General features: G+C 43.1%; 3 protein-coding genes across 7 annotated transcripts; 2 read left to right on the forward strand and 1 right to left on the reverse strand.

Annotated features, from left to right (window-relative positions):
- Positions 1-4926: 4926 nt before the first annotated feature.
- Positions 4927-27342, forward strand: CHIC1 (cysteine rich hydrophobic domain 1; the record flags this gene model as incomplete). 2 transcript variants are annotated; one of them, XM_082770614.1, is made up of 6 exons in its annotated part: positions 4927-5108; positions 11914-11968; positions 18747-18902; positions 22082-22138; positions 22371-22430; positions 23187-27342. In XM_082770614.1, the coding sequence occupies 6 exons, from the start codon at positions 4927-4929 to the stop codon at positions 23235-23237; spliced, it is 561 nt and encodes a 186-aa protein (XP_082626740.1). In that variant the 3' UTR covers positions 23238-27342. The 2 variants fall into 2 exon arrangements, with proteins under 2 accessions (XP_082626740.1, XP_082626741.1); XM_082770615.1 differs by lacking the exon at positions 22371-22430.
- A 2799-nt stretch (positions 27343-30141) lies between these two features.
- On the forward strand, positions 30142-56476 carry LOC309882994 (uncharacterized protein). The gene is made up of 16 exons (XM_082770613.1): positions 30142-30526; positions 30843-30882; positions 33855-33939; positions 35229-35335; positions 36656-36714; positions 37783-37893; positions 40440-40570; positions 41367-41491; positions 42467-42572; positions 43996-44194; positions 45888-45914; positions 48455-48512; positions 49158-49213; positions 50560-50758; positions 52685-52843; positions 55308-56476. The coding sequence occupies exons 1-16, from the start codon at positions 30433-30435 to the stop codon at positions 55438-55440; spliced, it is 1689 nt and encodes a 562-aa protein (XP_082626739.1). The 5' UTR covers positions 30142-30432; the 3' UTR covers positions 55441-56476.
- Positions 56477-58962: 2486 nt separating this feature from the next.
- LOC309883196 (ligand of Numb protein X 2-like) lies at positions 58963-90991 on the reverse strand. Of its 4 annotated transcripts, none has more exons than XM_082771094.1 (10): positions 90920-90985; positions 78166-78628; positions 75385-75611; positions 73786-73982; positions 72185-72553; positions 69484-69666; positions 67816-67990; positions 67443-67653; positions 62605-62763; positions 58963-61326 (listed from the first exon to the last, which is right to left on the reverse strand). In XM_082771094.1, exons 2-10 carry the CDS (start codon positions 78552-78554, stop codon positions 61191-61193), a joined length of 2046 nt encoding a protein of 681 aa, XP_082627220.1. In that variant the 5' UTR covers positions 78555-78628; positions 90920-90985; the 3' UTR covers positions 58963-61190. The 4 variants fall into 4 exon arrangements, with proteins under 4 accessions (XP_082627220.1, XP_082627222.1, XP_082627221.1 ...); XM_082771096.1 differs by lacking the exon at positions 90920-90985 and adding an exon at positions 90629-90715; XM_082771095.1 differs by lacking the exon at positions 90920-90985 and adding an exon at positions 78711-78903.
- Positions 90992-127533: the final 36542 nt, after the last annotated feature.

Below are 127533 nucleotides of genomic sequence, written 5' to 3' on the forward strand. Positions count from 1 at the left end.
CTTAAGTAAAAGGGCAGCAGAGCAAATTTGTGGTTTATAGCAAGGTTTATGCACCACGTACTGGCAGAGGAATTAGAAGTGTTTGGATATGAAAGAGGAAATGGTGTATACAAGGAAAAGCTGACACACAGAAGAAAAGTCAGAACTTGATTACAAGTACCTGAATGCAAATGATCTGGACAGAGAAACACACAACTGCCAGGGGCAGGCTTTGAGTAATGACTCTGTACTGAAGGCGCCAGCACCACAGGGCAGCTGGCAGGTTCAAGACTTGAAGGGGGCAGAAGGCTGCCTGATAAGGTGACACTCTTCCTACAGTAGTCAGTTCAGTTTTAAGGGCTCTCAGCCTCTAGCAAAAGAGAACAGACTCTCATTCTTTAGCACATAGCTGTGTATAGTCACTGACCTTTGTCCTCTTGATGTCTAGCTCATCACCCACGTCCAGCACAAGCACCCCTTGATATTCTGTCCTGTATAAAGCCTGGCCAGATAGCTGCAGCACAGATAGACTGCAGCTTTCATATTTAACATATTTGCAGATCACTTTCAGCCTTTGTCCGTGGGCAGTTCTATGTGCATTCCAATACAGATTTACTGTTTACTTCCATGGCAAATTCTTTAAATGTGATGTGAATAATGCACTCAGATGGGACCACTTACTGCATCTTCCCCTCTTGGTACAAGAGAAAGTGCAAAAATCCCTTTGGAAGGTAACAAAAATCACCAGCAGCCCAGCACATGCAGGGAAGTCAAGAAAACAGCTTAGCTGGAACAGGTTTGAAAACAGCACTGCAAGAAAGCGGTTGTTTGCCAAGCACTACAAAGCATAAACACCAATGTTCTGACATTACCACAGCTTAGCTTGCTCCTGTGTCAAGTTAATCCTGACTCCAGCCAGGGTAAATTCTCCACAGCAACTCAAGTGTCACTGAAATGGAAACCATTCTTAGGAAAACTGCTCTTTTTACATCAAACAATAAGGCTTACATTAACGGAAATAGTTTGTACTAAGAAACACCTCATTTCTAACCACCACATCCTACCAGTTGATTTCTTCTACAAGTCTATTTCAGTTTTTCCACAACTTTTCATGCTAGAAACTGAAAAAACATGCTAGGCAAGCAAAGAAATAAAATAAAGCCAACACACACAGCTTTCAAAAGCCTGTACTTTGAACTTGTTCTCCCTCTCAGAAAAAAAAGAGGAATCTAATTTCAATGTCAGATGCATTAACTGACTAGGAAATGGGGTGCCTTATGGGTGAGGTCTAATACTGTTTATTCTGTTCACTCTTTTTAAAAAGAGTATTTCTGCTGTAGCAGAACGGGGGCATTCTAAACCCCAGTCAGGTCCTCAAGTCCTAAATACATTCTCAAAATTGCAAGCGTATATTCCTATTCTCCAACAACCTCCTCCTTGGCTGAAGCACAGTCTCTGAAATGAGTGAATTATGACAGCATGAGATCATCTGTGGCATATTCTTCCTTCTGAATGATTATGATGAAGTTTTATGAAATAAACAATGAAAATATATATTGAGAGAAGACTCAGTATCTCTCAGGTCCATACTAGCATTCACTTTCCATGTCCTCTCCACAGCACTTCTATTTAATACTGTGCTTTGGTTTAACTCTTACCATTCCTGCACTCTTTTAGTGCTTCATGCCAGACCTAAGAACGCTTTTTCTTCCAAAACAGGGTAGTGATTTGGATAAACGTTGCCAGAGACAATCATCTGTCCACAAATTGAGTTTTTGCAGCAAAATTATTTCATCTAATAAATGGCTTCCAAAAAAAGTAGCGAAAGTAAAGCATCTAAATACTTCATCCTGAGAAGCCCTAATTCTTGATAAATCATACTGAAAACATTCCCTAGAGTACTTACATCTGAAGTCCAATATTAAGCATGCATCCTCTAAATACAAAGTACAGTTACAAAACACGTTTTTTTAAAGTGATCTGTTTTTACTTCAGATAGTCATTATTCCTGCCAGGAGTACCCCCACAAAAAAAAAAATCTACAGAAGCTTCAGCTGAACTTTGACATTAACCTATTAATTAAGAAGTATAAGTAGTTAAATATGAAGTTAGTATAGCAAAGTATCTTTTGCAGTTAAAGAGACTTCCTTTCTTGGTTTGCTAACACCTCAGACACTCATTATAAAGAGGTCACATAGTATTTTATGCTGAGACTCACGCCGGTAGCGCAGTGTCATGACCATGTGCAGCCCCTGCCTACAACTTTCACAGGTTGACCCTTCTACTCTCAGTTGCATCAGCAGGCTGTGCACTACTCTCAGCCACTTTGAACTGCCTGTGCTCATGGTTTACTTTTGTCCCTAACATTATTTGGTATTATACAGAGCAATGGGCATAAATTTACAAAACGAGGCTGAAATTGGTTTAACTCCCTCACCCTCCTTAGATCCACCCAGCAAGACACATCAGTGGTAAACTTTGACACCCTCCTACTCCCTTTCCTAATTATACATTGACAGCATTTGTGGTATTGGACTCCGTTACAAATCTTTCCTTGCTGTGAGGACTGTCCTTATTACTGCATTTTCTTTTCTGTTTTCTAACTGGTCATTAAGCTAGCAGACCGCCCTCGTCTCACTTTCAGCAGCAAGACTTTTTATAGAAAACTATTCTGAAATCCAAGTACCTAATATCAGTAAAATCACTGCCAGAGTTCTGCTAGTTTTTTAAAAAATACACACTCAAAAGCACACGTGATTTAGCAAGTCGGGACAGGATCTTTCAATTTATAAGGTTACCAAGAGGCTGTTCCTTGTGAAAATCAACGTATGTATTTCAAATGCAAGAAATTCTTACTGCTGATATACTCACAATTCCATTAACGGGAGCATTGCAAAGCCACAGTCCAGATGAAATAATTATATCAAGAAGTACAGCAACTATCCTTACAACCATGCCTTAATCTAATTAAGATGATGACACATGATACCCATCTGGGTAAGAGTTTGAAGCCCAATTTGTGACCTGTTGCACTCTATTCAAATTATTACTTTGAGCAGGGAAGCACCTGTAAAAACTCTTCACTTTAAACTTGTCAGTTGAAAAATATTCTAAGAAATAGGAACACTGCTGATATACAAAATCAGTGTAAATACTCATACAAACCCTTGACAAATTAAGTGTTGCATCACCGTGAAGAAAATAAAGCAACTGTTTTCCCTTTTATTTGTTTTAAAGTTCCAGTAGGTATAGTGCTGGAAAATGTTCCCGTAATAAAGACAGCATTTCTAACTGTTCCACAGATTGCTCTGAAATGCTTCCAGGACTGTCTGACTTCTGCTCAGCAACAGCATACAACCTTGAACCCAAGATCCTACATTTAGCTTGCTCTCACAGGAAATACTGGACAAAACGACAGTAGGTTACATTCCCTGCAGTTATATTTTAAACTGCATTACCTTTCTCCTGGACAGTTTGCCAAAGTTGACAAGAACAAAGATAATAGCTAAGTATGAAAAACGTGTAATACCGATGCACTGCATCAAACACATAGTTTCTTACAGTGTGCTCAGCTATGATTAAAAGTTATGTTTTTGACTTTCAGATCAGTTAAGAGTAAACATCCCAACTTTAACTGAGAATAAAATAAAAGCCCGCACATTATTATAACCCGTACAAATCTTTATTTCAGCAGTTTCAAGACTTTCGTTCCATGGATTATGAATGGTAATCTCAAGTATAGAATGGAAGCTGAGTAGAAAAAAGTTTAGATCATCAGTTCAAGTGTTATTTTCACCTTTTCAACTTGTTTCTAAATAGGACAACTTTTTATAGGACAACTTTTTAACACTTGATTAATGACAGCAAAATACCTTCTGCCCCACACTTACTTCTTCTGCAATACATCCGCAATATTAATTACTAATAAATTTACTTTAACTCATATTACTTTTTTACTCATACCATTTAATGAAATCAAAACAGAACATATAATTTCATTGAGAAAAAAAAAAAACAAAAACAAAAACAAAAACCTTCTACCTCAGTTATGTTTTTTTATTTTCCTCAAGCATCAGAATGTGATTTACCTGCAACTCCATGTAAGTTGTGCAGAATGTTGAAATAGAAGTGTACGGCACAGATAAAGCTCATACGTAGCTCATACAATTTTGATTTTGGAATCAGCAAAGAGTTTCAAAACCAAATCAGCTGCTTTTTGCTACTTTGTAGAAAGTCCTGAAAAACAGCAAAGAGAATTTATGAGGAAAATTCTTTCTCAAGAATAGCAGACAGGCGCAGAAACCCATTCTTCCCCTCAGGTAGGGGATAGGTGAGCTCCCTTCCTCAAAGACGCTCTAAAACATAAATTCAGATTTGGCCACACACTAAACTAAATACATCACTTCAGAATACCTTCACTAACACAGTAAAAGGAAAAAAAAAAAAAAGTCAGAACTTTATTTCTGATTCCTAGCTTGCCGTTCAAGACACCAATACTTCTCTTTGGCTCACTTCTGACTTACAGGAGGGGACTAATTTAAGTGCTTAAACTTTAAAATTAAACGCTTAAATTGTAGACTTCACAATAATCACCTGCATACAGGTGAGAACAGTCTGAGATGTTCTTTTACTCGCTTCTCAACAAAAATTTAAAAGAAAAAAAAGAAAAAAGAAAGAGAAAGAGAATCGTTTGAAAATAATATTTGAAAACAGTATTTTCGTCGGCAACCCGCTGAAACGCCTCCGCCGCTCTAACTCCCCCTCAGCCTCACCTCGCGCCCCACTGCGAAAAGGCGGGAAGGACGCGCGCCGCCTCACGGCCGCCACCACACCTGAGGCGCCGGGCTCGGCGCCAGTGCGCCTGCGCGCCCGCCTCTCCCCCCCCCCTCCCGCCCGGAGGAGCACTGCGCATGCGCGCGGCCGGTCCGCGCCGGGGGTGGGCTGGCGATGAGCGTGCTGCTGCCCAACATGGCGGACTTCGACACCATCTACGAGCTGGAGGAGGAGGAGGAGGAGGAAGGGGAGGAAGGGGAGGAGGAGTCCGGGCCCGTGGTGCGCAGCCAGGAGCTGCCCCGGCCCCGCGATGCGCCGGATCCCGTGGCGGTACGGGGCGCCGGGCACATCACCGTGTAAGGAGGGGGGGCGGCCTGAGGGGATGGGGGCAGCCTGAGGGGGCTGTGAGGGGACAGGGGCGGTGTGAGGGGACAGGGGGCAGCCTGAGGGGCAGGGGACTGCCTGTGGGGGCTGTGAGGGGACAGGGGCGGTGTGAGGGGACAGGGGGCTGCCTGAGGGGATAGGGGCAAGCCTGAGAAGGCAGGGGCCAGCCTGGGGGGGCAGGGGGTGAGGAGGAGCCGGGCCCCAGCCATGCACCCCCCTGACTGTGTGAGGGGGGAGCTGTGAGGGGCCGCTGCCCCCCGCCCCGCTGGGCCCAGCCGTGGTGGTCCTGGGGCTCCCTCCTCTGTTTTCTGTCAGAACCAAGGGAAACCCGCACGGTGCTGGGCCCAGCCCAAAGGTTTGGGCACTGTTGGAGGGATTGTACCGTAACCCTTTTCTGTCACAGCGGAGCCACGGAGTCCCCGTGCTGCACTGCAGAGGAGGCACGTGGCTGCGTGGTAATTTATCTCCAAAGTTAGTTGCGTGTTTTGTTGGGTTTAAGCAGTTTTTGTCATTGGGATGTAACGAGAGCTGCAGTGTGTTCTGCTCACAGAAACTGGTGGGACACAGGATGAACAAACTGACATAAAGATGCGAAGTTTGCTTAATTTTGGTTTTGTTTTTCTCGCTATTCCTACTCCAACAAGTGGAGGAATTAGTATAACAAAATACAGCCACAACAGCTCAGTGGTGGCTATGTTCCTTTACATGACAAGGAGGGAGGTACCAGAACTTGTATCGCAGACATCCATCAAGCTTGTGTTGCTTTGGGTCTGTCTTTGGACTGCATAAAAGAATGCACATTTCTCTCTGTGAATAGGTGCAGTGTGATCTAGCTTTCTGCAGCAAAGCTCTAGGTGGGGAAGGCTCTCTCATCCTAAGAGAACTAATGTTGGATTTGGTACGGTGTCTGTCATGTAAGTCTAAATCAGGTTTGCATTGAGCTAGTGCCAGTGGGTAGCTGCTGTGCTGCACCGCAGTGTGCTTGCTTGTGTTGATGGAGTTTTCATTCAGACCTGACCCCACAGAGCATGCGGCCTAACTAAAGGAGGGATGTAACAAGCAAAATGCTCAGAATAGCACCTACCCGTTTATTAGCTCTCTCTTTGAGCACTAAACAGAAAAACATTACACACCTCTTTGCTTTGTCTTCTGTGATGCTTTTTGTGTATTAGTGATGGTACTTAAAGCTCTTCTGGGGCTCCAGCATCTTTTGGGGATGGGCGGGAGCATCTCCAAGAGCTGTCAACTAATGATATCTACATCAAAAGAAAGTAATGATTTTAAGCGATGGGGGAGACATGAGCTAGAATGTATGCCCTGAATTCTCATCCACCTTACTTTCCCTTTCTTCTACTCCTCCTAGGTTTCTTGTAACAGATATACCTGCCTGCTGGTAGAAGGCAGCTTTTCTTTCATCAGTTCATGGCATCATTTAAAAAAAAAAAATCTCCTTGAACTAGTAAAAACAGTTAGTGGACATTATCAGTTAAAATGGGAAAAAAAAAAAAAAAAAAAAAAAAAAAAAAAAAAAAAAAAAAAAAACCCTGGACACTATAGTATATAATCCTAACCTCCTTAATAAGTGGGGAATATTTGGCTTCCTAAAAAGAGTTTCTGGTTATCAGTGTGTACCCGCTCTGAAATTCTGTCACTGTCCGATCACACAGATGCTGCTGCTTTTGAAATCAGTTGGCTTCAGGAGCAACCTGCTCTGCTTGCTGAAGTGAGAGACATGTCGTTCAGTAAAACTTGTGTTTGTTTTCTGAGCCTGTCTAGAATGTTGCTAATAAAAAATTCTGTCCTGACAGAAGTCAGACACTCTTTTTAAATAAAGGGGAAAAAGGGAGAAAGAAAGAAAAGCAGTTACTTAAAGAGAAGACAATACCGTTGTTTTGTTTCAGATGCCTTCTGTTCCTCATCTGACACTGGCCTGCTTGGATACCCTTGTTCTACGTAGAAGGGATGTTCTCTGATTCCAGGGGCATCTTCTGGTCCAGCTTTCCATGGGCATTCCTCTTAAATACTTCCAAAGTACTAGATTCAAATTATGTATTAGTTTGTTGCATGAGAGTTTTTATTCCTGTAGCCTTGTCAGTGAGCTTCTGACCCTAACACAGTTACACTGCAGTATCCAGCTATTTGAAATATAAATTCCAGGAATCGCTTTAGTAAGATCTTGCTTTTTCCACTGACTGTTTTGCTAACCCTTCACCTCTGTGCATGGTAAGAGTGACTGTGTAAAATGTATTTGTTTTGTTTTTCTCACAGTGTTTGTGAAAGCAGGTAGCAAAACTTATGCTCATCTTGTTCAGTGCTCTTTCACTCTGGAAGATTCTAGCTTTAAAAACAAAAAAAAAACTAGGCATCATAGTTACTGTTTTCAGCAAGCTTTTGAATTTTAGCACAGAGGAATTACTGTGACATAGTGAATGTCTTTTCTTTGCCACTGAAATTCCGTGCAAGTTTGTTGTTTCTTGCATAGCAGTGTTGCTTTGATGGCGTGTCAGAATATCTCAGCATAAACGTTTTTAGTGAAGACTGAGTCATATGCCCACCAAAGCAGCAGCAGTAACTTCCAAAAACATAGCAGTAAACAAATGCCAACTTAGTTATGAGTTTTATTTTTTCTGACATACTGTTTTTCCACATCATTAAGCATATGGGGAGGGATAGTAATGAGGTAATGAAACAGCCATTAAACATCTTTTTGCCCTTAGCATTCAGCTTGTGATTCCTGCTTAAGTCTGCAAACTTTCAATTGTTGGATACAAGTTAAGTTTTATTCTTCCATTATGTTTCCTATAGGAGTGCACCAGGGATCCACAGTCAAGGCGCTGATGAAAAGCGTGTTGTCGTGAATTAGGGAAGAGCCAGGTGCACTTAGTTGTGATAAGACATTTGGTTGTTGTCTTCTCTTACTCCCAAGCTACACACCTTCCACGTATTTTAAATACCAAATGACCTCAGCCTACCAGTAGTTACAAGTTAGTTCTCCAGAGTATCATCCCTGAGAAAAGACACCTTTTAGTTGTTGGGTTGGTGTTTTTTTTTTGGCTTCATAGGACAGGGCCGTAGACCAGAAAGAAAAATTTCAGCTGAGGGCTGTTGATGAATGTCAGCTTTACTTGTATGGAGTCGTACGTGTGATCTGAGTTCATCTGTTCAAGATAAGTTAATCTTAAACTGAATTAGGTGTGGGGAAAGGACCCATGGAGAAAGGAGACTGCAGAGCCTATCCTAGGAGAGTTGATTAAATGGGTTTAGCGTGTGTAGTCTAGTAAGACTGGTAACCATCTGTAAGTAAGGAGTGGGACAAACAAGAATGAAGGGCTATTTCTATCAAAATGACCAAAAAAAAAAAAAGTGAAACATCTGTAAGTATGTCTATTCTAAATAAAAGAAAGTGCTTTCCTGAATATTTCAGTTGCAGTTCTGGGGACTGAAGATCTCACTTCCTGATAATGCTTTGTGAGGAGCTCTAATGGGATACCTGTTGCAGCTGGGGCTTGCAAGTGATGATTCAGGGTGTTCCTTTCAGGCTTTAATTTGTGAGGGACTTAGGGCAGCTGCCTAGGAGAAGCTGTGTTCCCTCCGCTTTGCAAATGGGGAAAATGATGTGATGGGGCTTTTCTCAGGTGATACTTTTAAACAGGGAAAGAGAGAGAGCATGTGACAGCAGAAACTGATGTCATCCTGGTTCTGTTCCAGCGGTGGTGCCCGTAGGTAGCAATGCCAAACTGCAACTGAAGTATCTGGGTGACTTAGGTGAATTTCTAAACATTGGGTCTTGTGCAGCTTAAATCAAGAACTCAAGAGAGCGTACCCAGGAATAAATATGATGCCTTAAATACTTGAAAGGGCAGGCACTGCCCTTCATTTTGCATAGTAATTTGTAAACATACTGAATTTTAGAAGACATATAGGCAAAGTCCTGCTAGATCAATCTTTGCTGTGCATTAATCTGTTATAGAACGTCTATGTTATCTCTTAATCAAGACTTTGTCTTTTATTAAACATTAATGTGAAAAAAAACTTTAGTACTTTTTCATAGATGCTCACAAAGCTCTAGAACTATGTAATGTTCTGCTTTTACCATTGCTCTAAGAAAAGCTATTTTTTATTTGGCTCTTGAGTCTTTGCCCCCCGTCTAATATGAGTTTAATCCTTCTCAACTATGTGGTAAATCATCAAGACGCTTAGCTTGTAAAACCTCTGGAAATACTTCAGTAAATCTGTGTTAAAGCCGTCAGTGTTGCTGCCTAAATGTGATATAGGGTAGCATAATTCTGTCTTCAGTATGCTCCAGGCCTTTGATACTCTTCTAGCCACTTGCGGGTGTCAGTGTAAAATAGATGCATTTCTGTAACTGAGGTTTCTTGGTTGTGTTATAACTAAATGGAATATTTTGCAACTGATAAAAGGGTTGCTGTTTTTATATGGTTCAGGACATTATCAGCCTTCAAATTTAACCCAATAAAATCCTCTGTGCTATTATGTTCTTAATAGATCTAAACCAGAAAGCACTAACCTATTTTATTCTAGGGGGAAATTGGTAGTGCAGTGGCAATCTTATTGAGTGTATCTGTGACAGTGAGATGAAAGATGCTGCCTATGGCTCGGAAAGTTTTTGAACCGTTTGAAGGCCTGAAGGCTGTTCTGGGGAAATGGCATGGTGGACCTTTGGCATGATCTTGTGGAATTAGCCTGCTATGTGGGTAAATAATTCTACAGTCTTACCTGAACTTTCCAGTAGTTCATTTATTATATAGTTACTCCATTGCTAATTGCTAAAACTTCATCATTTCAGGTAGTTTCACTGCCAATAAACAGAAAAGTCAGTATTCCTCAAGAAGAAGCTCATGTATATGCTTCATATAGTTGTTAGTGTTTTCTGTATTTTTTTAAAACTGAAAAGACTTCCTTACTAGATTAACTCAGAAGATTTCATCCTAAAAAAAAAAAAGACAACAAAAAAAAAAACTACAAAATGTGGAAGCCAACCTGCAGATGATATTGACAGAAAATGGAAATGTGCTTATACTAGTAACCTTTGTGCATGCCTAAAACCTTTGTGTTTTTACTGCTTGCATTTGTAGCACTAGTTTAAAATCACAGCTTTAGCGTTCGCTTGGATGTGCTGTGCTGGTGTTCAGTTCAGGCACGTTGACTTCTAGAAAATTTGTGATGAAGACATTGAATAAAAGCAACACAAATGGATGGTGATTGGTTGTAGTGCTTAGGGCAGCTTAGGAGACAAAGGCTGATGAATGCTTTAGTGAAGGTCTCAGCTTTGTGTTTTTTTAATGTTTCCACAAATAGTGCTCCAATGTGCTGTTTTTTCCAAGTGTCAAGGCTCTAGCTTAAATTAGCCATTGAAGATCTCTGTTAGATGTCACTAGCATCATTGATGAACATTTTAGTTAGCTTTACTGGGTTTCTATAGACAGCACAACTTACCGTGCTTCTCTCTTCTTGAAGGTTTATTTTTCATGTCATTGCAAAGCAAGTTACATTGCCAGGCCTAGGTATCTGAATTATTTCTGGGTGCGCATGAGTACGTATGTATCAGGTAATGGCAGAGGACTGACGTTTGGCATCCTTACTGGTGACCAGTAAAAAGCAATTAAGGTGTCAGTTTGCCTCTAAACACTCTCCCCAGAAGGTTTGGTTCTACAGTAATTACTACAGTACCAAACATATTCATGCTTTTCTTTTTGGCTGTGATTTTTTTTTTTTTTTTTTAACAAAAATATTCAGGAAATGATTTAGCAAGGTTGACAGAACTTGGTGTACAATGTATTTAACTTTTATGGACTTGACAGTAAGCTTTGCTCAAATATAGAGATAGCTGAGAGGCTAGGTGTTGTTATTCTGTTAAACTTCTGAATTGCAAAGGTTAAAAACTTCCAAGGAGATGGAGAGAATGGGTGATTTTCGTTCCAGAGCAGCTAGCAGGTATGGCATCAGAGCTTAGTTAATTTCTTGCTTCCATGCATGCTTCAAATACAGTAAAAAAGCCAGGTCAGCCATCAGTATCCTGCTGACCTACAAAAGGAGCTTTTGGAAATTTCAGATGGTTTGGTAGGTGTGTGAAGTTCCTAAACTCTGGAAAAAAGTTCATAAATTCTGGAAAACTTTGGTCTAGCTGTCTGTCACTCGTCACCAGGAAGCCTTACCTCATGCTCAGTAACAGCGCTTCACTGGAGAAGAGCCACCATTAACAGTGTTGCCTAAGATTTAATTTTCTTGAAGTTCATAGTTGGTTTTAAACTGCTCGATGTGTAGACCCTTGCATATTTTGCATGAGAGTTTAACTCAGAGCAAACCCTTTTTTTTAATTGTACAATTGTAAACTTTCTAAGAAGGGTTCCTTTATAACTAGCTTTATCTGTTGCATGTGAATAAATTGCATGAATTAAAAAATAGCAGTAGAAGGATTATCAAACCTAGTAAAAGTGGAATTTAATAGGTGGAGGTTTTTGCTTCCTTTCTTTAAGGAAGCAAAAATGGAAACTTACTGCCATCAATTGTAAAAGAACTTTTCTGCTTTTAGTGGCTTGAAGGTTTTAAAGTAAAGCTCCGAGCTGTATTTCTTTGTCTTATGAATGATATAGAAGATCTGATATAAACATAGATTGAAAGCTCGTGAAATAAAGTAAATGTAAGGGCAAAAGAAATAGTTTTTCTTTTTAAAATGCAACATCTATTACATTTTTTATTAAGGGAACCAAAATAAGTTAGGTGGAATATATTTTGTTTGTCTCTTTTGTTTTCAAGGTTTGGCTTGAGCAACAAGTTTGATACAGAATTTCCTTCTGTTCTGACAGGGAAGGTAAGTGTGAGATTAAACTGTTCTTTTAAATGGAAAGATGCAGTGCCTCCAGTGGCTTCTGTGTTACAAATACATGCTCCTGAACCCAGACAAAACTGGTGGCAGGCCAGCACTGCGCTGAGGACTGTTAAATTTAACTTTGTCTTGTATGGAATAGCTGGTCAATGACCAGTCCCTACAGAAAAAAATAACTTGCAATGATTGTTGTCTTTATTGATGATCTAAATATGGCATCATACTGCTTTCATGCAGGCAGTCTGCATGAAAGCAAAACTCTTACCCTTGCTTTATAGGTGCCTGGAGTTTGTGCTGCTTCTGGCAAGTTAAACTAGACCTTTTTACAATGTGTCTGTCAAGCCTTGAGTTCATTTTTAGAGAGATCTCTGGAAGAGAATTTGTTTTATCTGAAGCATAAAGGAACAAAACATGATGGTGTTAAGCATTAAAGGTACAAGTTGAGTAGGTTTTTTAGGACATTTTCAAAAATACACTAATTATTTCATTCTGAAAATTGGTGGTGACAAGTCTCGATTTCTCTGCAGTTTTGTTCTGTTTCTAAATGCAAGTTTAATAGATACTCATTTGTAGCTATTAATGAAATCTTTTAACAAAATTCTCTGCTGTTTTATTTTCATAATTGTGTATTTTTGAGGCTTTTTAATTTTGGAATATTTTTCCTTTTGACTGTTTTAGTCTCTAGTGCTTTTCCTGTGCTTTGTTTTGTGGTCCCCTTGTGCATTTTTTCCAGAATTTGTGAGAAAAAGATACTCAGCTTTTACTGCTTCCTCCAATGACATACCATACAGCTGCAGCTTCACAGTCCCTGCAGCCTAACTTGCAGTAGCTGTTGAGTCACAATACGTTGAAATGCAGCCGGAGGCTGTGGCATCTTCCCTCCTTCGTTGGCATCTCCTGGTGCTGCCAAATCCATCTGGGGGTTTCCTCCCTTGTTTTCACCCCTGAGCCTAACAAGTAAAATACTCGTGTTCAGTTTGTCCAACACTTTTGACAGCAGTCCAACTGTTGTTTGAAAAGGTTGTTAAAAGACAACCTGGGAACCCTGGCCGTATTTCAGAACCTCACTGGGCTCAAAAGGATGCATATTCCTGACTTAATAGTGCCTAGTGTGAAGGCCAGTGATAACACCATCTCCGTCTCGATACTTGGCATTTCTAAGGTTTATTTTCCAGAAAGCACTTTCAGGTCACTGAAAAACCATGGAATACTCTGGAAATAAGTTTTCATGTTCTTTTAATCAAGTGGTAGTTTTCCTTAAGTAAGCACAGCAGGAAAGCAGGAAATGTCAGAATTAGATTGGATGATTATTTCATCTTTTTATTTCTGTTTCTCTCTTAAAATGTGTGTGTATTTAAAAAGAAGAAAAGGGGGGGGGGGCGGACATGACCCTCTGCTTTCTAACACAAGCGTCAATGCCTGCCACATTTTCCACTCTGTTGTCTTCCTGTTAAATAAACAGTGAACAATTGACTTTACTACAGGATCTATAACGAAAGTTTAAATTAAAGTTCAGCTGACTGCATGAACTTAATTTAGCAAAGAGAAAAGAGGATGTTCTTTTCTGGGCTTACCTGGGTTTACCCTTCTTGTTCTATAGGTCTAATCAGTGACAGCAGAAATCACATGAGCTTGGTGTATGGAGATCACTTGGTGTGTAGAGATGCTTCTTCTGTTGAGATATCCCGATACCTCTTTTTATATGTGGATTTGAGGGGCTTCTTGAGAAAGATGACTTTGAAAATAATTTGTTTCCATTTTGCAAGGGGAAAGCACCAATCAAATGAGGTAGTAAACAATTTTTTTCCTTAGGGCTTGCCACATGCTCTTGTGAAAGATAATAAAAGCCACAGCTGTGGGTTGTTTGGTTTTTAATACTTTCCTAAATTGCAAAAAAATGAATAATTGCTTCTTCCTCTGGTTATGGCAGTCAATCACCTTTACCACTACTGGAAATGAAAACTCAGATTTTTCCAGTAAGTGTTCTTCAAATACCCTGATTAATAATTCATAGTAATAAGCATTGCGGTCAACTGATGTGTCACTTTAATGTCTTTTCTTTTTCTTAAAGTACAAATGTTTACTTTTTATGAAATAACAATTTATGAATAACATAGTGGCTGTTTATATTAACAATTTTTTCATAAAATGTTTCTGGTAAGCCCACATTAGTACATAGCTAATATAAGGTTATGTCCTACTGTATTCACAATGTCCATGTAACATTCAGTTTAATGACTTTGTTGTCCACTGTGAATTGATACTAATAATATACCCCTAGCTGCTAATAACGTGTACATGGAGCCATTAGGCACAGTTGATAGACTTCCCTATGATGCTGTTTTTCTTGTAGATTTTCATCTTCTATTTAACAGATTTTTAAACAAGGGATGGAAATTTTATCCTATGCAGGTTAAAAATCCTAAATAGATAAAACTGCCTGGCTAAACTTTTTTTCCAGAAACACTGCTTAGATTTACGCCACTGTGTAGTCTTAAGAATTTACTTGTTTCATGACTCTCAGTTTGCCCTTTAATGTAATGATGATAGTAAACCTCACACTATTTTTTAAATTTATTTATTTATTTTAATATGAAATACCCCTTCTTCTTCACCCATCTTCCCTTCTTACTCCTTCTCATCTTTTGCAAATTTTGGATAGTTATAAATTAGCCTAGAACTAAGATTTATGCAAGTACATCCTGAGTGTTTGAGTAGATGTATATATTTGAGGAAAATATACCTGGAAATATACCTGGAAAGTTAAACAATAAAGAAAATACCAAGTAGGTCAAATATTGGATCTTGCTAATTCAACTTGAATGACTTGCTTCTTATCCTGTTAGGTAAATATGTATTGGTTTATAAATACAGAGCTGGGCTTTCAGAGAGTGCATTCTTTTTAACAAAATCTTGTAAGAAAAGTTCTAATTTACTCAATACAGAGGTAATATTTAACTTGTAATAATGTGGTTGGACTTTGGCCTAAATTTAAATTCTGGCTAAATTCGAATTCAGTGTGCTACGATTTTATAGAGTTGCAAATTCTTTTAAAACAGGCTTTTAAGTTATGCTTTCAGAGCAGCTTGATTAGTAGCTGTTCCAAAACGAAGCATACCTTCTAGTTCTTAAAGTTTAGATGGTTCCTTTGCTGCCAAGAATTTTAAACCTAGCTTTAAAAAATATTCTTCGTGATATATGGTGTGTTAGTGAACAATGCTCCAGGTGACAAGAAAATGATGGAGCCAGCGAACCTTAAGAAAGCAAGTGGAGCTTCCTGCCCTGATCTTAAAACAATAAGGGTCCTATACAGAGGTAACTGTGCAATGCAGGGAAATGTAAGCCATAAAATGTGCTCTTGGTATTGTGATCCCATTGCAACATGTGATTGATAGGGTTTGTGATCATGGTGATTGAAGGAGAAAGATCAGGCCTGCTGGGCTTTGCTTTCTTCCTGTGTTTGTAGATTCTCTTGCATCCTGTTGTAAAATATTATGACACCCTCTCCTTCCCTTTTATGTTTTTTTTTTTTTTCCCCTTAAAGACCTAAAAGGAGCTAATGTCTCTTTACAAGGTGTACTGCACAGCCAGGAGCTATGTACTTATCTCGTTCTTTTCAAGACTCAAACAGAAACTTTCCAAGGGACTTCCCAAAAATACTAAAAACTGGACTTTTAGTGGGCTTTCTTTGCACAAGAGGCACTGTTCATTCTGTTTGAAGTAGTTCGGTCATTTCATATTAACCTATATTTGCAAGAAAGACAAAATTTAAAATTATGTCCAAAAATCAACAAAATTCTTCTGTGACAGTTTCATCTGAAAACCATTTTCTTATTAAATTAATACAATGTTATTTTATTTACAGATATTTTACTCTTCATCACTGCATAACAATGCTTAATTGTTACTGAGCTGGAAGCCCAGAGGAACAAAACTGTTTTGCTTTTGTTTATCACAGAATGAAACTTATCATGGTCACTGCTTCCTTTAGCTTCAAATGAAGATGCATTGACAAATGGACAAATATATTTTGTGATTAAGCTTCTTAAAGGAAGTAATAAATCCTGTAGATTAGGTTAGCTGAAGCAGTCTTTATTAATTCCATCTCATGATGCAGCTAAGAGAGTAATTGGCGCATTAGCAGGTAGTAGTGGTGCTTTGATAATACTGTTTTAAGTAAGTAGCACACCGAAGTATCTGAAGTAGAAATCTGTATTTCTTGGAGGCATCTAAAATTGGTTTCTAGTTTAGCCATTTGCAGTGCTGGGTTCTACTGGAACAAGAATACATCAGGAATGTTCTTACTTAGCAGCATCAGGCTGTTACACTGATATGACCAGTGCCTTAGAAGTGGCAGAGAAGTAGAGAACCTCACTGTGGCAGTGTTTTCCTGTTAGGTTCTTAATTTTTCTGCCAGCTGTGATCTGGTTGTCTTCATTTCATGTTGGATGTTATCACTGATGATAAGGTTTCCTGCTGATAAATTGAACTCTGGATTGTGCAAATGCATTCTCTTCAGTAGGTTTGTACAGCTGTATTTGGGGGTGAAATGCGGTGTTGTCAAGGTCCAGTCAACTTTGTGACTGCAAGAAAAGGGAACATTCTCTTTTTGTAGTAGAATTCACTGCACAAGTGCTAAAGGAGTCAAGAAAAAAGTTATCTTTCAAATAAATAGATAGGATGACACGTACAAATTTCAAGATTTACTAAAGGTGTATATGTTAGGACCATACTTACATGTAAATTTCCTTAAGAATCAAGGATACCAATTTGTTCAAATGCATCATCTCAGTTTACTTGTAAACAAGTCTGACTGCAGGAGCTGTGCAATGTCACTTGTGCAGCATACAACCAACCCGATAGGACTATGCTACAAAACTTGCTCCCACCTTGAAGGTGAAATGGTCTTACTCACATGTACCCACACCCGTTGGATGTTTGTGGCATCCTGAATATAAGAGCTGCCATTGGCAGAGAGCTGCAAAACCTTTTGTTTCAGATGCTTCAAGCTACAAGCTAAGTTTCTGTATCACAATATGATTTTTTCCTGTTCATTGAAAATGTCCCAATGTATGGGATCACTGCTTGTTTCGCTGATTATTATTTTTTTAAACTAGTACTTTTGTCGCCAATGTATTTAAATATTGATGTTTCTTTTAGGCTAAAGAAAATTTTTGGACTTGCTCCGTTTGTTTGTGTAAAAAGAAATAAAATAAAATCTTTTCAATACTGAGGAAAGGAATTAAGTCTGTATAATTGCATAAGAAATAGTTGCTGCGTATTTATTCCTGCTATAAAATAATCACAATGTTAAATGATGTTTGTATGGTACTAGCTGTAGGCCTGGCTAGCGTACAAACCCAGAAGACCTCTGACTCTATACTGCATGGTGATCTGAATGGCTAGGAAACAGATGTTGTATTTACTTACTCCCTTTCCTTCAATGCTTTAATAAATTTAGCTCTTGTGAATAGGCGGAGGTAGCAGAATCAGATCCTCGCCACTTCCTGTCTGCTGGTTTTGATTCTTTAGTGAAAGGAGTCATTGTCATAACAGCTTTTTTTTTTTTTTTTTTTTTTTTTTTTTATCCTCCCTGCTCGCAGAATTAAATTGAGCGGAGTTGGGCTTGGTGGTTGGAAGGATTATGCAGAAGTTGAACAGCTTTGTATACAGGCTAATCCCAGGGAGAGGGTTCTTCAGCATGGCAAGTAGTTAGGAAAGAAGTTTTCTTTTGGAGTTGTTGTGCCTGACTGTTCAAGTTTGTTGAAGTTGGATCTGATTATTCTGCTTCGAGCAGCCGAACCCTGGATTGTGTTCTGGTTAAGAGTGTCATCTTGGAGTCAAGTTTGGTCTAATACCATGATCCACGTTTGACTTGTCAGATTGAAGTTATTTAGGTAAGGTAGAGAGATGACAGATGCGGGGCATGTGGGTAGGCGAGTGTTCTCACTTTTAAGATATGCTACCATCAGAGAAAGCTTATTTTTGATAGTTGATGCAGTTTTCCACTGTGACTCTGCAGTGGCAACATACAGAAAATACTCCTCTGAGTAGACTCGGCTGAATATTTCTTAAGTTGTTTTTTCAACAGCTAGGCTTTATTCATAATCACATACAAAATGTGCTTTTTATCCTTGAATGTAATAGGCTACGTGATGTTCTGGGCTTTCCTTCTCAGGGAGAAACCACAAGTAAAGTTGCAGGCCTGTGTCTGTGTGGACCACATCAGAAATTTGTGTTCCACCTTCACCCAGGCACAGTGTAGACTTGCATTGGTATGAAAGTATTTTGGACGATATCATCCTTTTTTCCTGTTTCAAACAACAGTGTTTTTACTACAAAGTAACTACATATTACTACTTGTTCCCTTGGAAACCAGATATCCTTCATTCATTCTTTCTTTTTTTTTTTTCTCATTTTTTTTTGTGGTCAGTGTAGCCAGTGCATATGTTGCACACTTTCTTCGGGGCCAACGTGTTATCAAGACAACTGATTTATTAATGGTACAACCAATATGGGTGAGGCTGCTCATCTAAACTATGTTGAGCTTTTTTTAATGTAAGGTTTTGCAAAGCATGCATTGTAAATGAATTGGGTTTTGGAAAGTGACTTTTCATACCCCCTGTGTGACCAGTGTTTTAGAAGATGGGGGTCATACTGCATAACGGCGTTACGTTTCATTTACATTTTAATCTGTACAGACAGTTTTTGAGAAAATACCCATGTAGTGGCTTTCCTCTGAAGTTTAGTGCTTCTGTTGCAGGTTGCTCCAGAAGAATTCAAGACCAGCATCAGTCGTGTAAACGCTTGTTTAAGAAAAAATCTCCCTGTCAATGTAAAATGGCTGCTCTGTGGCTGTCTGTGCTGCTGCTGCACACTGGGCTGTAGCCTGTGGCCTGTAGTCTGTCTTAACAAAAGAGTAAGTACATCTTTCATTTGTCCTATTCTCTTTATTTTGCAATTACTGAGAACATTAAATCATGTTTAATAGTATCATCTCTGTTCCAAACTCCTTTTATCTCACTTGCATTCAAAGCTTATTCCATTTTCCATGCCTTAGAAAATAGAAAAAATACATTTGTTAATGAAGTAAATGATACCAAATTGCTGATAGGATTAGCTACACCTTAGATTACCACATTCAAACTCACTTAAAAGAACAGTGTGTACTATATGGTAACCTAAACTTTCATGATTTTTAAAGCTCTAAAAATTGAATTGGGTGCAAAACTAGACATTGACCCTCAAAGGTTGCATGAACTGGAATGAAAACTTACTTTTCTCTTCTCTCCCCTCTTCCAGATAGTTATTTTTACAATCAAACTAACTTTTTTTATTTGTAATAAATACCATAACATTTCTGAGCTGTGGCTTATTTAACTTACTTTACTGTGCTCTTTCTGTTAAGAATAAACAGAAATTCATTTTCCATTCTGGAAGTTTAAAGAGTTCCTTTTTTTCCTTCAGCAGAACAGCTCCAAAGTAATACACCAAAGTAATGATGCTTCTTAAAAGCACTGTGTCAGTATCAAGCAAGCATGATCCTAATTGCTTCTGTGGTTTACATTTAGAATAGCTTTATCACAGCAACAAATGTTTTGGAAATACATAAATAGGTATAGTGTAATGATATTCTCTGTAGTTGTATACTTTGTAAGACTTGTAAGCCATAAAACTTTATTGTCCACAAATGTGAATTGTGATAGTATGCGGGTGCACTGTGAGGGGAAAAAAAAGCACAACTGCTCACTTTTCAATTTAAATATAGGAAAATATCTGTTAAAATAGATATTTTAACAGTTTAAATATTTTTTTAAACAGTTTCAATTTTTAACTGTTTAAATAACTGTTAAAAAATAGTACTTAATGCTTTTGATACAAATGCAAAGCAAAAACAAGGACTGGATACTGCTTTTCAGAAGTGTTCTGCCAAACTTTCCAATTTTTGATTAAGAAAATAACAGTAGCATTGACTGGCTGAGGTGAAGCATACCTGTATAAGCAAAATGTAATAAATCCTATGTAAAACATTCAGGTTAGATTTTGTCGGATCCTTATATGTCCTATAGCCCTTCTGAGTGGTGAGAACTGGTGGAGGTAACTTTTTCTTTTTAAGTGGACACCAAAATTTTACAAGGGCTTAAGAAACACTTTTTGGCATCAAAAAATGAAATCTTGTCACTGAAGGCATAATATCTTCACTTGATAAACTGCTCATTATTGAATTCTATATCACTGAAAGGTTACAGGACTTAACTTACTTAAACTGCTTTTTTCTACATTGTAGAGATGTGTGCTTGAGAAATAGAGATGGAATATTTGTAGTTTTTAAAACACATTAAATATCTCCGTGGTATTAAAAAATCTAAATAAATGCCCATGTGATATTAAAATATTATTACATATAAAACATTATAAATGTTTTACATGTATAAAACATTAAAATATTTCTCAAGAGTATAAATATGCATAAAGTATATATGATGAAATTACATCACTAAGAATCAAAAGGATAAGGTGGTTCTCAGTTTTCTTTTGTGGTGGTTGAACCAGTAACAGAGCACGCACCAGCCACTCGCTCGCTCACCCCTCCAGAATGATGGGGGACAGAATCTGAAGAGCAAAAGCATCATGGGTCAAGATAAAGACAATTTAATAAGTGAGTAGAGAAACAAAGGGAAGAAAACCCAGAAGATACCAAGGCAAATCTCTTTTCACCTTCCATTCAGTCAGTCTCTTGGCAATGATGATTCCAGTTTTATTGCTGAGTTACCTGTTACCTGGTGCGGAACAGGTCAGCTCAGGTCAGCTGTTCCAGCCTCTTGCCCACCCCTGCCCTACATGCTGGGCAGGCAGAGGGAGAAAGAGAAGTCCTCGATCTGCAAGCACTGTTCAGCAAGAGCAGAACATATACTGGTGTTATCAACATTGTTTTAGTCAGAGATCTAAAACTCAACACCATACAGGCTGCTGTGAAGAAAATTAACTCCATCGCAGCCAGTCCATGTATACCCATTCAGCAAAATGGAAAAAAAAAAAAGTGAAATTCAAAACAATTGGAACAAGACACAGCATGTACTTCTTAACTCTGAGAATAGCTTCATCACTGGAATAATTTGGGTATCTCTGTATCTCTTTTAAGGAGGTGGTGCGGTTCGCATCCATTGTTAGGTTTATCAGTGAAATCAGTGAATGGAATACTATGCAGGAACTACAGTAGGTTGTCACAGTGATCTTTCTGTGACCTTAAAAATCACTGAAACTCCCCAAACATTCCCTTCTCCCCCAGTAAGTGAAATGCCTTGTTACATCTAGAAATGGGTTGCTCTGCTTGAATGAGGTTCTTAGTGTAGATACAGACCGAGGAAGCAGATATATCTTCTATCCAGGGTTTCCCCTTCATGTGTTGATGGTTGCCATGATCTTATGGACTATTGTAAGTATTGTGGAAGCTCTGAATAGAGGTATAGAAGAAGGCTTACAGTCTTCGTAGCTATAAGCCTCACTGTAAACTGGTTTTAATATTAGAGTCAAGCCTGTAATTGGACCATAGTGTAAGAAAGTTTAAAGAGCAGAACGTGAAGGTTGTATGCACTTCGGTGTCTGGGAATTGGAAAATACAGGCTCTATTATGAGCTGGAGTTCTGTGATGCTGAAATTTTTCAGTATTCAGATAACAATTTCATTAACAAAACCTGGAAACTACGTGTCTGTAAACTGTATTGTCGGTAATTGACCTGCAGAGAGTGCGGTATTCGGCCAAGAGAAGATAGGAGATATTGTTTTGTTGGCTATGGTGGACAAAAATATTACATTCAAAAGGCTCTCTTAATAACTAAAAGTGTTTTGGCAAAGTTGTAGTGCAAAGTTAACATAAAAAAAAAATCTTTTTTTCTTTTTTCTGAAGATCATCTGATGTTCTGGAATGGGGACTTGAAGTGAAAGGGCTTCCATTTACAATTTTTCTTTTGCTTGGTTCTGCTTCTATGAAACTAACTTACTTTAAACGATTCTTAAGCCAGAAATACAATAGTAAGATTCTTCTGGATGAGGCTGGCTACTGAACCATTCATAATACAGTTCTGACTTACTTTTTAGACTAGAAGATCAATTCAGAAGTTATTAGAATGGGAAAATAACAGACTATATCATAAGGTAAGAAAAGTTAGAGTGCTTGTTTTCTTCATGTTAAAGTAGAGTATGTTTTTTTTTTGCATGATTGACATGTAGGAATTTTACCATCTTATTATAATTCCATACTTTATACCGATCTTGTCAGTGTCTGAAATGTTTCAGATCCTAGTAATTTGATATCGCTAATTTGTGTTACATTATTATGAAAATAATGCTGTGGTATATGTTAATCCTCTAATAATTATTTTCTCAGCTTGGTTTGCACTGGAAGCTGAGTAAAAGGAAATGCGAAACTAGCAATATGATGGAGTATGTAAGTATTATTTCTGTTACTGATTTGGTATTCAATGTTACTTGGATTTTATAGAGAAACTGAAGTTACTAGGCTTTCACCTGAGTGATCTCAGAAAATCTGCAGCTGTTTGACATTTGTGAAGGCCACTTTTAAAGACTAGCCATAGCATAAATGAAGATTAGAAATTGTCACTGCTAACTTTTTCTCTTGATAACAATTCTACCTGCGTGCTGCAGGTACACTTACTTAGATCTGTGGTTTGTAACAAAGGAGACCCACCGGGACTACACACATTGGTATGATTCCCACACCGTTGCATAATTCAGCACCTTTTCTATCACCATTTATGATTACTTTGATTCGGCATTTGGGTGCAGACATGCAGCATTTTTACAGTAGTGTGACTTCTGTCTGGACCGTTGTTTTCTTATTTATTTTTTTTCTGGATCTTAGTCTTATAACGGCTTAACCAAGATAGTCCATTTAAGAGAGGAGAATTTCAAATATTTAGTGATTGTTCTATTCCGTCATCTGCTTTCTTGTGTAACCACGGAGATAGCCTAGCCTAAAGAAAAGGGATGGCTGTCCCCAAAAAGTCAAGCATCTGTAAGCTCTGTATGTCAAAGTGACTGAACCTACAGCTTTGTTACGCTGAGTAATATTCTTTTACAAGTTTAGTTTTATATACTAGCTAATGTTGCATGGAAGGTTGTTCTGAAGGTCTGACCTTGTTGATTACTGTTTTGTTCTTGTCTTTTTTTCCTCCTTCAACAGGTAATATTAATAGAATTCTTACCAAAATATCCCATATTTCGACCTGACTGAAGAACGACATTTGGTCTTTCATGTTACCTGTCATTTTCTACCCTTAGTGCCTTGTAGATGGTTTTGGAAAGAAGATGGTCTACTTTGCTGTGATTTAAAAACTGTTCTTCAGTAGAGTATCTTCCTTGCTATGTTACTTTGTTTTGTTTGAGAAAAATTTGCACATTTTTTATGTTAAAAGAGGCTTCTATGTTGCACTCTGAATTTTTAACATTAACAATAACTGATATAGTTGCCACTAGGGATCTAACATCAGTGCTGCTTAAACTTGTTCTGAGCATGCTGCCTTATTAATTTCTATATTGCTGTCCTCAAAAATGCACCCTAATGCCGTGTCATACTATATTTCATTCTAAACATCACAGTCCTATAAATCCTCAGTAGAAATGTCCAGGTAAGCGTCTAGTAGTAAAGACTTTAGTATAACTTGCTTGCATAGGACTTGCAATTAACAGCACTGGTTTTGTCCTGCACTTTGCAAAATCATCATTTACATTAGGGGGTTAATTATTTCACCCACTATGGATTTGTAAATATTGACTCTTTGCATAATGTAAAGTGTGGTATGCCAAGGTTTACAGAATGTAATATAGCTCTTACTATTCTATTGCCAACTGTTTGACAGAGTTTTATTCGTTACATTTCTCATCCCTCTGATTGTACAGACCCATTTGCGTGCTGTTTTTATGGTAAAGCCATAATGAGTTTGTACATACTATCAGATGTGTAGGGCTCAGTTGCACTTTGTTTAGTAAACAGATGAAAAATGCATAGCATTTCTGTTCTGACTTTTTTTTTTGGAAAGTATTTCAGGTGTTATTTGTAGCATCTGAAATTAGAACCTTAAATACTGTTTATCTTTAAAAAAAAAAAAAAAAAAGTTGCATTTGTGAGGTAGATGGCAGCTGCTAATAGCAAAATATCCTAAAGCCTGTTCTTAAATTCAGAATACCTGGAATCCATCAATTCTCGTGAGTTTTTTTTATTTTTTTCAAAGCAGGGAAAAGAGTGTTTCATAATTGGAGATGGTCGTTACCGTGGAGAAAAAATTTGGAACAGCCAAATTGAAGATGAAGTGACAATGGTTATTTTTGTAGTGTGATAGTCCTTTCAGTGTTTTAAGGTTTAAATGATATGGCATCCTTTCTAGTGGAAATAAATTTTATCTAAATCAGAGTAGTGCTTCAAAATGTGCTGATGAGAGGAAGTGGATCAGTTGAATGGGTTCACGCATATTGCATTCAAGCACGGTCTGAAGAGCCACAAATGCCTTCACGAGGATTTTTGGACTCTTCCCTGTTTGTCTGATCTCAGGAAAGGACGTAATCATAGAAAAACTTCCTGTAATGCCTGGCCTAGGCATGACCATTTGTTAACAGCAAAGGAAAATGCAATATCACCCCTTTCCTAGATAGAAATGAGAAATAAGAGGAAAAGCAACTGTTTATCTGCAAGTTGCGACAAATACCATAAATGTCCACGCATTTCTTTGCAGCAACTTGATTCCTTGCAACATCATCCCAGGTTTCTTTTTAGTTTCAGGCTGACTTAGGATTTCCTCTGAATGTATTTGCATCTCTTCAGTATGCAATATTGTATTAAAATATAGTATTTGTAAAACCATCACATTCTAATAGCTGTAGTAGGACAGAGTCCTAGTACACAGTGTTTACAAAAGGCCAGTTTTATACGAGTTGCTACTTCAAATCAAATTTCTTGCTATTCTTACTGTACAGCCAGGGAGTATCAGACTCCAGTGCTTGCAGTAGTTTCCAGTTGCAGGCTGATGCTTCAGACTCTGTAATCTGTATACTTAGTGCAGAGGTTTCATTGGACTGGTAGATTGATGACAAACTGTTTAATTGCATTTGTAATATAATTTAATGAATAAACTACTGTGTTGTGTGAATTTAACTCAAGCTGCACCTTGCAACTCAGATTTCTATCACAAAACCATACGAAGTATTCTCTCTACTTTATTTTTTTAGGATGAGTGTTAACTGGAAGTATAGAAAATATTTAATGCCAGAAAACAGTATTGTAACACACCCGATTCTACATGCATTTCCCTTGCTAACGAGTTTTTGTTCAGTAAATGAAGGGAGCTTAGCTTGATGGAACAATGGAAGTTGCTTACTGTTATACCAGAACTTTATTAATTTCCTTTTTATGTAAGAAACTCAAGAAATCACAGCAGGTCCTTAATTTTTTCTTTTATGTGACTATATATTTCAAAATGCTCTTTTCCAACTGAGAGAAGAGGCAAGCCAAATGAGAGTTCTAGTAATTGCCAGTGGTGAATGCTGAGCAGCCTTCAGAAATCCTCTTTAGAGTCTGTGCTGACTTCATCATATTCAGTTCAAAATTTCTCAAACTGATTTGTCTCGTTTCAGTGAAATGCTGTGCCAAGTGGAGAGAATACTGTGAGTTTTCCCACTTAAGCGCGTAATACTAATTTTTTAAGTTTACATTTCAAGTACATTAATTCTGTACACGTTTCTTTGTCCTGAACTGTTAATTATATAATCTTCAAACCATGAAAGGGTCTTTTCCTTTTGTGTTTTAATAGACATTTAAATATGTGGCCATAGAGCAACTAGTAAAGGGGTGTGAGAGCCAAAACAGCAAATAACACAAGCTCCATGTTTTAATAAGATAAATTTGCATTAAAATGCAAAAACAGCACGCAGTATTATATTTGCATCTGAAAGACACAGGTTCAATAGCTCATTTAAAGATGAAGGCAGCTGTAAATACTGCTGTGAACTCTGTGCACTTCTGTTCTGCCTACAGGTTCTCTTTTTTCCTAGGCTGTCCTTTGCTTTAATATAAAAACATTCAGCAGGTAATTATATTTCATAAGACTGAAAAACTCATTTTTGACAATAAGAAGTCAGCATTTTTTGGTAGATGTATGTATGGAGGACCAATGTTAATTGGAGAAAGAACGCTTAGCAATATGAGATTGATGTTAGCAAAGTGTAATGGAAATGGTAAAGAAAGTGTCTTTACTTGTTTTTAAAAAAGGGAAAATATTGTGCAGTGAAAAAGGAGAAAGGGAACTGGTAACAGTATAGAGTGCGAGTTTGCAGCAAATTTTTAGAAGTCATTACAGAAATACTGTCTACCTAATCAGTGTTCAATTTTTCATATCAACATGTTGACACTTGCTTTTCTTTCTAGCTTGTATGTAGGAAGCACTTGGTTTTGTATCTAAGAAGTTTTTGTATGTAAGGAGTATTAAAGTATACTGATAAAGAATCAAAGTTCTTACCTATGACTCCCCACCTGCATCTGTGAAGTTGTTTTACCACAGGAAGAGGAAAGATGTGTTTTAAGACATGCACAGACGTGTCTAGGAAGCGTGGACTCAGTTGTAGATGCATAAATTTAAAACACAAAACATCTTTGCCAAAATCTTGTGTGTTCTTGATAAATTAGAAAAAAAAAAAAAAGACCCTATGCTTTTCTTGATAGGTACAAAACTCTGTATGCAAAAACATAGATATATGCATATTAGTGTCCCACTATGACAATTTACTACATTTACTTGTCAACACACTACCCTCAGAGCAATAAAAATGTTAAGCTATTCTCACTGAAAATAAGTTATCATTTTAAGTAACATTATGTGATTCCTCTGCCTTTTCTTGTTTTCTGCTCTTGCTGTTCTTACGATGTTGCAACATTACTTGTATTGCTTTAGGAAAGTGGTTTTGTTTAAGCTGTATGAAACTTTTTTAATTGTTCTTAACATTTTTATTCTGTTTACAAGTGAACAGCCACTTTTTTAATAGGACTTCACACCTTGAGACTTTCTTCTTTTCTTTTTTTTTTTTTTTTTTTTTTTAATAAAATTCTGAACTATATTTCTACATTTTACTGCATTGGCTTGTGCCATTAAAAGAAGCTGGAAGTCAGACATGCTTAATCACTTTGAAACATTTTTCTGTAATTAAATTTAAAGATGAAAACCTCTGAGTAGTGCAATGTGTTTATGGAAACAAAATCTTTCGCGTCTCTCCCTGTAGGAGTATCTGATCGGGTGTGAGCGGAATGGCAGGTGGTGGGTTTTGTTTAAATGAGGTGTTTCTGACTTGGCCAGATCGAGTGCTTACATTGGGGCTCCCGGTATGGTTTGGCTGGTTTAAATGACAAGACTCAGAAAACTTATGAAGGCTTTCCCAAAAAATAAACAGTAGAATGATCATGACATTTAGTCTTCCACGTGGTCTGTAAGCCAACTGAACAACCTCTGTTTTTGTAAAGATTTCTTGCAGGAGTCTCTTGCTGCCGCCTTCCTTTGATATCCAGAGCATCCGCGATACACCGCTGCAGTGTGGTGATGCTGAGCTCAGAGAACTGAGAAGAGCACAGGTTTTTGCTATTGCAGTAGCACTGCAAAGGGAGCCTAACCTGAGCATGGGTAGTGTGTTCAGGAAACAAATCACTGGTTTATGGAGAGGATCGTGAATGCAGGACAATGCAGCCTTTTGTGTGTGTTAACAGGCGAACTTTGTCGCTGTGAAAGCAGGACTTACAATTAAAGCCCTAGGTTCATCCCTGAGGGGAAATGTTGCATTCCCAAAATAGGCACGTGCAACACTTGATGTTGAAAATTGGTGTCCTCAGCTGTTTTGGACAAATACAGGAGCACCTGGGTTTACGTGCTGTTTAGGCATGTAACTGTTATTGAATATTATTTGAGAAATTTGGAGAACGTTCCTTTGTTGCTGTGCCAAATATAGGAACGTTTGGCTGAGCCATGGAGTTGATCCAATTAGGACTTAGGAGCTGTGCTTGCTTAGACTACTGCAAAGGTCCATCTTAAGAACATTTGGGATTTGGCTCCCACTTCTACTATTGGAAGGTAGTTTCAGTCCTTTTCAGTAATGAAGCTTATTATAATGTCCATGCCAATTCATTTAGAATGTTATGCGTCCTTCCTATCAGTATTGGTCATCACAAACTGTTGAAATGTTCCAGCTGAGTTCATTTTTCTAGTTAAGCTTTATAGAGACCCTTAAATCTTCTTAGTCCTCACTTGCTAGACAAAATGCTAATCTGCTTTCAAAAGCAAAATTCTGTTTCTGATCATCCTGCTTTCTTTCCATTTGCTTGCATTTATTCCAGTTCAAATTAATTTTCTTTCAATATGGGTGACTAAAAAGGATCTGGTGTTCCAGATAATGGCTAATGTCTATAGCATGGCTAATGGCACCAGGTATAGTAATGTAATAGTTTTCTCTTCTGTGAGAATAATGTGACTCATTAAACTTAAAGGATCACATTTGTTTCCTTAATGGCTCTATTGTATTTCTGATTTATAACCAGTCTGATAAATTTGGGAGTTTCTCTCTTCAGTCAATTCCAGTTAGGAGCTCCCAACAGACACTCTTGTCACTAGTCCCATAATTTCAGACTCATCGTGTGATATTTCTGTACTGTTGAATTTTGTGATTATGCTTGTTTTACACCAGCCCTCGCAGTCTGGTGGGAGCTTTTGTTGTGGCACTAGGATGCCCAGCGGTTGTGTTGAATGCCCAATTTGAGATGCTTTGAAGCCGTTCCACTTGCAGAATATAGGCTATTAGGACTTTCTGCAAACAATAGCCTTTTTAACATTCCTAAAGTTGAGTGCATAAAGTGGCTGAGAGAACTCAAATCACATATGGGCACGGCTCAGAGAGACTGCAGCGATGTGGGACACTTCAGCAGGGCAGCTCGTGAGCTTAATTCCATGCTGGTCTACATAGCTGAACGCTTCATCCTTTGTCAAAGACAAATTTAGCTTGACCCTAGAATGACTGCCATTGGACCGTGAAATCAGTAGCCACAGAGTGTCACTCCAAATCTTAATCTGAGCAAGTTTATGAAGTGCAAAGGTGTAAAGTGGAAACTGAGGAGTCAGCTGCTCTTTCCATCAAAGTATAAATTAGTTATTTTCAAATCGAATTTAATTTCTATTGAGTTTTATTTTTTAGCTCAAGTGCTGTTTTGGGACTGTCTGGGGGGAAAAAAATACCCTAAACTCTGTTAATAGGCAACAAGAGTTGTTGGCCACTGCACAGGCTCTTTGTGTGAGTGGCAATTTTCCGCCAGAACATTTTTCATTACCGCTGGCCGTGTATCACCAAGGGGCCTCGGGGCTGCTCTCAGGCTCCGTGTTTTCCTGTGGAACTGTTGCCTGATTTCCAGCCCCATTGCTGTGGTGAGCATACAGCAGTGTTTCTTTCTGCCCGTAGCAGAAAATGGAGCAAGGAGGAAAGAAGAGCTGGTTAGCCTCCCTCAGACCGCTAGGAGAAGAGATGCTCCTCAGGTACTTTTTTGATGTAATATTTTGTTGTTTTTCAGTGTATGGAAAAGGCAACTTTATCAGTCTTGGATTATGACGAAAGGATAAAAGCAACTTTATCACTCTTGGAATACCATTCGAGTATGGTTGTTTTTGGTAGCATCGGTTAACGCTGGAAATCTCATCGCTGTAAGTTTCTGTGTAGCTGTGGTGGAATTAAGAGCTCTGAGGGCGGCTGATGTGCAGCCTATACCTGAACTGCGTGATTCTGTCAGAAGCTACCCCAGAGCTCAGGGCTGCAGAAGAGCAATTTTGGGGAGCTGTGGCTTGAGCCCGTAACGCGCTGTCCTCAGCTGTGAGGTGCGAAGCCAAAAAACGGGGCATGTGAGCCCCCTCACCACACAGGGAGATGCTCCACAGCCTCCGGTTGGCTTCATGGACACCCCACAACCCCACCACGACCCCCCTACAGCCCCCGTGCGCTGCCCCCTCAGCGCCATCCCCGGCCCGCCCGTGCCTGAGGCGCGGCGACGGGAGGAGGGGAGGTGGGGGGGGGCGGGCTGGCGGCTGCCCGCCATCTTCTCTCAGCGCATGCGCCCCCCGCCCCGCGCATGCGTCCCCCCCCGTTCCCCTTCCCCTCAGCGCCGGACCCCGCTTTTGTGGCGGCGGGCGGGCGGCGCCAGGGCCGGGGCCCGCCGGCCTCCTCCCGCGGCAGGAGCCATGGCGGCGCCGTAGCCCCGCCGCCCGCGGCCCTCCCCGCCCCGCAGCGGGCGCAGCGGATGCGCGGCCTCGCCTCGGGCCGCGGCGGGAGCGTAGCGGGGCCCGGGGGAGGCCGCTGCTCGCCCTCCTCCTCCTCCTCGTCGTCGTCGTCGTCCCGCTCCCCTCAGCCCCCCGGCGGCCATGGCCACCGAGCTGGAGCCGCCGGCGGCCGGCGCGGTGCAGGGCGCGGCGCCGCTGGAGGCGGAGGAGGACGAGGAGCACTGGCTGTACGGGGGTAGGTACCGCCGGGCTGCGGGCGGCTTCCCCGCTTCATCCCTTTATTTCGGCCCCCCTCGGCGCCTTACAGCTCCCTAAAGACCCGCCTGAAGCTCCTCGGGCGCTGCTTCCCCGTGTTGGTGCCCGGGCCTGGGGTGCGTGCTTCACACGGGAGCCTCCAGCCGGGCTTTGTTTGCTTCTGGCTGAAATTTATCCCGGGGAGAGCCTGGGGGTTACGCCGCCCTGTCAGTCCGTGACGCGTTTCGTGCCTCAGCTCAGCCTCCTTCCCTCCGCGCCACTAACTTTGCTTCTCGTTATTGCTGTTGTTTCCACAGACGACACCACTGGCAAGCAAGAAGATGGACCAATTTCGGGGTAAGTGCAGGGGCTGTTTGCTCATCGTAGGGCTGTGTGTTACACAGAAGGTCGCCTTGTGCTCAGTGTAGCGTGATGAGCGCCTCAGAGCAGAGCCGTTGCCAGCAGCAGCATCCCTTCCCCATCCCACGGGGTCATCCCCAGCTGCCAGCCTTGGCCCAGCGCAGCATTTACACGTCTGGAAGACAATCTGGGTTAGTCCACTGACTTAAGCTAAAGCTAACTCTTTCTCCCCCTTTTTTCCCCAAAATTAGGTTTAAATCAGATCTATTTTCCAGTTTAACTCTCAGGAAAAAGAGGGTGGCTTGGGGGTGGGACTTTGTGCTGGCCTGGTGGTGTTAAAACTGTGGCATGTGCTTTAGCCTGGAAAAGCTAAAAGCTTTGAGCCTTAGGTTAAAATCTTGATGCGATCAAATCAATAAATTATTTGAGGTCTCTGAAGTACGTGGTTTGGGACCAAACCATGAAAAAAAATGAAAGCTCTGGGGATAACTGAACAATCAGCATTGCTTTCTGTGTATGGAACTACTTATTGCCTGCTTTTCTCAACCATGACTCCCCTGTAGTTGTGGCAGTGTGTTCTGCACCAGCAGAGTTTTCTCTCATCAGAGATGCTCTGTTTGCTGTTTTTAAATACAAAGTGGTTTTCAGAGGAGATGTTCACTGAGCTTCTGTGTGCTCAGTACCTTCACAAGTTCAGTGTCACGTTTACTGTCCTTTAAGGTCATTGTAAATCCCATATCTGGAATTTCTGAGATTGTTACAGGTGCTATCCCACTTCTGGAGTAAGAATCCTGTGCCTACGGAATATGACAAATTGTCCAAAAATAAATTTTAGGCAGATGCGGTAAATGTTTACCAAAAACATCAAAATAAGCTTCGTGAGAAGGAACAACCCTTAGTTTAGAAATTTGCTGCTAGCTTGCTTGAAACTATTGTTCCTTTTCCCTTTCTTCTGCATATCATTTTATCTTAAAAACAGGATTTACAATCTGTGTTTCCAGCAACCCCAAGCACTACATCTACAGTAACACCGCAAAACGTGCGAAAGCAAAGAACTGGTGGTCACACCAGCACGCTCCCCCTACCCTGTCGCACAATGTAAATCTTCCTAAACTAAGAGATGTGGGATGCTTTAAGAAAATAACAGTTTGCTGCACTGCTAGCAGCTATTGTGCACGTCTCTACCCATGAGGCAGAAATTAGTGTAGGGCAGGACCCAGTACCCATGAACAGTCCCTAGCCTAAAAGATGCTCTGAATGCCAGCAGGCTGTGCAGGATGCTGTTATGTCAGCAGTGCACGGGGTTTGTGTTGGCATCCCAAGGAAATTAAACAGCTTTGGCATTTCATGCAGCTGATGGCTGTGGCCCTGTCAGGTTGTTCATTCCTAGGGAGCAAATAGGTTAGGGAATGACTGTTACTTAGCAAATGTTTATTTGAACTCCGATTCATAAATTTTAATGCACACCCACAGATACTTCATGTGACTTGAAGCTGAAGGTAATACTTGTCACTCTTCCTTAATTCAGTCATCTTGGATTCTTAACAAAATTCTGGGGTTGAGGTCAATGTTACAAGTAGCTTGGATGTGGCAAACAAAATGCGAAAGTTTTTGGAACCCATCTGTGAAATTTCCTGCAGTGGTACATCTTCTGGTCCTTGTGCAATAGCCTGTATCTTTGAAATACTCTTAGAAGCTGATTTTTCTCTTAGACATCTTTGCTAATTTTTATAACCAAACGTGTCTTCGACTATCACCTCAGGAACATGGCAAAAATGGGACCTGTGTTTCCTTGGTCAGCTGCTGAACCTTCATCCATCGTCTTTGATCTTGGCTTGATTGTTGCAGTTCTCTGTGCATGTGGCTTTTGTGGTTTGGGAGCTTCAGTGATTGCTCACATTGTTCTTGTCTGTTGTTGTTGTCCTTTTTTATGGTCAATAACTGCTGTCTGAGTTGTGTTACTGTGATCTTTGGCTTACCTGTTTGGTGTCTCCTTTCCTGCAGCCTCTGAAATGGCTTTAATCTGATCAGTGTTTGGATTCTGTTAGGTGTGACATGTTTCTTATTGAAGATAACCTTGTGTATCTTTATTATCCAACATGGGCTTTAAAATTAATAGCAAAGTGTTTTTTTCCCCACAAAGCACTGGTGGCAGAACTGAGTTTCCTGGGCTTGGGCTATTGGAATAGGCTCATGAAAAGCCAGAACTATTTTGAAGTTCTGCTGGGTTTTACTGATGACATGAGAGAACGACCACTCTTCATATTCTGGTTTTGTAGCATTTAGCATACTCTTTTCTAGCATGTGTATGCCAGTTTGACTTTCTTGCTTGGCAAATGAGGTAAACAATGTTAGCGTCGGTACCAGCTATTTAATCGGAGGCAAATCTGAAGCTGGCTGTTGCATTAGGACAAACCTGTAAGGAATGAGGAGGTTGGGTGCAAACTTGTCCATCGTTTCTTCAGTAATGAGTGGTTACAATGCAATGCAAGCAATTTGTTGGAAGGCTAAAACCATTTTCTCTCTAATTTCTACTGGGTAAACGTCCTTATTGCTTACTAGACGCGTATAATTATTAGCAGCCTTAGGACAAGATGAGGTTTTGTTTATGCTGTGGACACTTAGTTATGGTCTCACTCCTCTCAGCTGTGATTGTGCTGAACCAAAACTGAAAGGTATTACAGCTGCCACGTGTATTAGCTGTTGAGTTGTGTTGGGTTAGGCAGGCTTGCTGCCTGTCTGGCGTTCTTTGGAAGCACTAAACTTACTCTTCCCAACAAAAGCAAAGCCAAGCAAGGATGATTATTTTTTTTGTCATGTTTTTTAGCTAACTGCCAGCAGAATAAACACACTACATGAATAAAGCCATTGTATGAAAGTCACTGGGACAAATGCATTAGAAATGTTTGTAGTTAAACCTCTAGATCAGGCTCATACACTTACTTTTCTCTATCTGTTGCATTTACTAGACACGCAGAATCTTCTCATCCTTTGCAAGATGCTCCTCAGGAGAGCCGGCCTGTCAGCAATGAAGACCGAGAGATGTCACAACATGTAAGTGTTCCACTGCAAACTGGAGACATACTTGTTCTGCTTGTAAATACTCACGGGTGAAAAACTGTGTGTGTGAAGATGCTGCTGCTGCTGCCTGACGCGTGGCAGTGGGAGTGTCCTGATAGTAGATTCTCACAGGTGACTACAGCAGCAGGCTTCTTGCATACAAGAAGCAATATTGCGCAGCAGTACTTGGCCTAAGTGTTGCTTATGCCCCCTGAAGCTGCAAAGGAAGGCTTCTGATGCTGCAGTCTGAAAGGAAAAGCAGAGCATGGTGTTGCCTCCAGCCCAATATTTAATATGACTTTGGGGTGAGTAAAATAGAGAAAACACAGGCATAGAAGGCCCGAAGTCCTGGGATTGCTGGGGTTCTAGACTTTCTTACATTCTTCCTTAGACCTCGGCTCATTGCTGAACGTGTAGGAGCAGTCTTGTTCCTCCACTCCCTTCAGTCTTTTTGGTGGGTTCATTTTCTGCCACTGTGGTGTGTCGAGAGGGCTCGTGGAGAGTTCTGACAACCCTGTGTGCCACGGAAAAGGAGGGAGTGTTGAGAACACCTTTCTCATAACCATTTTGTAGTGGTAAAGTGTTAATTCAGCTCATGAAGCTTACAAAACTGCACTGCTGGGTATCTGGAAGACTTGTGTTGCTCTTGTGCCCCAGAAGTAAGGGTGTTTTCTTGATTGCAGTGGGAGCTGCACTGGATTCAAACCAGCAACTGTGGAGATCTTGTGTAAAGTTAAGGAACTCAACGTGCTGAATAAGCCAAGCAGAGCTCTTCAGCGGCTTCCTGCTGCAAAGGTTTTAGTGAGGGAATATGTGGTCCAAGGTGCTTAGGAGAAGGCTGGTGAATATATTTTGGTGACTTTGTTTGCAATTTTATGCTTTGACCGTGGACCGGTGAAGGAGGTGTGTCAGGACACTGCTAGCTGTTCTGAAGAAAGTAGGGGAAGGGAACTGTGGGATGTGTTGCAGTTCTTTGAACTGAGGTTAAACTGGTGCCACCTTGAGAAATCTTAATTTGGTTCTCATTGAGGGTCACTTCTTCAAAGGACAGCAGTTTTTTCATGGCCACCTGTCTATTTATATTGAAGGTTGGTTACTTCCATGCTTTTTGTGTCCCTCAGCAACTTTATAAAGCCTTGGAGTGCAATAGGAAACGATGTCTTTATATCAGAATCATTCTTTATAACATCATCAGACAAGCATTGTAAGATTTGAATTAATGTCCAGGGAAGCTTCTCAGTTTCATATGTTAATAGGTTCCTGTGTGTTTTTATTATTGCAAGGCCCTTCCGAGTGGTGAAGACGATGAAGAAGACAGTGATAGCGACAGCGATGATGATGACGTGAAGGTTACTATTGGCAATATTAAAACGGGAGCACCATCGTACATGTATGTATTGCGATTATCCTGACAATTTTTGATCCAAAGTAGGTCTAGTGCATTGATTGGGATTGAAAGTAGGGATGAGAACTAACCTGTTTTATGGGAGACATGGGAATAATGGCCAGAATGCAGGACCGGGGTTAGAAGCTGACAGGCAGTTCTGTCCTGGAATTGCTTGTTGGAAAATCAGCCCATAAAATCAGAATGATAACAGCAGAGCTGGTGTTGGAAAACGAGCTAAGTAATTATTATTGCTTGATCAAGCAAAGTCCAAGTTGGAAAGTTACATTTAACTTATCATCTGTGAAAACTTCAAGAAGGAAAGTCTGTGTTGTTAAGACTTTGCAAAAGCTGTGAACTGACTGATTTCAGCTCTCTGGTTTTTCATGATTCAGAAATAGTGAGGCTGAATTTGCAAACCAGGAAATGCTGTCACTGACTTAAAATTATACCTAATTTGCACTCAATAAAAATAATAATACAGCATTTTTGCTTGCTGTTAGCAGCCTTATTCTTAAAGAAACAATTTGCACATGCTTTGCAGCACGTTCTATTTTTTTTTTATTTCATGGATAATTTCCTTCTCTTGTGGTAGAGGTGTTATGAGCCTGGTGGATTACCTGAACAGTAATGCTGCATCCATTCTGGCAGAAGTTCACTAGGTTTTTGCAGACAGCCTTTCTGAAATCTGATTCGTCTACCTTTCTTTCCTCATTCTGTGATAAAAGGTGCAGCTTCAATTTCCGTGTTGTTCTGTTCCATTTGAATAATTCTAGGCAAGTTCCTGAGCAGAAGGTTAACAACCATTCTGTGAAATACCTTTTCGTTCTTAATAAAGAAAACCTGCGTGTATTATGATGTTAGTCACTAGGCATGTTGCCTGAGTTTCAAGCGTTAGCGTTAGGGAGAACCATGGTAAATCATGGAATCATTTAGGTTGGAAAAGACCTCTAAGATCATCAGGTCCAACTATTAACCTAGCACTGCCAAGTCAACCACTAGACCGTGTCCCTAAGCACTACGTCTACAGTCTTTTGAATACCTCCAGGGGTGGTGACTCAACCGTTTCCCTGTGCAGCCTGTTCCAATGTTTCACAACCCTTTCAGTGAAGAAATGTTTCCTAATATCCAACCTAAACCTCCCCTCGTGCAACTTGGGGCCATTTCCGAAGGTGTTCCAACTTAGTATTACAAATCTCAGAGAGGCATGAATAAACCCAAGTGAACAAAGTATCTTCTGAAGGACGTCAGGACTTGAATGTATTTTCTGTGAGAACCTCTAAATAATTTGTTTGAATACCAATCTAGTGATTCTTTTCCATATAGGGGAACTCCTATGAATCTAAACTTAAAAACGGGTAGAGGCTATGGAGCATCAGCTTCAGGTATTGCTCATTTTTATCCTCCACGTTTTTTCAGTATTTCACTTCTCTGGCAGTGACAGCTGGAACAGCTGCGAATCTTGTTCTCTGTTCAGAAGGATATGAAATTAGTGAATCTGATGTAAAGTAGGAATAATAAATAGCTTTCCCTAAAGCTAAGGATTCCTGGGGCAGCCTGGGTGTCCAAGGTGCAATGGATTGATTTGATTAGCGATCGCTGAACCAGCTGACTACAATTCTGTTTAAACTGGAATAATCTACATTGATTACTACTTCTGTTGTCAAAAAACAGAATATTTCTAAGCTGTGTTGTTGCACTGAGGCCAAACGTGCTATGTTGCCTGAAGAAGAACTTTAACTTTATGGTCAACGTACCGTGCTGCCCGCAGCATAAGATATTAAAATACAAAAACAGACTCTGGCCTTGAGTGTTACCTGGAACACTCCATGAATGGAATTTTCCTTACCATTCAGTTTAATTTGTACAGTATATTGGGACCTGGATTCTGTCCTTCCTCGTGTGTAAGACTGTCCTTCTGTGGGCTTCATAAACTTCCTTCCATTAATTTCTTTGTGCAAATGACACATCTGACTGAGGAGACGAGCAAATTCCCCTTGGAGATTCTGAACCCACTGGGTTATTGCTGACTCCAGTGAATACATTGTCGTCTTAAGACTGATCCTGAAAAAGTCTTTTGTTTTAAGAAAATGTGCATGTCTTGGGAGGGAAAAATAAATATTTTGCCTGGGGAGAAGAATAAAGTTTTTTCATTCATTCAGAGTAAATAGCATGCATGCTGTAATAATTTATTCCGTTTGTCTGTTGTACCAGTCTGTGTTGAATTTGCCTCTCTGCTGTGCAACTGCAAGTGCAGTCAGTATACCCTGACCATTTATTTTTAGAGTGACTACAATATTTTTTATTAAAAACCTGATTGCAGTTACCTACGTGTTGTAAAGCCAGCACTGAATTCAGAGTAGTGCTTTTTCTTAACTGGAGTAATTTGTTCAGCAAATTAGTGGATTAAAGGCATTGCATTAAAGGTAGTAACAGTTTTTCTCTCTCCAAAGCCAAGTTGCAGCCCAAAGGTATTGATTTAGATGCCGCAGGGAATATAAATGGATTGCCTGTTATAGAAGTGGATTTAGATTCATTTGAAGACAAACCATGGAGGAAACCAGGTGGGGCCTCACAGTTCTTGTGGTAAATATTTTCCGCAGTTTTAGTTGTCTTTGTAATTGTACATGTAATTCCTGTTCATTTATTGCTGCTAAAGAAGGGGGAAGCCTGAAGAACTCACTTTGCTCAGCCTCTGATGCCTGTCTAGACAACTGGTGTAATTTCCTGATAGATCAGGCCATGCTTTTACCTACAATTGGGTTACATTTACTCTATTAATTTCCGTTCCTAAAGGGAACAATTATTTTTTTTTATTGCTCAATTTCATTAATTCACTAGTTCCAGAAAACATTGTGCTGATACCAGTGCAATAGAATTTGTTGGCCTTAAAGTGGGGTGAAGATTTGGCTGTTGGTTATATGTGGTCACGTCTTCGCATGCAGCAGCTTGCTTATTCTGTCATACCATGGCCAAGCTCACAGCCACCCCCATGCAACCTTCTCACTTGGGCCCTGGGGAAAGTACCCCAAGAAGAGGGCAGTGGTGGGAATCGCCACACAGCCACAGATAATGGGAAGCAGGCTTTTGCTATTGAATTTTCCTGCTCCAGACCGTTAACTGAAGGAGAAGAAAACACTTTCTACTCTGACAAGGCTAGGATTTTTCTTTAAGAAAAGCAGCAGTGCCTAATTCTTTACCCCCAGGTGTATGACTGTTAGCAAGCAGTCACCACTTCTCATGTCTACAGCATTATCTAGGCAGCATACAGGCCGGTCTCTCACATACACAGTCTCTTTTGTCTTCCTCATTTGTGTTAGGGAGATTTCTCCTCTTGTATGACAGCTGTAAGATACTACAAGTAATCTCTTATAGCAAATTCAGAAGAAAAAAAAATAAAGAAACTAAAGAGATCTGAATTTTTGCTATGCTAATGTAATAAAATGTTTAACAAAATGTTAGCCAAAGCATAAAATCCACTCGCCTCTTCTCAGAAATAATCCTTCTCCCCACCAGCCCCTCTACATTATTTGTCTTTCAGAAATACAACTATGGTTAGTAAGTAGTACTTTTATAAAGTTGTCTGTGGTATGTTTTTGATATTTCTGGCCGACCTGAAATGAAGGGCATCAGAGCATAGCAGTGCAATTACCTACGTTGATGTGTCACGGTATCAAACCAGCAGTAAGCGCTCTGTGATGAATAGTAGCTAGTACAGACATAATAGAAAACGTAGCCTTTCTTCTGCAGGGGATATCCCATTGATTGTGATGTGAGAAAGAGGGGGCTAGGAAGAAAAGAAGTTAGAAGGAAAACAAGGAAGTGAAGTTCAGAGATAAAGCATGGAAATGGTTGTGATCATGCTGACATCCCTGGACCAAAACGGAGCCAGCTAGCCTTAAAACAGTATTGAAGTGTGAATAGAGGGACGATGTCTGCAGAGGTGTGGCCCGTAAGTTTATTTTAGATGGCAAGTAAGTAGCTTGTTACTCAACAGCCTTTCAGGTTTATATCCTTTACACTGAATTGTTCAGCAGGTTGGGATCTGTACGTCAGGGAGAGGAAGAAACACGGCGTGGAAAAACTGATAGAGGGCTGAAATAAAGGCTGATAAAATAGATATGTAAATGTCACACTGCTGAGTCTGTGGTGGTGAAATTTGCATGTTTGGGTGGCACACCAGGAAGAGTGGCCTACTGAGAAAGATAAACTTAAACCTCACTGGATAGATCCAACCTTTGCTTGCCCAGAGTGTTTTGCTTAGCCCTCCTGGATTGGCTGCTTGTTTTAAAATCTGTCTGGCTAGGAGTTTTGCAAGGAGGATGTGTGAAGGACACTCCAACAGGGCTAGGAGGTGCTGCGTAACGCTTCCTGCTGTGAGGGCTGCCTTACAGTCGCAGCTGTGTTTGTCCCTCTACATCTACCTTTTCCTGGCACGCAGTTTGTGGCCACCTCTCTTGCTCAGAAGTGTTGATGCTGAAATGGTCCGTTTTACAGGAGACTGAGTATCAAAGTAAGATAACAATCTTGGAAGGCCATAGTTAGGATTGTGACTGAACTGTAATTACATGTGTAGTATGAGCTCTATGGATAATACTAATAATAAAACTTTAGTCCCATTTCATCAAATGGCTGAGCCCCGCAGTCTCTGCTCAGATCACCAAGGGCAGTGCTGGTCAGGAGCAAAACGTGCTGGCTGAGCTTCACCAAGAAAAGGTTCTGCGACACCATCCCATGTTCATGGGGGTAGCTGGCATTGTTGTTCCTGTGCTCTCCTAAGACTCAGCTCATTGAGAAATTGCAGGAAACCAGTCTGAAAAAATCCAGTTGATGAATAAATGGTCAGAAGCATCTCTTTTAATAGTACGCATACATGCTGTATTCTATGTCCCAATTAGTCCCACTGCTGTTTTGGCTGTAGTCCCCCTCACGCCCCAAGATGCAGCAGTCTCAGCTGTGGCACAGCAGCTTTCTGACAGAATGAAATGAAGGGTAAGCTGCAGTCTGTAAATAAAGACGTGTTTTCTTAACTTCGTTTGAGATGTTAAAGGACAGTTTGGGAATGTGAGCCTGCCAGAATCCCAATATTAACCTCTGCTGCCTTTGTCAGGGGCTGATCTCTCTGATTACTTTAATTACGGATTCAATGAAGAAACATGGAAAGCTTATTGTGAGAAGCAGCGACGGCTTCAGCTTGGGCTGGATCCTGCTCCTCCCATCAGCACTGAAAATAAGATCACGGTAGGTGATGGATGTGTTATTCCTGTGCATGGCTACCATAAAACTGGGCCTGAGTTTTTGTAATCACAGAGGTGAGAGTATAACAACACAAGGCAGCTTAACACTGAACTGTTCACCATTTGTTTCAGCAATGAGAAATACAAAAATATATCTTTAAAAATTAGATTTCTCTGCTAAAACTCTTTCCTCTGTGGAACAAACAGCTCCAGCAGCCTGGCAGGTTTGAACCACCAGAGGAGCAGGACTGGAGTGAATTCCTACTTGACTTTGAAGCTACCCAGCCATAGGGGTGTCTGGCTGGGAGATGCTGTGAATAGGAGAGTAGAATTGATGGAACTATGATTTCAAGGTTGGTCTGAGCGAAGCTGGGTATCCATGGCTGTTTTGCTATTGACTGTTGCAGTTGTACAGATTGTTGCAGTTCTGCATTTCATGCTTGGTGGCTGCCTGGGACACCAGCCTTTGAGTCCACCAGCTGGCCAGAAGTTGTTAATCTGAACTTGAACCAGTGAGCTGAGCAAGTATTAGTATTTTCAGTTCTGACTTGAGGACTATGAGAAACAGAACATGAGATTACTAAACTTCTGGACTTCTAATGGGAAAAAGCGGACAACAGGTTGTCGCAGCCAACCAGCTTACAGAAATGTCTGCCTCTTTGACTGTAGAATAGGTTTCTTGTTTGCAAGAGCCCTGTAGTTGTTTCTCGGTGGAGATCTTCAGTGAGACTTCACCTCTGATGTTCTGTTGGGTTGAAAGTAAAGGTATTAACCTGTGTGTTATTTCTTTCCTTCCTTAGGTCCAGCAAGGAAGGACAGGAAATGCTGAAAAAGAGGTGGAAAACAATATAATCAAAACAGAATTCAAAACAGACTTCTTGGCTCTGGTGGGAGGACGCATGAAAGCTGGGCCTCCTCCTAATAGGTAAGAGAGGATGCAGACATAAAGCCTGGGTGCACTGTGTTCTTCACAGAGTTGCTCCTCCCACCTACGAGTAAAGATACCCGTGTTATCCCCAGTTTGGTGTTATATGGGGAGGGACACCTGTATTCCAGCTGAAGAGGCACATCTCTGGGATAGAAAAAAAAGCAAGGCAAATCCATCAGCTTTGAGGGCATACCTTGCTTGCTGCTTGTGCTTAGTTGGCTTATTCTTACTCCCACGATGTTAATCTTTGCCTTTAAGTGGAAGTGAATTTACATGTTTGGCAGCTGATGAGAGGAGCTATTGGTTTCTGAACCTGTGCACTGCACTGCTAGATGCGTGCTAATTTGTCTCTTCCTATAATGAGAAGATCCACAAGGCTGGACAAAGCAAAATGATTGAGTCATTTTGATTGGCAGCCTCTGCAGGGAAAATCACTTCGACCTTGTGAGGTGGTGGTTTTTTGTTCTTCGTTTGTTTTTGTTTTGTTTTGTTTTTTAATCAAAAACTTCAGAAAAACAACCAGGAAGTTGTTTTTATGTGAAACCAGGAAGGCAATGGCTTTGAGGTCTCTATTTCTGTTGTTTTATTCACGTTATGTCTTTTGCAAACTTACCTTGCAGAAATCAGTCTTGTATCCCAGCTTTTTCCAAATAAAGCTTTGCCTGAGAGACAACCAACTAAATGCTTTGAGTACAAGCTTCAAAGCTTTACTTATTCTGTTTGCATATAAGCACTTAGCTAGCATTTCTGTTGCTGTTCATAGTGTCATCAAATTGGCCAGGTTTTTTTCCAGTTGTTGTGCATCTCTCCTAGACTTTCAAAAATCCACACCGCTGTAAAGAAGCTGATGCTATTCGAACTATACAGCATTTTTGTCCATTTCAACTAGCAGAAAGTACTGACACAAGGTTAGTAGAGCCTTTGGTCTTGTAATGTCTTTGAGCCTAAAAAGATGCATCTGCTTTGTACCAGGAAGCTGGGTGGGACAATTGATGTGATCGGTGGCCAGGCAGGCACAATTAGGAGAGTAGAAGGAAGACGTCGTGATAAGCATGCCTCTGAGGAAAACCCAATTCAGGTAAATGTTTTGAGCTGTCTTGACAAATTCCTGATTTTTACCGCACTTCTGGTGAACCCTGAGCAAATGTCTGTGTATTCCTGGCCTCCCCTGTCACTGTTTCCACCTAGAAAGCAGTAGGTAGTGTATCCCTCTTACCTATAGTATACCCCTGTTGCGTGTATTGCTTCGTTCTGCGGGTTGATTTAACTTCTTTGTTAAAAGCTTTACCTTGCTAAGGGCTAGGGTTTGTCCTTTCAAGCACTAGCCTTCCCCCTCGGTAAGGGCCGAGTTCCCTTTCTCATCCTCGGGGTGCGTAGCTGGGAGGCTCTTTTGTGGATTATCCCCTTCCGCTCTGCTGCCCCACCGCTGTTGGGTTGGAATTTCCAGTTCTGCAGTGGAGAACTACATGGGGCTTGCATTTCTTTGTACTTTGAAGTAACATTCAGAGTAAGCATCATGAGACACAGCCCACACTTCAGATGTGGGGTGGGCCAGTGTTACTGGATCTTAAAAGAAATAAAAGCCTGGGGCTTCAGACTGGATCCAATCTTGTATGTCCAGTGTGTGTCCATCATGTTCTGGTAGGCTTCTTCAGTAAGAACTTGCCTCTTAACCACCTTTCTCCTACTAACCATCCCTAATTCATTTTCTCTTTCTCTATCTCTCAGAACCTTTCCTCTGTCTAGACACAATTCCTGTTCCTGTTTTTACATGTGTTTTTACGGTCAGATTACTTTTAGTGGTCAGTGCTCCAACTTCTACCAACAGTGGCCCAATAAAGAGTTTGTTAAAAGAAAGTTTGCTAGGAAATGGTTGTTGTTGCTCTCACCTACAAGTATTGATACCTGCATGTCCAAGTCATTCTGGTATCTGCATATCGATCATTCCTTCAACCGTAGCTCATGTGTCCCCTACTTTTGTCAGAGATGTGAATCCACATTTCCTCTCACCTACATGGACACAGTCTTGAGCAGAATGTGGCCTCTTGTTGCCCTTGTGAAAGACAAACTGGATTTACAAAAAGAACAAAAAGATGACCAATAGGGAGCACTACAATGTCACCGTGAAAGCTGCCTGCTCTTAAGTTGAAGCCTGGGCAGGGCTGAAGTCCATTTGAGGATTAATTCAGCCACTCAACAGGGGAACAAAAGGTGTTCGTAACACTGAAATGTGCAACCATCTTGCAGTTATGTTATGCATGCAGCTTGAATCTAGTCTTGTTGCTGTTCTTCTTAAGATACTTTTTGAAGCATATTTCTTGCTTTGATCAACCTTCCTTCCTCCCCAGAGGGTGTTACCCCTGGGTCTAGCATAGCCTGACCTTGTTAGATACCACGATGCCTGTTTTGGTGAAATGCTCCCTTTATGCCAGCACAGTGAGGCCCTAGCTGTGGGAGCGAAGAGATTAAAATGCTGTCTTCTCTTTCCTCTGCCTTCCAAGGTTCTAGGAGATCATGGAAGCAAGCCACAGCCCCCACAGCAGCCCCAGCAGCCATCGCAGCCCCAGCAGCCCCCGCAGCAGCAGCCATTTGCACCACCAGCAGGCCCACCGCCGCCCCCACTCGCCGGGCCACCTCCACCACACTTCCTCCACCCTCCTCCACCAGTTACTTCTGTTCCACCTCCACTGCATCCCCCAGGTACGTGTTCACACAGCAGTTTGCAGCAGTCTGAGGCCGCAGGTTAGGACATCCCAGGCGTGCAGCAAATAAGGGTTTAATCAGTAGATGCTGTGAGGCAGTCAGGTAACAGGTCCTTGGACTTGGCCATTATTCAGCATCTCCATCTGCCTTTTCAGATGAACATTTAAATATTTATTATTTTTCAGCCCTTGAATATTTAAAAAAAAAATTGACAGCTGTACCTTTAAAAAACTCTAGGCTTAGTTTCTGTGAGGAGCTTTTGGATGCTGTGGATCCTTTAGCTTTATTGATAAAGAAATGGCTTCTTGTTTATCTGTGGAGGAGGCTAAGAAAGCAGGAATTGCTGTCCTGTGCCAGACCAGCAGGCTGTTTAGTACAGGACGCTGTCTGGCTCTGACTGATTCCAAATGCTTCAAGGAAGATGCTGGAGCTGACAGTTCTGCGACAGCATCTCTAACAAAGAATTTTCCTCCTAATCCAGGTCAATTCTTGGTTGGTTTGTGCCTTGAAATACCAAAAAAAAAAAAAAAAAAAAAGTATCTTTTTGTTTCTGTGCATTTTATTGGATCTACAGCTGCTGCATGATGATGCTCCTAGAAGTGTCTCATAAGCGGACACAGTGGTGCTTCATTTAACAGCAAGCTATTAACAATGTAAATGAGGTCTTTACCATGGGTTTTGGCCCAGTGCGTGTGGTCAGTCCTCAGCACTGTCACGTTTGCATGGCCAGATAACCAGATGGGTTTGTGTTAAGCTAAGAGCTTGAGGAGGCACTGAAGGTAAGTCCTGTGTCCCTGCAGTTACAGTCTGAGTGCTAAAACCTGTAGAAATACCTGAGGTAACATTTCTGTGCTTTTTTTTTTTTTTTTTTCCTATTTTCTTGTCTTGAACACCAAGTTATAGAACAGTTTCACTGCTTTTTTTTTCTGTACACGTTAATAACTCAGGTTTGCTTCTGGGTTAAATGGTGCAACAGGGGTGAAGCAGAGACCACGTTCTGGGCTTTCTCTGGTCCTGTAGGCAGCAGCCAGTCTATTGAGAAGTCACCAGGAGCACATCCCACAGTAACTTCTACATTCTGCACTGCCTCTGCATGCAGAAAATATGGAATACGGCGTAACAGTTAAAGCCTTTAATCTGAGGCTTGGTAGTGCAGTAGGTGCTTGTGGACCTCAGTGGCTTCTCCTGCTGCCTTTCATTAGAATGATTGTTGAAATCAGGAGGTGGATAAATTTCTCACTTGTTCTTTTGGTTGTTCACTGGTGTGTCTGATTTTGCTATGTAGTGATGATTGACATATAAGAAATGGGTTTTATTTTTTTTAAATATGGCAAAAAGACAAGCACACAAAAAGAAGCAAAAAGACCTGCAGAGTGTTCTCGTCTCTGCTCCTGCGTTTGTTCTGAAGGTCAAATCAATTGTTTGTGTGCTGACATTTAGAAAAAGGAACTCTCCAGTGCATGAAGGCAGCAGCGTTTAAAACTATAACATGAAGGTAAACAGATTGTCATTTTCCCAAATGACAGTTTGTAACCCAGTTACTGCTTAATTGCACCGATTTTTTGGCCGGTCTGTTTGGTCAAATGTGTGAAACTTGTTCAAAAGTGCTTTCAGCTTTAGCATGAGATACACAGGTGACAGGCATTTCCTGCTGTACTCACTGGCTTTGCTTGCTTGTTTATTTCCACAGGTCTGCCACCACCCGGTCCTATTCCAGGTAGGTGTTAACTTGCTCCAGTAACAGCCCTGATTCTGCATGCACAGATGGCCCTAGCTGAGCAGTTGGATTAAGTAACGTGAAATAGGATGACACCAAGACCCATTTTAGAGCACAATTAATCTAAGGCCAATAAATTCCAATGCAGTACTGAACTCCAGCTGCTTATCTTGTCTTCTGGACCTAAATAATAATCTGTAGGGTTTCTTAATCCTTTTTTTTTTTTTTTTTTTTTTTAACTCAAGACCAATCCAGAAAGTGACATGGAGAACTTTGGGTGGCAAAGACCACCTAATTAGATTTGAAGTAGTTTATTTCTTGTTATGGCATCTTGCACAGCAAAAGTCAGTGATAAATTGATGCTTTGTATAGGAATTTGGACTGTGAAGCTGAGCAGAATGGAAGAATTGCCATTTCTGTCAGAAGCCTTTGCTCCCTGGTGTGCAGTAGAGCTGATGAATGCTAATAGAGAAATGCAACAACCAGTCTCATACATAAATTGAGAACCCTGCTAATTCAAGGCTACCACAAAACTGAGATTCCTCTGATTATAACTACTGTTTTTCTCCTAGAAGTTTTGCCTAGTCCAGGGTAAAAAAAAATGTAGCAACTTGTGTATCAAACTATTTGTACCCGTAGTTCTGACCAGGTGCCAGACAGCTGGGAGTCCCAGGCTGGGGGCCACCACAGGCCACTGCTTCTGTGTTATACTGTACACTTGATTCATTTACTTGCAAAAGGTTTGCACCCAAAGCATTTTTGGACATAATGTTCTTGTCCTCACTGTGTGTCAGACATGTTGGACTTGTTGCACAGCTTCTGTGTTCGTGTTTTTGTGTCCGTGCTCTGCCCAGGGCGTCCCAAGTAGAGATCTGGAAAACCTGTAGCAGCTGGGCTATTGCTCAGGCTGAGAAAATTTCTGTTAAAAACAACACTCTTCATGCTCCTCCCAATGTACAATAGTATTTCTGAGCTGGTTCTCCTCGTAGTACTTAAAGGAACCTGCCTATGGTAAATTTGGATTTAGAAAGCTTTATTGCAGTGAAACTGGATGCAAATCCTGGTCTTGATTCTAGACACTGCAACATCCACTTGCTAGTCAAGTGCATTTAGATTGAAGTTGTTTGGGAGGAGAAAGACAGAAGAAATGACTAGGCTGCTGCAAAGAACTGACAATTCAGGTAACTGGGTTGGAAAGGGAGAAGAGAGAGAGTACCTGCTAATTATTATAATGATGGTGATCCACCACCATTAGAGCCAGCTATTATAACAGTAGCACTTTGAAGTACTTGTGCTTGGTGAGCAAGTGTGATTGAAATGCTTTAGGCATTGTATTTTACTGGAAGATCTTTCTTTAAAAAAGAAAAAAAATAAGTATCTAAGGGCAAGATGAGTCCTTCGGTGTGTTTGCAGCATCCATACCCACTAGATGAATTGGAGACTTCAGGCTGCTTCTGCTGGCAGTGAGACCCTCTTCTAGAGAGGGGTTCTCCTCACCCATTTTAGGGGCTTACAGAAAGACGTGACAAATTGTCCCAAAGTTCCATCAGGTGTGCTGGCTCTGTTGACTTGAAAAGGAGCCTGGAGCTGCTCGCTTTAACTAAAGGGCTGCAGTTAGTCAGATGACTCCTATCTTTTACATCAGTACAGTGTGCTCTTTTGTTGTTGTTGTTTAATGGTAAACAGGAATTTTTATGCAAAATCAGGCCTCTGGGTGGGTTAGCCTACTTCTGTTGGCATTGGTAACTGCCCATGAAAATCATGGTTGCTCACAGTTACGGACAGAAGTTGAAGAAGTTCCCTTAGGAGCACTCAGCATGTCCTTCTCACTTTCAAGTCAGCCTGAAGGATAGGAGTCTGGCTTCTGAGGCTTATGTCACTTCTGCAAGTGACCTCTGTAGACTTGTGCTTAACTCTCCTTTCTGAAGAAACTGTCTAATGAGTCTGAATTTAAAATCCTCATGTGTTTGAAACTGGGCCCATTTTTAAATGTCAGACCTTTTAGCCAACAATCTCTGCCTTGTTGGTGCTGTCGTCTTATGACTTTTAAGTATGTATGTTCTTAGGAATTTGGCTTTCTTTAAAAACAAAAATGGGTGATTTCTGTGTTACTTTGTCTTTTACAACATTTCATTCATTTTAATCAATTGAGCAATAAAATTTTGCTGTCGTTGCAACATGTCTGCATCCCCCAAAAACACATTTTTCTGTTTCCAACAGGACTGTAGGGGTTGATTTTATGCCTTAATTAATCTTATGTTTATGATGAATAAGCCAAAATAGAAGGTAGGTTTTTGTCTGTGTTTCTTTTGGTAGCCCTACAGAACGAGCACAGCTGCAGAGCTTTAATTTTGGTAGGAGATAGGACCCTGAAGGAAAAATCCTACATTTCAAACAGGGCTTTGTTTGAAGTAAAAAAAAAAAAAAAAAAAAAAAAAAAAAAAAAAGTGGTTTAAGTGTAAACAGCAATGTAGTTTTGTTCCCTGAAGTAAAGCTGTGAGGGCTCTCTGTGATGATTTACATTTCTGTGCCATGTCCAGGGCTGTTCCCGCCTCCTCTGGCGCCACCACCAGCTCTCCTCATTCCGACGCTGGATGGGTAAGACCACACCTGGGGTGAGCCGTTGGTACAGCACCTCCGTAGTGAGCAGCGATGAGGGGTAGATCTAAACTCCCTGCTGGCAATAGATCTAAACTCCCTGCTGGTAATAGATCTAAACTCCCTGCTGGTAATCCTTAGCTAGTCTTGGGCTGGGGCAGGAGATGAGAGCAGAGCCCGTGGGGAACCTCTGTGCAAGGTGCTGATGGATTCTGCTAGCTTGCCCTGATTTGTCATGGTAAGGACATGGGAAGGAGTCAGTAAAATGTAGGGTGGCGCAGAGGAGTTGGTAACGTGCTATGTTTGCCCAGATGTCTTCTGTAAAAGAGTCTCCAGGTACTTTGTCAGCCCTGGTTATTCCCAGGAAGCATTCTGTGCCTGATGGCAGAAGGAAGGGGTGAAGCAGCACAAGCAGTTGACTTAAAACAGTTTCAGAAGCTGTGACAAAGCACTGTGCCTGTATGTGTTGCTGAGAATTTACAATGCAAAGTGAAACAGTTTCACTGAGCCATGGGCTCCCCATGAGGATGTTCCACAGGGCTTCACGAAAAATGGGGTGAGCTTGCAGCACAGGCATACCTGCGGGCAGTTTAGCCAAGGGGTTGCTGATGGGAGTAACTTGCATCGCTTTCTCTCTCTCCAAAGGCAGCCAGCCAGCTACAACAACAGGCAGCCTCCTCCATTTGGCTACAACTCTGCAGGTGAGCACCCAAGACAATGAAGAGTCACACTGCTTCTCTCTCTGTTTGCTGCTGTTCAGTAGTTGAGGCTTTACTTAATCTCGTGGACATTGTGCTTTTGGTGATTGGAGAACTGCCTGTGCCCCAAACTGTCCCAGTCCCTAGAAAGTCTCAGAGAGTCTGCCTACACCATGAAGTGTTCAGAAAGCTGAGTGTTTGCCTTATTGCAGCCATGATGAATGCAATTTGTTAGCTGAATGCGAAGCGTAAGCTCGCTGCTTTCAGTGCAGGTACCCAGCATCAGAGCAGCTTCCCCACGTGCCTCAGCACCATTTTCTTGTACTTGTTTGCACACATTCTTGCTCACGCTTACTCATGTTCTCTACCTTTTCCCCCAGCCCTCAGGGACAAGCAGAGCCATCAGCTTTACATCTCCTCCCTGAGCTTTTGAATGCCCTCCTCCTCCACTTTATCTTCTTCCTTGCCTACAGGCACACGCAGGCACCCTGCCTACACACACTCGCAAGCATCTGTCTCCTTTTGTTTTGTAAGGCAGAGGCAGTGCCAGGCTTTGAGCACGTTTCCTTCCCTGTCACAGCCCTGCCAGCAGTGCCCAGCCCTGCCAGCAATGCCCGTGTCCTCTCCCATTTTCCCCACCCTGTCTCCTCCGTGGGAGGTTTGAAGAGTGGGCAGTGCGAGGGCTTCCTGAGAAACAGCGGCCTTGAGTGTGTCACGGGCTCAGCTTTTTGTCAGCCAGCACCTCCCTGGTGCAGCCGAGCAGGCCAGCGTGTGGATGGGGACATGCTGGTGGCTCTGGGCTCGTCAGGTGGCATCGTTCATCCACAGCTGCTGTCCCCAGCCTTGGCCCTAGATAGCTGCTGAGAAGCAGGACCTTGGAAGGGTGGCCAGGAGCCTCGGGCCAACTGAACTCAGCTGCTCGCCCACAGGAGATGGATGCCCAGCACTGCAGGCACCTTTGTCCTCCAAGCCAGGGTGTCTGGGAGGGGCGGCCTGGGATTTTTCTTGGTGGAGACCCCATGGCATGCCCTATACAGCAGGGCCTGCAGAGAGCAAGAGATGGGGACGCATAGGCCCCGAGTTCATGCACTGTGTGAGGGACGGGAGGTTTTACAGCAACACCTCTAAATACCTGGTCTTGCTTCCTCAGGTTTTCACGTGTTCTTAGCAAATCGGTGAAGGTAAAAAAGGAGACGTGAGAGCTGGAGGGAGCTGGGCTGTTGCTGTCTCCAAGAAGGGGGCATCGCTTGGGTTCAGCTCTACATCCAGGGGCCCTCTGCGGAGAGGGAGGCATGGGGAGGGCGCTGTTAATGCTTCAGGCAAACAAGGATTCTGCTCTCTCGCTGCAGATTCAGGTTTCATCAGCTACCCGCCCATCTCCACGTCCCACACGCCCTGGGTGACGACGGTGGACAAAGGCACGAGCAGCTCCAGCAGCAGCCACTGGGAGTACTCAGGCTCCAGGCGCGAGAGAGAGAGGGAACGCGAGCGGGAGAGAGAACGGGAGAGAGACAGAGACCGCACGCCGACCACTAGTGAATACAACAAGTGAGTGCTGGCTTCCAGCAGCCCTCTGCTCACAGCGGCCCCGTGGGGAGCTCTGGCCTTGCACTGCAGCACAAGGTGGTGTTTGGTCAAGGAGTGGGACTGTATGCTCAATTTTCTGAGTTGTCTGGCAAAGAGATGCTTTGGATCAATAACTCGAGGCCAGAACTAGGAGCCGGTGTCAGTGTCTGATCTCCTGTTGGTGGTTGTTGTTTAACCTAGCAGAACCAGTTGTGCTCGCTCTCCCTCCTGTAATGGGAGTGCAGTGAATGAAATAGCCCCTCTGTTTACTCGGTATTTCACAGCTCGGTGTGAAACATCGGCCATAGAAGCTGCTGCTTCTTGTCTCCTAACTATAACTGTCAGATCAAAGGGGAAAGCAGCCATGCTTTGCTCGGCTCTCCTGTGGAGGCTTTCAGGGCAAGGAGTGCCGTTCACCAGGAGTCAGCCACAAAACGTAAATCCTTCAGGAGACCAGGCGCTTCTGAGCAGAGCGCAGGAGACAGCCTGCTTGCTGGGCTCCCAGGCAGCAGCAGCGCTGCGAGCGCTTGGGAGCGGAGGCTTTCAGCCTCCCGGTGTTGATCTAGAGAGCTAATGTGAAGGCTGGACTGCGAGGACACTTCCTAAACCCCTCACTTTGTGTGCTCTGCCCCGGGCTGCTCGTGGTAGCTCTGTCACAAGCAGCGTCGGTGCTTTGCAGGCTCGGGGCTCAGAAATGCCAATAGTCATTCAAAACACGATCAGAATGTGCATTCCTGGCAAAAGGGCGCTGCCTGCTCAGGGAACTCCCAGGCCCCTGGGGTGAGCAACAGGGCAACGTTTTCCTAACTTTTTCCTTTCTTTCAAGCTGGTGGGCACTGTGGGAGGAAGCAGGGAGGAACAGAGCTGAAGACAAACTTAGGGCAGTTGGAGGAGCTCAGACTCCTACACTTCCTGAGTGGGTTCCTGCTGCAGCCAAGCCCTGCGATCAGCACTCCTGAGCGCATTGTTAGCATTGCTGGCTGCTTTCGAGCACGCTGACCTCCGAGATCACGCCTGCCAAGCAGGGCAAGTACCTGTGCTCAGTAGAGTCATTTGGATTCTCAGATGATTGTAGTGGACATTTATTTGCCTGGCTTGTTTCCACGAGTCTGAGAATGATGCTTCAGACTTCCTTTCCCTTGGAGTCTGAATATTATTTCGCAGTTAACAATTCAGATTTCAGCTTTCAAAATTTGAATAGGGAAAAGGGGCAGTGAATTGTAGGGGAAAAGGGAGCGTGGGATGTATCTGAATTTGGGCTGCATCATGCCCAATGGTGATTGAATGAGGTGCCTTGAGCAGAAAGGTGTAGGCAGAAAGACCGTGTCGGTGACATTCACAATTGCAGTATGTGCAATTTGAGCTTTTAAACTCATGGGGGGGGACAAAAAAATAGTCTCCTAACATGTAATTCCTTTGTGTGAGTTAGACTATCCAGAACAATAGTGCTGTGAGGTAAAATCCAGCACCAGGGGAGGCAGAATGATAAGAGGAATATGTTCCTGTTGGTTTTGAATGAGGTAGCTGGCTGCCTTGGACATATTCCAGCAGGATTGCTAGGGCAAAATCCCCGAGACGTTGGCCACGTGCCTGCAGCTGAGGTACTCCCTTGGCAAATCCAGAGAGCACGCTTTGTAAACTGTCAGCCTTCAGAGGCTAGAAGAAATCCACGCCATGCGGGTGTTTGGGCGTATGGGCTGTGGAACAGGCAAGCAGAGCACACTGAGCCACGTTGCTTTACCGGGGCTGGGTTTAGCTCGGGATCGATAAGCAGCAGAGGGTTAGCACTGCAGCTTTGTTCAGGAGCATCACAAACACCTCCGCCTGTTGATAGACTAAGAAGTGACAGATGCTGTCTGGGAGGGTTCTGCTTGTTCCCCTGCCTCACTTCTCCTTCTTCTCCCGAAGTGACGACGAACGATACCGCTACTACAGCCGGGAGCGCAGCTACGACTTCGAGCGCGACTACCGCCGGAGTCGAGATCGCAGCCGGGAGCGGGAGGATCGGCACCGGGAGCGCAGGCACAGGGACAAAGAGGAGAGCAGCAAGCATAAGTCTTCGAGGCGGTAAGAGCCACCTCGGGAGAACCGGGCCGTTAACGGGAGCACACATGGGCTGCAGACAAGCAGCTTGATGTGCTTGGAGTGAACTGCGACCTGCTAAAGCCCTGAGACGTGGTGCCCAGGCAGAGGAACTGCTCTCGGGCGTGTAACTGAGCAGAAAGCAGAGCTGCCCAGCGTAGGGAGAGGATCTCTTGGTGTTTCCAGTAAGGCAGCTGGCAGGATGTCAAATCACTGCCAACAAAAATGCAGCAGTGTGTCACAAAGGAGAAGTTAGTCTGTGCGAGACATCACATCAACTGCTTCATTCTTCCCAGTGTTAAGAACGTGTATACAAAGTGAAGTGCAAAACCCCAGCAGAAGCATCAGATTTTGGTATTACATGTTCTTTTGCTGAAGAGAAGAGGTCTGGGCTCCAGTCTGAGACGATGCTCTATTGCTATATCAGTTTATGTCCTGGTAGCAACTTGAGCAGACTTGCTCATTTTTTTTGGTGCTTCAACTTTCTTCTTCTAGAAGAAATTTATGTCAGCTCTGTAAGTAATTACCTTTTTTCAAAATTAATATCAGAAAAACTCCTACACAGTGACTGGAGGCAAAAGGCTGTTGTCATCCTTAAGGAGATGCATAGGTTTTCAAGAAGAGACAGATTGCTAAAAAGTTGGAAACGGCGATGGAAAGAAAGGCCAGGAGTATAATTAAAATTAAACAGAAAGCAAATGGAAGCTGAGCTGATACCAGCCGAACAGGGCAATAGCTTTAAGGGTAATTTCTCAGCTTCCTGTACTCAGAATTAAAATCTGGTGTTATCTAACTGCATAAGCAGAATGGAATTCACCAAAGTGGTGTCAGAATCTGAGAGTTTGATTTGCAGAACTGGGCTGCTGCACTAAATTGGAAATGAGGTGACTTTTCCTTTGCTTCTTAAACACGTGCAGACACTTTCTGTCTTGTTCAAAGTGGTAGGATGAGAAATTTTTGTTTGCCAAAGCAAATGGAGGAATACTTTTTGCTTAAGCCCACTCCTAGTGCGCGTCAGAGTCCCTGTTTGAGACACTCCAAGGTGATTTGAGTCTGTTTAAGATGTTTGCAGGTGGATGGAAGGGTTTCAGTCTAGTTCCCAGCTTACTGCAGATTGAAGAGTCTGAAGGAAACCACTGACGCTTGTTTACATATTAAAGGACAGTCACATTGTTCAAGCATAAACCACTGCCACATTGCTCTCCGCGAGGTGGCTGAAGATGTGTTGGAGAAGGGGCAACAGCCTCTTGTTTTTTTAATGACTGTAAAACCACTTATTGAACAAGTCAGAAAATCACTTGCAGCCAGAAGCTTTTCAGCCAGAGCTTCGGTGGTTCAGCCAGTTAGGTGTCTCTGCTACTGACCTGGTATCCCAGCCTCTGCACTTGGCTCTGTCCCCACTCATGGAGCTGTGTCCATACTCTATGACAGTCTGTCTTCCCAGGACGAATTTAATTTGCTTTTTCTTGTACTCTGTCCTCTGTTTTAATTCTGCAACCTTCACACCAACTCTGGAGAGCTCACTTGGTTTTCAACCCGTGAGCAGAAATAGTTGCATGCTTGCAAAACAGCAGCAATCCCAGCAGGAGCTCCCACCTGTCCAGTTCCAGGGGTCTCCCACAGGTCTGTGCACGTGTGGGTTGTGTCGGGCGTGCTGTGCCTACGGAGCACCTGGCCGTGGTCACTGGGCCGAGGCTCACAGGCACATATGGCCGAGTCAGAGTAGCTTCTGGCTGGGATTTCTCCCAGAAATCCTGTGTAAATGTCTGTAGTTACCCAGCAAACAGTGCTGGTTGAGGAGTTTTAAAGTGTCACGGTAGTGAAGTGCAAGGTCATTTATGAGTAAGCAGAAGTGGAAGCAGGATCTGCCCCCCCGTTAGGATATCCACGTGTCTCCAGCCGCACTGATCCACTTCTTGCTTCTGGTCCAGGGATTTCCCCCGGACGCTCAGAGTGAAAGCTTCCAAACACCTCTCAGGCCTAGGACTCTTCCTTCTCAGAGCAGCGTCAGTGCTTTATAGTGAAGCTTGTGATGTGGCCAGGTTATTAGAGCTCCCTTAGGATTGGGAAGGGCACCGAGATGTTCTTTATGTTAAATAAATAAATAAACACTCCCCAGAAATGATACTGACAGCAGTCTGTCCAGTGCGCTGCCTGCCTGCATCGTGTGCTGATGCAGCATGTGGTGGAAAGCAGCCACCTCAAGCACTTTGCATTCCCTGCCCTCGGTTCAGCTGCACGCGGTATCAGATCGCCCCAGAGAAACCAGAAAGCCTTTCCCTGGCACCGCGGTGCCCTCAGCCTTTCTGGTGCTGATGTTTCTTCTAGATCAAAGCCCTCTGTCCGTGTCCGTGCTGTGGAGTCGGTGTGCTCGGGTCTGTTCTGCGGCGGAGCAGTGCTGATGCAGGCTCTGACAGCTCTTTCCTCTCCCCTTTCCTCCCCACCACAGCAAGCAACATGAGAGCGAGGAGGGGGAGAGTCACCGGCGTCACAAGCACAAAAAGAACAAGCGTAGCAAGGAGGAGAAGGAGGCCAGCGAAGACGGTGCCCAGGAGGGAGAGGAGCAGGATGCCAAGGAGTAACAGCCCTCGGGAGGGATTTGCTCCTTTTGAACCAGCGTGGCATTGGTGATTTTGGTTCTGTTTTTTTTTTTTTTTTTTTTGGTTCCTTTTTTTTTTCCAAGGGAAGAGAGGCTGACTCTGGGTGAGCAGTGAAGCATGTCACAGTGGTTTGAGAGTTGAAGCTGCATGTGCAGTTAAACTTAAACTTACATTGTGTTTTTTTTTTTTTAATTTTTTTTGTGTTTTTTGATACAAGACAAAATACAGCAGTACTAGTATGTAAAGCACTGAGCTACTCTACTCATAAACATCCTTAGGGAGAACTTTGTTGTATCAGATCCTATGGTTTCTGATGGAAGATGGCTTCAGCTGAAACTAACGCATTTAGGTAATAGGTTGTTGTTGTTTTTTTTGTTTTGTTTTTGTTTCTTTTGTGACCATCATTCCTTTTTTTTTTGAAAAAAATAGGACAGTAACTGCAACTTGAAATTTATTGTCCAAAGAAAAACGTGAGTTAGATCCTGAGAGCCAGCTTAGAGCCTGGTTCCTAGTAGTGAAAAGTCTCATCCCCAAATACATTTCTTTAGAGTTACAAAAATATCTTCTCATTTCTCCATGGCCAGGTGGGCAGCATGTGAGAAAACTGCTTTTACTGGTGGGTCACGAGATCTTGCTTTGGCCTGATGGCTTTGAGAAGCTGTTAGGTGTGTTTACACCGGCTACATAAAGACTGAACCTAGGGTGGTTTTTGTTTTTGTTTTAATCTATTACAAATGTAGTTCTGCCATGTGTTACACTCCTAAGTGGAAAATCAATGGAGGACCCATAGTAAGAGCACGAGTTTCTCTTTAATTAGTTCTGACTAACTTTTTTGTTTGTTGTTTTTTTTTTCCCAACTAAGGGTTGAGCTGAATAACCTAGCACACTAGAGAACGTGAAGTTCCATCTAGCATTTTGCCCTGATGGGGTTGGCTTATTTCTATTTGGATGTCACCAACACTCCTGTGCAATGCATTCCTTCCCCCATAGATCTCTGAATAAATTCAGTCAAATTCCAGAGTTTGCTTGGACTTAGTATTGGTTGAGCAGGGTGGAAGCAGGTATTTCTGGGTGGGAAGAACAAAATAATTTTGAGGGGTTTTGGCATGTCTAGTACTTAAACAGAATGCTGCAGACTACAGAATACTGTTTTTGTGAGTCCACAAGTGTCCCGTTTTAAGTATCTTCCACTATTTTGACTTGATATTTCAAACTGTCTTAAATCCTTGCCCTAAAACAACGTGGTTCTGAAACTTTACATATTTTTTGTATTGTAACCTTGCAAGTTTGAGTATCACGTGAAGCTTAAAATTGTAGAGACTCGAGCTGGTACAGCACTATGATAACAGTTTATATGCTATGACGGTGCGTTTGGTGGGTCATTAACTGCAAAACCTATGGGGAGAAGAATAAAGTGTGGGGTTGGTTTTTTTTCTGTTTGTTTTGTTTATTTTTAATGTATTTTTTTTTTAATATGCTTTGAGGTCCTGGGAAATGCACGTGCGGTGGGGAGGTGTGTGCAGTGAACCAGAATTAAAGGGCAGGGCCCACAAACAGGCTTCAAAGCGTTCCGCCCTCCGCAGCCAGGTCAGCAGTCTGGCAGAGCACCGTGAGTTAGGAATTGCAGCATCTCCAGGCATTGCAGGAGGTTTGCTGAGAGCTGGGGGAGCTGCAGGAACCCCAGCTCCTGGCCTCAAGCAGGAGGCGTGAGGGGATGTGTCCTGCCGTGCCCCTCCTCTGGCCAGGGCCGGGGGCTGCGTTGTGGCCACCCCATAGCTCTCAGGAGCTCGGGATGGGGCGTGTGGAGGAGAAATCAAAACGAAAGTGGTGAGAAGGATTCAGAATGCTTGGTGCATGCAGTCTGGCAACATACTGCTGTCTCGCATCACTCGTGTGTCAGTGCTGGCTCAGGCCACAGTTCCACCTGTGTTTTGGGCTGGTTGAGGCAGTTTCTGCCTTGCCCCCTGTCCCGTGCCAGCACCGTGTGGTGATACAGAAGCAGGATTTGGCTGAAAGTCGTGCCGGGAGCACACGGCTGTGGTTCAGCAGGGTCCTTTCCTTGGTTCGATTTGTAGCTGCCTGAACACTTGTGCTGGCCCAGTGCAGAGGAGTGATGGGAATAAGTGACAGGGAGCACGAGCCAGCCCTGCTGCTGCCACCCCAGCACTGTGCTGCTGAGCGTGCCCCCACCCCTTTGCACTGCTGGGGACTGTCAGGAGGGAAAGGGGCCAGGAATCCTTCCCTTGCCTCCGTGTATTCTGTAATTATGACATTTGATTTTTTTTTTCCAGAACATGATCTCTGAGATCGCTAGGGCAGCTAGCAGCAAAGGAAGTGCCAGGCAGTGACCCCCAGCCCAGTCTGAGCTGTTTTTTTGCCTGTCTTGAATCAGGGGAAAATGCTTGTCAGTAGAATTTGATGCTAAGGTAAGTGTAGGGTTTGGCCCCCCAGCCAGTTGAGGTCTGTGTGGTGCCTCTCCAGGGGTGGATAGAGCCACCCTGCATCCAGTCCCCTTCTCTCTTGGGGTGTGTGTGGAGGGGACAGAAGCTACTCATCCCCTAAATAAGCATAATTAATAAAGTCACCACATCCAGCCTGCAGCCCTCTGCCTGAGAGAGGGGACAGGATCTCGACTGAAGAGTCACTGCTTCAAGTTCCTTCCATCTGTTTGGGAATGGTTTTTCAGAACTGGACACAAGCCTTTCACTGATGTTAGTAGGGCTGTAAATTTAAGGGAAATAGCCTTATTCTGCTGAAATAAACGGCTGAAATGATTGCCTTTGGGGTATCAGAGATGTATAAATGTGGGGCTCTGGAAATCTTCAGTTAGATCAGGTAATTATTGCAGGCTTCATGATGGTGTTTCCCAGGGATACTGAGAAGTGACTCCAGTAATTTTCACAAACAAGGCCAGTTCTTGGGCTGGTGACATCAGAATTTGGGAGGGACCAAATAGTGAGATGGAAAACAGGCCTCTGCCGTACCGCGCGCAGAAGGTACATTGCTGAGAAGGTAAACTTGGGTCAGAGAGGGACACTTGCATGGGTCTTGTCACCCCAAGCCTCAGCCAGCTTACCGTGGTGAGAAGGCAGCTCAGGGAACGCCAGTGAGGTGTTCAGCTCCTGGCAGTGCACAGTGGGCACAACATTAAGGAGGAGAGAGGGCAATCTCAGTTCTGTTGTACAGCTTCTCCTTTCCTTATGGCACTGGCATCTTTCTGCCCTTCGAATCAGGGATGTTTTGCACTGCAGCAGTGGAAATCATGACAAAGCTAACTGCTGCCCCTGGCCCAGGCATGCAGCCCCTCCAGGAGCACCAGCAGCAGCCCCGTAGCTGCTGAGCTGTGCAGCAAGCTGGATCAGGGAGTTAAGCCTCATTAAATAAAGCTTTATTTATTCCCTGGGTTAGCTTTTCAGTCCAGGCGATTCTGAGCCCTGTGGGCAGCAGTGACATAGCTGAGGGAAATGGGTATGTGGGAGTTGTTTTTGTTCTTTTTTGTTGTTTTGTTTTTCTCTAGTCACAGCATATTTCTGGATAGTCGAGCTCCTGTCCTGGGAGAAGCACAAGACAATTGCACTGCTTCCTGCTTGGCAAGGTCAGTTTCTTGAGGCCTCTTGCTGAAGTGACCTATTCTGGGACATTAGCTGATAAGAAAAAAAAGTTTAAAAAAAAATACAGCACACACATACATAATCCACTGTTGGTTTTCAGTAATATTAGAATAATTTATAAAGGCATTAAAACAAATCCAACATTTATTAACAAATTGATCTTGGGAACAGTACTTAATTACTAGGACATTTTGGTGAAGTTGAAGGCACCTTGAAACGAGATGGAATAATAGTAAAAATCATGCTGCCTCCCGCAGCATCCCCTTCATTTACACTGTCTGACCACCTTCCGCGGGGCTTTTTCCTACTGTACTTTATACAAATGACATCTGATACTACTCAGTAGGAACGGCCCTCTTTTCTATCTACATATTTACTGTTCCCTACCAGGCACAGATTTTGTACCATGGTAGGAAAGAGACAAAACCTGCTTCGTGTTCCCTTGTGTCAGATGCAGGTCGAGTGACCGGTTTTCCACAGGCGCATTTCTGACTTCTGAATTATTTCACTCTCACCATTCACTAGGAACAACAGGAAAAAAGACCCCAGAGCCCAGCTGGCCACACACTGTTTCTGCTGTCAAAGTCCATAGCAGTATTTGTCAACCAAACAAAGAGGCCACACTGTGTGCCAGGGAAGCCTTTGTAACAATTGGATTCTAAGCTATTTCTGTATAATAGGCCCTGATAACAGGCCCTGCTATATACTGCCTTCAGCCAACAGCCAGAGGAAGCGAAGTCACTCTGAATGTAAACAGCTAAATCATCTAGCAAGGAACAGCTCTACTCTGCTGTAATAGCTAATTACGAAGTTGCCAGCCCTACAAAAAGCACTGCTTAAGACAATGATGGGCACGTATCCGCAGTCAATTCACTACAAGAAGGAATTATTCATTCTAGATAGCATCTTAGAGGGGGGAGAAGCTCCTTTGATTCTTACAATCTGAGCTGGCCCCATAAAAGGTACAGCAGAAAGAGCATCCGAGGAAAGATCTCTCTTAATTCAACCTGATTTGAGAAAGATCTGTCGTTTCTACTGCTGATTAACAACCTTCTTAAAAAAATAAAGGGAATTGCTTCATGTACAGTTTCCAGGTAGGAAGTTAGCAACATGGCTTCGTTTCTCGCATTCTAAATTTTAACTATACAGTGCATTTAAGCTGAAGCCAAACTGGGCACACTATCCTGGAGGTAGCTTATTTCATACAGTTGGTACAATGAGGCTGAGGCAGCCTCTGCCCCACTGCCTCAACTCTGCCTCTGACCACTGGGAAACTCTGATTATAATAAATCGCTTCCTGGGACAGAGGTTTCTCACAAGCAGACCTGTTTACTTAGTCACCTGCTTTCTGTGAGAAAAGCTGGTCATTTTATCAGGTCTTAAAACCAGGGAAGCCAAGCTGAGAAAGGGGATGAAAATCAAATTCCTCATCTCTGATACCTGGTGATAGGACCTTCATACAAGTCAACACAGCTCTACTGTGCTAATTTGGCAGCTCTTCAGCTACCAGCTGAGTTATGATTTTTTTTTGATGAATAAAAACGTCCATTACATTCCAGTAACATAACACCATTAGGACTGGGGGCAGTAGGATCAGCTTATTTGGTCTGCATCCTTAAAACTTTATTAGTGGCTTTTAAAAACATCTGAAATCTATGTCCAATAGGGCAGTTAGGGAGAGAGAGACCAGTAGTCAAAGTGTATTCTTAAACTAGCAAGGGAAATAGGACAGTCACATCTGTTTCAACCTGTTCAAAACATTAAATAAAAAGCAGGTCGCTACAACTGAAGAAAATGCCTCAAAGTAAAGATGGCTACTTTGTAGAGAAACACCGAAAAAATGTCTCTCTCTGCAGCACTAGTACTGAGAGGCTTTAACAAGTCCAGGAAGCTACAACTGTTCTGATTTACCGTAACTTTGAATCTAACGCTCAGAGTTGGTGGTAACCTCAGCACAGTAAAGAAATGTTTTCTCCAATAATGAAGTGAAGTCTCCCCTGACAATACACAGTATAGCAAGAGTTCCACATTCCCTCCCTGTGTCACGTTGAGTTTAGCATGATGGTCAACAAATATCTGGTACCCAAGATGATATTTGAAGCTGCTGCATGGTTTGAGCTTTCACACAAGGCTTCCTGGCCAGGATACCACAGTAAGCGTAACTTTATTCCTTTGCTCCTTCAGCATTGGGATTAGTTCCGAGTTGCTCATTCCGATTGCTGGTACTCCATTTACTGCCACTATTTCATCTCCACACCTAATCAGAAGACAGGAAATATGCTTGTCAAGACTTAATTTATTAACATTACACCCCGGGACCCCAAGATCATCTGTCCTACCTTATACCAAGATCATAAACTTGTTGAAGTGACTTCTTAATTATAAAGATAAAAGGTTAGGGGCAGGAAGAGAACGGATGCAAGCACAGTGAGCGGCTGCAGACAGAGGCTCAATTCTGAGTCAGAGGGCAAGAGAAAAGGAGGACAGTGCTGGTACTTGTGTGGCACAGCACTGAAGGGCGTCAGGAGCACAACTGGCTGGCCTGGCAGCAGAGGGAAAAGTTAAAACAAATTTATGTTGATAAACGCATTGACCACCAGGGTCTCTTCCAGCTACCTGACCAGCCCGTGCTAAGGTGAAGTGCTGACAAGGCCAAGGCATTGTCACGCTCCAGCTCAATACAGGAGAGGCTTCCAAGTCTGCCTGCTTTGCCCAGCTCTGCAGCACACCCAGCTATCTCCCACTGGCTTGTGCAGTTCAGCTGCAAGGACGTGAGGTGCCAGAGCTAGCCTGGTACCTTCAAGTGTCAGAGGGAAAGAGCCTTGCTCCCATAGCACTCAAACAGCACACCCAGTCCTCCACCAAGGCTCTGAGCCAGCTCTGTTCTTCCATACTCCTCAGGGGAGAAAAGCCTGACTCACTACCCTGAAGCTCTGACCCCTAAAAGAGCCTCTTTTTTTAATTGTACATTATTTAGTTATTTAACAGTATGACGTTTGCTGCATGCTTGCAGAGGAGCTGGTTCCTGGAGATAATGCTGCAGTCGAGTTCTCTGGGGGCCTCCAGCTCCGCTACTCACAGCTCCGCTCACTGTGATCACTAACAGGTCAGCAAGGCTAGTTTTAATTTTCTCTACACTTGGAGGGCTTTTGGTGCTTGCATTGAGATCATATCTTCATAGCCCAAAAGCTTTTATACTCAGAAGCCTCCAACATTAAGCTTGAACATCCCCCTTCTAGCTTTATTTAATTACTCAGTTAAAACCTTTACAGTCCTTTAAAATACAAGTTAATTCCTTTTAGTTGGTAGTTGCACTTTTATAGAAAAACCCAAATGCTCATTAAAACAGGACTCTGTTACAACTCTGGTGACAGAATTAACTGCACAAGTGAATGTCTAAGAGCTTGAGGTCATTAACTTTTAGTTCAGCTAGCTGAAAGGGTAAAAGACCCTCAGGAAAACAGTGCATGCTGCCATAAGCACCAGAGCGTTTCTGACTTAAACACCAGAGACCCCGAGGATGGCCCATACGTACTTCAGTCTCCTGTCTCGGAAGGCGGGAGTCCCAGGCACTATGGTTTTGATGAAGAATGGCTGGTTTCCTTTGCTCTCCTCAAAGCCTCCAACAATGCTGAAGCCCCAGCTTTCCAGGTTACCTTTGCTAAGGACAATATCTTGACAGCAGTGAAGGTAGCTGCAAAGATAAGAACGGTCAAAACCAGAGATAGATCGTGTGTGTTTCAGAGAAAGCAGGCTTGTGTTTTCCCTTGCACAAGGTGCAGCTAAGGAACAGCCTCATCTTTTTTTTTTTTTTTTTTTTGTTTTATGGACTACAGGCAACCCCTCTGCAAAGTGCTTTATGGGGTAACTCTCAAATCTGAAGATGCCAATCTTTTAGAGGTCTTTTCTCAGTCCTGCCAGTGCTAGTTCAAGAGTTAACAGAAAACAGCAATGCTCTCAAAGGGTTTGTGACCTGAAAAATTCATGAATTCACTTTAGAATAACATCATGAACATCATTTTTCATGAACATGAACAGAATCAGACAAAAGCAAATGAACTGTAAACAGCACTGCTAGACCCCATTCAGTTGATGGGAATTGAGCTTTTTATTCTGCATGTATGCTACGTGCCTGGTACAACAAAGGCAGTCAGCAGCCATATATCACTGATGGAAAGCAAACAAAACGGGGTGAGGCAGCCTTTCTGCTACTGCCTTCCAATCAGAATATGAAAGGTCTTTCCTGCAGGACTCCTGTGTACAGTACCAGGCTCCTTGGGGAGCAACTGCAGATCACTGTATGCTAACCCCAGCCCCGACCTCTGTCTTCTGAGTGAGCCTGGAGTAGGCTGCAGTGCTGAGACCGCCTTGCAGGATGCATTGAATAAGCGCTAACAGCGCTCATTCCCCGAGTTTGCATTGAATAAGCGCTAACAGCGCTCATTCCCCGAGTTTGCAGCACAAACGCACACAAAGCCTTCATGAGGCGCCTGAAAAGGTGTGTCAGGAGCACAGGCAAACAGCTCCGGTGCTCTGGCTCGCAGTCAGGTTAAGTTCTGGCACCAACGTGCTGCCACACTGTGTGAAACTGCTGTGGATCACCCCACTGAGGTATTCCAGCAGCTAAACTTTTCCTAATAAACGTTTTTGCCTCAAGGGTTTTGCTTGAGCAGTTTGCAGGTGAGTTTCAGATTTCAAAAGCCTTCTCACAGTTAACTTCTCACTGAGAGAAAGATCCAATTATCTACTTTCAAACTGTAATTTACTTTTGTACAAGTTCTTCACACACAAACATGGGACGACCCAGCTGCAGCGTACTGCTACCTCCAGTTTTCTTCTACTGGTATTGTACAACTGTAGTATTGTACAGCTATGACAAATACACATGGCATCTAGTGCAAATAAATAGCCCAGAGTATAAAAGTGCTACTTCAGCATGAAACATAAATGAACATTGGATACATTCACCAAGAGCTGAACAAGGCTTTGCTCAAAATTCACTTTCCATATGAAAAAGGGCTTTTAAGAAGAGAAACATTAATTCACCATAGTGGAAAATGACTGTGGGAAAAAAATTCTAGACTTTACAGAAAGTAAAGGTGCAGATTTTATCCTGGCAAGCTCCCTGCTGGATCTGCATCCCTTCCAGAGCTTATGGAATGCACTGCTCCAGCGGGGCCACAGCAGGGAGCACCTGAAGGTCATTACAGGGAGAGCTGAGGCTTCGGGGAGACTGGCTTCAGATAAACCTCGAGGGAGAGGGCGAGGGGAATACTGCTTTTCCACCCCCTTGGGAATTAAGCCATGCCCAGTGGTTGTGGCTGTTTCAAGAGCCAAAGCTTTTACCGAGAGCGGACAACTCAACCTTCAGGATTCAGTGTGCAGTGAGTTATGCCACCACCCCCCAAACAGTGCTTTGAGATGGTATTTTATGCAGTGAGTATGTGGTGTTTAACATAACACCATGAAGAAATCGAGTAAAGTCCCTATGCTGTCTTCTGTGACACATACAGTGCTCATGATAAACATTCCACAGCAATAATTAGTAGTGTGTAATTAACTTGAAACGCTCACCACCACCAATTACAAACAAAGCAAAGAATGGAGAAAGAGTAAAAGTTTATAGGGACAGTTGGGCTGCCCACAGTAGTAACACAAGAGAAAAAAAGCCAGAAACACACCAGCCACCTGATTTGGTAGAGCCAGTACTTGTTGCCTGGGGCTAGCGGGAGAATTACCACACTGCCCTCTTACAGCAGGGGATGTTTGTGTCTTCCCCAGGTGTGTGGCCATGGGCAGAGATGGAAGCTTACACACCAAATGCTCTGGTATTGAAGAGTTTTTCCTTTAGGAGCAGCGTGACCAAAATACTTGTGTATTCCCTCTGTTACTCAGGGTCCCAAGAAGGGTGCAGGACCAGGGCTGTAATCTCTCCGAAATCCCTTTGGCACCAGCAGTCTGTCACGTAAGCCAGGTTCTGCAGAACGGGCTACCGGGGCTCTGCAGCTCAGTGACAGCACGGCCCCTGGTGAGCGGGCATCACAGACAGCATTTGATGCAAACAAAACCCAACCACCCAGATCCAAGAATCAAGGCTAGGATTCAGCACCATAGGCTCAAGCGTTGCAACAACCAAACGCATTTCTCTAGCCTTGAGCGCCAACTTTGACTCCAGCCTTTCAGCGTTAAGAGTTTCCTCTAAGGAAGATGAAAGGATTTTTCTGCTGGATCAGAGCAGCAGCTGCAAAAAAAAAAAATGCTGAACAAAAACCAAAATCCCACATGCCATCAGCAACAAGCTTTAAGCTTTCACAGTTTTAGCAAAATGTTTTAGCACATGGAGGCCATGTCTCCTTTAGCAGGGCAGCCCAACATGGACAGATCTGAGTGAAACAACTGGTGCATTTCAAGGTCCACTTCTGTAACACTTGAGGGGATTTTCTGTAATCTAGTGTTAATGTGGGACGCAAGGTAAAGGCTCTGTTAGTGCCAGAGTGCCAGGCACCAACAGAGGAATAGGAATTGCTCTGAAGCTCTTCTGGTTTAGTCCTATCCAAAAGGAACCCAGTTTGAGTGGGTTGAGACCTGGGCCAACCTAAAATGCTAGCACAGGGGCACCCCGAACATTTCCAGCTGGCAAACAAGGGTGCCACTTCAGTTCCAGCATTCTCAAGTAACAATTCAAAAACAACAAAAAAAATGATTTTGCCAGTCACATGATGTCAAATGGTATCAGTAATTTGCTTAGATTAAAAAAACAGTTCATTTGTAGGGGCTTTTATAAATCATTCTGTGGAGGACCAGCTAGTTGCTACCAGGTCTTATAAGAACATGGGAAAATGAGTGAGGAAACACAAGAAAAAATTACAGCCACTTCTATTACTGGAAACAAGAAGGAAAATTTTGTCAGATCCTAAAGGTCAGAACAAGAAAGGAAGACTGAAGAGCAGAAACGGCATCTGAAATCATTGCTCCTTGCTTCAGTAGTGAGACAGTGACAGGCAAAGGAAGGGAAGTCAACGTTGATACCAGCAGCAAAAATTGCTCAGGCAAGGTATTTAATGGCAGGTAACATCAGCCTTGAGACGAAGGCAGGTTACCAACAAGCAAAGAGTGGACTCCAGTCCCTGCAGCGGAAAGTGTGTTGAAGCTGTGAGCCAGCAGACATCCAAATACATTGGAGAAGAAATAAGGGAGAAAGTGCAGCCAGTTTTTGCCTCTCTGTACTTCACTGCATAAGCACCCGTGAGGCACAAACATCAGCCAGCATCTGAGGACTTGTACACGGGTTTGGGCTACGCAGGCACAGCTCGAACTAGTTCCTGCTAGGCCTGCACAGAGCAGATCCCTGGGACAGCGGAGGAAGCTGCGAGGATGGTGCTGACTACGAGCCAAGCTACAAGTGCTTGAGACAGAAAGCTACCTTCCTTGGGCTGTTTTGTTTAGCATTTACAGGCTGCTAAGTAACACAAGGGTAACGTAACTAGAGGCTTTGTCTTTAGAAGAAGGTTAGTCTTTCTTCTTCCAGGTGCCTTAAGAAACAAGGTTGTAAATAACCTGAGCTTCCCACAAAAGGGTTTGGCTTTGCCATTCATCTCCTGCGTGATCCTTCTCCAGTCAGCTGACATGACAACAGATCTTATCTTTTGTGGATGAATGTACTTTCATGAAACTGCAAAAGCGAGCAAATTAGAGGTTCACTTCTCCAGAAAGGAGATAGAAATCCAGGCTTCTAATGCCCCAGCCCTGTCACATGGAATATACCATATTGCTGCTAAAATCTGTGCTAAGTCCATGGTCCAAAGCTTTGTGCAGGAGAACTCAGCCATTCAGAATTGTTTGTGCTTCACGCTAAAGATCACACGATTACAACAGCCAAAAAGAATTAGACTGAAAGAATGCCCCTAAATGAGATGACCAGATTAGAGGCTATAAAGCAGCACAGATATCTGCTGGCCTCTAATGCAATCCAGAAAGAGCCACAGTGATTTCAGTTAATGGTATTTTAGCAGGGATTGTTTCTAGGATTACTGTTTCAATCAGTGCCTCAAATGCCAAAATGTGTTTCGTTTTTTGTGTCAATTCTCTTAGGGGGAGAGAGGGAAAAAAAAAAAGTATTCAGGAACCTCTGAAAACTGTACTGCGCAAGAGAAGTGGAAGAACAACGGGTCACACTGGAAAAAACAGTTGAACTTCCTTGTGCATTCATTATACTGTGATCTCACTGACGAATGAGGCTTTCCTCTGCCTCAGAGTGAACAAGAATACTGGTAATGCTTCCAAGTCAACCCACAAAGCAATTAATTTCTAGTGTTTGAGTTCAAAGTCAGCTCTGTGATTGAATAACTCTCTACAGTCACCAAACAAACGTACCTAGGCAATCCGAGCCACGTGATCCAGAGGGGAGACCAGCTGAATCCTCGTTCCTTGATGTCCAGAGAGGGATCTGTTGAGTCTGATGCAAGGATTTCCAAGGCTTTCAGTACAACCGAGTGGGAAGCTGCATTAGATTTCAGTGCTGAGACAGCTTCGTAGTAGTTAAGATGAGTCAAATCGATGCCATTTATGCTCAGAAGTATATCTCCTGTTGGGTAAATAAGACAGGATTATTGCAAACCTTTTGCTACGAAGCCCATTTCTACCTCAAGGTCTCATGTGTAACCCTGCTTCCACCTTCACTTTAGGGTGCAAGTCCAACTTTCACTTAAAAACAGGTCCTGAAGTATAAAGATCTGAGTCTCCTTACCTCGCTTGATTTTGCCATCCCTGAAGAGGCACCCAATGGGCTGCACGCTCGTTACATATATAGGGAGCTTGTTTTTGTTATCCCTTCCACCTCCGATTGTTATTCCTAAAGACTCTTTTGGTTCCTTTTTTATTGCAACTGTCTTCTCATGAGTTACATATCCCTGAGGTAAATCCTACAGAAGAACGACAGTACAATATACAGATTCGTTAATGCAATTAACGTGAGAAGCCCAGATCCAGAACAATGACAGAACATCCTGCCTCTTTAATCCAGAGCATTTCGGCAACGTTGCCAGATGGCAAAGGCAGCTTCTCTTGTACTTGCTCTGGGTGGAAACGCTGCTCTGTATTCCCAAAGTGCTACCAGCAGGACTGAGGCACCACTGTCTGGGAAATGAAGCCGCTCCCTGCAGTCCCACATCTGTTTGCTGTAAGGAGGCACTCGATGAGGGGTGGCCTCTCAAGGCCACGTGTATCAAGCCATCAGCCCCTTGCTGGCTACTACTAGATTGGGATCAGTAACTTGTATTATCCACTCTGAGTCACTTTGTTTCTCGTGCATGACTTAAAAGGTTCACGTAAACTCAAGTTTACAGTGTTTACATTAGAATAACCACATACCCTGATTTCTGCTCATCAAGCCAGCATGACACAGATGGATAAAACAGACAAGGAGGAGATATTTTCCAGATCCAGTATACAAAACAGAAATCAAAACTTGAAGATGCTGATGAAGATGGCCAGCATCCTTAGAGAGAACGTCTAGTGATTATAATGGTATTATTTAAAGTTTAAATACCAGGATTTATTGTTTCCCTGTTAGTTTGCACATAGTTGCAGATGCAAATTGGAGGTAAAATCAGGTTTTTCAGGACAAACAAATCAATATTTTTCAGGACACGCGTTTTTGGACGACACTAGCATCTTTGTTTTTCAGGTTGTAGTGAAAGCACACTCCAGCAGGTGCTGTAGATACAATATGTAAATGGCAGACCGCTGTTTACACCAAGGCACCACACTCCAGCCATCTGTGGCAGCTGCTCACTAACCTCCAGAGGCGTTTAATCGCATAAGTCTGGGCGGTTTCAGAACGTTTTCTCACTGAAGTGGTAGCTCTAGACATGGGGCAAACCTCCACGGGGACAACAGACTGGCAACTCTCCCCCTGTGGGGTATTCTTATAACGTGTAAATGGATGGCAGATGCACCACTGAAGTCACACATGCATGTATTACACTGTAGTGCTCCTGTATTTTTTACTTCTATTGCATAGAGCTGTCTAGCTCCTAACCAGAAGCATAACTCAGTATCATTGTGCAGTACTCCAAATGTGTCGTGCTTTATGAATTTCAAGAAGCCCAGTGCTGGCACTGTTAAGTGTCTCACGGATGGTAAATTTCCCGTGGCCCTTTCCAACAAGGAGGGTTTAAACACTTTCTGAATCAACATTAGAGACTTCAGAGGAAATTCTGACATGTTTTTCTTGGTAGATGACAAATACTCAGTTTTCCAGTACTGATAGCCAAAAACCTGCTGCTTTTCAACAGCCCAAGAAGAAAAGGAGCTACTGGTCGGTCTTACGTGACAAATAACTATCACAGAGCTAAAACAACAGACCTACAGTCCAAGAGTAACCAGTGCTTTTGCTGTTATTTACAAAGCTTACTTTCTGGTAGGTAGACTTTCGCCTGTAGTGATTCTGGTCTAGTCTCCTCCGATGGTGCACTGGGCTTCCTCCATTGCTGCTGCTGCTGCTGCTGTTGTTCGACGTGCTGCCATCTTCCCCTGGGTCCAGCAGCTGCACACCTGGCTGCCTCAGGACCACGAAGTTCACTCTTGATTCACTGGTCTGTCAGGAGAAGCAAAGAGAGGGTCTGAAACCATGAGATGGCAAGGTCCCCTCACGGTTTGTGGAGCACCTTGGTTTTGTGACTGTTGGTTTTGAAAACCATCCACTCTGTGAAAAAGTAAACACCACATCTCCACACGTATCCATAAACGGAGCTACTTAAAAAAGTGATGCTGGTGATTAAGTTTAACTAACAAACGCAGATGAAGGCAAAACTCAAGTTCAAAATAAATCAGAAACAAGGGGAGAGCCCCTGTCATTTTCTTGGGAAAAGAGAAGGAGAGGCATCGTTTTCCACAGAGGGTCTGAAACAGATCTATGCAATGTGATGCATAGAAAACTGGGAAGAGCTGCAGAATTCTATGGTGAAAAGAATAAAGGAATTAGAAAATGTTAGAAGGAAAAGGAGCATAGTCAGGCTTCATTCCTGCCTCTGTTCCCCACAGATGCCAAAAAAAAAGGAGGCAGAAAGGGACCATCACTTCTTCCACTTCAGTACAAGTAACCAGAATGGCGCATTGCAATGCAAAATGAACAGAGCCACAACACTGACTGATCCACACAATGGGCGACCACGATAAAAGTCCTGGATGCTTTTTCTTCTACTGTAAAGAAACTTGTTAAAGCTCTTCCCCTCCCAGCTTATTCGCGATGCCTATTGTTCAACATCTCCCACCCATTTTTCCCCAGAGTACCTGAAGACATTACCTTTTGTCTAAGACTGCTGCCAATTAAACACTAAAGCAGCTGTACGCCTGGCCTTGGCAGAACCACAGGGAAAGCATTCACTATTGTTACTGCTCCTCTGTCTGAAGGAACGAACTAAATTAATCTGACAAAACCTTATTGTGAAGGACTCCATTGGGGTAAAGCCTATGTGCTCTCTTGGGACGTTTCCTGCAGCAGATGAGTGAAGTGGAGTTGCTGCTCCCACTTTTCCACACGGGATCCTGCTCCCCTGGTGCCACAGCACCACGCAACAGTGAACTCCCTGGCCTGGGAAGAGGCACTGGATCAGCTGCTCTGGTTTTGTTGTTGTTTTGGATGGTTGGGGTGTTTGTAGAGTAAAGATGAGGGTTTTTTGAAATGAAGTTTTAAGGAGTCTCTCCAAAATCATTTCAGGGTGCAATTTCTTCCAGACAAGTTGGCACACATCTGTGTCTCCGTGAAAGATACTGTAAATATTGCATCCTGAGCTGGGGATGTGCCCTCCCCTTCACCCCAGAGTACCAGACTATGTACAGTGCATAGTATATATATTATAGGTGCAAATAGTATTTTACAATACGGGTGGAAGGACTCTTTTCTCCAAATGGTTTGCAATCAAAATTAAAAAGAAGTTTAACCCATACTTTTAATTAGCTGTCAGAAGAACAGATGTTTGGAAGACTCGCCGTTTTACAGAACGTCACTTCAAAAGGAATTCAGCCCCCAAGCCCTCTGAAGTCAGTTGTGGGACTTTTGTTACTAGTTTCAGTGGGATCAGAAGAGGGTCCCTCATGCAGGAGTTATGCTTGCACACTACTACAGAAATACAGCAGCACTTGGGATGCGAGCAAAATTCTCATGGGCCATTGTATGGAATCATATCAATAACATAAAAAAGGATCTCAGAACTGGAACCCTGCTGTTTCTCTTCTATTCTCCCACTCCACTGTGCTCTCCTTTGCTGACTACCAGGAAGAGAACTGGCTCTCCCTTACCCAGCTGACCTCAGATCCTTCCCGGGACATAAACAGTGTGGGATCAGATGTATTGTGTCAGGATCTCCAGATAAAAACAAACAAGGTCACCGCCTAGGAAGATAAAGAATTTTAAAACTGACCTACTTGACATTGGCTGCACACGTAGCAGTCCCTATTCCTGAACCAAAATTCCTTGCCAGCTCTGTTCACCGAAACATTTGGCATGCTGCAATAACAACAAACTCCTGTTGTGCAGGAAAAGACCACCTCTCTGCCACCATTTTAAGTACTGTAGGAGGTTTTTAGTCTGTGATGCCCCATGTTGTTTTCTAGACTCCCTTCCCAAATACAGGTAAAATGGGGAATCCTACAGAGAATTTCAAATCAATCAAAATGGTTCTGCCCTGTGTGGGCAGCCTGTCACATTCCCCAGCAGACGTCTTCAGTTGGATTGCTAGAAGGACAAGAGGCTATCCTGATCTTTGCTGGTCCCTACAGATGATGTACACGGCCATTCTGCAAGAAGGGCTCCACGCCACCACGCCACAGGGGCGATCCCATTGCCTCAGCTGAACTGAAGTGCCACAAGCAGCCGCCTCGCTTCAGACTCATCAGAGGTGACTCACGGTGTGTTCCTACTCTTCATGTTTATCCCATTTGGAAGCAGTGCTTCCCACACATCTGCAGGGAAGCCGCTTTCCCAGAGGGATCTCAGGGAAGGCAGGTCGCTCCCGCGTGTTCTGTTAGCCCTTGGGTCAGAGCAGGAGCCCTGCCATCAGTGCAGGCAGCTGCAGTGTCATTAGCCACACAACTTCAGCCGCGTTATCAATTACCTGGATTATCTGTGCTGCAGTCTCCGGCGTTCCTTGCCTCAAATCCTGGCCGTTTATAGACAGGACTCTGTCATTCCGACTCAGCTTTCCATTTTTGGCTGCCAAACCTCCCTCTAACAAATCCAGAATAAAAATCCCTGCCTCATCCGTCTTCCTGATCAGTTTGATTCCCAAGGGTTCGGACCGGTCTCTCTTGACCAAGGTGACGTGGATCACTTCCCGGTTGGTAGCAGAAGTGGAATCCTGCTGTGCAGTCTTGTTGGAAAAACCCTTCTCCTGCAGGACCATGAGGTGGAGAACAGGACCTGGGTGGCGCAGGAAGGAGACAGCCTGGCAGTGAGTCACACTGCTGATGTTGACACCATTCACCTAGAAAGACAAACAAAGCAGAGTCCCTCATCAGAAGCTCCATAATTTAGGCATTCTCTGCAGCATAGAACAGCGCAGAGCTGGAGGCAGGATGTACAACTCCCTGTGCGGTGCCGCGACTGAAGCATCTGCTGCGAGCACACATTAGAGAGCAGAGCTTTCTAAAACAGAATGCAGAAGAAAGCAGATGAAATAAGGCCATCGGTGATGGCAAACAGCTGAGTAGTGGTGAGACCAAACAACACAGCTAACAAATCTGAAACTGCAAAATATGAAGTGATGGCATCTATGAACTGCTTTCCGCTAACTTCCAGCATTCAGTGCACACTTGGAGGAGAAAAGCCAAATGGGAGACTGCCCATCCTCACTCGAAAAGTGGCCCACCATCTGCACAACAGCTGGAATCATCACCCTAACCACGCTGTTACCAAGGTAACCCTGAAAAGCTAGTGTTCACTTTGTTGTCACATGAGACTCTGTAGGGTCCCTTTAGGATATTGGTCAGGCTGCCAAGTGTGGGGAGCTGCCCTGCGTACAGCCCAGTCAGGATGGAGAGGTGTGCAGGTAGACTGGCCAACGTGCAAGGTACGCTGCTGGGCTGAGACAGGAACCAGCTGGGAGATCGCATCGGCCACTCGTGCATGAGGCTGCCAGTCATTACTGATGCCCGCAGTCCAGCAGGGTAATTAGGTCTTTATGGCTCGCCAAATGATTGGGCAGCCGCAGCCGGGAGGCACTAACAGTTTTCACTGCTTGTAGCCAAGCTGCTGCAGCCTCAGTTAGCACGCTACAACACAGCACAACGCAGTCTGGTTAATCTCAGTGGGGCAGCAGAGTACAGGGCTGGTGCTCCTCATTATCCACCTTCTATACGTGATGCTGACTTCAAGTTATTAAGGAAATGCAGCTTAAGCAACATAGCAGAGCAAGTAGCTAAGACTTCCTAGCTAGAGCACAGTCCACTGGAGAAAAATGGTGCTACTGGGTGAAGTTTATCAGGTAAAGATCTTTTTCCTTGATCCAAAATGGTCTGAATTCCAAAAACTCAAGGGAACAGAAGGACCCGCAAATCTACTTCTGAGCCCCAGGAGAAACACAATGCTACCAATAATGTCTGATCAGTGCTTTAAAAACCCTATCTGGAGAGATTTCCCAATTTTCTAGGCAACTCTGCCTGCTGACCCCTTATCTCAAGTCAAGAGAAGCAATGGGACGATCGGGGGGTTGTGTACCTCCAGAATGTGGTCCCCAGGCGCTATCCTTCCATCTGCAGCAATGAGAGAATCCCGCAAGACTTCCTGAACAACGATGTTTCCTAGCGGGGTGTCCTTACCCCCAACTATCCTCATGCCCAGCTCTTCCTCTGGGTCTTCTCGGTGAATCTCAATTGTGCTCGTTTCAGCCACGAGACTCGCTCTCTGAGGAAGGTCTGGTTGGGGAAATTGAAGAGAAAAAACAACACATGAGCAGGGTCTTACCCACATACCACAAGATCTGTAATACTGGCAGGTTGTGTTCAAAAGTAGCATCTGGATGGAAAGGAAGAGCAAGCAGCTATCAGGAGAGGACAGGCTAGGTCAGACAGAGCTAAAAAGCTCCTATTTTTCTAGTTTCTCCAGAGTGTTTCTCCTGTTCTAGCTTATGGCAAAGTTAGGCTGACTGCTATTTCTTGCATTTTATTGAAGGGCATTCAGAGCATTTCACTTAGCATTCAGACATTTATTTTTCCTGCTGTGACAGCTGGACTACACACAACTAATCCCCAATTCCACCACACCCATTGGGAAGGGGCACTGCTGAGCTGTAATTACCGGCCTGCCATCGCGGTGACTCTACCACAGGCAGCTCACTGCCATTTCCCTCCTCTAATTTCCTTTCCTCCTTTTTTTTTCCCATCCTCCCATACACCAGGAGTCATGTTTACCTATTTCACAGCCTCCTGCAGCCTAAGCAATGCTTCTCAGACACTTTGAAGATGAAAGTTGTCAGCAAGTCATTTTAAATCTACCAGCGCCACGGCATTTAGGCAGGCCCAACGCTAAAGGAGCCAAGTAGACTGTGAGGGTGAGCCGCTGCTGTCACACAGGAGGTGCAAAACCTGCTCCAGTGTATTTGGGGAAAAGGCCAACGGAGAACTAAACTGACCTCTGCGTCTGCACAGCAGCAAAGTTCTCAGCTCCAGCCTCTGCACGCTTGGAAACAGCAAACTTTGAGACAAGGCACCCCGACTTCACGCTCCTGCCTTCTAACAGGGACGGAGACAAAGGGTCAATAGTGAAAGGGAGGTGGTTCCCTTTATCTGCAGGGCTTTTCATAGCCAACTGCTGATCCAAAACCAGGCTAGGTTATAAAAACACCTTTGCTTTGTACTGTTAGAGAGGTACTGACCACTCCAGGATATCAACTGTATGTTTAACTTTCTTACCAAGATTAAGAAGCCGGAGCATTTCCTAATGGCTAATTATTTGGCTTCTACAAATGCTTTAAGTGCTGCATGTTGCCACTGAGCAGGACTGCATTTGTTTTGCAAAGAATCCTGGAAATAGGATTCAGACTCACGGCATTCTGAGATTCTCTGAATTGTTTCGCACCGATGGGTTTTGTGCTTGTGAGCAGAGCTTTCCGCGCCTGACACGCACGAATGCACCTCCCTTCTCCTCAAGGACACGTGGGGGAAAGAGATAATTCCTACAGCTACTGGCGGCTGAACAGCAGTGAGGATAGCTAAGGATGTTGGGGACATCTTCGAAATTGAAGTGTCCGAAGTAGCTACCTCATTTTTATATTGTAGAAGGTAATTACATAATTACACTTCTTTATCAAACTCTCACCTTCTTCGGTCTCCTCAAAAGCTGGATTAACCAGCCCAGGCTCCGCAGTCCCTAGTGACACCACAGCAGCTGCAGAGCTTTCTGCTACCAGCGATGATCCTGCGCTTGGTACGTCTGGATCCTTGGGCGTGTTCGTCTCCACCTTGACAGGGGGATCCTCCTTCCCTTTGGAAACGGGATTCTTTTTCCGTTGCAGTTCAGATTTGTATTTCTTGAAGCCAGGACACCTGGAGAGAGATTGTCAGTGACTCTGAGTGGCTCATCTCTGCCTGCACAGCTAACCCAGCACACACAGGCTCTGACCGGCAAAGAACTACATTCATGAGCCCATCACCTGCAGAGCTTCTATCGCAGACACTAAAAGTCATTCTCATTTTACTTTCAGCTTCTACTTGTGTAGAAGAGTGGGCTTCTTATTCCCTTACTTTCAAAATTATTAAGCGTTATATTTTAAGAAGGAGAATGCAATGGGAACTGGACTTTCCCTTGCTAAATATTTACCTGGCAAACTCTCCGTGAAGACAACAATACCTCTTTTAAAATGTAAGCAAATACTTCACTCTGCACTTCTAGAGATGACGACAAACTGTATCTGTATGCAAAGGAAGCGTCTCAAGTTTCAAGCTCAGCCCTGAATTAGGCTTTGTTTTTAATGAGTTGGTAACATGGGAGAGCAGCGAGCAAGGCTTGCTTGCTTCTTTTTCTCTGAATGAGACCTGGTCAGACAGCTCTGCACCTCCAGCCCCTGCAGGTGACAGCTCCGCTTGAAGGATTCAGAGCAGTTTGTGCTCCCGCTGACCACTCCCCAGACGGAGGCTCGAGGAGTAATTCTGCATTCAAGAAAATGTGCTCTGTATGCATCCGCAGCACAGCTAGCCTGCCTCAGCAAAAACGGGTGACGAAAAACAAGCTTTTATCAAGGGTACTTATAAAAAGGTAGCAGGTAAGGAGGGTGATGAATTCAAAAGCATCACTTTCAGAGACATGAGTAGTACTGGGTGTTTACCAGAGTCACTTTCCAAATTAAACTTGACTATTTACATTCTGGCTAAACAAGTCTCATCCTGGTATTACTTCCTCTGGTTGTTCCTGGTCATTTTTTCCCCAAGCAAGAAGATGACCCTAAAACTTAAAGACAGAAGCTGGTTGATCCACTTGTGCGTGTCCCTCTTAAGATGCTGAGAAATAAATTTACTTTGCAAAGGGCAGAGGAATCCACCCAAAAAACAAGTTGCTAGATGCTTCTTACCCCGTAAGTCTCCTACTATCAGTTAATCTCATTAAAAAAAAAAAGAACACCCAAATCCCAGTGTAATTTTTTCCTTTTTTTTCCTCATTTTTCAATCTAGCCATGCTCACAGCACATATCCTTGATCTCTTCAGAGCACTCCATCCCTACAGGAGATGCTGAGAACTCTGAAAGGCATACAGGAATGATACAGTTTTCAGCCAGGTCTTTAACGTAAACATTTAAGGGCGCCTCCCTCTTCCATGTTTAACTCGTGCGTCAGAGGGATTAGCAAGTGGCACAAGTTTTCTGATACCCAGACAGATTTATGGAGTGGAGGGGAAGGCTCTGACCCTGCTTGTTTCTGTAGCCCAGCCCAGTTCTGGGCCATGCCCTGCACGACAGCGGCTGCCAGGCAGCCCCATCCCCACAGCCGAAGCATTCGGCCCTGCTGGGCAATGAGAAAGCTCAATTAGAAAAAAAATAAAAGCTCATTACTGCAAGGACACCGGGAGCTTGCAGGAATGGAACATCTTCCGTCACATCCCCTGGCTCTAACACCGCCTCTCAGCTCGTGGGTACCACAGATGGGCAGCCGCAAGGGTACGTGCTTGGCCCGAACCGTGACGTGTCCCACGTGCTAACGTTCCCCGTGCGCTCGGTGACCTGTTTATAAAACACAGCGCTGCCACAAAAAGCTACAGCACAGCTGAAGGGAAGCAAGCCAGTTGCGTTTCCAGTGCCCACTGAGAGAATGCACCTTGCCAACGAAGGTCTGCTTCCGCCTGCACTACAGCTTGCACTTAGCTCCCTTTCCTGCAATCATTAACTAGGAACAAATGTTCTTCCAGCGCCGTGGCAAGAGCTCTTTGTCACCAGCCCTTCTTTTAAAGCTACAAAATTCTGCCTGCCACCAGCTCAGCCGGCAGTGGAACCACCAAAACACGTCTGCTGAGAAGCAGAGGAAAAAAAAAGCCTTCCTCTGCACAAGGGAAAAAAAGAAATGTATTTTTCATTTGCGTCTCTTTCTCAGTAAAAGAAAGAGAGAAGGTAATGGAATTCTAAGTAGGTGATTCAGCAACTGCATAATGTGCAGCTTGGAGGGACTTACATTATTTGGATCAAAGACATATTGCGCATCTTAATTGGACCAATTAAACTGGCAACACTGCATGATCCCTTGCCTCCACAGTGTTGACTTCGTGCCTGTTTTTCTCCTCTGCTCAGTAAAAGAAGGAATAACCGTGTTTGTTCTAATTGCCAGAGCCAGCTGCCCCAGCTCAGGACACAGAAATTTATGCACGTTTAATAGGATATGGGTCTGCAGACAGCTCGCCTGCAAGGTAAGGCCCTCAGCCTTCCCGGCACACGGGAGCTGCCCTCCCTACCCCACAATTACGCCGTCTTCACCCACCCACCTCTCCAGCCTCACCCTCTGCCATCTCTGCTGTCCCACCTTGTCCCAGTTTAGGGACTGTTCTGAGCACGGATCTCTCAGGTCAGAAGCACGAGAGGCAGACGGCATTACACAAACACTGCAAGTGGGTATGCACCTGTTCTGCAGGTGAGCCTCCAGTTCGCAGCGCTGCATCGTCTGCTGGCACTCCGCCTTGAAAGGACAGCTGACAACCAGCTTATCCAGCAGGTTTCGTACCAGGAGGCTGGACTTGTGGCACTGCTGGAAAGAGAGTTTTTTCCGATCCATGGGACAAAAGTTGTACTCCTGCATGAAGTTTTCGAGGCACTTGAAACAGTACGTGTGGCCGCAGGGGGTGTCCATGGGCTGCAGCAGGGGCTGAAGGCAGATGTGGCAAATGAGTTCGTCGTCCACCTCGTCCTGGAAGTTGTAGAGGTGATTGTCCGGCAAGAGGTGGAACTGGCCGCACTCACAGCAGAGCTCGCCAGCCTGGTAGCCCTGCTCTTCTGCTGCGGGGTCAGCCATGATAGCCAGGATGCCGCTCTCCCAGGCCAGCAGGAAGGAAACTTGTCACGCAGCAGCCGTCTGACAGAGTTCCTCTGATGAAAAGAAAAGAAAGAGAGATTTGCAGCCACCGGCAGCTCTCCACATAGCCAACTGAAAATTAAATAGCACTCCTGCCTTGAACTCCCCCTGGTATCTTCACAGCCACCTCTTAGGGTTCTTCCTTCCAGAGTGACCCTGTGAATGATCAACCCTGGGATCAGAGAATACAGGGACCTGACTCAGCAAAATGCTTAAGTTTCAATTACTTTGCATGCAACAGTGACACAGGATAGGTAAAACATTGCTAACCCCAGGAACTGGAAAAGCTGAGACAAACACTGCCTGTTCTTGAGGGAGAACACCACAGAGAGAGAGGAAAGGGAAAGAGAATGACGGACTGCTGTTTAAACTGACAAATTTTCTGTAGAGCTTCCCAGATGACACTGAGTATTATTAATTTAAAAGATATGTATGGCAAAATATCCCTTCAGGCACTTCTGGTTGTCTGGTTTTATGGTCTGGGTTTTTTGGGGGGTTGGGGATGAGGAAAAAGAAGAGGAAGAAATTTCAAAAGAAAAAAAAATCTACCCGTTTCCTTCCTCTCAAGCCCACTCCCTCCAAAAATGTTAGCATTAACAAAGACTGCATTGTTCCCTACTCATCCATGCCTGTGTGCGCACTGAAACATATTTCCTATGGAAAGAGGCAAGCTTTCTACAGGGGAAAAGCAAAACAGACAGCCCATGTCATAGCTAGTCATGACATGACCCAAAGGCTTGAGCTTCAGCTTCCTACAGGTGGGAAGAACCAAGTCAGGGACAAACTGAGTTCTTTGCAGCTGCTGTGTTACTGATTTTAAGAACGGTATCTCCAGTCACATTCATTGCCAATCTTGCCTATTGTAATTACATTTTTTTTTTAATATAAAATTCACCTGTGTTTGCTAGCAGATTACCTATAGGCAGAGACACTGCAGGAAGGATTCCTGCTAACCTAGCTGTGACTTTAATGAAAGAGGCAGTGTGCAGCTAGATGAAGCTAACACTCACTGTTATGCTGCTGTTGTTTTTTTGTGGTCGTGATGGCGATTATTTTGTTTAAGTTCATTAAAAATCCCACAGCCAAACCCAAAAATAAATCAATAAATAAGTAGGACTGTGATGAAATGGAAAAAAAAAAAATGAAAGACATGGAAAATATCTGAAAAGAGTTGCTTTTTCTGGAACAGGTAACAGCTGAAGCAAGAGCCAACAGCGAGCGCTGGTCTGCACCGGTGCCTGGAGGACACGGCTGGCGTGCAGCAGGAGCTTTGGAGGAGGGTAGGCAAGAACAATAAGATAGCAAGAAGGGCAAGAAAAAATTAGTCATGGGTTTCTAATAAAAACCATACATCATTCCGCTTCAATTAACTGTCAAGCGTAAACCAGGTAGTTAATTACAAGGATAACACATCACCAGCAGAATCAAGCCACTTTACGGGCAAATTTTCCTAGCCACAGAAAGCTGTTCAGTTTGGAAGATGACAACATTACTGTCACGGCTCCAGGTGGGCACAGCGCATGTGCTGTGTGCTTCTCCTGTGGCCACAGGGAAAGGAAGCATCTTCCCCTCGAGGAAGGCACTTACACTGCCCAGTCCAAGCTCTTCTCTTTGCAGTTACTCCTTAACCCTTGCACGCACAAAGCAGATGTCCCCTGCCCCTTCAGAAACACCTCTGCTCTTGGGTACTCACCTCCGTCTGACACAGTCAGATCCCTCTCCTCTCTTCCTTCCAGTAAGTCTCCATCTGATCCTAAATTATCTCACGAGCGAAAAGGAAACGTTCCCGACAGCAGACAATCACTTCCCATCACCTACCAATTGTAATCAATCAGCTCAGCACCAGCAGTTAAGCACCAGGCTTCCAAGGCAAACCCCTACCAATACGAAATACCTGCGCTTCAGGTTGTCGCATTTGCATAAAATTTTGGCAGGTGATGAAACAAATCTGCTCTCTCGGCGAAAACAAGCTCCTTGGTAATTTTGCTGATAAACTACTTCTGAATGGGGGGGCTTTCCACATTATTTACCAAATTCATTCTCTGCTTTCTGTGTTTGTTATAGGTTATACGCGACGAATCCCATTTATGAGTCACTTCAAAACCCAGGGAAGATAAAAGCATCACCACAACTTTGTAGCGTTTTTCTTCCCTGTAACTGTTCTGCCCTCTCCGTTCCCCTCAAAAAAAAGGCGTGAAGATTTCACTCGAAAGCACCAGAGCAATTTCTTCTTTCACACTGCTGTCCTTTCAGCGAAGAGGACACTCCTGCAGACACCGGGGAACCAAAGCCTGACACCTCAGTGCCGAAACCCATCCCACAGCCTTCGGCAAGGCAGGAGTCAGTGAGCAGCACGGGGAGGACAGCAGGCTCAAACAAGCCTGCCGCTTGTTGGGTGATTCAGTCAGAAAGCAGATGTTCTGTAAGAGGAAAATTGCTAACATCTTATTCAGCAAAGATGACTACTTCGGCGCAACAAGGCAGGTTTGAAGCGTCTGGAAACTGCGCTGTTTGGGCACAACAGGCACAGCTGCCGTCTGCTCAGACAGACCCAGCTCCACGAGCCCGTCTCGCGCTGTGCCACAGCCAGGCCCCAGGATTCTAGCTCTGGAGGTGAAGTCTGAGGTTCACCCCACCTTTGGCAGTTTCCATCAAGTTTTAGCTACTCACTGCAGCCTCTGAAGGCTGGACCGTGCCCAGCAATCCCCTTTGGTGCAGCTTGCTGGTACGCCGCTCCCCCCTTCTCTAGTACTCGTGCCTCTCCCCAGGTACACTAATTCCAGGAGAGGTGCATTTGAGCTTGCACACAGTGTATGTAATAAGAGGGGGTCACAAAATAAGGACCTAACTTGGTCCCAAGTCGCTACTTACTGACCACGTGAAGCCCGACATAGTTTATGCTGCTGCTCTGGCAGGCTCCGCAGTTTTAGAAGCGAAACACTACAAATACATGCCAAGACAAAGTTATCAAAAAAGTTACGCAGCCCACTCCTATACCTGATAAAGACCTGAGGACAATAAGCCTACACAAATTTCTCTACATTTCCCCCTTTTTACCACATATAGATGGAGAAAAGATTTCTTTGAGATCATTTTTACCGCACAACAAGAACAAAAGCAGTGTTTTTAAAAGGAGGATTTCTTATACTGTAACCCTAACTCAAAGAATAGCTTTTTTTTTTTTAAAAAAAGGACGACTTATCAGCTTGTCTAATCTATCTCCCTGCCAAGCAAGACTATTCCTGACAATAGCAGCACGTTGCCTTTTCTTGTTTTAGCCCTGCCGGGGCACAGCCCCCTCTGCACATCTGCATGGCAGGGAGCACGCGGCACCCAGCCGCTCGGCACCGCTCCTGCTGGGTGGACAAACCCTGTCCAGAACTGGCCTCCCCTGCACCCAACCCTGGCAACAGAGCTGGTGAATTAGTTCTGCAGATGTTCAAAGAGGCCTCTTTTTTTAAAAAAAAGCAAAGTACCCTACAAAAATCGTTCCAATGTTGTGGCTCTGCTTGCACTAGAATGGCTGAAAAGGAAGGGTGGCTGTCGCAGCTGGCTGCCCCGTGAGCAGCATCCCTGCTTCCAACCTGGTCGCTTTAAGGGCTCAGCATTTCCAAACGCAGCCCTCACTCCTTTGTCAGGCATTTCACTCTGCCATTGGTTAGTGGGGAGCACAAACAGGCACCGTTCAGCCCAGGCCTGTCTCTTCATACAGCTCCAGCACGAGTTGCTTTCAGGCACGGAGATGTTTACCTTCCTGACGTCTTTCTGAGGTATGATCTTGCTGCTATTCCAATTTATGAGCTTGCATCACGAGAGGCTACATTAAGACCCACAGAACCACAACACGTGGGAATTGAACGCTGTTATGTGATCCTGCATCTGATTCTAAGTGACTTACCTCACCTCACGGAGGGACCTCCTAGGAAAGCAAAGCACACCGAACCCGCACATCCAAAACGATATTCCATCCCTCCCCCCAAAAAGACTGCTTCTGTTAACTAATTGATTTATAAAACCACAAGTATGGCAAATGACCCAGAGCACATTCCATGCTGCAAAATAAGAAAGCGTGCAGCCAGTCTGCTGCAAGGCGAGGATGTGGAACAGAAGCGTAAAGATTCTTCCAGCAGACCAGGATCACTACAGGAACGCCTCGTACTGACAGAGTTAAAAAATAATAATAATAATTAGACATTTAAAAGGCATCTGTCAGGTAGCTCATTCTCAATAAATTATTTGTGCCATGGAAAGCATCTTGGGATTACAAGGGCTTTCCGCGTTAACACTTACACACTGCTATGGATGGATGGTACTGAAAACCCAGCTATAAACGCTGGCGTTGAGGCTACAGGGCGCATGCCCCACGTATACTGCTATGTAATACTTTACTGCGATAATTATGCTAGTTATTATATTTATGACTACATTTCCCTGGGAGACTGGAAATGCAACATTCCAAGTAAAGGCTCCACAATTAATTTTTTTTTGGGGTGGACAAAACAAAGCCAGCACATTCTGGATTAAGATGACTGAGGGCACTAACCCCAAAACAATCTGCTTACATAAAAACAAAGCAACAAGTTCAAGATGGATCCTAACGTAGCAAACCCAGTGCTCTAACAATGAACCATGAGAAAAATTGACCAAAAAAAAAAAAAAAAAAGAAAAACTTTCTTCAAATAGTTTTCCCTTAGTTCAGAAGCCTTCTGTTTCACTGAATGGGATTTTTTTTTTTTTACATGAGAGAGAAAGATTGCGAAAGTGTGCTGTAACAGGTTTTTTTGCTGAATTTCAGCTCTACGTTGAAGGAGGATTTCTCACACGTGAAAAGGGACAGGTTTTGTGCGAAACACACCAGTGTCCTGCCTGAACACTTCTCCAGTGTGCTGCTGCAGTCTTTCACAACCACGACTGAACTGTCCTTAGTTTACAGTAGTGGCACAGAAACTAGTGTCGAAACATCGTATTTTTATAAGCAATGCTTACAGCAGGTCAGTTTTTCCAAAAACCACAACACTGAGCTCCAAAATACCTTCAGGTGGCGATACAATTCGGTGCCCTATTGCCTTTCTTTTTCCTTTCTGATATTGCTAAAGATTAGGCCACTGGATGTTTGAGTGTGAAGTCAAAGCTTCTGTACATGGCACGTTTGTTTGTGCAGCGCTATAAGAAGTAGCCCTTTCAATGATTAACTTTGCCTTCAAGCCAAAGAGTTTCTAATAAGCCACCTCGGGGGGTCACCGCTCAGTGTCTATTGCAATGTTTCGATTGAGAAACTTGACATCCGAGCTGCTTTACTGTGCTCAGTCTAAACAGAGACTGCTAACTTAGATCTTGCTGTCCCCCTTCGTTTTTGACCATTCTTTAACCACAAACTTGAAGACGCGTTTTATTCTAAAGCCCTCGCATTTTTGTGCTCATTGGACAATTTTGTATTTAATTGGCTTGAGCTTCTGGGCAAGTATCTGTTTTCTCAACCAGAAAAACAGAAAGCCAATTGTATTTTCATGAATTTGAACCAGAATCATTATCATCTTAGACTAGAAAAGATGTATTATCCCAGGAAACCCTATGTGCTACAAGACTTGGTTGAGAAGAGCAAGACTACCCCAAGGAATATTCTCCTCAGCAACTTTTGCAGTATCAGCTCTGAGCATGGTACGTGGATTTCAATTTCCTTTTTTTTTTTTTTTTTAATTTATTGGAAGATTCAACAAAAACATCTTAGCTTTTTATTGCTTAATTTTTTCAATCTTACTAGAAATCAGCAGCACTAATTGCAAACTTGCACCTTATTTTATGAGAAAGAGAAGCTCCACAAAAAAACTCAGAACTTGGTCCTTCTGGTCCCCTCCTGGCACCACCCCGTGTGCCGTGCGTTTGGTTCTCAGCCCACTGCACAACTGCAGCGGTCTCACCAGGGACCCTGCGGGCTCTGAACCAGCAGGACTGCACAGATGTAATTCAGAGACTTCCTACAGAGCAGGAGAGGCTGCCGTTATCATTCAGTTAACATTATCTGGGTAACAACACCAGTAAGTTTCCTGTCTCTTCCCTTTTCTATTAAGGTATTAAACTGGGGTGTAAAATGTTTTCCACCTCCACTTTTCTTCCAAGGGGATTAGACAGTGACTATTTAAATACACTGCTCTGAAAAACTGATAAATTTAATCCCAGCAAATAAAAGTGAAGACAAGTGCTGCAAGAGAAGCTGTTTTATTTATTTCTTCGTGCTTTCTCACCTTTGCTAGACGTTTCCACTTCATTTCACCTTCCTTTCTATACCTTTCTTCCCCACAAATGTACATGATGTTGCCTGTTTTATGGTCACAGAAACACAAAGCTTATGCAGAGTCTTCTGTTTTACCAATTAAATCAATTTGCTTCTTTGCAGAACATGATCTGGACTCCTATGGAAGTATCACAGCCAGCACCACGTGTATGTATACATTTTCTTTGTGTGTTCTTTATTTTTTGCTATTGCAACTAATGATACCTGTCTCGGAAGTTAAATACCCCTACCTCCACCCCCGGCTCACCAACACTTTGACGTGTGCAACCACCTGCAACTCCATCCCTAAAAATCAGTCTGACAGTTGTGAATGAGGTTTCCTGCAAAGAAAGGAGGAATCCAATACTATAATTTAAGGATAAATGGCCTAATCTGTAATTAATAACCAAAAATTTCTCCCGCAATTGAACCAAAAAGTCCCAAACCAAAGCAAAGAGGGATAAGGAGACTTGATGTTAAGATTTAGGATCATCTAGATAGCTGGTAGAACAGACACTTTCCTAAACGCTGGTTTTTGAGGACAGGAGGTAAAAATCACGTCTATTGGCTATATCTGAATACCAGACACACTTACCACATCACTGTCTGTGTCTACCTGTAAATTCCTTGTTTATGGAAAGAAAATAGCACCATGGTTTACAGCAGATGAAATAAGCATGTAATGTGCAGGAGCTTGTCTCTGGTGCTGTTATTCTTGCAGCAGCCTGATAAAACCCCATACCTTGTTAGCCACTTGTGATCTGGGTGTCATATTTAACACACAGGTCAGAAAAGAGCGGACATCTGCTATCACAATTTCCAAGTTCCATAAGGGAAGAAGAAGCAGCCTGTGCATTATCCAACTGCAAGTTTTTAAAAATTCGTGTTTAAATATCCTCACCAGGGCAATCACTACCGTATGTGATTAACAGTAATGCGAGGGGGCAGGGAGAGAATGACTGGTGCTCTGGGTATAGACGTACGGCATTTGGTATTTCTGTAGTCCTAGGCCTTGCCTGTCTCGTGAGAAAGTCCTGCACGGCATTCATCTCTATCACACTTGCAGTTGTTGCCATCAGAAACACCCGGGTTTTATTGCAGGATAAAGTATCAGAGCTTTCAGTCACCCACAACAAGTCAAATCTTGGGCTCAGGTACCTAGCACTGATTTTTTTATTTTTTTTTTTTTTATGATACTTTTAAAAGCTTGGAGCAGTCTATGAAAGAATCCCTTTATATCACCAGGCATTTGGAATCTAACTCCACCAAATAACGCAGGTTATCAGTGACAAACAGGCAGCACAGATGAGGTGGTTGTTCTGCAAGGGAGATCAAACTTCCCGTGGCCCAGGCTCTTCTCCCGGTGGCTCCAGACTGCCCAGCCCACGCTCGGTGCCAGCAGCACCACCAGCAGCAGCAGGGTGCTTTGCCCTGCTCAGTACACAACACCCCAGACTTCCTTTCACAGCATACAAGGGCATTTTATCAAAAGCAGTGCAAAGTACTTTCTAGCCCAAGCTTGTTCCACCTAACTAAAAAAGCTGAATTAAAAGATAATTAAATCTGAAACTCCCTTTGTATCTCTTCAGATCATGGTAAAGGGGAAAGAAAACAAGTTATCTTCTTTTAAAAAAAAATATAAAGAAATCCGCACTAATTCCCTAGCCCACGTGTTCTCAAACTGCAGCTCCTCGGGGTGTGCAGCGAGGTTTGAAGTCAGCTCCAACTCCCGCCAGCGCCCGTGGGCAGGCAGAACGCAGCCAGGAGCTGAAGTGGCCTGCCCCACAGCTGGCAGCACAAGTGGGAAATAAACTGAAGCCTCTCTGTTAAGGATTACAGCCCTCTACAGACTCGCAGAGTGGAATTACAGCTCATTTTAAACAGACAGGCCACTGCTTAGGACGTCTGTATTATGGGCGCGTGAGCTGAAGTGTGGCTGCACATGTCATTTACGATGCCTTTTTGTCGTACCATTTCTCCTGGTGGATCTGGTTGACTTTAGGCTTAACTCTCACAGCTGGGGGAGGAGGGAGAGACTTTTTTTTTCCCCACCCCCAAATCTTAACCTGATTTAAAGCTGTGTCCGAGCTGGTATCAGAGGCAGGTCTTTCAGAACCACTGTTATCTTATTACACATACATTTACAGTATGAGTAAATTGTTATCCATGTTGTACTTTCCCTTGTTCTAAAAAGTAATTAAAAAAACCAACCTGGCGTGGCCTTCTCACCAGTTAGAAGAGCTAGAACAAGAGCCCTGCTGACCAAAGTCCTCCCATTTCTCCCCAAGCAAGACAGCAGCACCGTTCCTCCCTACTCACCAGCAAACACGCCGCAGGACGACCTTGAGTTGGGATATACGTAGGAGCAGGGAGGCCACCTCCTCGCCCTGCTCAGTTCTCAGCCCGTTGAGATTGCTGGCAGGGCAGCCAAGTAGCCAGGTGTTAACCTCACAGGGGAGCTTTTTTTTTTTTTTTCCAGTCATAACACAAAAAGGCCCAAAAGACCCATTATGTTTATTTTTAGGTATCCTACTTGAAATAGTCATAGGACAATTTTTGTTCACTACCAATTGAGACCATTTAATAGAGGATATCCTCAGTTCTAAGGCTCACAAGGCAGGGACTGATTTTTTTTTCTTTTTTCCCTTTCTATTTAGAGACCTGCAGTAATGCTTTACTAGATGAGAAGAAATTATCTTTATTTATTAGTCTAGAGGTGGGAGGTTAATAAGTCTGAGAACTTTACAAATAGGGCTGATGGTGATTTACTGGACTTTCAACAACTGCAGAATAACTAATGGCACAGATGAGCCCCATAAACTCTGAAAAGAGCGGGTTAAGTTTTATCTCAAACCTTTTTTTAACTGCTGTGTAATCAGCTTTTAATGAGAAGGTCTGCCCCAGCTGTTTACAAAGCTCACATGAGTTAAGGCCCAGGCAAAGAGTAGACAATGACTGACACTTTAAAAAAAAAATACAAAATCCCTTGCTGTACTTCCCTTCCACAGATGATTCCAAATAAGGAGCAGTATGGTCTTCAAAAAATTTGCACAGAGACCCTCTAGGCTCAGGGGAACATTGTATATACGTAAAACCAGCCCTCATCTGCAAGCTGCTGATTGTCTCTCCAAATTCCTCCAGATTCATTCCATTTCCCTCCTTTCAGCCTCAAGAGATTTGAGGCCTGGACCAGTCTAGCAATTCCTACTGTTTGCGTTCATCTAAATCCCCTCTAACACTTCGGATGTTAGATGACACAAATGGCTCGTGAACAATTTCCTATCCAAATTATCAAAAGGTTTCCCAGGTATTTGCATATGCTTAAGCTCAATTCATTTCAAGAAATTTCTACAACAAGTTTCAGCCTACAGCAACATTGTGTGTGTTATATATCAGGAAATATAAACTGAGGAGAGACTGTCAAATACAATTCCTAACAACTGTACGAACAGCACCACTAAAGTAAGCTGAGAAGAGAAAGCCAAACAAGAGGGTTTTGTAATATATCAGCAAAACATACTCGAGCCTGTAAGACAACAGCTGCAACCACTCTAGCAAGATATACACAGTCAGAATGAAACGATGCAGCTAAATTTTCAGAGTGCAATTGATATAGCAGTTTCAGCAAGATATTTTTTTTTTTTAATGAAAAAAAGTGCATGGCAATGCACAATGAAGAGTTAAAAGTACAGCAGGGAGCACTTCGTGAACCACAGATACCTTACTCTGCTCACCGCCTATTTCTAGGATTCTACAATTTCATGCATGGGTAAATTCATCCAGTAACTATGTTTAGGGAAGCACGGAGTTATCATTGTTTAAGAAACCATTAATTACAAGTGCTAATTGAAGTTACTGGAATCGCCATTCATCTAGCATTAATGCTATCCGGAACAACCCTCAACCTGTTCCATCAGGCATCTTTGAAACTCATGGTTTTCTGGAGCAGAGGAAGGTCATGTAGCCACCAGGTCCCTTCTGGAGCTCTTTCTTCCATTTCTTACAGCTTGTTCCCCAGACCAAGTGGTTGGGTTTGTGTATTATCTCTAGCTCACTTACCAAACAAATAGTGAGGGAAGAAACTTTCAAAGAAACTTGGTTTTCAACAAGAAAAGCTTTCCTTCTGCTGCACACTGCAGGTCCCTCTCTCCATTTCATTTGGATTTTATGCCATTATTTAAACGAGTTACATACGCACCGAGATTTTGTACGATTACAGGCACAGTAAGGGAGGTGAGCGAAGGCGGGAGTTTCCAACACAGCTCAGTTTTCTAAGAGCTTGCTAACCTCACAGAAGGTCGACCTCCTGTTTATCATTTCTCTGCTCTACCCCCAGCCACAGGACCCCTTTGTTTTTCCCCGCACAAGCACTGTTGCCCTTCTGACTTCATGAGCTGCCTTAGGCAGCAAATCCCTTTGGGGGAGGGAATAAATATGACCACTGAGTTACCCCTTTCAGCAGCAGACATGCTACATCTGCTCAGCTATATTGTAAAAGAACAGTTTGAGTGTAACAGTTTGAGCTTGCAGCTTAAGAGAAAGAAGTTTTGTTTTGAAGGAGCCATGTGCACGATCTGCTTTCCCTTTACTGGAGACCTGCCAAAGAGCTCTGGCCTTCAAGCACCAAGGACAAATGTCAGCGCCGTCCCTCAGAGGCACGGCACAGAACTGACATTGCTGCAGGAGGATAACTACAGTTCCTTAAACTACATCGTGCCACCTAAACCCTGGGCTACTCCGGAGCCTCCAGAGGCTACGGGATTAGGCTGGACACTTCTGGGGCTGCATGACAGCGACAGAAACTTCCCTGGGCTGACTCGTGGGCTGTCAGCCTGCCCCAGCTTACCCTTGACACAGGAGAGGCCTCTCACAGCACCTACTGTCTGCATTTGGGCTGGAATAGTGTTTTCCACAGAGAGCCTTTACACTGTTCTGCTCCTTGGCGGTAAAACCAGCGCAGAAAGTGAAAATACGACCCTACTTGTTTTTTTGGTTTGGCAAGCAACAGGGAGGTACTCCTTTTTGCATCCCTTACTGTACAAAGATAAAACGGGACCAATAAAACTGCTCGAGGGACTGGAAGTGCCTTTTGGGCAGAGCTGGCAGCAACCCGAGCCTGCAGTGCCACCGAAAGGGGCAGCCCTGCTCTCCCAGCCACCTTCGAGGCTGGCACCAGCCCCTTGCTGCCCAGGCTCTTAATTTCCCATCAGATAACGAGGCTAATGGCAGCCCCAGAGAGACGTCAAGCACGCACAACCGGGACACGAAGCGCAGGGTGCCTGTCCCTGTTGGTATTACACAGCCTTAAACCCCTCATTAACTCCGTATTGTTAACTAAAATAAAACAGCAGCGTTCCAGTCCCATGGCATCCCTCACACACCTCCTTCCCAGCCTTTTACAAACCTTTCCAGCACATTACCTCACCTGCGCCATCCCATGTATTCCTTACCTCCGAGGCACTTCCAAAACGTCCACGGCACCACGCTGCTCTCCTCGCCTCCTATTTATAGGCTTCTCCGCATCAGTTACCAGCGCGGCATCCCAAATTCGCCGACTTAACCCCCCGTACACCCTCCGACCCGACAAATTTTGCCTCACGACCTCCCTTCGAGGGTCCTGTGGCACCGAGCTCCGGGGTCCCCTCACGGAGCCGAGCCCCGGGGGCGGCCGGGCGCCCCCCCCCCCTTGTCGCCAAGCCCCGGACGGCGACAAAAGCCGCTCGTTCAGCCCCCCCAGCCCTACCTGGCCCCACAGGGAGCTGAGGGGAGGCTGGAGCACGGCCCTCGCCCCGCTCCTCGCACCTCAGGGCGGCCGCAGCCCTTCGAGGAGCGGGGTCCCCCCCTCGCCCCCCGCCGCTCACCTGGAGGAAGGGGACGGCAGCGGGGCTCGCTCGCCCCCCGGGAAGAGCGAGGGCCGGGGAGGGAGGAGGAGAAGGAGGAGAGGGAAGCCCGGCGCCAACTCGGCCCTGCAGCCGGCGGGGCGAACGCGGCTCCTCCACCAAGTTTCCGGGCGGGGATGAAAGTCGAAACCTACGTGAGAGGAGGAGGCAGCGCAGCCGCCCAGGTGTCTCCCGCCCGGCACGGTTCAGCCCGGCACGGCCCTCCCTTAGCCGCCGCCGTGCTCTCCTCCTCCTCCTCCTCCTCCTCCTCCTCTTCCTCCTCCTCCTGACGGATCGTGCTGAACCGAGCCGGGCCGAGCCGGGCCGCCCACCCCGCCGGCAGCCCTGCCCCTACCCCTGCCCCTGCTGCTCCCGCCCCGCGGAGGGCGCCGCGGCGTCGCGGGCACCATTTTGTGCGCCGCCCCCTTAGGGCTCCGCCGCCCTCACCTCCTCTCCTCAGCCACCCCAGGCTCCTTCGTGAGGGCTCTCCTGACCCAAAAAAAATATGGAGTTTTCCTCAGTTTTCCTCAGCAGGACACCCTGTGGGGAGAGGTCCCGCTCCCTAGGCAGAGGGATGTGTTTGGGGGTATCCCCGGGGGCTCCCTGAGGTGATTCTGCGCTGGTGCTGCACCCACCATGGGGGTGTTGGTTCTCCCTCCTGCCGCTGCCTTACCCCAAATCCCTGTAAAATAGAAGATGGGGTAACCTGGTGGGTCTGAGGCTGTTGGGAGAGCAGGGAATGAATTACAGTTCAGCCTGTGACGCGGCTGGCAGAAAAAATAATAAATAGCATGGGGCAGGGGGAGACACGACTGTTCTTGAAATTTACATTTTGCCTTCTGGCAGAAATACTGTCCATCTGAAAGTATTTGGCTCGTTCTTCATCTGTTAGGAAGGCAAATTGTGAGAGCCCCTGTCAGCCCCAGTGAGCCAAGAGCCATGGGGTACCTGCTGCTGCTGGGTGCTGATAGCAGATGGCAGTGCTGGTTGCTGTGCTGTTTCTATAAACTGTAAATTTGGCCACCTTCCCGTGTTCAGGTGTGGGCATTTCACTGTAATTTACGTGCTTTGAACTAGCAAAACATGGAACCAAGAGGGATCCGAAAGTTACCAGATTGTGCTGGCCCAGCACTATGTCCGAGCTAGTAACTCCTCCGAGAGGGAGAGAAGTTGCTGGCCATGTCCTGTGCCTTTCCCTGTGCCAGAACATATTCAGGTCCCCATAGAGAACTAGAATCCTTTCAGGCAAATAATATTAATAATGACCATAATATCTTATGGATTATCATTGCTCTCAGCCTTGGAAATCCTCATATTGCATATGAGAGGGCAGTGCAGTGACATAACAAAGAAGACTGCTTAAACAAGCAGTTCAGTGAATAATAATAAAAGCAGAACATCAAACCATAGTTTTAGAGGATTTATTAGCAATGAAGTCTTTGTATATTAATGTAATATGCAGTGCAGGTGGAACTAGCACACACCTGTCTCCAAGTTGTCATTAGGCCTGTCCCATAGCTGCTGAAGTAAACCTGAATAAAAAGAGGAGTGAATGCTTTTGGGGCCTTGAAAACACCTCCTCTGTGTGAGCAGGCACTAGTAGTTTGTTGTTTGGGTAAGACTATTGGAATTATGTTGGTCCAGAGAGAAGAGTTAGCTTTTTATCTTAGGCATGGACCAACCTGGCTCAATTTCTTAATCCCGCTTTAAATTTTCTGTATTATTTTTTGGGGGCCTGTTCAGCCTAGAGAAGAGGAGATTGAGGGGGGATTTTATCAACCTCTATAAATACCTGTACAAAACCCACCTGGATGCCATCCTGTTGAACATGCTCTAGGTGACCCTGCTTGAGCAGGGGGTTGGACTAGATGGACCCTGGTGGTCCCTTCCAACCTCAACCATTCTGTGAGATTCTTTACAGCATAGAAAATCTGTTTCCTCTTTTTGTATATTGAAGTCATCAATGGAGGAGCTGTGAGCCATGTTAGCTTATGAGAGGATACTTGTTTTGCAAAGGTGAGCCCATAGTACATGCACCATATTTAATAAAAATGTAACAAGGCCCTTTATTTATTTATTTATTTTATTATTTAGGTTAGGAATCCAGTGGAGCCAAGGTACCCCATCAAGGTGTCCTCTTTCCATGAGACCCATCTTACCATGGGATGCAGACTGAAAGGTATTTTTTGTAGGGTTTGACTGAGAATTGTGATCTAGATTAGCAAAGACTCTGGTTCAGCTACGTTAATTGTTTGTTAGGATTTTCTCTGAAGCACTGAGCCGGACATGGCTAGGAAGGATGGGAGGTGTTATATCCTCAGACCATTCAGAATAAAAAATACTCTGGCAGTGTAGTGTCTGACTGCTCTGAGACTATGCAATTAAGCTCCTGGTTAGGGAGGGAGCAGGAGCCAGCGGCAGGCTGGAGCTGTGTAACTGCTGGGGGTGCTTTGCCAGCTCACTCTGGAGCACCAGAGCCTGGTGTAGGGGCATCAGACTGTGCCTGCATGTCAGCCAGCCTCTCAGAGCCTGCATTCATTAAGCCAGGACTCATGTGTATTGAATGCTGGCTCGCACGCAGACAGGCAAATGCTTAAGCTGTGCTTTGTGGAGCAGAGATTTAAGCCTCAGTGCAGAACCAGTCTCTCCTTCATGCAGCCTACAGCTTGGTTGGTGAGGACAGGAAATGTGTGGGTGAGCTTGGGGTATTGGGAAGGCAAACCCCAGGGAAATTTCAAATGGGTGCAAGCCTTTAAAATTAGGAGCTCTGTCTAGTTAGCACTCGCTGGAGATTTTTATCACGTCTGATGACCTGTTTTTCTGAGTGGACAATGTGCCCACATGTAATTAAGATATGGTGAAAGTTTATTGTATAAGTGTGCTGGAATTTTGGTTTGGCTTTGCAATAAAGGAATCACTGAGTCACGGTTACTAAATAGACTCGTGGAGGATACAGGTCCCTGCTGCAGAGCTAACACAAATGTAAGGAACTGAAATTAATTTCTTCCCTAGTCCAGGCAAAAGCAGCCACGCTGTAAATAATGCTGTGGCTTGATGACATGAAGCCTTTGCAGTATTACTGGTTCCTAGCAGCTCCTTGTTCCTACCCTTGCTATGCAGCATACCATCCCTTAGTTGCGTCTGCAGCTTTTTGTGTGGCTGAACCATGAACCAGATCAAAACACTCATGCATCTGAACAATAATCCAGGTGAAAATATTTAAATATATTTTAAGTTATATAAACATATTTAAAATATATTCATGTTTGTTTTCGTAAGCCAGATAGATCAGTTCTCCAGTCATCTAATTTACAACTTTGAGGTTATGGATTAATTTTGTTCTTCTCTACTGGTACAGAGACAAGCAATAGTGGAGTAAAGTGGCTAAATAAGAAACTGATCCTAGTGAAAAAGGATTTGTACCTCAAACCACATCTGAATATTCAGTCTGCAAAGCATAAATTGATTGCTTTACTGGATTGTTGTGCTAGCAGTTAATGTGTTGTGTGACTGAATAGCAGCTCAAGCTGTTTCAGATGTAAACAGTTGCATTAAGAACATCTCAATGATTGGGAGAGAAATAGTTTCTCTGGGAACACTCAAATTATAACTTAAGTTAACCTTACATTGAAGAGAAGGTCAATGTGCTGTCTCTTTCCTGGCATCTCTTGCAAACCCCATGGTTCATCTCTACTCTCCAGTGCTGTTGTTTTTAAAATACTAAAGTCATCCTGGGGAACTCGAGGGCTTTTTTTATTAGCAGTTCTGTTAATTTACTTGTGATTATTTATTTATTTATTGATAACTGAGAAGACTCCCTGTGAAAAAAATACAGCAGTCTCAGTTCCAGCTTTCATCTGCTCTGACTGCTGATAATTCCCTGCCTGTGATGGCATAATTGGTACAGTAACCACTGTGATGCTATGTTCAGGAAGATGATGTACCTGTGCAATGCATACATCATGGTTGAAATGATACCTTCTGATGAACAGAACTACATATACTCTGTAAACATGCAAGTATATTTAGTTAATATTATTTTTTTTTTTTATTTCATGTCAAGATCTAGAAAGCATTTCTTGTCAAGTCTGAAGACAGAAAATCCATATGCTAATAACAGGAAAAGTAACAGTAGGAAAATTGAACTGAGAAGCAAAATCCTGTCACGCAGAGGTTTAAAGGTTAGTTTAATCCCATTACTGTTGCATAAAGCTTGGTAATCTTGTGTGTTTTTATCGTCCTCTTGTGGGAAGGTACAAAGAATAAATGACTGCACAGGATTAATTTGAGACCCAACTTTGATGTTTCATCACAAGCAAACCTAAATTCCCAACCCACACACAAGAATGTAAACACAATTTAAAAAAAAAAAAAAAAACACACATCCCACAAACAAGGAGAGGGAATCATCCCAGGAATTTATGATTAAAAGGCATGGAATCTCCCTTTTGTGGAAAGCAGACCAAGAGAGGTATGCATGCAAGAAGGCACGGTGGATTCTGGTAAATCCAAGGTGCTGAACATATTACTTGCATTTGTCCCCCTGGTTCTATAGTGCCTGAGTGCCTTTTGCTCTCTTTTATTTGTTTGCTCTAAACTATCCTTACGTATGCATTGTACATGCCCAGGTAGTAGTTAGTGTCCCATTGTTTGAACTCTACACATGGGAACAAGTGGAGTACTAAGAAATGTAGCATAAATGTCTTGTATTTGTTATCACTAACTTAGGGCTACTTTATATTACTTTGTGGTGTTTTATTAACAGTGGCTAGTTATTAACACTGTCAGGTTGCTTTATCTGATGATTCTGTAAAATGTTTTTACTAAAAGTAAGCAGATTGATTCCTCGCTTACAGAAAAGTGTCTGTTGGCAGATATAAAGAGGACATCTGACTTTTCTTAGGACAGGAGTAGCCCAGCTAGCTTTTAACAGTGGAACAGCTAATGTAACACATGCACAAGGTACATGAAACAAACAGCTTTCCTAATTTACTGTTTTGAATAATGTTGATGGCTATTTCATAATCTTTAAAGAATATTGTTGAAATGTTGCGTCTGCTTTTTAACCAACATATATTTGTTTCATCACAATGTTTCTCTTGCAACGTTTTAAATAATACTTCAGAAACGTAGCTTTTATCAAGAAAGATACTGTAGCAATAAGTAAAATAGCATTTCATTACACCAATTTTCAGGTCCCACTGAATTTTCCATTATTACTTCACATGACTAATTTGATATTTTGTAGTGCTGAGCCCCCCTGTTTTGACTCTCTTGTCTTATTAACTTCTTGGAGGGGGGTAAAAAGAGATAAGGTACCATCAAGCTTCTAGCAATTATTTTTATAAAGCAAATACAGTGCTCAATTTTCTTCATAGCCCCTAATTTGGACACTGTTCTTTTAAAACTGATAACAAATACTAATTAGACTTGCTCCAATTCAAGAACATTATCTGTATAATTGCTTGCCTGGGAGGTACTGCTGCTCTCTGATAAAGCATTGGTATTAACTAAAAAGTGTGTTTCTGTCAAATTTAGAATTTGACCTCTAGCCACTTTTGTTCTGTTAACTGTTTAAAAACAACCGCTGACTTTCTGCTGCCTGTGTTTATGCTGCTTGGACAGTTGGGTCAGAGGAAAAGGCTGTGTATGTCAAGGGGTATTATCCTGTCCACTAACAGGAAACTCTTCCCCTCCAAGTCCCAGGCGAGGCCGTGGCTTGCTGCGGTTTTCCTGCAGGAGCAGGAGTTGCAGGAAGTCTGCAGCACCGCTCCTAAGTGCGTGCAAATCCCCCGCCACTGTGGTTTGGTTGTAGCAAGAATGAGAGTGTCTGACTTGAGGAGTATGGAGCATAGAGTGATATTTTGGGAACATGTTTGGGTCTTGCTCTTTAATTATTTCCAGGTAACAGAGCATCTTTAATTCTCCAGAGTAAGTGTGAAATAATCTCTAGATAGGAGTTCTGGGGATTTTAATCACGATTCATTTTGAATTCTCTGCTAGTGGGTGTGCTCTGGATAACCACAGCACCATCCTGCAAGGTTATTTCTAGGACAGAGCCTGTTTGTGTTCTGCTTGGCCGTGCAGTGTTCTCTGCTAGGAAGGCATCTACATGTGGAAAACCAAACCAGAGATCCCCTTAGTTCATGCACTGGCAATGTATTTTGGGAGCATTACCTCTCCAAGTGTTTTGTAGTCTATTTTTGATGGTATTTCATGCAGCTGTACAGATGCAGCCTGCACCTGGATTCAAGAAATTACTGCAAGTCCTACGTGTGAAATTAGGCATCATCGGTGGGACAATGTACTTTGGTACTTTAATAGCTATGCAAAGTATGTTAAGGAACAAAAATTATGGACCTAAAGCCCATGAAAACTGGCAGGTTACATTCATCAATTTGCTATCAAGAGCTTACTGCAAACACAGCAAAAGCGATGTAAGGATTTATGTAGAAGATAACTCCATAGCAATTCCTCCATCGCTGCCTGACTTGCACCTACTTCTGCAATGGAAGAGGAGACTCGGTGCCTTCTGTTTAACAGCACATAGCACCATCCTTCAGGAGAGCAGAGCAGCATCTTAACATCTGGCTGTTAGACACACACAATGTACTGGGACACCTTGGAATTTGTTTTCTCCCTGGAGCGTTCGGTTTGCAAAATTGCCCCCAGAATACCTTTGATATTTACAGCAATCAATTTTTAATAACAACAGTATACACCTGAAAGGCTTGAAAAGAAGAATGTGGGATGGCTGCAAGTCTCATCAAGATCTAACACAGATCTAGACCCATACTAGTTAAACAAACTTGTTCTTCAAAACTCTGTTCAGGCAGTGTGACATATTTCTAACGAGATTGTTCTGACTACACCAGGAAAAAGCCATGTCCTGGGGAAAAACAAGATACATCCAAAAGTAATTGGTATGTGCTGCAGCTGTAGCTCTGTTTCAAGAAAAGCAGCTAAATATAAACATTCCTAACTGAATGGGTGGGAAGCCAAGACTGCCTTGCAGCAAAGATACCCACTAAATAGGATTACTTATTAACAAGATAATCCACAAAAAATCATTTTGCCACAGCGCCTAGAAAAAGATCAGAGAAATAAGCAACATAGCCACTTAAAGTACAATTATACCATTAAATGGACTTTTCAGAAAATGCCCTTGTGGCAGCTGGTGCGAGTTCTCTCTCTCTCACTCCTCGACCAAGCTATTCCATATACAAATCATGAGGTTACTTTTTTTTTTTTTTTTCTAGCTGAAAGTCAGGGACTCTACAGGCTCTTTCAGGGGACCTGCAACTTCACCTGTTTTTTATTGCTCCTTGCAGGGCCGCTGGAGATGATGTGAGAGGAAAGCTCGTGGTCAGCACATACAACTTCAGGGGCTGTGTCCAAGATGCTAGCTTAGAAAGGACACTGCAAACCTGACTACAGTTTCCCATAATCTTTGCACTTGTAGATTGCTTTACATTTCCATTGCAAAGTTTGCTTTAAAGTATTCTGATGATAATACAGCTGGGAAAAATAGTATGAACCTTTCCTAGGAATACCTTAATTTTTAAAACAGTTCCGTCACAACCTGGTGCTGTTACCGGGCTGGTTTTTAACAGACCAAGTTGTCAAGTCCCACGTGCTTCTATAGCATGCACTTCCAGGTTCTTCTCTGGAGAAATTTAATTCTGCAGGATTGCTACCTTAAATTCTGCACAAGATGCCTTGGATTTTCTGAGTTTTTGCATGTTCTTTTAGGTCACCAAGATTTTGAACCCTCTGGCTGTTTCTTTAAGTCCCGATGCAGAAGTATGAAGACAGGAAAATGGATTTACTACATGAGTTTCTTGATGATAGTTACAAATCTTTGCAGAGTGATGGGTGTCCTCTGTTGTGCTCTCCCATTAAGCTGAATTCTCATGTGGGAGATGATGATAAGTTCAAAAAAAATTTGGTCTCTTCATTTTAACGTGCAATATTCTAATGCTAATTCTCTTCCAGCCTTTTGAGTATGCTGTCCCTGAACACTCAAGTCATTGCTTGCAGAAACCAACTCTTGTATTTCTGTACTCAAGAATACTGACCAACGTTTCAGAGGCTTATCTGATTGCACGGTGTAGCAGCTCTGTGCGACTGTTCTGACCAGTTTTAGCAGCCTGGTTAGAGCTTAAGCTATGCATGACTTAGGAAGAAGGACTTTGTTAAATACATTCCAGTGTTGAGGTAACATGAGGAAACACACATCTTCGATAGATTGAGAGCAAAAAAAGCTACAAAGTCAGTTGAGCTTGCTGGGCTCAAGTTATTAAGATTCTTTATTCTGAACATAATAAACATTTTTGGGTAAGGCATGACTCTAGCTCAGTCATGTGTACTTGTAGGAGCTTTGAAATACTGAAAGGAGTAAGAATATTTTTACCAAGAGTGTAGGGATTTGACTTTGATATGAAGCAGTTACTTTAAGGAGTTTAATGTCTCTGTGACTACTGTCAGATATTTTCAGTGGACCTTCACTGGAAAAACTTCCACTTGTATTTTGAGTACAATGTTCCTATGAGGGACCTAATTCTGAAAGGAGGCTGTTCTGTGCTAATTGATGCTATCGGTCCTTCTCTCCTGAATTAGGTACATTAGTGCACACAGTAAGACAAATCTTACTGCTTGTACTCAAGAAATACCTTTAATTGTTTTTATAAAAAACATAAGAGATACCAGGTAAAGCTGAACACAGATCCATTATATAGTATTCATTTAAGTAAATACCTTGCACCCAAATTAAAACTGCTCTTTTGGTCTTAGTCTGTTTTAACATTCAGTTGTGTTTGAAGTCTGGAGACATACTCTGAATTCATAAAAAATGCAGCAGTCACATGGTTGGCTCTCCTCAGAGATGTATGTAAGAGCCAGCTACTCTGGGAATATTGTTCAGCTTATTCTAGTGTGTCTTCTGATGTGAAGGGAGTTGATATTAAATCTAATCAACTATCGAGACCAGGAATCAGCCCTTACTTCTAGTACTGTCCTCTTTACATTTTTTTTCAGAAGGTATAATGGTCAAAGTAATTAAAATACAAAAACAGACAAAAATAAATAAATAAATGCTGCATCCCTGCTTGAGTGAGGAACATCTGAACTATTTATCTGTGTAACAAGGGTTAGCTAGTTAAGGAGAATTTCTTCAACTGTAGGACTGAAATATATCTTAGAAAATGAATTACCAGAAGTAATGTTTTCAACTAACAGCTCCTTCTCATGGATATGGCAGCATGTTCTCTCCTGTGAATGAAGATGCTTTTCTTTCAGTTTTGCAGCTCGTGACATCTTCAGATTTCTGGTCAAACTACATTCCTCATCCCCATCTTCCATGAAAGCTCCCCTCTGCTGACGAGTTCACTAGCAAGTTTGCCTTCTTTGCTCAGAACACTTGGTCCTTCTCCATTTTGTTTTACCTAATCACCAAAAAACAGTCTGTAGATGTTAATTTGCAGATTTGCCTCCTGGTAGTCCTCCAGGTTCACATTACAGATTTAGAAAGTGAGGCATATGGAGGTTTGGTCCCTCTAGCACCACAAAGAACATCTGTGATGGAAGGTTAAATAGAACTCAAAGAGCTGCTCCTATTCTTATTTTATATATTTCTTTATAACTTATAAAGAAATAAGAAGAAAAGAATATAGAAACTTATATATTTCTTATATATATCTTATAAAGAAAAGAATAAAGAAACTTATATATTTCTTTATTCTTTTGATAGTTATGAAAATTGGTCTAGCAGTCATACTGCTTTCTACAAAAAAAAAAAAAAAAAAAAAAAAAGGCTGGAAGGCTTCCTGACTCATATAATCTCTGTGGGGAAGAGGAAAGCTTGTGTTTAGAATTTTTTGAAGAGTTTGCCAGATAAGGCTCCAAATCAAAGGCAGACATGTTGTATTTATCTCTGATATTACTCTAATTTGCAGCACAGGTGGTATATCAGCAGTTAATTTGGTGTTTAGGGTTCAAAACAAAGTAAAAGACAACTCGGTACTCAGTAACTTTATATTATTAAATATTGGTTATGGAATTTCCCTTCCTAAAAGGTTATCTTGTAAAGCCATCGCAGGGAAACTGCATTTTTTTCTGGGGATTTGTGGTGTCAGGATGTTGCTTCTGTTACCTTAGCACGGAGCAGCATGCATCTGATATGTTTTTTCCTATCCAAAGTAAAAACGAAGAGGGTGGGGGGAGGAATCCTAGTAGTATTTTGGCTCCAGTAAGATGGTAAAATAAAAAAGGGACAGATATATTAATTACCGCTTTTTTGTCTGTGCACAAACAAAAATGCTGATACTAGTACGCTTCCTTGCTCTTCTTTCCAATGCTGGATGTTCAAACAAGTTCTGCCACTCGTCACTCAGAATTTGCTGAGCTGTTCAATACAGCACTGCCTCTGCAATAGGATGTTCCCTGCTCGACTAAAACCACTGCAGGTAAGTCTGGGTAGCAGGTTAAGGGGCAGGTGACCTATCTTAATAAAACACCAAGCTAAGAAAAAAAAAGAATCCTCAATAGCTCCTAGCTCGTGTGGTCAGACTGTGCTACTGCCAGCTACTTTCTGTGAGTAGGACTCGATGATCCTTATGGGTCCCTCCCAACCTGTGCAGTCTGTGCTACAACATTAAGATTTCTCTAAATCTGGCAGCAAAAGTCCAAGTTGGTCTTCAAGATACAGGTCATGTGAAAGTGGAAGCACAAACTTTTCTCATTGCTCTCTGCTCTCCAGTTGCCTTTATAATATATATATATTTTTTTAATTGTAAAGGCAAAAAAAAAAAAAAACCTAACCTCAGTGATTAATTCCCCTCTTCCCCCAGGGAATGTCTGGCTTTTGGCTGCTTCTAGACCACCCTTGTGGCAGAAGTTAGTGTCCCGTAGAGAATGAACTGGGAGCAAAACTCAGGTGTCATGGTACTGTCATCTCTTCTGCAAAGAGAGATATATATATATTTTTTTCTCAGTCAAAGCATACAAGCACATCCATGTAAAATGTACTTTTATTCTATGTTTTTTCCCCATATGGGAAAAATGTGAAAATATGTATTGTTATGAGAACATACACACTGATCATATTACTTACACTTAGCTGCAACATCTAACTACCCAGGTATAACAGATGTTTATGATAGTTTCATCAAGGTAGCTGCTTTGTAATAGTTAGGACCTTCTCCTTTATCCTACAAGACCAAGAGTTAAAGATTTTTTTGATTTTTTTTTTTTTTTTAAACAAGCTATAAATCAATGTCTTTGGCAACATTTTCGAAGTTTAATTGATGTTCTTTTCTTGCTCCTAGTGAAGCTCTGTAGTGGCAGGAAGGTGGTGAGCAGCTCGGGGCATTCTTTCATTCATTTCAGTACTTTGCTCACTCTTGAAGATTGCTTGTGCTGTCCCTCCATTACAGTGCACGCCCACGCTGGGATGCTCAAAGTATGAGTACCCTCTGCTGGCATGTTTTTGTACTGGGCTCTGTCCTGCTGCTCCCATCTGGCTGTCTTAACGTGTAGTATGTTGCCCAGTTATCCTTGTCTCCACGTGTTAATTTTGGTAATCTATTTTAGTAACAGAATTTTGTCTTTACTTAAGGTATTTGCAAGGAGATGCTATTGTCTTGTGTCACTTCTCCTAATTAAAAAAAAATATTTAATGACATTAGTTCAAAAGTCTATTGATGTCTTACTGTGTTATGAAATATGCCATTCCAAATAAAATTAGTGTTTCCACATGGAGAGAAGTTAGGGATAGATGTCCCTTCAGAGGCATTTTCATAGTTTAATAATTCTTACTATTCTACCTAAACTTTATTTTCACCGTAGTGTGGTTTTACACCCGCATAGATCACTGCAAGTCATTCCTTTCCCTGCTTGGTGTTTACATTCTTGGCATAAGATATCGGCTGTTGGAGAATATTTAAGTGCTGATACACTCGACACCATGCATGTTGCACGCAACACTGAAGGTTTGCAGGGACTGCAGAACAACAGAGAGCCTTGAGCACAAATTTGGCAACTGAAATGTAAGAGGGAGTAGGATAAGCAGTGTTGTACTTTCTAGCAAGAAAGAAAATAGCAGAGGAGAATTGGTTTTCTGGGCAAGAGATTGGGAAGAAAAATTGTCACGGCCTCTGGGTAATAATTGGCTGCTACATCCAGGTCCTGTTTAGTAGCTCTTAGCTGGAATTCGGGGAGGGGTCCCTGGTACCCATGTCTTTTTATGAGAGTAAGTCTGGAATACAGTAGAAGAAAGCCAGCATGGCTGGAAGAAAGGAGTAGCTGCAGATCGAGATGAGAAATCCCCTGCAGAGCAAGGGAAAAGGAGATGGGGATTGTGCTAGCTTCAGTTTGCACTGTATCTGGTTCTGACCATTCCCTCTCCTAAACATCTCTAGGAAAGAAAAGCCCAAGTTCCCTTTGGCCCCTAATTGTCCTGCAGTGTTTAACTCGCCTGCTGTCTAGGCATCTGTGGCACATAGGAACCAACTGTCTTCTCTGGGGCCTCTCACAGATGTTTTGTAGGCTGCTTTATAACTGGACAGCTGTTGTAAGTTCGTGGAAACCCACATAAAACCACGACAGCTGCTTGTAAGGCTTCTTTAGGGGCAGTTGTCTAAAGCAAAACCTGATACCTCTGGCTTCTGTAGAACATCAGACCCATCTAGAATGATAAAGCTATTACTGAGCCAGCAACACGTAAGAGATTCTGAAATACCACTTCAGGCTGGACAGAAAATAGAAAATTAATGTCTTTATTTTCTGTGCATCTCAAATAGTCCTTTGGAGGTCTGAACCAAAGGCAAGAGCGTGCCTGATGGGTGCCGGTCCTTCAGGACTCATTCCAAAGCCTCACCATCACATCCATCAATTAGGTAATGACTGAACTAAGAGCAAAACAACACAACTCGATTTCCTCTCCTGTCCTTGACACCTGGGGCCCTGCTTGGATGCGTCATGTTATGAGACAGCAGCTCTTGAGTTCGTCACCCTCCAGAGGGCCTTGCATCTAAGAGGAATTCAGTTCTGAATGTCTGTGTTTCTGCTGGCTGCTGTTGGTTATGGTTGTCAAACAATAGCTTTGTAATTTATACTGTAACCCAAAACCTGCATTGTATGCCCAATCCTGGCAACAAAAAGCATTTCAAAATGCTTTGACATCTCCTTAACTGGAGAATTGAGATCTGTGTTCTTCTTGCTCTGTCAGACTGTAAAATGCAGCTGTGAAATACCTGGCAATTTGCAAACTCTTAGTACTGTGTCAGATTTGTAAGTCTACAGCTGTGAGATCGTTGCAGATAGAGTATTCTGTTAAGCTAATAGATTTGGATTTTCTTTTCTCTTTCTTGGAGGGAAGCTGTATCATTTGGTTTGCTTTGCCTTGCTGCTCTGATTCATATTTAGAGCCAGATATCAAGTGTAGCTTGCCTCAGCCCCTTCTTTCAAAGGTGATGTTGGGATTCAAAATCTTAGGCATCGAAATTGCAGTTTTCTGATTGTAAATCCTTGGGCTTCTTTTTCAGAGTTTTCTGCTTTGAATGATTTGTTTTCAAGAGGCTTTATCTGTCTTTAATTGCACTTTGTAAACGGAGTGGTCAGATCCTGCTGAGATCAAAAGGTTGCCATCAGATTAAGGGAGGTAGGTAAATAGCTATTCTGGGGCCCTTTCAAAATTCAGAGACACAGACAAAGCTGTGTCATTAGCAAAGCAGACAGTCGCTATGATTTCTCTTCTGCAGCCCTAACTCAGCCCCTTTCACACTCACATGCAGTTATCCAACAGGGGCCTTGTACTGTATTATGATGCTAATACCTGTCCAGTATCCTGCTGTCACTGCGGGTGGACAATTGCAGGCTACGTGGAGTACATTCAGCTGACGTGCAGTGGATAGAGATGGGAAATATCTGTGAAGGTATTGGTCCAACAACATGTTCGTTACCTGGTTTTCAGATGAGGTTGTACGAAATTTGGTGTGTCTTGACTTGATGATTCCTAAAAGCTTCTCTCATCTCCTCCTTCCTTCTCCCCCCTCAGAAGACAAGCCTCACATCAAAGTGCTTTGACTGCCAGAATGTGCAGCCTGAAATAGGATTCCATGATTGGTACATCTCTGAAAATCTTATCTGGATCACTGGAGCTTTTTATCAAGCATGTGCAGCTCCCCTTAAAGTAAACGAATAGTGTGGCTGCCCAGCAAACAGAGAGATTTTGATCAGCCCGCACTCTTCTGGTCCTGGTCACTGTAGTGTCAGCAGTACTGTCAATATTTATCCACTTGCAGCAGTCACAATATTCTCCCAGCTGTTTTAAGTGACTGGATATCTTTCAGTGCTACATACTAAATAGCTTATTTTTGTTGAGTGCATGATAACTGCAGTAAGTACAACTGCACTGCGTGCTGGCAGAGAGTCGTGTGGTCTGCCTTGTGTTAAACAAGTGTTGGGCTCGGGCTTCAGCCCTGAGACAGCAAGTGTGTGTGTGCATGTGTCTGGGAGGCTGGGGTGGAATATTCATGCGGGTGGAAGACCCATGTTGTTACTTAACAACTACATTAACCTCATGTCACAAGTGTGACCTGCTGCTGACCCTGGCTGGTAAAGCAGCCCGGCTCTGAAGTACAAAACATGAAAGTGAGAAAAGAAAGTCGCAGAGGAGGAGAAAAGATCAGCTCCTGGAGGAAGAGGCTTCCAACCCCATTCAGACAAGCTGCCAAACAATAGCTGCAGCGGGGCTGTGCATAGGCCATCTCCACCCAGCCACTCGCTCACTGTTGAAGTATTTTCCTGGTGAGCCTTTCACAGCCAGCTGCAGACTGACATCGACCTTTAAACTGTACTGTTCCTTTTAACCTAAGGTGCCCTGATGAAGCGAAGGGAAGAAGTCCAGGAGCCTTTAGATCTTGTTTCCATCCTTTTGCTTTGCTTTGCAGTAAATCCCTGTTGCACACATGACTGCGTTGAGAGATGGGTCCAGAAGCTCTGAGGCAGTCCCACCTGAATCTCCAAAACTGGGCGAAGGGAAAAACTTCACTAATCAAAGGTGCTTTTTCCTGAGCTTTTTGCTCGCTGGAAACTTGTGAGTTGCAGTGATGGGATGTAAAAGCCCTCCTCTGCAGGGTCAGAAGCAGGAAATGGGGAAAGTGACCCCAAGTTTAAGCAAAAAGGAAGGAAGTGGGACCCCACTGGAGAGCAGAGCAAGGGCAGGAGGGCAACAGGGATGTGGTTTGCAGGGCAAGGACTGTTGAGAAAATTCTGTGGGAGCTATAAAAAGGAATTTTAAAGGCAGGCTGGCAGGCTGAGTGAGGGCTGTGGAGATGGTGTTTGTGGTATGAGGAGAAACTTCTCTTGGTGAAGAGCTCTGGGGAGAAATGTTAACTCACAGAAGCTCACGCAAGGTGGGTTTTCCCCCTTATTTTCTCTCAAAGAAGCACAAAAAGTCAGGATGCCACGGGATTGACAGTGCTGACCTCAGTAAGCCCATTGAGGAGTTGTACAGAGCGTTTTTCTGCCCATGTATTTTGGTCAGCAGGTAGCCCACTGCTCGAGGAACCACCAAGCCATCTGACCTGTGGCTCATTTGCCATCTCCGGCGGATGTCGGGACAGGCTGTCCCTGAGGAATTTCCACAAGGAGCCTTTCTGAAATAACCTGCTTCAAAATGAAGCTGTCAGTGCAGGCAGAGATTGGCTTACATTCTGAAGGCTGAGGTTTATGGAAATTGGTCTTTCTCTTTGATTTTCTAGTGGTAAATAATTATGGGTTTGGCATCCTCAAGCTTTGAGTGCCTAACTCGTGACACTTAAACTATGAGATGTTGCATGAAATTCTCACTAACCTGAAATTAATAAACACCGGGTTATGTTAGCTCTCTTCCTGGGTTTGCATCCTTTAGGGCCACAATTTTCAGTTTTCCTACTTTAGGTATTTAAACCCAAATGCTGAGGGCTGTGCACGGAGCGGGGTCGTTCAGAGAAGCTGGACAGCTCTCAACAAAATCCTGACAGCTTGCAGAGGCACCAAACCCTATACAGTAACCTCGTGCCAGGCCAGGAAGTTCCCGAAGGTATACAGCGACCTATTCTCCAAGGGGCTGTATCTTTTATTTGATCTGCAGGGGCCGGCAGCAGGCAGGGCTTCCCGTTTGACAACAGCCAGGCCGGGCCAGCTGTGCCATGGACCACTCCTACTTCCCTCTGCGCATCCTGCATTCAGCTCAAGGCTGCTGGCCCGGCTCTCTGTTTACATGTTTCCAAATTCAAGGAGGAAAAGTGAATATCAAACAGACCTGCGCTCTTTTGATGTGGCTAAAGGATGCTATCAGGTCGGGGGGGGGGTGTTGTGCCTTTGAGGCTTGTTTGTCTTTCCCTGGCCCTTATGTGCAGGCCTGTAACCAGCCATTCGAATCTTCAAAGCCGCCCTAACCCCAAAGCTGCAGCTTCTTTGGAGCTGGCACCACGACTGGGGCTGTGTTTTTTTGTGTGTGTTGAACTCCTTCTCCGTGTGGTTTTCATGCAAATTTCTTTATTCTTTTGAAATACATCATTTGACCAGAGCTATTTACTGTCCAACAGGAAGAAAATAAGGGATTTGTTTTGGTTTTGGGGTAAGAGGATTTCACCTATGGTGGTGGGCTTCCTTCTGCTGTATCCACTACAACTGCTGTTTTGAGACCTTTCATCATATTTACTCGTTAGTAAGTCGTGGTCTTCAAACACATCCTACTCCTTTTTCTCAGATTTAGCACTTCGATTAACCAAAAGCTTGCTGTGATTTACGGCTGGAATCTCAAATCATTGTCAACGTCTGCCCTCTGCGGGTAAAGGGTTGAAATTACTGCTCGAACACCTTGAGTCACGTTGAAAGGAGAAACTGTTCCAAGTACCTGGGATTTTTTGTGTTTTGGCCACCTCACACTACCAAATCCTTTTTAATGTGGAATTTTTTTTTTATTTTTTTTTATTTTTTTTTTAGGAAAGAAGTACTCTTCCTAATTGAAAAGCAGCAAGGAAAATCAAACTTTGAAACTCCAAAATCTTGAAGTAGTTACAGTTTGGGACATCAATATTGTAAAAACAAACAAACAAACAAAAAATCATTATTAAGAGCCTTTTTTATCAAGGACCTCATTCATTGAGTCTGTTTATAAATTTTCTAAGAGTTCAGCTGAAAACAGCTCAGACACATACTGCAAACTAGTAACTCTGGTTATCCTGCTGTTCCCGATTTTTTAAAAGAACTTGAGAAAATGAATTTGGTATTGAATTTGAACACTTGTTATATATCATCTTTCTGTACCACTGTACGCTACAGGAGATGTCTGGTATTTTGAAACTGGCATAAAAAACAGTGTAAAAAAAGATTCATCACTGCCTTCAACTCTGGCTAGGCAGGCAGCAATATGCAATGTGTGATCTTAGTCAAGTTTGTTCTTCTGGATGATCCAGTAGTGCACAGCTCTGGTGTTAAAGACTGTGTAATCACAGGTTTTGGAGCCAGATGATAAGGCTTCTTCTATGCAACCAGCAAAAGGTTGAAATCCCTTTATTTTGACTCCAAGTACCGCTGTGTTATGCTATCTGAAAAATAATTTTTTAAAAAAACAAACATATTTTTTAGTCTGAAAACCAAAATAATCCCCAATGTCTCTGGAACAAAAAGAGGCTGATAGAAAAAAAAAAATCTGGCTGATATGTAAGTTTAATTTTTCCTTTTTGCTTTTCACTTCAAATGTATCAGAAATATCAGTTCTGCTCACATAAATCATCTCGGGTGTGTTGTTTTCCAGACAGCTGCAGAACTGTTATTTTTGTTCGTAGGTCAATTAGTCATGCCCTAAATGGAAAATAGTAGGATTTTTCCATTCTTTAGTATTCTTGTCAGTGAGTCCAGGTAACCACAGAAGGTGGCAGTGCTGAAGATTTAGAAGTAGATTGTGTAGTGTCTGGGTTTTAATCTTACTGGGATCAGCTTTTTGGTTCTCATATCTGACAGGCTCAATGAAGACAAAGCTGACTTTCAGCTTGCTCCTGGAGTTTGCCTGATATTTGGAGCAGCAGAAACCATCTTTGGACTGAGATGCGGCAACTCAAAATGACCCTCCTGAAAGCCCTTCTCAACAGAAATGCTCTGTTTACCCAACAAAGTTTCATGGCTGGCCAAGGCGCCCTGCTTTGGAGGTTGCATGTGAACCTGGGTCCTTCATTTAAGGGGAATCACCCCCCTTGAGAAAATGCTCCTTTAATGAAACCTCTTACGTGCTGCCCTACTAGCTCGAAAGAGCCAGATGCATGGCCTAGAACACAGCCCAGGGCAACAGGTCTCTGCTCTAGATCTTTCTTCTTTGCTTGCCAGACACCTCTGCAAAGAGGTATAGCAACAGGGGAAAAAGCATCTTCCTTTCCTCTACTAAAATCAGATTCCGTATCTCCTTCTTCATGTAATAAGAGTTGCCCCTCTTGTTAAAAATCTGTGTTGGCTACTACTCAGATGCTTTTCCATTAGGTACAATTTAATAATGGTTTAAAGCACTGCTAATTGTATAAGGTGCCTGTGAGAGATGTAGCAAGATTCAGGTATTAAATCATCAGAAATATTAACGAGCTCTTCATATTCTTGTAGGCTTTGTTCTCAGATTTTGGTGGGTTGGGAGCAGCCTGAGATGGCCTGGGCAACGTCCCCTAGATTGCATGAGCTGCTCTGTACTGAGTCCTGCAAGAAAAAATATTGTTTGCAGGTTGCTAGATTTTCTTCTTTTAAGCTGTAAAGAATGGGCAGAGATTAGAGAATAAAATCTTTAATTGGATGCCTTTTAAGGGTGCAAAAACGTTGTGTGATTTTTTTTTCCCTTGTAAGTATTGTCTTATGCCAAAATACTCTCCTTCCCTATCTCCTGTAATTTGTCATAAAATTGTTATCCTAGTCTTAGGGACATGGTGATAATTTCCATGACAACCCAGAAAGATTCCAGAAACAAAGATTTCTGACTAAATATATGAAGGTTGTCAAAAAGCACAACTGCAAGAATTCTGCCCACCCACTGTAAATAACAGAGAGAAAAGTGAAGGTTTCATGAGCTCATCAAGTGAAACTGAAATTTTCTAAACCCTACTGTTTTGGGGTATGTGAGCATCTTGCAGAGAACTGCAGCTTTATTTTAGAGAAGGGGCATCCGCATTGATTTACTCGATGTTGGATTATTTTTGTATGGGGTGAAAAAGCATTTTTCTGCAATGCCCCCTTACAATTGCTTTACAATAGCAACACTCCCTTAGTCAGTGCAAATCCCCCGAACCTGGCTGTGTGTCATAAGCTTCAACTGGTCCCATTCCACATAAAACACAGAACAAACACCCAGCGAACTTTATGAAAAGATGGCTCTAAACCATTGAAACATTTCTGGTCCGGCAGCTTGATCCAGCCATAAAGCTGTGCTCAGAACTTAGATAGTAACTCCAATCTCTCCGCTATATTCCAGGTCCTGGTGCATCACGCTGTTCAAAGGCCAGAGGCTTTGCCCCCGAGCTGCCGTTTCCCTTCTCTGCTGGTTGACATCTGGTGGAGCCCCACGTTGTCCTGATGTCAGGTGCGGTTCCCCCTGCACTTGTGGTACTTTTCTGGCATTTTAACCATCATTCTCAATTAGATGAGCACCAACGTAGTGCTCAGTGCATCCTGAGACAGGGATCAAGCCAATCCCTGCCTTCAGCACTCGCAGTTTAGGACGAGGATAAGGCACCGTGCCTTGCCCAGGGCTGGTGCCGGGTCAGTGCCATGCAAAGCAGCTTTGTTTTTTTCCACTCTAGTTTCAGCATTGGGTGAGGAGCTAACTTTTCAATAAATGTGTTCGTGGATTTGGAAAGGCTCTCACTGAAAGCGATCTTTATTTTCCTCCGTGTCCTGCACCCACACACTGCCGTGACTAACCGGTTCACATTCATACTGAACAACTCTGCGGAGGGAAAAGGAAGCGGTTGGCCCCTCGTGCTGCATTGCTCTTTTATTGCGGTTGCTCTCTATTTATCAGTGAGCAAAGCAATTTAACCTGCCCGGCGTTGTTTCTTGGAGAGGATCAGCTGCTCCTACCTTTCTGCTGGCTGGATGAATGCTCCATTTGCATGGAAAATCATGCAAATCAGTTGTTGAATTTTTGCCTTACTTAATTGCAGAGCTGGTTACTGTTCTGTGTAAACAAGAAGATGGTGTTTTGTTTGCTGACAGAAAAAAAGATTTGGGACTGTTTATATTTGGTAGTGCTTGTTTTTTGTGGGTGGCTTATGGCCTAATCCTGATGGAGACATTTAGTTGCTATTCTGTGTTCTAAACCAGCAAGATTTCAGGAAAACAAAACAAAACAAAACAAGAATCTATATGGTGTAAAGCATTTGGCTCAGCTCCAATCCCGATTTTTCTTCTGTCATGTTAATAAAACTTGAATGAACAAATGAAAACAGATTAATTATGTATTGGCATCCAGCACCTTTGATTCTCTATTTTCCAAAGCTTGCTATTGCTACTTAACATCAGTAAAAGGCTGACAATTGCCGCGATGCTGCATGGATGAGATGGCATTTGTTTTGCTCTTTTTTTCTGGAGCAATACATGACGGTAAAAGCAGCAGAAGAGGGGCCTTTTGCACATTAGTTTTTTGTGCTGAGGGTTATGCTGGTCACACACAGGGATGGTGACTGGGCAGCCCTCTACTTCCCTGCTTCAGGAACTGATCCCAGGTGAAACACCTCTGCAGTAGTTTCATGAAGTGAGTTTTTCCCTCACCCAGGCACTTCCCCTCTGACAGCGTTTGTCCTGAAGAGTGGTGTGTGAAGGATGTTTGTCTCTTGCACCGTGAGCAGCAGCACGGAATTCATATCTAGATCTCTAGGAAACCTTTTCAGGATCTCTATCTCTTATTGAAGTGACATCTGGCCGTTTCATCGTTTCAGCTCCTGGCACAGCTAGCTCCCTCTCATATTCTGTTTTCATTCCTGTTTACCCAACAGTCCCTGAAGTGACAGCAGTGGCATGTGCAGACACCTGAGCTGGCTGTAACACTAGCCTACATCCTGGCCCCTCATTAAACTGTAATCCAAATTAGATGGTGCTTTAAGCATGCACTGGCTAGGCAATCAGAGCGGGGAGTTTAAGCCCAAGTGCTACACACAGCGGGATGCAGGAGCTTAAATTGTAATAGCTCATCAGCTGCTAATCCAGACTTTCTGTACAGCTAATCAATTCATGCTGTGTATCTTGAGTGGTTTTGATAGCTTGAAAAAGAGCAATCGCACTCAGCGTTGCTACGAAGATTTGATGAAGGATTTGAATTCTGGCAATTCGTGCAGGTGAGGTAACAGGTCGCATTGTTCTTTCACCCTTCATGGTGCTGTCATGTTGTGTGGCTTAGGCAAGTTTTAACGATAGTGTGATTTGGGGGAAAAAAAGAAATCCATCTTTTCTTAGGACAGACTCTTAAATTGGATCAGCTTCTGGGATTTTCAGTGATCCAAGGGACATTGGCTTGGCCCCGTGACTCCTTTTCATTCCATAATTGCTCGTGGTATTTTAGTGATAGGGAGCTGTGGAGAGCTGCATAAGCCTCGTCATTCCAGGCCAAAAATATTTTTGCAAGAAGTGACTCCTGCCAAAGCACTGGTTCACTTAAGTCACAGACTTTGGCCTCGGAGTGTTGCGGAATGCCGAGCGCTCTAAATGCAGGAGGAAAAACATGTTTGCAGAAATGGGAGAGTCAGAGTTCTCCTTTGATTATATCAGTGGGGATGCAGAATAGTATAAATAAATGAATTTCAAGAACAGACTGTATTTAGCTCTAATTAAAGGAAGAATTCAAAATTTGCCAAATTAAGTAAATAGTGTATTAGCTCTCTGCCTGTTATAACCATGAACAAACTAGTCCATTTGGAAGCTAAATGGTTTCCTGGAGTCATATAAAAAGATAGTGTGTTCTACATGTTATTTTGCCATAGATGAGAAAAATGTTACTCATGTCCAAATTAAGGGCTCAAATGATGCTCTGCCTCCAGTGACGGCTTCCTGCACTGGACAGGATTTCTTCCTCAGTGACTGTCAAATGATGTCAAATGCGACGTATCCAAACTGGGCTCCAGTACTTGTACCCCACCAGGTGCTGGTGCTGTGACGAGGCAAGCCTCAAAATACGTGGGCTAGTGTGATCACAAGGTGTCACCACGTAATACCTACTTCAGTTTTGTATAAGAAATGCTGGTTTACATTTATGTTGAGAATCTAATCCAAAATTGATAAACCCTCCATAAAATGAATTAACAAAGCCTCTCCTTATGTCTTTGCAGTGAAGGTTCATGCTAAGCACAACAAAAAGCTATTGCAAGGTTTCTCCCCCAACACAAGGAGTGAGAGTTCATCAAGTTCAGCGAGAGAGTAGATACTTGCCAGGTACTTGCTACAATTCTACTACCTTCTATTTACAGGATCTTTTATACAAGGTTTTTATATATATTACATAAGATTGATATATATGGTGTCTCTATATGAGAAAAAAAATAGGTTCTTCTTGAGCCATAATTCATCTCACCCTTGCAGGGATGTTTTTGGATATCTGGGATGAGGCGAAGTGACTCAAATCATTTCTCCTACTTGTAGAGTGTTGCTGGAAAACTAGTCCTCAGGTATGTATGCCTACTCTGAGGATATCCAAAATTAATGAGATTAAGCTGCTTACTCCTCAGGGATGCCAACAGATAATCTGTCCAGCTCCTTACCTATTTACAAATGCAGAGCATTCTCATCACTGACTTTCTTTAAATGCAAGTGACTAATTTCAATCAACTGTTGCAGTCATAGAAATAATTTAGGGAATTTTCACTATTTATGCATGGCTGTAATGCTACCCAGGAATATGTTAGAAAAAGACAAAGGAGAGGATTTAAAATCTGGGACAAATCCAAGAAATTCAGTAAGAAAATGTGATGTGGGATTCCCAACTCTAATTACTTTGCTTGTGTTTTTGCTGTGATTTATGGAACCCTGTACAAGGGTTAATCATTTTGTGGTGTTCCAGCAGTCTGAGACATGCATGTTAAAACCCCTCCAGATTTCAGAATGCTTGCAGTTTCTTCCTCCACAGGCCTCCCTTTCTTTCTGTGTTATCTCAATGTTAGAAAGCCTAATGCTAACTCTGAGCTGAAAAGGACTTCCTGCCTTCCTTTGGTTTGTGCTTAGTGTGCTGTCAGTCCTCCACAGATTTGGTTGATATATTTTGTCAAAGTCTTCTTTTTAGGGTGAAGAAGCAGAGGTTTTTGAAAGAAATGTAGTACCACTGCCTCTGAAACTCTTCATTTTCAGGCTCTAAAACTAGATATCCACTGAATATGGTTGGTTTCCCTAGCTGTCTGCAGTGGGACTGTTTAGTTTGAAGTGATGCTTCCTTCTTTTCACCAGTTCAGGAGTGACCATCTAGGCGTCATCGCAGACAACCACAGATAGAGGGTCACCTTCCAGGGCCTTCAGAGAGTAGCTAGGTGCTGAGTGCCAAGGACTGCAGTATAAGGACGACAACTGTCCTGTAGGATGACAGGAATGGCAGTGTGTGAGTGATCCACGAAGGTCCTTACATACCTGAATGACTTAGCCCTAGGCAAGAGAAGTCATGAGGTCCCAGTGCCCCCCCCCAAGGCAGTTACTGATGTGTTCCAGCTCAGAACAGAAGACAAATGGTAAACAAGTGGTTTGCAAATAAACCAGGCCAAGCAGAGCCCAGCTTCCTGCACTAGGATGTACAGAAACACTGAGGCAAACCTTGAAGATGGAAAGCCAAGGGGGATAAAAGAAGTCTCGTGTGTGTTTGGAAGCAAGGAGGCTCGCATTGTCCACGAGCAGGAACATCTTTGGTTACCAGTAGGTGTCATTGCAGGTTTGCAGACAGTGGGAGTTCACTGGGGCCCCAGCACTTGAAGCATGCACTTGTGACCGTGGTCATACCCCTGGGAGAGGCATACACTACAGGAAAGCCCCACGTCATCCCGGCTTCATGCTGCAGCTTTAGGGTGGTACAGAAGAAAGCCATGTTTTATTCCTTATTTATCATTTTGAGTTGATTTTTTTTTTCCATTAAGGATCAGTCATCCTTATTAAATTATTTTGAACCGTGGTGGCCAGCTCCTCTTTTCTGCGTATTTAAACCCCTTGGAGTCAATCTGCTGGGGATGGAAAAGTTCAATGTAACTGGAGAATGGTGTGGGGTGAATTCAATGCCAGTGTTCAGCATGAAAGAGTAGGATAGGCCCTTTTCACACTTTCTTTAGGACTTGTTCCTTCCAAGAAAAAAGTCTCTCACGCCTTGTTCTCTTTTGTCGTGCACCTTGTGTAGTTGATCTGGCTTGTGACATTTTAGTGAAAAGTGCCGGCAAACCCTAATGGTGGAATTTGCACTGTATTGCAAAAATACAGAGTGGAGAGATACAGCCAAGGTTTTAAATTTGTGTAGAGAATGTAAAATCCAACGTACAATCCATTTTCCTGTATTCTGTGATCAAGAGTTTTGGAGCGGGGCACCTAACACTTGGCTCTGGATGTACCAGCTCACTGGAAGGGACCTTTCCGGACATGAAGGAAACTTCCAACTGTTACAGAGCTGTCTTGTACAGTCCTTAAGGGTTAAACCTCATCTTAGAACTAGTTAAAGTGTTTGACCCCACTGGGAAGCTTTTCCAGAACATTCCTGCTCCCGTAGCTAGGTAACAGCTTCTAATTCTGGGCTACTGGGAATTCATGGACACTTGCATTTTCTGACTGCATTGATTCCTGCTCAACGTTCTTCCCTTGCTAAGGAATTTTTCTTCACCACACAGACGGGTGTGTAGCAAGTGACTTTGTCCCTTCTTGGGATACTTCCTGCACGCCCAAGTAGAGAAAGGTGCCTGTCCGTAGAATGAAAATGCAATTTCCCCAAAGTTCCCAGGTTACCATTGACGGAGTAAATCTCAGATTTCAAAGAAGTCCGAAGATATTGACTGTGTAGAGGCTTGATCTTGAAAAATGAGCTTTTTGTTGTTGCAGCATTGTTCTTTGGGTGGATCAATTACTCAGTCCCAGGTGACTGCAGAAATGTTCCTGTTGGCACAATGGAGAGAAACAGCCTGGGGGCAAGAACAAGAAGAGGAAGGCTGCAGGGGGGCATAGGAACCCTATGCAACCCTTCCACTGACACCCAGTCACATCTGAGCTAATATTTCCCTAAGTAATGTAATGTCCTAGCCCTGTGGACATAAAAACACGCTCAGAGCTTGCTCCAGGATCTTTGGAGGTCAGAGATACAAAAATATAAGCACGGCTTCAGCCTCCTCTGGTACGACAGGCTTCCTACCCTCAGTAATTCCTCTGCCTGCACCTGTTCTGTTGGGAGTATGGGTGATCAGAGCAGCGCTCACGGGATGGTCTCGGGCAGCCCCTGCACAGTGCCACGTACACTCTCCGCCTTTGCTCTAATTGTTTTGTTCAACATCCTCGGAGCTGCAAGACACTGATACTCATGCACGCTGCTGTAATATGCTACAGCCTTTCTCTTCCTGTGTTGCTTCTCACTGATTAGAGAAATTCTTGTTCTCAGTCCCTGGGCGTTTGCTCCTGCATCCTATTGCTGTGATTCAGTTCCCCAGAGGAATGCCATTCTTCCTGTAGGGCACTCTGATCCTGCTGCATATAGATGGCACCTCCCAGCTTTACATCATCAGCAAGCTTTACTCCCATGCTCTGATGGTCTGTGCCAGGGTCATTCATGAAAATATTTAACAAGACTGGTTCCTGATTCTTCAGAAATTCAAGTATTTGGCCTGCACCAGTACAATGCTTTTCAGTTACTGTTACTATTTCTAGTTTAAATAGTTTTGTTGTTGTTGTTTTTTAATCTACAGCAACATCCGTATACCAGGCATTGTTTCCCACTCTTTAACTACTAGTTCCCCAGCTGGTATTTTGCCAAATTCTACACTGATGTCCATTATAGCCTAGATCAATTACATGTCCATGGACATCTGGTGAACAGCCACCCTCTTTCATTAAATCCCCAGATGCTAATTTGGATGCCTGAGTGGTGGCAGCTCAAGTACATAGTTTGGCACTTCGGTAGTGGAAAATTGTGGCCTTAAAGTCTGGTATAACACATAACCCCCAACACAGCCTTTCTGTCACTCAAAAATGTCACAGGACGTCACGTAAAACTGAGTTTTCAGTGGCCTATAACTGCCTCCATAGAATATGTAGAGAAGATGTTAAAGAGATAAGGTAAAAATAAACAACTGAGAGTAATCACTTCTTACATAATACACTAAGTGGTGCAGTAGAAATAATTTGCTGTTATCCTTTCTTTAAAACCTAATCTAGCCTAGGCCATTCCCAAATTTTTGGGACTGTAGACTGCTGTCAGCTATAAAAACCACAACTATAGATTGTCATGCGCCTGCCTGGCACTACTAGGTGAAAATTTGATAAAGACAATGTGGTTCTGAAGGTCAGCTGAAGGTCTTAAACCACCAGTTATTTGGGAACCACAACTACAGCATTAGGCAATGTTCGAGTGGCTTTATCCTGCTTCTTAGGACTGAGGTTAAAGTATCTGCCTTGAAAGAGGCAAGAACTTCAAGGAAAACATTAAACAAGCTGAACCATTGAAATCAAGTGAAGAAAAATCTTTTTCACACAGAAGCACTGGTATTAGAAGTACAGTCTTGCAGTAACAAGGCTCCTTTTTTGCTCTACATTTGCTTGAAATATTTGGTTGATTTTGTTATGGTGGCACTAATTTTGTCTTTTTCTTTAATCTTTGTACGTCATAAAACACATAACGGACCTAGCATCTCCTTCTGATTCATTTTATTTCCTGTTCCTTACTTTACAGGTAGTGATGATATCTTTACTGGGGCATCTGCACTTACCAGAACATTGGAGGGTAAATAGGGTGGTAGGTAGCCAGAAGAACGCTGAAAGATCTTGATGCTTGTGTCACTGCTATTATCATTAGAAACAACAGTAATGGAAGGGAAACAACATGGGAGGGAAACATACTAAAGAAAGAATGTAACCATAAAACTGAATTTAAATAGTATGACCTAATTTTTCCATGACTGGTTTCCTCAGTATCTCTTTAATTGCTTTCATGCCCTGTTAAATAACTGGACGAGAGAGTCCTGTTTATTTTTTGGGGGCTTGCTCTTTCTCAGACCTGGGTTTCTGGGCATGCACCACAGCGGCATAGCTCCTGCCGCCAGCGATGCTGCAGTGGCTGAGCATGCACTGGTGAGCTCCGATGTTTATAGAACTGTGTCTGTCACATCTCCAATTCACAGCACAGTAAGTGCCCAGCAATTGTAAAGGCTGCCCATGCCACAGAGCTTTTGTTAAACACTGCTTGAACTTTAAAGGCAGGGAGATGATATTACTGATGAATTTAGGCTTTGTTTTGCTCACTGAATACTTGTGGTAAGATTATTTACTTTTTTGTGCTATTCAAAAGCAGTGGGGAGGTAATTCTTTTGCTGTGTATTTCTCCAGTGATGTTGAGCAGTGCTGTGTGATTATATGGGTTGTGCTTTGTTAATTATGACCACTTAGAAGAAAAAAAATAACATTGCATTGTTTCTGTGCAGAGTGGGTGAGCATGCAAGCATTTCCAGAACAAATACCCAGCTGTGTAACTCTAAGGGCACGTCCACATCACACAGTAATGTTGGGGCAGTGAGTCCTCAGTTAATGCCAACCAAACCAGCCCTATAACTGGAAGCAACAGGGCTGTGTTACTGAAAAAAAAATGCATTTTTGCAGTTAAAAAGAGATTATTAGCTAGAATGCAACTTCATGCTAACTGCTGTGCTTTCAGATCTGGGTCTGGTATGTCTGCGGTGTCAACGACTTGCTATCTGGATGTACCAGGCCGGCCAGCAGGAGCTTCTGTGTCATGCTAGAAGGTATCTATAAATATTCTGTTGTTGCTGTAATATCATATTTGTTTTATGGGAGGACTCCACTAGCCCACAGGACTCCCACGTGCAGCCATAGTACTCTGATGCTGCACAACAAGGTAATTGATACCCTAAAGACATCAATCCTAGTTGCTGGAGCTTTTGTGCCAGGAAGAATCTCACTGGGCTATTCCTGGAAAGTGAATGCAAAATATGCACCAGGAGTTTAAAGCAAATCAAAGGGCCACTGAACATTCAGAGCTTTTGTTTCACTGTTGACACAACTCTCAAAACTTTTTCCATGTGGCTTAATGGAGAGAACCAGTAGACACAAAAGCTACCTCTGCAAAGCTTTCTCTGCAATTGCAGGGGTACTCTGGGCTTTGAAAAATGCCCCGCTTTGTCTGCATATGTGAAACAACCATCCTAGCCTCAGAAACATTTCTTGCCGTGAGTGATTTTTAGGCTGAGTTGAATCCTCAGCTAATAAAAGCTGACAGACTTCTGCTGATCTGCAAGACTCTCATGGTGCTATGGCAAGTTACACCACTTAAAGATGTGGTTTAGGCACACCAAACAAAATATCCCAGCTGCTTGATATGGAGCCTGCATAGAGCATTTGCAACAGGAAACCCTGTGTCAAAACAGTTGTGTTCCAGACCAGTCCCTTGGAGAATATTCACAAGGTGAAGAGGAGGCAGGCTGCCAAGCCTGACCTTGTTTTAATTCAGCTCCCATTGAGACATCAATCTGGGTTTCTCCTTCTGGGATTCACTTTCCTTAGGAACAGTTGTTCGTTCCTAGGTTTACCCAGAAGCTACAGAGCTGTTGTAACTTTTGTTTGTGATTAGAGAGCAAAGTTTAATCCCCACTTCCTGCTCTATTAATAACAAACCATCAGCCCTTCTCCACACAAGAGAATATTTAAAACAACATGACACCTGGCTTACACCCAGGAGTTTTAATCAATAGATCTCAAAACACTCTATGAAAGAAGTAACATTTTAATTTAGTGGGAACGAGTGTGTAGGTGTGGGACAACCTGAACAGCACCTGGCAGTGTTCTGGGTCTCAGGTTATGCTGCCTCTTGCAGCAGCCAGAAAACCTGCCTGAGACACAGGGAGGGCAAAGATTTGGGGCTGGTGGAACTGGTAGTGACCCACAAAGGAGATCCCCAAATAGATATTGGGGTTAAAAAAAGAGACTTAAGGTTGGATCTTTCCGTTCAGTTTAAAGGCTGAAACTGGGTGCTGGAAACTGACAGGGCTGACCCAGGGAGTTTTCATGGGGCCCATTTTAGAAATAAAATGTTTGGAGCTGTGGGCTTGAATTTGACATTTTCCTAATTCCTAGGAAATTGCTGTCATGTAGAACTCTTAAAAAGACCTAACTAACTAATTTTAGCTTGAGCTAGAATCCAGTCATTCTTCTGGAGAAGCCCAAATCTTTACCCTGAAGGCAATCCGACCCACTTTTGCCCGATAGCAATAGGATCAGCACCTATCAGCCCACAGAAACTCTCGCTGACCGGCTTTTCTGGCTGTATCCTCCACCAGTCAAAATCTAATGTCAGTAGCTCTGTTATTTAAATCTTTCTGAATCCTGGTGACAAACTGGCCTGAGGATTTCCTGCCATGAAAGGAGTTTGTTTTTTTTCATGCAGCTTCAGGGCGAGTGGTGTTGAGCAAGAGGATTTGTCAGATGATTCCCTTCAGACATTTGTTATCATTTGGTGGGAAGACGGAGAATTTTCTCTTCTCAGCAGCAGGCTGATCTCCCGAACCTCTTTGTGTCAATGCCATCCTTTGGGTGGGGGGCAGTTCTTTGCGGTGTGCAGGAGGAGCAGATTGGGCAGAAACTACAGGGCTCACTGCAGCTGTGCGAGCCGAGGTTTAGCAGCTAGGGCCTGTCAAGGTGACCCGTGTGGGACATGGCCATGATGTGCCACAAGCCTGTCACCAGCAGCTTTGGAAGCCTCGCAATGCCCCATTGTGTGCCCAACCATCCGCAGATGGCCCTGCTCGGCTGTGTTTAAGAGCAGCGAGGATTTGGGATGAGCTGAGAGTGACCCAGGGTGAAAGGCAGAGGTCGAGGCTGCTGCGTTTGGCTTCAGGGGGAGAAGGCTGAAAGGTGTTTGCTTAAGTGTTTGTGTAACTGTTTGTTTTATTTTTTCTCAGTCCCTTAATCAGTGCCTAGCTGTTCATATTAATTGGCAAGAAATTAAGTACAAATTCCCCAAATGAAAACTGTTTTGCCTGCAACAGGGGAGCCGGAAACCAGGGAAAACAGACAAACCTGATGCACTGGTCTGTAGGAGTAGGTTTTGACATAGGAAGTGGTAGTCGTGAACGAGTGATCACCGTGCTCGTGTAGGAGGCCTGCAGGTGAAATCAGCCGAGGCTGGTCAGTGCATAAGAAGCGATGTGGGAGCAGGCAGGTCTGCAGACTCTGGTTCATCTGAAATTTGATGCGTTCATAAATTGAAGTTTGCCGCCCTAGGTAGAGCCCCTTAGTGTACAAAACAGATCTGGTAGCGTAGGAAAAGATCCGCAGAGGCAGGAAACATAAATATAGCAGGCAGTGCCCCCAGAGGAGTCCCACCTCCTGGATTTGCGGGGTGCAGGAAGGACCGGAGCTGCAGTTTGTGTCTGGGCAGCGGTACTGTGAGAAACTCAAGGCGTATTTTGCAATGTAGCGTGGGAACCGTGCCCAGAGCAGAAGCACGCACACATGGGAGAAGCAGAGGCAGCCGGAGCAGGAAGCCCTTAAAGTCACACAGGCGCTGCTGATGGCTCCACCACGGCCCCTTCCAGCTGGGCTGAAGCTGCTTGAGAAACCGTCCTCGTCGTTTCTCCGGGTGCTCGTGTGCTTCCCTGGCTCTGCTGGCTCGCCACCCCGCGCACCCCCTCTTTTCTTTCAGTCTCCCCCACACTTTGACCTCACACCATGAAACTGTCGGAGTGAGGAAACATTTTGAGCTGAAACATTCATTCCACATTACGTGATTCTAGATTAAAAGCAGGAAACGTTTAACCCTTCAACAGCCTGCTCCCCTCATCCCGGGAAGCCTCAGATTTAATGCTCATTGCAAACCATGGGCACAAAGGTGGTGACCGCTGGTGCAGTATGGACAGATGGATGTGCCCGTCTGGCCAGTGGCTCTTACCAGCAGCCACGGGACTAGGATTAAGGGGTGCCTGGTCTTTACAAACTGTATCTATCCTCTCAACCCTATTCATGATCCTTGGTTCTTCCAGTGTTGAGGCATACTCGGAGTGTCGGGTGTGGATGTGCGTTGCCAAATGTACAAAGAGATGAACCTTTGGCTCCATTTCCTTCGGCTCATTCCCCAGTGCAAGGTTCATAAGTGCAAATGGCTAAAATTAAAAGCACAAAAATAGATAAAATGAGGAGTCTTAATGATTAACACTCAGGATTTAGAAACAAAACTTCTTGCTTTCTTCAAAGCAGCCTAATAAATAATGCTAGCAGAATAACACTTGCATATAAAATGTATCATTTCACAGTTCTGACACAAATATGTATCCTGGGTTTTAAAAACTGCTCCTTTGGCAGATGACAGCTCTCCTGAGCGCCAGTTGCTGATCCCAGCACAGACTGATGAACACTAGTCACATCTATTTGGTATTTGGTCCTAGCTCTTGGACGCTGGACTTCATAGGTGGTCTTGGCAGATAAAAGGGTGGATGAAAATGGTAGATCAAACCCTCTGCTCATTGCTGGAGCTGTACTGGTGTCTACACTGAGACCAGCAGTACTACCATAGTCCTTTAGGAGAAGTGACTTTGACACAGGCATAATGGGACCGTGTGGGCTGCAATGTGATGAAGACGTGGGGTTTTCACCACTGCTCTGAAAAATTGTGGATGAGAATTGCAAACGGCTCTCCAAGGCCTGGATTCTGGTTTTCCATTTCAGCAGAGCTCCCCCAGATATGTAGCTCACAGGAACGTTTTGGTTCCTTCTCAGAGAACCAGCGGTTTCCCCTTTTTATAAGGGTAAGCCTTCTTTGTGCACTTAGGAGGTTCTTCTCACAAATGTTGACCTCTGTCCCAGCTCCCAGACTAAGGGACAGGAGCACAGACTTGTTAGCCAGAATTGCCATCGCTACTTTCTTTATATTCAGCGCTGCAACCAGCCTATTACCTTCCCCAGTGCTTAAGGGAAAGTCATTCTCTCTTATACAAAATCACGGGAGTGTAATTTAGAGATTTTATGTTGCTCATTTCCACATCCCACTGCTCTTTACTGACAGTCACAGAACTGCTGAGGTGTGTGACAGTATAACTTGTTCTTCTAGTTAAATAATGAAAAGTCTTGTTCATTTGAAATGATAAATACCTATGCTTATAGATTATGAATTCTAGTCCCCAGTGACTGCAAAAGCAGCTCAGACACTTCAGGTCTTCATCAAGTGAAGACACTTATGTCTTTATCAAAAATAGAGAGGTAAGATAATGGGCTATTGTACATCAGCATGATACTCTGAAGTTGTTTCTCTTTTTCAGCATCAGGAAAATATTGAGAGTTTTGAAATGAAATACAATGCAGAACACAGTGTGAAGAGTGGTGGCCCCTGCAAGCATCTGGAAACCTGGATCACAATCAAGAAGTGACATAATTCAACTCTCTCTGTGAGAATTCAAAGGATGCATCAGAAAAATCCCATCCCCCATTTATCTGGTGAGTTTTCTAACCAGCAAAGGAAGTACAGTTTGCCTCCAGATTCAGCAAACACAGCTAAACTCTTTTCAGAATGGCCAGTTACTGTTTGCTAGTGTTCTGCATTTTTGCCCAGAAAGAAGAAAAACATTATCCTTAGGAACAGTCTCCACAATCATCTGTAATAACAGCACAAGACATGCATACTTTCACCTATCACATTTAGAAAATGTGCAGCTTCCCCTTGACCTGCTACAGAGGAGACAGTAAGTGTCTGTGTGACGAGATCCAGAGGCTGTTTCTTGAAACCCATTTGGATAAAATGGAAAATGTAAAAAATGTATCTCCTAAAGAAAAGAGGATTGGTATGACAGCTCCTGAATGAATTGGATCCTAGGGTTTACAGAGCTATCAACTCGTCTATCCACTTCATATTTGGTGTTTTTCCATCTCTAGGAACCAAACTGAAATGCAATCACTTAGGATAAACTTTGTCCGCTTTGTGACTGATAAAATTATTGTCAACAAAGGAAGTTGACAGGTGAAAGGAGACTAGAACTAGGTTTGATGCTTCTCTCTCCATGCTCCTGTTTATTCAAAAATCTTCAATAACAGGCAAAAATCTAACAGAGCAGAAAGTCACCAGCTGTTCTGAGCTCATCTGCAGCTTGCACAGCTGCTTAGAGAAGAGAATTTGGCTGATTAAACTAAAGAGATTTCAGAGAAGAGCAGTAAAACTTTACCAGAACTAAACAGGTTTAAATAAGCAATGACTAAGCAACAGAAGTGAGCTTAACTTGGTAAGTAAAAAACAGGGGAAGAAGATACTGGGCTAAACCAGTGAGAGCATTTGGGGGCAAATGGCATGAATTCAAAGGTTTGTCTAAATACAGAGGTCTACTGACTTGATTTAGATGTAATTTAAAATGATTTAGGTAAATAAGGTCAAAAGGCTAAGTAGACACTCTTCTTTTGATATAAACCATGTTTGGAGTTAAAATAGTTGGAAGTATATCTCAAACTAAACACCAAAAAACATTCCTCAGAATCTAAGGAAGAACAAGTATTCCTTGCTAAACTAAACCAGCACAAAGGCATGAATGGAGAGGAACAAGGAAAGGTAGAGCCAGTGGGAGCTGGAGGGAAAAGTATCCGAGGAAGAATCGTGCTTTGTCTCCAGAGGTGATAGATTGGATAGCATTTTCTAGGACCATTGTCCGCATTGTCCCTCCTTTTGAGGTTTTTAGAATATATCCAGAGGTCTTTTTAACTTAATTCCCCTGCTTTCCTATGCTAGTCCCAGGAGAGACAAGGACAGCTCATAAGAACTCTTTGAAAACACAAGAACAATTCAAAACCAGCAAATATGTCATTATGTTCTGCCACTTCAGGGTCATGCATCGCTGCTACAACTCCAGCAGAGTCAGTATGATTTTGACCCAGTCTTCTAGCTTGCATAGGGAAAGAGCATAGGGAAATCAGCAGTAACAATAAGCTGGCTGTCTTCTAGTTTGCTTTTTGAAACAACTAGACAACTATTTTCTGGTACAAAGTTTCTTTCCATGTCTCAGATACTCACCCCTCCTCGGTTAAATACCTGACATAAATCCTGTGAGAAGCCTGGATAGAAACATTTCTGTCTGAATTGTCCCTTGAGATGGAGATCTGAATTTTCCATTTTTCTCCTCTACTTCAAGTGTAAACGTGGGATCCCAACAACCTGAGTCTGAGGGATCTGAATTCAGATGTTAAGATTTAAGCCATCTCTAGTGCAAATGTGAGCAATTTCATATATTTATCATTGGTAATTCTTTCCTGGGAATGGTAGAGTGCATTGCAAAGACGTGTAAATATCTTTACCCTTATAAATACAGTAACGTAGGTTAACATGGCCAAAATCACCAAGCAGCTAACAGGAAAAGTTAAAAATGGGGCTCAGTTTTCTTGTCTCCCAGGTCACGCTGTATTCCCAGGGGGAACTGCTAAAAATGTGTGAAAAATACAGCTGACAGAAATACTGCAGAAAATTATCATTTACAAATATTTTCAATAACTCACGAGCTAGTCTCATCACTACTATAATTGCTCACAGTGCCAGCACATCAGAAATATTTTGCTCAGTCAGTTTCTAACATAGGTTGCAATTCAAGTAACTTTTTCCAACTTTTAATTGCATTCTTGTGTAACACAACTCACTGTGCTTTGTGCATACCTTGAGGGAGGTGGTATGGTCTGGTAGTTGTTGTAAGGAGTCAGGAATTAATTACAAAGGACACAGTTTTTTGAGCTCCTCTGAAGTACTTGCTCAGCTGTGTAACCTTGGGGCAAATCACTCAACTGCTTTGTGCCCAAGTAAACCCAGCTGTAAACCATCTTGAAAACCAGATGCTGCACAAGACTTAAACTGCTCAGGAAAAAAAAGAAATGAAGAGGGGGTGGGGAAGGAAAGTGAATTCTATAGCTCATGGCTTCCAACAGAATTAATTTGGATTTAACCAGGATAACTGAGAATTTGCTATGCTAACAAAAAAATAAAACAAACTGCCCCCCCCCCCCCCTCATCTATCTTCAAATCTATTTTTTGTTCTATTGCATGACTTTATGTCAGGTACCTTCTCTCTTGAGGCTTCATTTTAAACCTTCATTAGAATGCATGTTTTCTGTGGCAGCTTGAAGATGCTAATTCAGGACCAGGTTCTATATGACTAATCTTTGATAATTCACATGATTATTTTTAGGTGCTTAATTCGATATTGTTCTCTGCCCCCTGCTTTTCAGGCAGTTCTCCTTCCTCAGCCTTGCTTAGCCATCAGTGGCACAGTGGTGTGCACTGGTGCTTAAGGGCTGTGCTGCTAATAAAAATGCTGAGCTCTATTGTCCTCTGTAGATGGTATGTCCTGGCTCAAAACCAGTATCAAAGCTATTACAGGATTTGTATTGCTGTTCAATGAACAAAGGAAATACTATACTCAAGTTTCTGTGGCAGAATAAATGCTTGCCACATGTTAGTATTTAGGAGAAGACTTAAATGTTTCAATATTTTTTGGTCTTAGCTAAAATGTAGATTTTTTTTTCCCCCGCCAGTGCCTCAGGAATGTGGGAAGACTTATTTATGTGGGAGGACAAATGTAGGAATACTTGTGTATACTTCCAAAGCAGGGTATTAAGAAAAAAAAATATTTTTAGTCTAATATAAACAAAGAACATTTAAAGATGTGAGATGTAAATGAGCCATTTTATATACTACTCGGGAAAGGCCTTGCCTTTTTTTATTAATTGCTATTGAAAATAGAACATTGACAGTTTTGGAATTTGTTCAAAACAAATTTCTTTAGGAAGAAAGTTTTTTTCCCAAATAAGAAAGGATTAGAACTGAAAGAGTAAGTTGCAAACAGTTTTAATAGGATAGAGCACCTAATTCTCTTATCTTTTATGAAAACAAACGTCAGCATGTTGTCTTCAGCCCTTATTACACAGTACTGGGATGGCAAAATATTTAGTTGTTCTTCAAAATTGGTGATCATTATTCCGATGTAAATAATTCTTAGTTTGCGTGTCTCTTGCAAATGGTTTGCTCATTTTCACTTTCAAGGTTTGATATTTGAGCTATGCTATTAGTAATTTAAAATAAGGAAATTTTGTGCTAATTAATGCCATACCAAAATGCCAGCAATGAGTTATGACACTGCTCAAACACCAAACTGTTAATAAACCATAAGCTAAAGTAGAAATCCCCTGATAGTGTTTGAGTCCCCATTTGGATGATCCAACTTTCCTTTTTGCTCCCTACTACCACTTGAAAACAATTTTAAAAAAGGTGCAGTTGCTTTGTATTAACAAAAGAATTTTAAATTAATCCAACCACAAGATATTCTCAGACGTCCAGCTGTGGAAAACAATAAATAAAACTGAAGGTGAGCTGTAGATAAAGCAAATCCAAGTGATAAGGAAAATCATGACTAGTGTTGTCTAGTACAGGGACAAGTAAAATGTAAAATAAATTTTCAAGACCTGAGCTCCATAAATACTCATCAGACTCGATTTACATGTTTGCTGGTCACAAGTAAAAGGTTGATTTAGCTCGGTATTGCTGGCTGAAACTCCAGCTGGGAGTATTTTTCCA

Source organism: Aythya marila (genome assembly GCF_965140915.1).
Source record: "Aythya marila genome assembly, chromosome: 13".
Lineage (NCBI taxonomy): Eukaryota > Metazoa > Chordata > Aves > Anseriformes > Anatidae > Aythya > Aythya marila.

Excerpts from the sequence above, each read along its gene's own strand:
- LOC309882994 (XM_082770613.1), top strand. The coding sequence starts at position 30,433 with ATGGCCACCGAGCTGGAGCCGCCGGCGGCCGGCGCGGTGCAGGGCGCG. Across the intron at positions 45,915-48,454 it reads ACCACCCGGTCCTATTCCAG|GGCTGTTCCCGCCTCCTCTG; the intron begins GTAGGTGTTAAC and ends TGCCATGTCCAG. Across the intron at positions 48,513-49,157 it reads CTCATTCCGACGCTGGATGG|GCAGCCAGCCAGCTACAACA; the intron begins GTAAGACCACAC and ends CTCTCTCCAAAG.
- LOC309883196 (XM_082771094.1), bottom strand. The coding sequence starts at position 78,554 with ATGGCTGACCCCGCAGCAGAAGAGCAGGGCTACCAGGCTGGCGAGCTC. Across the intron at positions 62,764-67,442 it reads ACGTGGCTCGGATTGCCTAG|CTACCTTCACTGCTGTCAAG; the intron begins GTACGTTTGTTT and ends TTATCTTTGCAG. Across the intron at positions 61,327-62,604 it reads TTCCGAGACAGGAGACTGAA|GTGTGGAGATGAAATAGTGG; the intron begins GTACGTATGGGC and ends TCTTCTGATTAG.